This window comes from the organism of the source record quoted next, unplaced genomic scaffold (genome assembly GCF_019419815.1).
Source record: "Pyrus x bretschneideri cultivar Hongxiangsu unplaced genomic scaffold, Pyrus_bretschneideri_v1 Contig108, whole genome shotgun sequence".
In the NCBI taxonomy this organism is placed as follows: domain Eukaryota; kingdom Viridiplantae; phylum Streptophyta; class Magnoliopsida; order Rosales; family Rosaceae; genus Pyrus; species Pyrus x bretschneideri.
This window is the reverse complement of record NW_025999400.1, coordinates 604,830-749,008: the sequence shown is the minus strand read 5'-3', so window position 1 is coordinate 749,008 and position 144,179 is coordinate 604,830.

Below are 144,179 nucleotides of genomic sequence, written 5' to 3'. Positions count from 1 at the left end.
AACACAACCTACACCTTCCAACAATCGTCTCACGGATTTCCAATGCACAAGACAAGTTAAAAATCATTATTCCCATAGATTTTAGTCATCTTCACACTTGAATACATTCTTAATCATAGTCACCACATACTATTTCACAATTAAGCATTTAAAACCATGTTTTGAATGTAGTAACATGCCTTAGAGAATTTGCTCAAATCCTTACAAGATATGCTCTCGTTTTTCACACAGATTTTCTGACTACACACCTAAACTAGTTATATGTGAGAAGATTGATGTAATCATAAAAACAAACACTCACATATATGTATTTCAAAGGAAGCAATTTCTGGAGTTTATAAGCATGTTTAGATATGATCTCATGAATGGAATGCTACTATTTAGACGCGAGAACCAGTGATACCTGATAGGAGCATATTCATGCGACTTAAATAGCTTGTTCTCGTGCATTTACGTTATGTTTCTTTAGTTATTTTAGTACTTTAAGCTATTTTCGTGTGTTTGTAGGTCCAAAGGGCTAAAGGAGCAAAAAGATGCATTTTGGAGACTTTTGGAGCACTTTTGGCTAAGGACGGATAGCTTATGCTTTGAAGCCAAAGTGTTGGACGAAATTGAAGACCTAATTAAAGACCAAAGTGTTGGAACCTTGTTCCCTTTAGTTTTAGGACATTTAAACCTTTCCTTTATCCTTAGCCGTGCATAACATTCCAACATTCCACACTATCACATATCATACATCACATATCACTTATCACATATCATTCACCACTTATCATATCATACACTCAATCACTTATCACATATCACTTATCACACATCACATATCACTTATCACATATCACTTACCACTTATCATTCACCACATATCATTCACCACTTATCATATCATACATTCATTTATCACTTATCATAATCATTCACTTATCACTTAACATATCATAAACTTATCACTTATCACTCATAATCACCTACAACATCCACCTACTTCACCTACAACATCCACCTACTTCACCTACAACATCCACTACTTCACCTACAACATCCACCTACTTCACCTACAACATCCACCTACTTCACCTACAACCTCCACTTACTTCACCAACCTCACACACTTACTTCACCTACAAATGACATAGCCATATGTTCCCTCCACTACTCCTATAAATACCCTTGCATTCATTCATTCATGGACATCTCATTTCATACACAACACACCACAAACACTTCCATTCCTTCTCTTTGCCGTGAGTTCCCTTGTAATCCAAACACCATTTTTCCATTTCCCTATTAATCCAAACACCACTCCCCAAACCATTCACACCATCAAACTATCCTTAGACCTTGTGCTACAACAACGAGGAAGAGAAGAGTGCCTAAACGTTCATACAATTCAAGTTTGAGTTGTTGGAATGTTTAGGTGTTTCTTTGATTTCAATGTTTAAATTCAATTCTCTTTGTTTGTACGTATGAGGAATGGAAGAGAAGAGTGCCTAAACGTTCATACAATTCAAGTTTGAGTTGTTGGAATGTTTAGGTATTTCTTTGATTTCAAAGTTATAATAAACTAAACCCCCTTTAGCTAGGGGGTGATTCGAAATATATGTTTATGCTTGCATTTTGATTTGATTAATTCTAATTGCGTTTCATAAGTTGTGGTTCAATTTGTTTAAACCTTTTGATTGATAACTTATTTATGAATGTTTATTAAGAATGCGCGCTTAATTTTCATGCATCAATATGACGCTAGAATATAAGTGAGTTTCACCTAATAGTTACGAACTTATATTCACAAGTAGTGGAGGTTGCTTATAAACAATCGCGTTAAATAAATTCTTGGCATAAGTTTCATGCGTAGTCCATAGTAACGAATGCCTCGTCAACACTTAAAGTTTTCATGATGCTTAATGATCTTTGATTGTATCTTTATTGTGCTTTTCACGTAAAGGACTTTTGGAGAATGTTGTGAATTGCGTTGCGCTAACCCATCCAATTCATTAACTTAAGGAAAACTTGACGGTTAATTTAAGCGGACCTAATTGACCCGGGGCGTTGAGAATTAATGATTTGTTGAAATGCAATTGGAAATCGTTTTATTATGCAAGTGTAACATATGTGGAGATGAATCCCGTAGCTCCATCCATTTGTTCTTTCTTTTCTTGTTTCTGTTTTCATGTTTAATTTAACTTGTTATTCAATTATGTTAAACATGTGAAACTAATTTCTTTTTAGTTAAAGGCGAATTTGAAGCCATGGACATATGTTGGTTATGATTTGATTTACTCCAGTTATGAATTCATGAACTTTAGATGTGGGTTACTTTTCTGTTTTGATTAAGAACTTGTTTATGTATGTGGGTTGAGGGTCGACACTTAATTTGCATGCCTAAGACTTGATGCTAGGATATAAGGGAATTTCACCTAATCGTTATGAACTTATATTCATGAGTAGTAAAAATCGCTAGTCACGATTGTGTTTAGTAAACCCTAGGCTGGATTAACATGCGTATTCCATAGTTATGAATGCCTAGTCAATGTTTATGATTTCCGTTGAACTTAATGATCTTTGTTGAATGTCTCTATCATGCGTATTCCATGTGAGAGACTTTGATTAGGAATAATTTGGTTGTAATGCGTATCCCATTCAATCCAATGAATCTAGGGAAATCTGAAGGTTAATTTAAGCGGACCTAATTAACTTGGAGCATTGTCATTCATCGTTTGTTGAAGTCATAACTGGGAGTCAAATTATATGCTTATGTTCATGTGTGGATAAGGAACCCTCTAACTAGTTTTTCTTCATTCTATTCCATCAATTTCGTTTGTACAATCTGTTTTGTTTCCAAGTTTCTATTTTAGTTTAATTTCGTCCAAAACCAATCCCCCATTTATTTTAAAGTGTTAGATTAGTTAGAAATACATTTATTTTGTGTTTTTTTACGTTTTTTTGAGTCAAATCCAAGTGATTAACAATCCCTCCTAATCCCCGGTCCAGAACGATCCCTACTTATACATATACTACAATTTGACGAAAAGAGGGTTTAATTTGTGTGCGTATAAATACTTTCGTCAAATTGTAGTATATGTATAAGTAGGGATCGTTCTGGACCGGGGATTAGGAGGGATTGTTAATCACTTGGATTTGACTCAAAAAAACGTAAAAAACACAAAATAAATGTATTTCTAACTAATCTAACACTTTAAAATAAATGGGGGATTGGTTTTGGACGAAATTAAACTAAAATAGAAACTTGGAAACAAAACAGATTGTACAAACGAAATTGATGGAATAGAATGAAGAAAAACTAGTTAGAGGGTTCCTTATCCACACATGAACATAAGCATATAATTTGACTCCCAGTTATGACTTCAACAAACGATGAATGACAATGCTCCAAGTTAATTAGGTCCGCTTAAATTAACCTTCAGATTTCCCTAGATTCATTGGATTGAATGGGATACGCATTACAACCAAATTATTCCTAATCAAAGTCTCTCACATGGAATACGCATGATAGAGACATTCAACAAAGATCATTAAGTTCAACGGAAATCATAAACATTGACTAGGCATTCATAACTATGGAATACGCATGTTAATCCAGCCTAGGGTTTACTAAACACAATCGTGACTAGCGATTTTTACTACTCATGAATATAAGTTCATAACGATTAGGTGAAATTTCCTTATATCCTAGCATCAAGTCTTAGGCATGCAAATTAAGTGTCGACCCTCAACCCACATACATAAACAAGTTCTTAATCAAAACAGAAAAGTAACCCACATCTAAAGTTCATGAATTCATAACTGGAGTAAATCAAATCATAACCAACATATGTCCATGGCTTCAAATTCGCCTTTAACTAAAAAGAAATTAGTTTCACATGTTTAACATAATTGAATAACAAGTTAAATTAAACATGAAAACAGAAACAAGAAAAGAAAGAACAAATGGATGGAAAGTTAGCTACGGGATTCATCTCCACATATGTTACACTTGCATAATAAAACGATTTCCAATTGCATTTCAACAAATCATTAATTCTCAACGCCCCGGGTCAATTAGGTCCGCTTAAATTAACCGTCAAGTTTTCCTTAAGTTAATGAATTGGATGGGTTAGCGCAACGCAATTCACAACATTCTCCAAAAGTCCTTTACGTGAAAAGCACAATAAAGATACAATCAAAGATCATTAAGCATCATGAAAACTTTAAGTGTTGACGAGGCATTCGTTACTATGGACTACGCATGAAACTTATGCCAAGAATTTATTTAACGCGATTGTTTATAAGCAACCTCCACTACTTGTGAATATAAGTTCGTAACTATTAGGTGAAACTCACTTATATTCTAGCGTCATATTGATGCATGAAAATTAAGCGCGCATTCTTAATAAACATTCATAAATAAGTTATCAATCAAACGGTTAAACAATTTGAACCACAACTTATGAAACGCAATTAGAATTAATCAAATCAAAATGCAAGCATAAACATATATTTCGAATCACCCCCTAGCTAAAGGGGGTTTAGTTTATTATAACTTTGAAATCAAAGAAATACCTAAACATTCCAACAACTCAAACTTGAATTGTATGAACGTTTAGGCACTCTTCTCTTCCATTCCTCATACGTACAAACAAAGAGAATTGAATTTAAACATTGAAATCAAAGAAACACCTAAACATTCCAACAACTCAAACTTGAATTGTATGAACGTTTAGGCACTCTTCTCTTCCTCGTTGTTGTAGCACAAGGTCTAAGGATAGTTTGATGGTGTGAATGGTTTGGGGAGTGGTGTTTGGATTAATAGGGAAATGGAAAAATGGTGTTTGGATTACAAGGGAACTCACGGCAAAGAGAAGGAATGGAAGTGTTTGTGGTGTGTTGTGTATGAAATGAGATGTCCATGAATGAATGAATGCAAGGGTATTTATAGGAGTAGTGGAGGGAACATATGGCTATGTCATTTGTAGGTGAAGTAAGTGTGTGAGGTTGGTGAAGTAAGTGGAGGTTGTAGGTGAAGTAGGTGGATGTTGTAGGTGAAGTAGGTGGATGTTGTAGGTGAAGTAGTGGATGTTGTAGGTGAAGTAGGTGGATGTTGTAGGTGAAGTAGGTGGATGTTGTAGGTGATTATGAGTGATAAGTGATAAGTTTATGATATGTTAAGTGATAAGTGAATGATTATGATAAGTGATAAATGAATGTATGATATGATAAGTGGTGAATGATATGTGATAAGTGATATGTGATGTATGATATGTGATAGTGTGGAATGTTGGAATGTTATGCACGGCTAAGGATAAAGGAAAGGTTTAAATGTCCTAAAACTAAAGGGAACAAGGTTCCAACACTTTGGTCTTTAATTAGGTCTTCAATTTCGTCCAACACTTTGGCTTCAAGCATAAGCTATCCGTCCTTAGCCCAAAAGTGCTCCAAAAGTCTCCAAAATGCATCTTTTTGCTCCTTTAGCCCTTTGGACCTACAAACACACGAAAATAGCTTAAAGTACTAAAATAACTAAAGAAACATAACGTAAATGCACGAGAACAAGCTATTTAAGTCGCATGAATATGCTCCTATCAAATACCCCCACACTTATCTTTTGCTAGTCCTCGAGCAAAACAAAACAAAAGAACACGAAACTAGACAAAACGAACAAAACACAACCTACACCTTCCAACAATCGTCTCACGGATTTCCAATGCACAAGACAAGTTAAAAATCATTATTCCCATAGATTTTAGTCATCTTCACACTTGAATACATTCTTAATCATAGTCACCACATACTATTTCACAATTAAGCATTTAAAACCATGTTTTGAATGTAGTAACATGCCTTAGAGAATTTGCTCAAATCCTTACAAGATATGCTCTCGTTTTTCACACAGATTTTCTGACTACACACCCTAAACTAGTTATATGTGAGAAGATTGATGTAATCATAAAAACAAACACTCACATATATGTATTTCAAAGGAAGCAATTTCTGGAGTTAATAAGCATGTTTAGATATGATCTCATGAATGGAATGCTACTATTTAGACGCGAGAACCAGTGACACCATAAGCTCATACCAAGTTCAAACTCCACAATTGAAATACATAACACTCAATATAGAAGCCAAAGGGTAGTAACGGGGCTAGGGTATTGGCTAACAATGAAAGGTGAAGGATAAACAAACATTCTTAAAGCAATAGTGAGCAAAGTATTGAATTAGACACTTAGAATTCCCTTAAGAACGCAGAAGTCAACTTTGAACACCCAAGGGAAAATCACACAAAACTTAGGGCCATATTCAACTTTTTGGACCCTTTCTTCAACCATCAACGCTCGTGAGTTCATTCTTACTTATTTTCACTCCTTTTTTTTTTTTTTTTTTTTTTTTTTTCTTTTCTTCTTCTTTTTCTTTTGAATCTCAAAACATACATATAAACGTAAGAACAAACTTTTACTCCCCCACACTCATTTTCTTGCATAATGTAACTCAAAAGGAATTCATTTAAGTCATGCTCACTAAACTTTAAGAACAAGGGTATAGGAAAGTCCTACTCTAAGCTAGGTAAGGGGTGATGTGGGTAAACAAGGAATAAAGGCAAAACGAGGCTCAACGGGGTTAAAACTTACAACATATACGAAGTATGGGAAGTAAGGCTATTTGGCTATGGTGGTGGTCACTACACAACTTCTTCTTGAATATGTGTTATGCAAATCAATAACATGCTTTGAATGAAATGGGCATGAGTTCTAGCATTTGGAACTATATGATGAAACGCCTTCTACGTAGTAACCAAGCAAAGAATAATGAGATCATGCAACGACTTTAGAAAACAAGAAATCACAGATTATACTCTCCAAAGAACGTTATAGGCTCAAGTCTCTCAGGGTTGTAGCGTTTGTTTGAGTTCCTTCCTTCAAGCATGTTACAAAAACGAATTTTTTTCTTTTATGATTGCATGTGAAGTCATACATTATAACCATAACCAAGCATATACCAAGAGTAAATCAAACTTTTCTCTATGTTTATAACTCTTTCTAACCGTCATGCAATTATAAACCAAATCCTTATCATTGTGTTGGAAGGTACCCTAAGACACAAACACACAAAAACGACTCTTAAAACAACTCTTTTTGGGTTTTTCAAAACAATTTTTCAAATTTTTATGGGATTTTTGAATTATAAAACAAAACACACTAAAACACTCTAAAACAACTTAAAAACACCTTAAAACAGCAAGGAACAACATTTGAAGTTATGGTGGATAAAACCCTACGAATTTGCATCAAAACACTTTAGTTACCCCCCCACACTTAAATCAAACATTGTCCTCAATGTTTTAAGCATTGATTCGCACAAAACATAAGTAAACACACAAAAAGCGACTAAACATATTAAACATGGCAGAATGTAATTAACAAAGAGAAGAGTTTAGGGACGCAAATCTGGTTATGGAGTGTAAATTCCCTCTTCTCCTTGGTGATTGCATTGAGGCTTTGATCTTTGTGATTCCACAGGCTTACTCTTGAACTGGTTTCCGCCCATCGTTGATTTTCCTTTGTGCTACTCTTGAACTGGGCAGCAGGATTCCCTTTAGTGTTTCCCCCGAAGGTCTGAGCTTCCTCCTGTAATCTGTTTCTTTGTTCAATCTTTGCAGGAGTGGTCCCTTCTCTGGAAGTGTATCAACCGTTGAAGATGACTACTCGAGAGCAACGCCAGGTAAGCAATCAGGGATAGATTCCAGGCAGTTGGCTCCAGATCGGAAGACTGACTCCAAGTGCCGGCTGATTGCTTCTTTTACTTTGCCATGCAAGTAAGAACAAGGACAAAGAAAAAGACAGGGAAAAAGCATGATATGAGATACTTTTGCTTTTGACCTTGATGATATGAGATACCTTTGCTTTTGAATAAGCGGTGAATGAATCAGCACATGTATTTGTTGTGCCGTTTCCTCCTGGGTCATCTGTACTCCAGGCATCTGGTATCATCTTTGGGGAAGAAGAAAGAATTGAGTATTTCGAAAGGCTTTGCTGGGAGTGCGCCCTCAGAGGTGAGGGAGAGTTGGGCATTTTCTTCAGGTTTACCCTGCCATAAAAGACGAAGGTCGACATATATAGAGATAATATCAAGTGGTGGTACTGTTCTTTTACCCTTGTCGACAAATGTCTCTTCGATATCAGAACGACGCCTCTTCGATTTCTGAGCAGGCGCCCTTTCGATTTCTGAACAACGGCCCTTTTGCTTTCTGAACGACACGTAGTAGTGCGGATGCGGCTCCTTTTGACAAAGCTGCACGCGTTTTCTGAAAAGCAGAGAAAGCGTCGCCGAACTTTGCGCTTGTCGGCTAAAGATGTGTAGTTGCGATGATGGCCTCCACGTGTTGTCTGAAAAGAAGAAATCTTTTGACAAAGTTGAACGCGCCTTCAGAAAAGCCGAGAAAGCGTCGCCTAAATTACGCCGGAAATTCCGGCTTCTTGAATCGGTGGACGCGTCGCCTTGGCTTTTATAGAGCTATCGATCACCATAACAAACACACTCTGAAGAATTCCCATTCTTGAAAATCGACTCCGGCCCTTTGAGAATTAACTCCATCCGCCCCTCTCTTTGAACACTTTTGAAAAATGGCAAACCCATCGAACCTTAGCTTGGAATTGAGCCTTAGCAGTGATACGGGCGCGCCGCGTCAAGGTAACGTATGGCGCCCTTCTTTCTTATCTTCTAACGGTCCTCTCACAGGTGAAGACTCCGTGATGCAGGACGCCACAACAGCTACAATAGTAGCTAGGAACCTCCTCACTCCAAAAGATAGTAGGCTGCTGTCAGGACGGTCCGATGAGTTGGCCGTTCAAGAGTCCCTCGCACTTAGTGTTCAGTGTGCGAGTTCTGTGTCCAACATGGGCCAACGCCTGCTTGCCCGCTCCCGTCAGGTGGAATCATTGATGGCAGAGGTGGAAAGTCTTAAGCAGGAGATCAAACTGCTTAAGCATGAGAATAGAAGTTTGCACGTGCTTGCCAACAACTATTCGACGGGCATGAAGAGGAAGCTTGATGAACTGCAAGAGTCTGAAGGTCGGATTCAAAGTGACCGTCAAAGGTTTTCGTCTTTCCTCCAGAGGCACCTTTTTCCTGGATCATCCAGCGTTTGGCCAAGTATTGAGGCCTCGAATGCTCTATCTTCGATGCCTCCAGCTCCGATGCCTTCCGCTCCTATGTCTTTAGCCCCGATGCCTTCCGTCCCGATGTCTTCCGTCCCGATGCCTTCCGCTTCAAGAGTTTTGCCACGTAGTGGGTCTTTAAGTAAACAACCTTTGTGAAGCCTCCATCGTTCTGCCATGTTTTTTTTTTTTTTTTTTTTTTTTTTTTTTTTTCAAAATGCATTGGGTTGCCTCCCAAGTAGCGCTTTCTTTTACGTCTTGCAGCCGGACGAAGAACCCAATCACTCCAGGATACGTTCACGAATCGGATGAGAACTCCGAGTCATAAACTAGTACCTAGAACAAGAAACAAAATAACATAAGAATCTAGAATAAAATAAAAACAAACGAAAATAAAACAATCCAAGGGATTAGCAAATTTTCTAATCCCCGGCAACGGCGCCAAAATTTGATGCGTGTATTTATACGCACACAAATTAAACCCTCTTTTCGTCAAATTGTAGTATATGTATAAGTAGGGATCGTTCTGGACCGGGGATTAGGAGGGATTGTTAATCACTTGGATTTGACTCAAAAAAACGTAAAAAACACAAAATAAATGTATTTCTAACTAATCTAACACTTTAAAATAAATGGGGGATTGGTTTTGGACGAAATTAAACTAAAATAGAAACTTGGAAACAAAACAGATTGTACAAACGAAATTGATGGAATAGAATGAAGAAAAACTAGTTAGAGGGTTCCTTATCCACACATGAACATAAGCATATAATTTGACTCCCAGTTATGACTTCAACAAACGATGAATGACAATGCTCCAAGTTAATTAGGTCCGCTTAAATTAACCTTCAGATTTCCCTAGATTCATTGGATTGAATGGGATACGCATTACAACCAAATTATTCCTAATCAAAGTCTCTCACATGGAATACGCATGATAGAGACATTCAACAAAGATCATTAAGTTCAACGGAAATCATAAACATTGACTAGGCATTCATAACTATGGAATACGCATGTTAATCCAGCCTAGGGTTTACTAAACACAATCGTGACTAGCGATTTTTACTACTCATGAATATAAGTTCATAACGATTAGGTGAAATTCCCTTATATCCTAGCATCAAGTCTTAGGCATGCAAATTAAGTGTCGACCCTCAACCCACATACATAAACAAGTTCTTAATCAAAACAGAAAAGTAACCCACTTCTAAAGTTCATGAATTCATAACTGGAGTAAATCAAATCATAACCAACATATGTCCATGGCTTCAAATTCGCCTTTAACTAAAAAGAAATTAGTTTCACATGTTTAACATAATTGAATAACAAGTTAAATTAAACATGAAAACAGAAACAAGAAAAGAAAGAACAAATGGATGGAAAGTTAGCTACGGGATTCATCTCCACATATGTTACACTTGCATAATAAAACGATTTCCAATTGCATTTCAACAAATCATTAATTCTCAACGCCCCGGGTCAATTAGGTCCGCTTAAATTAACCGTCAAGTTTTCCTTAAGTTAATGAATTGGATGGGTTAGCGCAACGCAATTCACAACATTCTCCAAAAGTCCTTTACGTGAAAAGCACAATAAAGATACAATCAAAGATCATTAAGCATCATGAAAACTTTAAGTGTTGACGAGGCATTCGTTACTATGGACTACGCATGAAACTTATGCCAAGAATTTATTTAACGCGATTGTTTATAAGCAACCTCCACTACTTGTGAATATAAGTTCGTAACTATTAGGTGAAACTCACTTATATTCTAGCGTCATATTGATGCATGAAAATTAAGCGCGCATTCTTAATAAACATTCATAAATAAGTTATCAATCAAACGGTTAAACAATTTGAACCACAACTTATGAAACGCAATTAGAATTAATCAAATCAAAATGCAAGCATAAACATATATTTCGAATCACCCCCTAGCTAAAGGGGGTTTAGTTTATTATAACTTTGAAATCAAAGAAATACCTAAACATTCCAACAACTCAAACTTGAATTGTATGAACGTTTAGGCACTCTTCTCTTCCATTCCTCATACGTACAAACAAAGAGAATTGAATTTAAACATTGAAATCAAAGAAACACCTAAACATTCCAACAACTCAAACTTGAATTGTATGAACGTTTAGGCACTCTTCTCTTCCTCGTTGTTGTAGCACAAGGTCTAAGGATAGTTTGATGGTGTGAATGGTTTGGGGAGTGGTGTTTGGATTAATAGGGAAATGGAAAAATGGTGTTTGGATTACAAGGGAACTCACGGCAAAGAGAAGGAATGGAAGTGTTTGTGGTGTGTTGTGTATGAAATGAGATGTCCATGAATGAATGAATGCAAGGGTATTTATAGGAGTAGTGGAGGGAACATATGGCTATGTCATTTGTAGGTGAAGTAAGTGTGTGAGGTTGGTGAAGTAAGTGGAGGTTGTAGGTGAAGTAGGTGGATGTTGTAGGTGAAGTAGGTGGATGTTGTAGGTGAAGTAGTGGATGTTGTAGGTGAAGTAGGTGGATGTTGTAGGTGAAGTAGGTGGATGTTGTAGGTGATTATGAGTGATAAGTGATAAGTTTATGATATGTTAAGTGATAAGTGAATGATTATGATAAGTGATAAATGAGTGTATGATATGATAAGTGGTGAATGATATGTGATAAGTGATATGTGATGTATGATATGTGATAGTGTGGAATGTTGGAATGTTATGCACGGCTAAGGATAAAGGAAAGGTTTAAATGTCCTAAAACTAAAGGGAACAAGGTTCCAACACTTTGGTCTTTAATTAGGTCTTCAATTTCGTCCAACACTTTGGCTTCAAGCATAAGCTATCCGTCCTTAGCCCAAAAGTGCTCCAAAAGTCTCCAAAATGCATCTTTTTGCTCCTTTAGCCCTTTGGACCTACAAACACACGAAAATAGCTTAAAGTACTAAAATAACTAAAGAAACATAACGTAAATGCACGAGAACAAGCTATTTAAGTCGCATGAATATGCTCCTATCAATACCATAAGCTCATACCAAGTTCAAACTCCACAAATTGAAATACACAACACTCAAGATAGAAGTCAAGGGTTGTAACGGGGCTTGGGGTATGTGGATAACAAAGAAGGGATATGGAAAACAAAGGTTTTTAAAGAAATAGTGAGCAAAGCATTTGAATCAACTTAGAATTCACTTTTGAATGAAAACTCAACTTTTGAACAAAAAGGGAGAATTTAGACAATTTACACCCAGAATTGGTGTTTTGGAACCTTTCTTCAATCACTTATTCTTTCATTTTTTTTCTTTTCTCTTTTTTTTTTTTTTTTTTTTTTTTTTTTTTTTTTTCTTTTGAATCTCAAAACATCAACACTTAAACATTCTCTCCCCCACACTTATTTTCTTTCATAATGTAACTCAAAAGGAATTCAATTAAGTCATGCTCACTATCTTTTAAGAACAAGGGTGGGGATTGTCCTAAACTAGGTTAGGTGAGGAAAATGTGGGTAAACAAAGAATAAAGGCTAAACAAGGCTCAACGGGGTTAAAACTTACAACATATACGAAGTATGGGAAGTAAGGCTATTTGGCTATGGTGGTGGTCACTACACAACTTCTTCTTGAATATGTGTTATGCAAATCAATAACATGCTTTGAATGAAATGGGCATGAGTTCTAGCATTTGGAATTATATGATAAAACGCCTTCTAAGTGGTAACCAAGCAAAGAATAATGAGATCATGCAACGACTTTAGAAAACAAGAAATCACAGATTATACTCTCCAACGAAATTATAGGCTCAAGTCTCTCAGGGTTGTAGCGTTTGTTTGAGTTCCTTCCTTCAAGCATGTTACAAAAACGAATTTTTCTTTTATGATTGCATGTGAAGTCATACATTATAACCATAACCAAGCATATACCAAGAGTAAATCAAACTTTTCTCTATGTTTATAACTCTTTCTAACCGTCATGCAATTATAAACCAAATCCTTATCATTGTGTTGGAAGGTACCCTAAGACACAAACACACAAAAACGACTCAAAACACTCTTTTTAGGGTTTTTAAAACAAGTTTTTCAAATTTTTATGTGATTTTCGGAGTTATAAAAGAAAACACACTAAAACACTCTAAAACAACTTAAAAACACCTTAAAACAGCAAGGAACAACATTTGAAGTTATGGGTGATAAAATCCCACGAATTTGCATTAAATAAACTTAGTTACCCCCCCCCCCCCCCCACACTTAAATCAAACATTGTCCTCAATGTTTTAAGCATATGGTTCACACAATACATAAGTAAACACACAAAAAACATTTAAACATACTAAACATGGCAGAATGTAATTAACAAAGAGAAGAGTTTAGGGACGCAAATCTGGTTATGGAGTGTAAATTCCCTCTTCTCCTTGGTGATTGCATTGAGGCTTTGATCTTTGTGATTCCACAGGTTTACTCTTGAACTGGTTTCCGCCCATCGTTGATTTTCCTTTGTGCTACTCTTGAACTGGGCAGCAGGATTCCTTTTAGGGTCTCCCCCGAAGGTCTGAGCTTCCTCCTGTTATCTGTTTCTTTGTTCAATCTTTGCAGGAGTGGTCCCTTCTCTGGAAGTGTATCAACCGTTGAAGATGACTACTCGAGAGCAACGCTAGGTAAGCAATCAGGAATAGATTCCAGGCAGTTGGCTCCAGATCGGTAGACTAACTCCAAGTGCCGGCTGATTGCTTCTTTTACTTTGCCATGCAAGTAAGAACAAGGACAAAGAAAAAGACAGGGAAAAAGCATGATATGAGATATTTTTGCTTTTGACCTTGATGATATAAGATACCTTTGCTTTGAAGAAGCGGTGAATGAATCAGCACATGCTTCAATCCGCCGTTTCCTCCTGGGTCATATGTACTCCAGGCATCTGGTATCATCTTTGGGGAAGAAGAAAGAATTGAGTATTTCGAAAGGCTTTGCTGGGAGTGCGCCCTCAGAGGTGAGAGAGAGTTGGGCATTTTCTTCAGGTTTGCCCTGCCATAAAAGACGAAGGTCGACATATATAGAGATAATATCAAGTGGTGGTACCTTTTACCCTTGTCGACAAACGTTTTGATCCTGCAAATCCGGCTTTTTGAAATAGTGGCGCCTCTTCGATCTTTGAATACGCCTCTTCGATTTCTGAGCAGGCGCCCCTTCGATTTCTGAACGACGCCCCTTCGCTTTCTGAACGACACGTGGTAGTGCAGATGCGGCTCCTTTTGACAAAGCTGCACACGTCTTCTGAAAAGCAGAGAAAGCGTCGCCGAACTTTGCGCTTTGTCGGCTAAAGATGTGTAGTTGCGATGATGGCCTCCACGTGTTTTCAGCTTTGTCAGAAATCTTTTGACAAAGTTGAACGCGTCTTCTGAAAAGCAGAGAACGCGTCGCCTAAATTACGCCGGAAATTCCGGCTTCTTGAATCGGTGGACGCGTCGCCTTGGCTTTTATAGAGCTATCGATCACCACAACAAACACACTCTGAAGAATTCCCATTCTTGAAAATCAACTCCGGCCCTTTGAGAATTAACTCCATCCGCCCCTCTCTTTGAACACTTTTGAAAAATGGCAAACCCATCGAACCTTAGCTTGGAATTGAGCCTTAGCAGTGATACGGGCGCGCCGCGTCAAGGTAACGTATGGCGCCCTTCTTTCTTATCTTCTAACGGTCCTCTCACAGGTGAAGACTCCGTGATGCAGGACGCCACAACAGCTACAATAGTAGCTAGGAACCTCCTCACTCCAAAAGATAGTAGGCTGCTGTCAGGACGGTCCGATGAGTTGGCCGTTCAAGAGTCCCTCGCACTTAGTGTTCAGTGTGCGAGTTCTGTGTCCAACATGGGCCAACGCCTGCTTGCCCGCTCCCGTCAGGTGGAATCATTGATGGCAGAGGTGGAAAGTCTTAAGCAGGAGATCAAACTGCTTAAGCATGAGAATAGAAGTTTGCACGTGCTTGCCAACAACTATTCGACGGGCATGAAGAGGAAGCTTGATGAGCAAGAGTCTGAAGGTCGGATTCAAAGTGACCGTCAAAGGTTTTCGTCTTTCCTCCAGAGGCACCTTTTTCCTGGATCATCCAGCGTTTGGCCAAGTATTGAGGCCTCGAATGCTCTATCTTCGATGCCTCTAGCTCCGATGCCTTCCGCTCCTATGTCTTCTGCCCCGATGCCTTCCGTCTCGATGCCTTCCGCTTCAAGAGTTTTGCCACGTAGTGGGTCTTTAAGTAAACAACCTTTGTGAAGCCTCGCCACTTTTATTATTATTATTATTATTATTTTTTTATTTTTTTATTTTTTTTTTCAAAATGCATTGGGTTGCCTCCCAAGTAGCGCTTTCTTTTACGTCTTGCAGCCGGACGAAGAACCCAATCACTCCAGGATATGTTTACGAATCGGATGAGAACTCCGAGTCATAAACTAGTACCTAGAACAAGAAACAAAACAACATTAAGAATCTGGAATAAAAACAAACGAAAATAAAACAATCCAAGGGATTAGCAAATTTTCTAGTCCCCGGCAACGGCGCCAAAATTTGATGCGAGATTTATACGCACACAAATTAAACCCTCTTTTCGTCAAATTGTAGTATATGTATAAGTAGGGATCGTTCTGGACCGGGGATTAGGAGGGATTGTTAATCACTTGGATTTGACTCAAAAAAAACGTAAAAACACAAAATAAATGTATTTCTAACTAATCTAACACTTTAAAATAAATGGGGGATTGGTTTTGGACGAAATTAAACTAAAATAGAAACTTGGAAACAAAACAGATTGTACAAACGAAATTGATGGAATAGAATGAAGAAAAACTAGTTAGAGGGTTCCTTATCCACACATGAACATAAGCATATAATTTGACTCCCAGTTATGACTTCAACAAACGATGAATGACAATGCTCCAAGTTAATTAGGTCCGCTTAAATTAACCTTCAGATTTCCCTAGATTCATTGGATTGAATGGGATACGCATTACAACCAAATTATTCCTAATCAAAGTCTCTCACATGGAATACGCATGATAGAGACATTCAACAAAGATCATTAAGTTCAACGGAAATCATAAACATTGACTAGGCATTCATAACTATGGAATACGCATGTTAATCCAGCCTAGGGTTTACTAAACACAATCGTGACTAGCGATTTTTACTACTCATGAATATAAGTTCATAACGATTAGGTGAAATTCCCTTATATCCTAGCATCAAGTCTTAGGCATGCAAATTAAGTGTCGACCCTCAACCCACATACATAAACAAGTTCTTAATCAAAACAGAAAAGTAACCCACATCTAAAGTTCATGAATTCATAACTGGAGTAAATCAAATCATAACCAACATATGTCCATGGCTTCAAATTCGCCTCTAACTAAAAAGAAATTAGTTTCACATGTTTAACATAATTGAATAACAAGTTAAATTAAACATGAAAACAGAAACAAGAAAAGAAAGAACAAATGGATGGAAAGTTAGCTACGGGGTTCATCTCCACATATGTTATACTTGCATAATAAAACGATTTCCAATTGCATTTCAACAAATCATTAATTCTCAACGCCCCGGGTCAATTAGGTCCGCTTAAATTAACCGTCAAGTTTTCCTTAAGTTAATGAATTGGATGGGTTAGCGCAACGCAATTCACAACATTCTCCAAAAGTTCTTTACGTGAAAAGCACAATAAAGATACAATCAAAGATCATTAAGCATCATGAAAACTTTAAGTGTTGACGAGGCATTCGTTACTATGGACTACGCATGAAACTTATGCCAAGAATTTATTTAACGCGATTGTTTATAAGCAACCTCCACTACTTGTGAATATAAGTTCGTAACTATTAGGTGAAACTCACTTATATTCTAGCGTCATATTGATGCATGAAAATTAAGCGCGCATTCTTAATAAACATTCATAAATAAGTTATCAATCAAACGGTTAAACAAATTGAACCACAACTTATGAAACGCAATTAGAATTAATCAAATCAAAATGCAAGCATAAACATATATTTCGAATCACCCCCTAGCTAAAGGGGGTTTAGTTTATTATAACTTTGAAATCAAAGAAATACCTAAACATTCCAACAACTCAAACTTGAATTGTATGAACGTTTAGGCACTCTTCTCTTCCATTCCTCATACGTACAAACAAAGAGAATTGAATTTAAACATTGAAATCAAAGAAACACCTAAACATTCCAACAACTCAAACTTGAATTGTATGAACGTTTAGGCACTCTTCTCTTCCTCGTTGTTGTAGCACAAGGTCTAAGGATAGTTTGATGGTGTGAATAGTTTGGGGAGTGGTGTTTGGATTAATAGGGAAATGGAAAAATGGTGTTTGGATTACAAGGGAACTCACGGCAAAGAGAAGGAATGGAAGTGTTTGTGGTGTGTTGTGTATGAAAATGAGATGTCCATGAATGAATGAATGCAAGGGTATTTATAGGAGTAGTGGAGGGAACATATGGCTATGTCATTTGTAGGTGAAGTAAGTGTGTGAGGTTGGTGAAGTAAGTGGAGGTTGTAGGTGAAGTAGGTGGATGTTGTGGGTGAAGTAGGTGGATGTTGTAGGTGAAGTAGTGGATGTTGTAGGTGAAGTAGGTGGATGTTGTAGGTGAAGTAGGTGGATGTTGTAGGTGATTATGAGTGATAAGTGATAAGTTTATGATATGTTAAGTGATAAGTGAATGATTATGATAAGTGATAAATGAATGTATGATATGATAAGTGGTGAATGATATGTGATAAGTGATATGTGATGTATGATATGTGATAGTGTGGAATGTTGGAATGTTATGCACGGCTAAGGATAAAGGAAAGGTTTAAATGTCCTAAAACTAAAGGGAACAAGGTTCCAACACTTTGGTCTTTAATTAGGTCTTCAATTTCGTCCAACACTTTGGCTTCAAGCATAAGCTATCCGTCCTTAGCCCAAAAGTGCTCCAAAAGTCTCCAAAATGCATCTTTTTGCTCCTTTAGCCCTTTGGACCTACAAACACACGAAAATAGCTTAAAGTACTAAAATAACTAAAGAAACATAACGTAAATGCACGAGAACAAGCTATTTAAGTCGCATGAATAGGCTCCTATCAAATGTGCATGTGGCTGTAATGATGGTGTTTTGCACGGCAATGATGGAGAAAGAATGTGTGGATGTATGGTTGTGTTGGTGATGAATGTGAACTCTTTGTTCTTCATTTTCATTCCTTTGGTCTTCAATTTCGTCCATCTACTTGGCTTTAAGCATATGCAATCCATTCCAATCTCTAATTTGCTCCAAAAGGCTCTGAAAGGCATCCTTTTGCATCCTTAGCCATATGAACCTATAAACACACGAAAATGACTTTAAACACTAAATTAAGTAAGAAAACACAACATAAATGCATAAGAACTAGCTAACAAAGGCGCATAAATATGCTTCTATCAAATTCCCCCACACTTAGCTTTTGCTAGTCCTCGAGCAAAACAAAGAAACAAAACATAACCTAAACCTTCCAACATTCACCTCAGGGATTTCCAATGGTACATGACAAGTTAAAAATCATCATCCCCACAGATTTGAGTCATCTTTACAATTGAAAACATACTTAATCATAGTCACCACTTACTAGTTCACAATTAATCGATTAAAAGAATGTTTTGAATGTAGTAACATGCCTTAGATATGCACTCAATTTTCACTCAGATTTTCTAACTACACACCCTATACTAGTTATATGTGAGAAGATTGATGTAAATATGAAAACGAATGCTCACATATACGTATAACAAAGAACGCAATTTATGGAGTTAATAAGCATGTTTAGAAATGATCTCATGAATGGAATGCTACTACTTAGATGCGAGAACTAATGACCATATGCTCATACCAAATTCAAACTCCACAAATTGAAACACATAACACTCAAGAATGAAGTCAAGGGTTGTAACGGGGCTTGGGGTAGTGGTTAACAAAGAAAAGATAAGGAGAACAAGCGTTCTTCAAGTAATAGTAAGCAAAGTAGTGTACTTAAGACTTAGAATTCATTTAGATTGCAGAAATTAACTTTAAAACACAAGGGGAAGACTTAGACAACTCCTTAGGGCCGAATTCATTGTTTTGGACCCTTACTTCAACAAACAATACTTTGGAATTCTTTTTCACAACTTTTCAACTCTTTTTCATACTTTTCACGCCTTTTTTTTTTTTTTTTTTTTTTTTTCTTTCATGCCGTGCCTATGGCACACAAATTCTCACACAAGAACACTTCCCCCACACTTGTTTTCTGCCAACATAAATCGAAAGAAATTCAATTTGAATCATGCTTTACTAAGCTTTAAGAACAAGGGTGTGGATGGTCCTAATCTAGGCTAGGTGAGGATAATGTGGGTTAACTTAAACATAAAATGACATAGGATACACGGCAATATGGCTAAGGTGGTGGTCACTACACAACTTCATCTTGAATCTGTGTTATGCAAATCAATAACATGCTTTGAATGAAATGGGCATGAGTTCTAGCATTTGGAACTAAATGATGAAACGCCTCTAAGTAGTAACCAAGCAAAGAATAATGAGATCATGCAACGAGTTAGAAAACAAAAATGCACAGATTCTAACTCTCCAAATAAACGTTTAGGCTCAAGTCTCACAAGGTTGTAGCGTTAATTTGAATTCCTTCCTTCAAGCATGTTACAAAAACTGATTTTTTTTTTTTTTTTTTGATTGCATGTGAAGTCATAAGTTATAACCACAACCAAGCATACACAAAGAGTAAATCAAACTTTCATCCATGTTAATCACTCTCTTTAACAGCCATGTAATTACAAACCGAATCCTCATCATTGTGTTGGAAGGTACCCTAAAACAAAAACAAACACACAAAAACACTTTGAAAACAACTCTTTTTGGGTTTTTAAAACAAATTTTTCAAATTTTTATGTGATTTTCGGATTTTTACTTCAAAACACACCAAAACTGCTTAAAAACACTTAAAAACAGCAAGGAACAAGTCTATAAGTAAAGGGTGATAAAATCCCATGAATTTGCATCAAAAACACTTAGTTACCCCCACACACTTAAATCAAACATTGTCCTCAATGTTTCAAGCATAAAATCACACAAAACACAAAGAAACACACAAACAGCAAGTAAAGCAACTAAATAGGCAGATTCGAAATAAACAAGAAAGTGAAGGGTTTAGGAACGCAAATCTGGAATTGGAGTGATTCCTTGAGCTTCCTTTGTTGAATTGCATGGGTTGCCTCCCAAGTAGCGCTTTCTTTAACGTCTTGCAGCCGGACGAAGACACGTTCATGCTCCTTAAGAGCCCACGGCATGGAGTGGGATCTCCTCCACGACATGTTCCACAAAGTTCTCATAGTATGGCTTCAATCTATGTCCGTTCACCTTGAACTCGTGGCCACTTTTTAAGCTTTGGACTTGGACTGCACCATGAGGAAAAACATTAGTAACAACAAGAGGTCCAATCCATTTAGAACGTAACTTACCAGGGAATAACCGAAGTCTTGAATCAAAAAGCAACACTTTCTGCCCCTTGGAGAACGTTTTGGTACGAAGCATCTTATCATGATAAGCCTTCGTCTTGTCCTTGTAGATGCGAGCATTCTCGTAAGCCTCGTTCCTAATCTCCTCAAGTTCATCTAATTTGAGCTTCCTATGAACTCCAGCAGCGTCTATGTCCAAATTGAAGGTTTTCACAGCCCAATGTGCCTTGTGCTCTAACTCAACGGGCAAATGACATGGCTTACCATATATAAGCCGAAAAGGTGACATGCCAAGGGGAGTTTTGTTAGCCGTACGATAGGCCCACAATGCATCGTCCAAGCGCAAACTCCAATCTCTTCTTGAGGGTCCCACGGTTTTCTCTAGGACTTGTTTGATCTCCCTATTTGAAACCTCCGCTTGCCCATTGGTTTGAGGGTGATAAGGTGTGGAAACCTTATGAGTAACGTTGTACTTCTTGAGCAAAGCTTCAATGGTGCGGTTACGAAAGTGAGAACCCCCATCACTAATTAAAACTCGTGGCATCCCAAACCTAGCAAAAATATTAGATTTCACAAAATCTGCAACAACCTTAGAATCGTTAGTACGGGTGGCTTTGGCTTCCACCCATTTGGAAACATAATCGACAGCTAGCAAGATATAAGTGAAACCAAAAGATGGAGGGAAGGGGCCCATGAAATCAATACCCCAAACATCAAAAATTTCCACAAAGGAGAGAGATTGTTGCGGCATTTGGTCCTTAGGCCCTATGTTACCTGTTCTTTGACACTTATCGCATGTTACACAAAACATTTTAGCATCTTTAAAGAGATTAGGCCAATAAAATCCAGATTGTAACACCTTTAGGGCTGTCCTTTGGGTGCCAAAATGTCCCCCACATGCATAAGTATGGCAGAATGTAAGAATGGAATTAAATTCAGATTCGGGCACACATCTACGCACAATCTGATCTGGGCAGAATTTCCATAAATATGGATCATCCCAAACATAAAAACGTGCATCATGAACAAGTTTATCACGTTGGAACTTGTTTAGGGTACTAGGAACTTGCTTAGACACCAAGAAATTGACCAAATCGGCATACCAAGGGGTTCTTACCTCAATGGACAGAAGTTGCTCATCCGGAAACGTTTCTAAAATGGGGGTGGACTCTTCCTCACGCACCATTCTACTTAGGTGGTCAGCCACCACGTTTTCACACCCTTTCTTGTCTCGGATTTCAAGATCGAACTCTTGAAGTAGGAGCATCCAACGAATGAGTCTTGGCTTAGCCTCCTTTTTGGTGAGAAGATACTTCAAGGCTGCATGGTCAGTGAAAACAATTACTTTAGTACCAAGAAGATATGATCTAAACTTATCTAAAGCAAATACAACCGCCAAAAGTTCTTTTTCGGTTGTAGAATAATTCAATTGAGCATCATTTAAAGTGCGTGAAGCATAATAAATAACATGTGGCTGTTTATTTTTCCTTTGACCCAAAACAGCCCCAAGTGCATAATCCGATGCATCACACATCAATTCAAAGGGAATGGACCAATCCGGGGGAGTTATGATGGGTGCCGTGGTGAGTAAGTCTTTTAGATGCTTGAATGCCTTCTCACACGCCTCGTTGAACTCAAAAGACACATCCTTTTGGAGTAGGCGGCATAGGGGTTGTGCAATCTTGGAAAAGTCCTTGATAAATCGTCGATAGAATCCTGCATGGCCAAGAAAAGAACGGACCTCTCTAACCGACGTAGGAGAGGGTAAGTGACGTACAAGATCTATTTTAGACTTATCAACTTCAATTCCTTTTTCAGAGATGATATGACCCAAAACTATACCTTGTTTAACCATAAAATGACATTTTTCCCAATTCAAAACAAGGTTAGTTTCCATGCATCTTTTCAAGATTAAAGTGAGATTATGCAAACAAGCATCAAATGAGTCTCCAAACACACTAAAATCGTCCATAAATACTTCAATTATCTTTTCAACATAATCAGAGAAGATACTTACCATGCATCGTTGGAAAGTGGCCGGTGCATTGCATAAACCAAATGGCATACGACGATATGCAAAAGTACCAAATGGACAAGTAAAGGTGGTCTTTTCTTGATCATCCGGCGTTATGACAATTTGATTATAACCCGAATAACCATCAAGAAAGCAATAAAAAGAATGACCGGCTAACCTTTCAAGCATTTGATCAATGAATGGCAAAGGGAAGTGATCTTTCCTTGTTGCGGCATTTAGCTTTCTATAGTCAATGCACACCCTCCAACCGGTTTGAATGCGTGTAGGCACAAGTTCATCTTCTTCATTCTTCACCACAGTCACTCCGGATTTCTTTGGCACAACTTGAACCGGTGAAACCCAACGGCTATCCGAGATAGGATAGATCACCCCACAATCTAGAAGCTTGATAATCTCCTTTTTCACAACTTCCATCATTGGAGGGTTGAGCCGGCGTTGAGCCTCTCTGGTTGGTTTAGCCCCCTCCTCTAAAAGTATGCGATGCATGCAAGTTGTAGGACTAATACCCTTTATGTCGGCCAAGGTCCATCCTATGGCCGTCTTGTGCTCTTTCAACACCCGAATCAATTTCTCCTCCTCCATTGCTGTGAGGGATAAGGAAACTATGACAGGCAACGTCTCATTGTCTCCCAAATAGACATACTTCAAATGATCCGGCAATGGTTTAAGCTCAAGAATGGGTGCCTGAATCACTGAAGGTAACAACTTGTTAGTCGAAACAGGAATTGGACTCGGTTTTGGAGGCTTACCAAAGTGTTGTGGCAATGACTCAAGTGCAGCAACCATCTCGGCCTCATCTTCACTTCTAGGCACGGCAAAACCAGATTTTTGCCCAATTCCTTGTGCAATTGTTGTTTCAAGTGTATCCCTCTCCAAAGAATCGAGAAATTCCTGCGCCAAATCATCAATTATATCAATAGAAAAGCAAGAATGATCGTCCTTAGGAAATTTAATACTTTCAGAAAGATTGAAATCAATGACTTCCCCATCAAATTCCATCGTTAAAGTTCCTTTAAACACATCTATCTTGGTGCGGGCTGTTTTCATGAAGGGCCTCCCTAATAGAATCGGTAATGGGGTGGAATGGGGTGAATCCTCCATGTCAAGCACGTAGAAATCCGCTGGAAAAATCAAGTTATCAACCTGTACCAAAACATCTTCCAAAACACCCTTTGGATATGCATTAGAACGATCGGCTAATTGAATTATCACACCATCATTTTTAAGCTCACCTAAGTTCATAGATGCATAAATAGAGTATGGCATAACATTAATCGAAGCCCCTAAGTCTAACATGCATTGTTCAAACTTAGTATTACCAATAACGCACGGAATTGTAAAACTACCCGGATCTTTGCATTTAGGGGGTAATTTCCTTTGTAACACAGCAGAGACATTTTCACTTACCTGGACCACCTCCTTGTTTGAATTCCTCTTCCTCGTTGTGCAAAGCTCTTTTAAGAACTTGGCATACTTAGGGACTTGCTTGATTGCATCAAGGAGCGGAATGTTAACTTGAACTTTCCTAAAGGTTTCCAAAATGTCCTTTTCACTCTCCTCCTTCTTTGATTGCCTAAACCTGCTAGGAAAGGGCACGTTTAGTGGAATAGAACTTGACAAAGTCGAATTTGGACTTACCTTAGGCATATTGGACGGTTTTGGCACAATAGGGGGCTGCGGCAAAGATTCTTTCACCCTTTCCGTGGCCTTTATTCCTTGTTCCTCCTCTTCTTGCAGCAACACGTCCTCTTCTTGACTTGTTTTGGACGTGCTTGGGGTGGTTTCGACCTCCTTACCACTTCTCAACATGATTGCCTTGGCAGATTCGAATCCTCCCCTTGGATTGACAATGGTTGAGCTAGGGAGCTTGCCTTTGTCTCGGAATTGTCCTACAAATTCCGCAATCTGCCCAATTTGTTTCTCCAAGTGATCCACCCTTTTGTCTTGGTTTTGCATGGCTTTGGTTTGATCCTCTTGCCCTTGAGACAAATTGGTAAGTAATTTAAGAAGTGTTTCATTTCCCAACGACGTACCTTGATTGTTTTGGGCAGGTTGTGCTTGGTTTGGATTGGGGCCGAATGGCTTGGTGTAGAACCCCGGGGGTTGTTGTCTAAAGCCTCCTTGTTGTTGAGGTTCCCTCCACTTGAAGTTTGGATGGTCTCTCCAACCCGGATTGTATGTGTTGGAATATGGATCATTCCTTGGTTGATTGTGGCTCGGAAATCCAATGGCATTTGCACTCTCCCATCCCCCATTCTCAATCAATTGAGGGCATTTTTCCGAAGGGTGTCCTTGGATAGAACATACACCACATACAATCGGTCCTTGTATCTTCATTCCTTCGGCCATCTGAGACACAATAGAAGTAAGATTAGCTATCTGAGATTGAATATCGGATTGAGAACTTACCTCATTCAAGTGTTGCCGTGGGGGGTCCCTTTGCCCAAGTCCTTCATATTGTTGTGCATTTAGAGCACGGTTTGCAATTAGGGTCTTGGCCGACATAGGAGTTTTGTCCACCAATGCACCTCCCGCCGAAGCATCGAGCATTTGCCTTTCAATGGGAAGAAGGCCCTCATAGAAATATTGAAGGAGAAGCTCCTCCTTCATTTGATGTTGAGGACATGATGCAACAAGGGCTTTAAAACGCTCGTAGTATGCCGGAAAAGATTCTCCTTGACTTTGTTGGATTCCGCTAATTTTCTTCCTCAAGAGAATGACTCTTGAAGTAGGGAAGAACTTCTCCAAGAACGCTCTCTTCATGCTCTCCCAAGAAGTAACGGTCCCGGGTGCCAATTCATAAAGCCAATCGTTAGCTTTTTCCACAAGAGAGAATGGAAAAGCTTTCATCATTAGAATGTTCCCATCGACATTTATGGGTGTCATGCTCGAACAAACAACCTCGAACTCCTTGAGATGCTTGTTGGGATCTTCCATGGAAAGCCCATGGTATTTCGGAATGTGGTGCAACAAGCTTGACATCAACTCGAATTCATCGGTCTTGCCTTGGGCAGCCGCGGGGTATTGAATGCATAATGGTGCGGCATTGGCCAACCCCGAGGCCGAAAGCTCTTTAATGGTCCGATTGTCCGCTGCCATAACTTCTTCTTCCACACTTTCAAACTCAGATTCGGCCTCTGAACTTGAACTAGGTTCACTAGGTTCACTAGGTTCGGGATGCCTCCTCTTTCTTCTCAAATCACGTTCAAAATCGTCGTTAAAGTCCAAGATATGTGCATGCACAGTTTGAGAACTCCGCGTCATGCACTAGTACCTAAACCAAGAAAACAAAACAAAATAAGAAAACTAGGTAAATTACACTAAAAACATACGGCAAAAACACAAGGGATTAGCAATTTTGCTAATCCCCGGCAACGGCGCCAAAATTTGATGCGAAAATAGTTAAACACACAAATTAAACCCTATGGATGACAATTGTAGTAAATGAGCAAATAGGGATCGTTCTAGACCGGGGATTAACTAGGGATGCTAATCAATGTGAAATTGACTCAAAAACGTAAGAACACAATATAAAACACTTACTAGACTCAAAGAATGCAAAACTAAACTTTAAAACACTAAGACAAACCAAAAGACTCAAAACAACACAAACACACTCAAATCTGCCTAAAAACCACTTTCTGGGCAGATTTGAGCACAAACACAAATTTGGACGAAATTAAGTAATAACTTGACTCAAGAATGTAAAAACACTAAACTAAAACACTAAACTAACTCAAAGAATGTAAAACTAAACACTTAAAACATTAAACTAAATTGATTTCTAACTAAATTTGACATTAAAGTAAAGGGGGATTTAGATTTATACGAAAATTGAAATAACAAAACAAGTTAATAAACGAAACAGATTGTAAAACGAATTTGAGAAACAAGATGATGGATGGATTAGTTAGAGGTCCATTCTCCACACATGACACATTTATATATGAATCGATTCTCCAATTGTTTTTCATTAACTATGATGCTCAACACCCCAAGTTAACCGTGATGCACTAATTAACTCTCAAATTTTCCTTAAGTTATTGAATTGGATGATGCATGCGACAATTCAAATCATTCTCCAATGGTTCTCAACATGAATGCATAGAAGAGATACAATGAGAGATCGTTATGCTCTATGAAAATTATAAGTGTTGACGAGGCAATTGTAACTATGAATGCATGATACTTTTGCCAAGAATTCAATTAACGCGGTTGTGACTAGCAACCTTCACTACTCATGTTTATAAACTTGTGACGATTAGGTGAAACTCGTTTATAAACTAGCATCGAGTTTATGCATGAAGACTAAGTATGCATCCCTAATCAACATACAAAAACAAGTCTTTAATAAACATGATAATTGAATTGCAATCACAAATTAACAAATCACAATTGGAAGAAATCAATTCATATTTCAAACATATCCATGGCTTCAAACTTTCCCCTAACTAATTAGGGGTTTAGCCACTCATGATTACAACAAACTTAGAGAGTAATAACAAAGTAAACATTGAAAACAAGAATCGAAGTACACCTAAAAATTCCAACAACTCAATCTTGAATTGTATGAACGTTTAGGCCTCTTCTCCTCTAGTTGCTGCGGCACAAGGGGTTTTGGTGATTTTTGGGGGTTATGGATGATGTAGAAGGATGTGTTTAGGGTAGGGATGGATGTAGGGGAAGGTAAGGAGTGTTTTTGGGCAGAAAATATGAAGAATGGTGAAGTATGGTAGTGCTAGAGAGAGGGGAGGAATTTCTGGCGTGAATGAATGTGTATGAGAGATGGTTTTCTGAAATCGAAGAGTGTGTGTTTTGTGGCTGCAATGCATGCTTATTTATAGGTGAAATGGGGGGAACATGATGACTAGGAATTAGGTGGAAAGCTGAAATGGTGATGGGAGATGCATGTGGCAGAAATGCATGTGATTAAAGGGTGGGAATGCATGTGTTTTGACAGAAAATAAAAGGGAATGTTGGAAATCTGGAATGGGAACCCACGGCATGGTTGTTTTCTGGTGGTGAATGGGTTTATGTTTGAATGGTGCATGTGGGTTGATTATTTAAAGGGAGTGCATGTGGAATAAAGGTTGGAATGAACATGAAATGCACAGTTTTGAGAGATGATTAGGGATGCATGTGTTGAATGATTATGGGTGTATGTGTGAATGTGGTTGAATGATTAAAGTGTAAATGATTAATGAATGGTTCTTTGTTGATGGTGGAAATCTGAAATGATTAAGTGGAATGTGCATGTGGCTGTAATGATGGTGTTTTGCACGGCAATGATGGAGAAAGAATGTGTGGATGTATGGTTGTGTTGGTGATGAATGTGAACTCTTTGTTCTTCATTTTCATTCCTTTGGTCTTCAATTTCGTCCATCTACTTGGCTTTAAGCATATGCAATCCATTCCAATCTCTAATTTGCTCCAAAAGGCTCTGAAAGGCATCCTTTTGCATCCTTAGCCATATGAACCTATAAACACACGAAAATGACTTTAAACACTAAATTAAGTAAGAAAACACAACATAAATGCATAAGAACTAGCTAACAAAGGCGCATAAATATGCTTCTATCACACTCCCAGCAAAGCCTTTCGAAATACTCAATTCTTTCTTCTTCCCCAAAGATGATACCAGATGCCTGGAGTACATATGACCCAGGAGGAAACGGCGGATTGATGATAGGAGCATATTCATGCGACTTAAATGGCTTGTTCTCGTGCATTTACGTTATGTTTCTTTAGTTATTTTAGTACTTTAAGCTATTTTCGTGTGTTTGTAGGTTCAAAGGGCTAAAGGAGCAAAAAGATGCATTTTGGAGCACTTTTGGGCTAAGGATAGATAGCTTATGCTTGGAGCCAAAGTGTTGGACGAAATTGAAGACCTAATTGAAGACCAAAGTGTTGGAACCTTGTTCCCTTTAGTTTTAGGACATTTAAACCTTTCCTATATCCTTAGTCGTGCATAACATTCCAACATTCCACTCCTTCATTTCAGCCACACTCCCACATATCATAACTTATCATTCACCACTTATCACTCACCACTTATCATTCACCACTTATCATATCACCACTTATCATATCATCCACTTATCATATCATTCACTTATCTTATCATTCACTTATCATATCATTCACTTATCATAACCATACACTTATCACTTATCACAACAACAACCTTGCACATGCACATTCATCCACATGCATCTTCCATAAATCAAATCAGCCACATCCACATGCACTTATTCCACTTCATCATTACACCACATTCTCTATCTTTAATCCACATGCATTTCCAGCTTTGCACATGCATTCCCACATGCATTTCCACCCACATGCAACCATAATCATTCATACCTAACAGCCACATGCATTCACTCTTCATAAATCAGCCACATGCATTCAATCATTCACTCCACACTCATTGCACATGCATTCCCTTTCATTTCTGTCAAAGCACATGCATTCCCACCCTTTAATCACATGCATAAATCAGCCACATGCATCTCCCATCACCATTTCAGATTTCCACCAAGTTCCAAGCTGTCATGTTCCCTCTCTTTCTCCCTATAAATACCATACACACTTCACACAACATTCATTCATTCATTCTCATTCACTCTTCCATATTCCAGAAATTCGTCAAAACCTCTCCACACCCTTGCAGCAGCCACCAAAACACTTTTCTCCTCCATTGCAGCCACTCCAACCACTCCCCAAACCATTCACACCATCAAACTATCCTTAGACCTTGTGCTACAACGAAGAGGAAGATAAGAGGGCCTAAACGTTCATACAATTCAAGTTTGAGTTGTTGGAATGTTTAGGTGTTTCTTTGATTTCAATGTTTAATTTCAATACTCTTTGTTTTGTACGAATGAGGAATGGAAGAGAAGAGGGCCTAAACGTTCATACAATTCAAGTTTGAGTTGTTGGAATGTTTAGGTGTTTCTTTGATTCCAATGTTTAAATTCAACTAAACCCCCCTTGGCTAGGGGGGAATTCGAAATATATGTTTATGCTTGCATTTTCATTTGATTACTTCTAATTGCGTTTCATAAGTTGTGGATTCAATTCGTTTAACTGTTTGATTGATAACTTATTTATGTATGTTTATTGAGAGTGCACACTTAATTTTCATGCATAAATATGACGCTAGAATATAAGTGAGTTTTACCTAATAGTTACGAACTTATATTCACAAGTAGTGGAGGTTGCTTATAAACAATCGCGTTAAACGAATTCTTGGCATAAGTTTCATGCGTATTCCATAGTAACGAATGCCTCGTCAACACTTATAATTTTCATAGAGCGTAATGATTCTTGCTTGTATCTCTATTATGCAATCATGTAGGGGACTTGTGGGGAATGTTTTGGGTTGTCGTATGCAATCATCCAATTCAATAACGTTAGGAAGATTTGAAAGTTAATTTAAGCGGACCTAATTAACTTGGAGCATTGAGAATTCATGGTTTATTGAAATGCAATTGGAAATCATTTTATTATGCAAGTGTAACATGTGTGGAGATGAACCCCTTAGCTAGCATTCATCCATACTTTCATCATATTCATATTTACATTCTGCTTTAATTACAATTTGTTCATTTAGTTTAATTTCGTCAAAACTCAATCCCCCTTTACTTTATTGTCCAATTTAGTTAGAAAGTGTCTTAGTTTATGTTTCTAAGTGTTTTGATTCAATTTATTACATAATTTCGTCCAAATTCACCAAAGTGCTCAAAACTGCCCAGAAAGTGTTTTTAAGGCAGTTTTGAGTGTTTTGGGTGATGTTTGAGTCTTTTGGTTTGTTTTAGTGTTTTAAAGTTTAGTTTTGCATTCTTTGAGTCTAGTATAGAGTTTTATATTGTGTTTTTACGTTTTTAAGTCAAATCCAAGTGATTAACAATCCCTCCTAATCCCCGGTCCAGAACGATCCCTACTTATACTTATACTACAATTGTCAAAAAGAGGGTTTAATTTGTGTGCGTATAAATCTCGCATCAATTGAAGCATGTGCTGATTCATTCACCGCTTCTTCAAAGCAAAGGTATCTCATATCATCAAGGTCAAAAGCAAAAGTATCTCATATCATGCTCTTTCCCTGTCCTTTTCTTTGTCCTTGTTCTTACTCGCATGGCAAAGTGAAAGAAGCAATCAGCCGGCACTTGGAGTCAGTCTTCCGATCTGGTTCCGACTGCCTGGAATTTATTCCTGGTTGCTTACCTAGCGTTGCTCTCGAGTAGTCATCTTCAACGGTTGATACACTTCCAGAGAAGGGACCACTCCTGCAAAGATTGAACAAAGAAACAGATAACAGGAGGAAGCTCAGACCTTCGGGGGAGACCCTAAAGGGAATCCTGCTGCCCAATTCAAGAGTAAGCCTGTGGAATCATCAAGATCAACCCATGCAATCACCAAGGAGAAGAGGGAATTTACACTCCATAACCAGATTTGCGTCCCTAAACTCTTCTCTTTGTTAGTTACATTCTGCTATGTTTAGTATGTTTAAGTGCTTTTTGTGTGTTTACTTATGTTTTGTGTGAATCTATGCTTAAAACATTGAGGACAATGTTTGATTTAAGTGTGGGGGGGTAACTAAGTATATTTAATGCAAATTCGTGGGATTTTATCACCCATTACTTCAAATGTTGTTCCTTGCTGTTTTAAGGTGTTTTTAAGTTGTTTTAGAGTGTTTTTAGTATGTTTTGTTTTATAACTTCGAAAATCACATAAAAATTTGAAAAACATGTTTTGAAAAGCCTAAAAAGAGTGTTTTGAGTCGTTTTTGTGTGTTTGTGTCTTAGGGTACCTTCCAACACAATGATAAGGATTTGGTTTGTAATTACATGACGGTTAAAAAGAGTTATAAACATAGAGAAAAGTTTGATTTACTCTTGGTATATGCTTGGTTATGGTTATAATGTATGACTTCACATGCAATCATAAAAGAAAAATTCGTTTTTGTAACATGCTTGAAGGAAGGAACTCAAACAAACGCTACAACCCTGTGAGACTCGAGCCATTACCTTCTTTGGAGAGTTATTTTCTGTGATTCTTTGTTTTCTAAAGTTGTTGCATGATCTCATTATTCCTTGCTTGGTTGCTACTTAGAATGCAATTGTATCATGATAGAACTAAATGCTAGAACTTATATCCGTTTCATTCAAAGCATGACATTGAATTGCATAACATATATCAAGATGAAGTTGTGTAGTTGCCACCATAGCCAAATAGCCTTACTTCCCATATTTCGTATATATTAGTTTTAACCCTGTTGAGCCTCGTTTAGCCTATTTTCTTTGCTAACCACATCACCCCTTACCTAGCCTAGAGTAGGACAATCCGTACCCTTGTTCTTGAAGTATAGTGAGCATGACTTAATTGAATTCCTTTTGAGTTACATTTTGCAAGAAAATGAGTGTGGGGGAGGGAAAGTTTGTTCTTAAGTTTGTATGTTTTGAGAGTCAAAAGAAAAGAAAAAACTTGTGAAAAACATATGAGAACCAAAAAGAAGAAGAAAAGAAAGAAAAAGAATGAAAATAAGTGAGAATGGACTCACAAGTGTGATTGTTGAAGAAAGGGCCCAAAAAGTTTGAATATGGCCTTAAGTTTTGTGTGACTTCCCCTTGGGTGTTTGATAGAAGCATATTTATGCGCCTTTGTTAGCTAGTTCTTATGCATTTATGTTGTGTTTTCTTACTTAATTTAGTGTTTAAAGTCATTTTCGTGTGTTTATAGGTTCATATGGCTAAGGATGCAAAAGGATGCCTTTCGGAGCCTTTTGGAGCAAATTAGAGATTGGAATGGATTGCATATGCTTAAAGCCAAGTAGATGGACGAAATTGAAGACCAAAGGAATGAAAATGAAGAACAAAGAGTTCACATTCATCACCAACACAACCATACATCCACACATTCTTTCTCCATCATTGCCGTGCAAAACACCATCATTACAGCCACATGCACATTCCACTTAATCATTTCAGATTTCCACCATCAACAAAGAACCATTCATTAATCATTTACACTTTAATCATTCAACCACATTCACACATCACCCATTCACCTTTGTGCCATGCTTCTACCTTTGTTCAAGCCCTTCCACATAACCTGCCTTCATTCATTCAGAAAATGCATTCCTTGCCGTGGCTTACATGCACTTCCCACTACCTTTCATTTCAGCCAAATCACATGCATTCCCACATGCATTTCCACCCACATACACCCATAATCATTCAACACATGCATCCATAATCATCTCTCAAAACCGTGCATTTCATGTTCATTCCAACCTTTATTCCACATGCACTCCCTTTAAATATGATGCGAGATTTATACGCACACAAATTAAACCCTCTTTTCGTCAAATTGTAGTATATGTATAAGTAGGGATCGTTCTGGACCGGGGATTAGGAGGGATTGTTAATCACTTGGATTTGACTCAAAAACGTAAAATAACAATATGAATGTATTTCTAACTAATCTAACACTTTAAAATAAATGGGGGATTGGTTTTGGATGAATTTAAACTAAAACAGAAACTTGGAATTAAAACAGATTCTAAAAACGAAATTAATGAAATAGAATGATGAACAACTAGTTAGAGGGTTCCTTATCCACACATGAACATAAGCATATAAATTGACTCCCAGTTATGACTTCAACAAACGATGAATGACAATGCTCCAAGTTAATTAGGTTTGCTTAAACTAACTTTCAGATTTCCCTAGATTCATTGGATTGAATGGGATACGCATTACAACCAAATTATTCCTAATCAAAGTCCCTAACCATGGAATACGCATGATAGAGACATTCAACAAAGATCATTAAGTTCAACGGAAATCATAAACATCGACTAGGCATTCATAACTATGGAATACGCATGTTAATCCAGCCTAGGGTTTACTAAACACAATCGTGACTAGCGATCTTTACTACTCATGAATATAAGTTCATAACGATTAGGTGAAATTCCCTTATATCCTAGCATCAAGTTTAGACATGCAAATTAAGTGTCGACCCTCAACCCACATACATAAACAAGTTCTTAATCAAAATAGAAAAGTAACCCACATCTAAAGTTCATGAATTCATAACTGGAGTAAATCAAATCATAACCAACATATGTCCATGGCTTCAAATTCGCCTCTAAAAAAGAAATTAGTTTCACATGTTTAACATAATTGAATAACAAGTTAAATTAAACATGAAAACAGAAACAAGAAAAGAAAGAACAAATGGATGGAAAGTTAGCTACGGGGTTCATCTCCACATATGTTATACTTGCATAATAAAATGATTTCCAATTGCATTTCAATAAATCATTAATTCTCAACGCCCCGGGTCAATTAGGTCCGCTTAAATTAACCGTCAAGTTTTCCTTAAGTTAATGAATTGGATGGGTTAGCGCAACGCAATTCACAACATTCTCCAAAAGTCCTTTACGTAAAAAGCACAATAAAGATACAATCAAAGATCATTAAGCATCATGAAAACTATAAGTGTTGACGAGGCATTCGTTACTATGGAATACGCATGAAACTTATGCCAAGAATTCGTTTAACGCGATTGTTTATAAGCAACCTCCACTACTTGTGAATATAAGTTCGTAACTATTAGGTGAAACTCACTTATATTCTAGCGTCATATTCATTCAAACGGTTAAACAAATTGAATCCACAACTTATGAAACGCAATTAGAAGTAATCAAATCAAAATGCAAGCATAAACATATATTTCGAATCCCCCCTAGCTAAAGGGGGTTTAGTTTATTATAACTTTGAAATCAAAGAAATACCTAAACATTCCAACAACTCAAACTTGAATTGTATGAACGTTTAGGCACTCTTCTCTTCCATTCCTCATACGTACAAACAAAGAGAATTGAATTTAAACATTGAAATCAAAGAAACACCTAAACATTCCAACAACTCAAACTTGAATTGTATGAACGTTTAGGCACTCTTCTCTTCCTCGTTGTTGTAGCACAAGGTCTAAGGATAGTTTGATGGTGTGAATGGTTTGGGGAGTGGTGTTTGGATTAATAGGGAAATGGAAAAATGGTGTTTGGATTACAAGGGAACTCACGGCAAAGAGAAGGAATGGAAGTGTTTGTGGTGTGTTGTGTATGAAATGAGATGTTCATGAATGAATGAATGCAAGGGTATTTATAGGAGTAGTGGAGGGAACATATGGCTATGTCATTTGTAGGTGAAGTAGGTGGATGTTGTAGGTGAAGTAGGTGGATGTTGTAGGTGAAGTGGATGTTGTAGGTGAAGTGGGTGGATGTTGTAGGTGAAGTGGGTGGATGTTGTAGGTGAAGTGGGTGGATGTTGTAGGTGAAGTAGGTGGATGTTGTAGGTGAAGTGGATGTTGTAGGTGAAGTAGGTGGATGTTATGTTAAGTGATAAGTGATAAGTGATATGATATGTGGTTATGATATGATAAGTGGTTAAGTGGTGATGATAAATGATAAGTGATTAAGTGATATGATATGTGGTGATGATAAGTGATAAGTGCATGTGGGTTAACTAATGAAGGAAATGCATGTGCAATGACAATGTGTTAGAATGGATGTGTGTTATGCATGGCATGATTGGGATTAGGAAAGGTTTAAATGTCCTAAAACTAAAGAGAACAAGGTTCCAACACTTTGGCTCCAATTAGGTCTTCAATTTCGTCCAACACTTTGGCTTCAAGCATAAGCTATCCGTCCTTAGCCCAAAAGTGCTCCAAAAGTCTCCAAAATGCATCTTTTTGCTCATTTAGCCCTTTGGACCTACAAACACACGAAAATAGCTTAAAGTACTAAAATAACTAAAGAAACATAACGTAAATGTACGAGAACAAGCCATTTAAGTCGCATAAATATGCTCCTATCAAAATAATCAACCCACATGCACCATTCAAACATAAACCCATTCACCACCAGAAAACAACCATGCCGTGGGTTCCCATTCCAGATTTCCAACATTCCCTTTTATTTTCTGTCAAAACACATGCATTCCCACCCTTTAATCACATGCATTTCTGCCACATGCATCTCCCATCACCATTTCAGCTTTCCACCTAATTCCTAGTCATCATGTTCCCCCCATTTCACCTATAAATAAGCATGCATTGCAGCCACAAAACACACACTCTTCCATTTCAGAAAACCATCTCTCATACACATTCATTCACGCCAGAAATTCCTCCCCTCTCTCTAGCACTACCATACTTCACCATTCTTCATATTTTCTGCCCAAAAACACTCCTTACCTTCCCCTACATCCATCCCTACCCTAAACACATCCTTCTACATCATCCATAACCCCCAAAACTCACCAAAACCCCTTGTGCCGCAGCAACTAGAGGAGAAGAGGCCTAAACGTTCATACAATTCAAGATTGAGTTGTTGGAATTTTTAGGTGTACTTCGATTCTTGTTTTCAATGTTTACTTTGTTATTACTCTCTAAGTTTGTTGTAATCATGAGTGGCTAAACCCCTAATTAGTTAGGGGAAAGTTTGAAGCCATGGATATGTTTGAAATATGAATTGATTTCTTCCAATTGTGATTTGTTAATTTGTGATTGCAATTCAATTATCATGTTTATTAAAGACTTGTTTTTGTATGTTGATTAGGGATGCATACTTAGTCTTCATGCATAAACTCGATGCTAGTTTATAAACGAGTTTCACCTAATCGTCACAAGTTTATAAACATGAGTAGTGAAGGTTGCTAGTCACAACCGCGTTAATTGAATTCTTGGCAAAAGTATCATGCATTCATAGTTACAATTGCCTCGTCAACACTTATAATTTTCATAGAGCATAATGATCTCTCATTGTATCTCTTCTATGCATTCATGTTGAGAACCATTGGAGAATGATTTGAATTGTCGCATGCATCATCCAATTCAATAACTTAAGGAAAATTTGAGAGTTAATTAGTGCATCACGGTTAACTTGGGATGTTGAGCATCATAGTTAATGAAAAACAATTGGAGAATCGATTCATATATAAATGTGTCATGTGTGGAGAATGGACCTCTAACTAATCCATCCATCATCTTGTTTCTCAAATCCGTTTATACAATCTGCCTAGTTTATTAACTTGTTTTATTTAATTTAATTTCGTAAAAACCTTAATCCCCCTTTACTTTAGTGTCCAACTTAGTTAGAAAGTGTCTTAGTTTATGTTTCTAAGTGTTTTGATTCAATTTATTTCCCAATTTCGTCCAAATTCACCAAAGTGCTCAAAACTGCCCAGAAAGTGATTTTAAGGCAGTTTTGAGTGTTTTGGGTGATGTTTGAGTCTTTTGGTTTGTTTTAATGTTTTAAGTGTTTAGTTTTACATTCTTTGAGTTAGTTTAGTGTTTTATATTGTGTTTTTACGTTCTTGAGTCAAGTTATTACATAAATTCGTCCAAATTTGTGTTTGTGCTCAAATCTGCCCAGAAAGTGGTTTTTAGGCAGATTTGAGTCTTTTGGTTTGTCTTAGTGTTTTAAAGCTTAGTTTTGCATTCTTTGAGTCTAAGTTAGTATTTCATATTGTTATTTTACGTTTTTGAGTCAAATCCAAGTGGTTAACAATCCCTCCTAATCCCCGGTCTAGAACGATCCCTACTTATACATATACTACAATTTGACGAAAAGAGGGTTTAATTTATGCGCGTATAAATCTTGCATCAGTGTTCAAAGTTGACTTCTGCGTTCTAAAGGGAATTCTAAGTGCCTAATTCAATACTTTGCTCACTATTGCTTAAAGAACGTTTGTTTTCCCTATCCTTTCATTGTTAGCCAACTCCCCAAGCCCCGTTACAACCTTTGACTTCTATCTTGATCGTTATGTGTTCAATAATGTGGAGTTTGGAATTGATATGAGCTTATGGAATCACTGGTTCTCGTTCTAAGTAGTAGCATGATATGAGATACTTTTGCTTTTGACCTTGATGATATGAGATACCTTTGCTTTGAAGAAGCGGTGAATGAATCAGCACATGCTTCAATCCGCCGTTTCCTCCTGGGTCATATGTACTCCAGGCATCTGGTATCATCTTTGGGGAAGAAGAAAGAATTGAGTATTTTGAAAGGCTTTGCTGGGAGTGCGCCCTCAGAGGTGAGGGAGAGTTGGGCATTTTCTTCAGGTTTGCCCTGCCATAAAAGACGAAGGTCGACATATATAGAGATAATATCAAGTGGTGGTACTTTTTACCCTTGTCGACAAACGTTTTGATCCCGCAAATCCGGCTCTTTGAAATAGTGGCGCCTCTTCGATCTTTGAATACGCCTCTTCGATTTCTGAGCAGGCGCCCCTTCGATTTCTGAACGACGCCCCTTCGCTTTCTGAACGACACGTGGTAGTGCAGATGCGGCTCCTTTTGACAAAGCTGCACGCGTCTTCTGAAAAGCAGAGAAAGCGTCGCCGAACTTTGCCCTTGTCGGCTAAAGATGTGTAGATGCGATGATGACCTCCACGTGTTTTCAGCTTTGTCAGAAATCTTTTGACAAAGTTGAACGCGTTTTCTTGAAAAGCCGAGGGGGCGTCGCCTAAATTACGCCGGAAAATCCGGCTCTTTGAATCGGTGGATGCGTCGTCTTGGCTTTTTATAGAGCTATCAATCACCCCAACACACACACTCTGAAGATTTCCCATTCCTGAAACTCGACTCCGGCCCTTTGTGAAATTTTAACTCCATCCACCCCTTCTCTTTGAACATCGTTGAAAAAAAATGGCGAACTCATCGAACCTTAGCTTAGATTTGAGTCTCAGCAGCGATCCGGTTGCGCCCCGTCAAGGTAATGTATGGCGCCCTTCTTTTTTATCTTCTAACGGTCCTCTTTCAGGTGAAGACTCTGTGATGCAGGACGCCACAACAGCTACAATAGTAGCTAAAAACCTCCTCACTCCAAAAGATAGTAGGCTGCTGTCAGGACGGTCCGATGAGTTGGCCGTTCAAGAGTCCCTCGCACTTAGTGTTCAGTGTGCGAGTTCTGTGTCCAACATGGGCCAACGCCTGCTTGCTCGGTCCCGCCAAGTGGAATCGTTGATGGCAGAGGTGGAAAGACTTAAGCAAGAGATCCAGCAGATTAAGTACGAGAATAGAAGTTTGCATGTGCTTGCAAATAACTATTCGTCGGGGATGAAGAGGAAGCTTGATGAGCTGCAAGAATCTGAGGGTCGAATTCACAGTGACCGTCAAAGGCTTGCGTCTTATCTCCAGAGGCACCTTTTTCCTGGGTCATCCAGCGCTTGGCCAAGTATTGAGGCCTGGAATGCTCTAGCTCCGATGCCTCCCGCTCCGATGGCTTCCGCTCCGATGCCTCCCGCTTCTATGCCTCCCGCTTCTATGCCTTCCGCTTCTGCGCCTCGTAGTGGGGCTTCACGCAAACAACCTTTGTGAAGCTCCACCTTTCTCCATGTTTAGTATCTTTCTTTCTCTCTTTTTTTTTATTTTTTTATTTTATTTTTTTTTTTATTAACATAAATAAAATCAAACGGCATGGAATTGGTCCTTGAATGGAAGGTGATACTTGAAGTGAACCGGCAATGGTTTGAATTCTAGTGTAGGTGCCTGATTCATAAAAAACAGCAAGTTAGTATAAAATGTAAAGGAATTTGAAAAAAACTTACTTGTTTTGTCCGACAAGAACTCAATGACAAACACCACTCCTTTGAAAGTTTCAGGGATATTGGACTTGGCCAGATTGCAAGTGATGGTTATGACTTGTCCAATGTCATCAAATTTAACTTCTTTGGATTTTGTGGTTTCAAGAACGTCCTCTTTGATGAATTCATGACATTCCCTACTTGTCACCTTTGAAAGGGCTTCCAAGATGTCTTTTTCACCTTCTTCTTCCTTGGAAGTCATGAATCTGCAAGGAATAGGGATACTTGTTGGAACGGGGTTAAAAATAATAAAATTTGGAACAACCATACCTGTATTAGATGGCATAGGAGCAATAGGTGCCTCCGGTAAAGGTGTTTCCACCCTTTCCGTGGGTTGGGTGTATTCCTCTTCCTTGTGATTTGATTTTGATGGTTGAGGGTCCGTTCGAACCTCCTTGTCACTTCTCAACATGATAGCATTGGTGTTTTCAAATTCTCCCTTCTGATTTGCAATGGTTGAACTAGGGAGTTCGCCTTGGTCTCGAAACTGTCCTACGAACTCCGCGATCTGCCCAATTTGCTTATCCAAATGGTCCAACCTTTGTGGTGGCTGCATAGGCGTTGAATAGAACTCCTCATATGGCTGCCAATATCCTTCTTGTTGAGCCTCATTGTCTTGATTTTGTGAGCCCTGCACCAAACAAATTAATTCATTAAGCTTTTGATTATAATCTATTGACGAACTTGAGTTTGGTTGGGCATATTGAATATGAGGTTGTGGTGGCTGCCAATATCCTCCTTGTTGAGCATTTTGTGGTTCCCACCACATAGAGTTTGAATGATCACTCCAATCCGAATTGTAAGTATTGGAAAACACGTTATTCCTTGATTGAAGATTAAATATATCAACTCTTTGCATTTGGGACCTTTCCATGAGCTGTGACAAAAGAGAAGCGTTATCAAGTGCCATGTTGTTCTTAACAAACAAAACACAAATAAAAACTAAATCTAAAAGACAATACAGAAACAAACAATCCAAGGGATTAGCAAATTTTCTAATCCCCGGCAACGGCGCCAAAATTTGATGCGTGATTTATACGCACACAAATTAAACCCTCTTTTCGTCAAATTATAGTATATGTATAAGTAGGGATCGTTCTGGACCGGGGATTAGGAGGGATTGTTAATCACTTGGATTTGACTCAAAAACATAAAAACACAATATAAAACACTAAACTAGACTCAAAGAATTCAAAAATACTTTAAAACATAAACTAAACAGATTCTAAGCATTAAAGAACAAGAAAGTAAAGGGGGGTTTAGGTTTTACGAAAATTGAAATAACGAAACAAGTTAATAAACTAGACAGAATGTAAATATGAATGTGATGGAATTGAATGGATGAATGCTAGCTAAGGGGTTCATCTCCATACATGTTATACTTGCATAATAAAACGATTTCCAATTGCATTTCAATAAATCATTAATTCTCAACACTCCAAGTTAATTAGGTCCGCTTAAATTAACCGTCAAGTTTTCCTTAAGTTAATGAATTGGATGATTGCATACGACAACCCAAAGCATTCCTCACAAGTTCCCTACATGAATTGCATAATAGAGATACAAGCAAGAATCATTAAGTTCTTTGAAAACTATAAGTGTTGACGAGGCATTCGTTACTATGATTGCATGAAACTTATGCCAAGAATTCGTTTAACGCGATTGTTTATAAGCAACCTCCACTACTTGTGAATATAAGTTCATAACGATTAGGTGAAATTCACTTATATTCTAGCGTCAAATTCATGCATGAAAATTAAGTGTGCACTCTCAATAAACATACATAAATAGGTTATCAATAAAACAGTTAAACAAATTGAATTCACAACTTATGAAACGTAATTAGAAGTAATCAAATCAAAATGCAAGCATAAACATATATTTCGAATCACCCCCTAGCTAAAGGGGGGTTTAGTTCCTCATACAAAACAAAGAGAATTGAAATTAAACATTGAAATCAAAGAAACGCCTAAACATTCCAACAACTCAAACTTGAATTGTATGAACGTTTAGGCTCTCTTCTCTTCCTCTTTATTGTAGCATAAGGTCTAGGGATAATTGGTTTGGGGGATGGAAGTGTGGAATGGAAGAGGAGTGGTGGAGAAGTGGAAGGGGAATGGAAAAATGGTGTTTGGATTATAAGGGGAGAGATGGGAAGCTCACGGCTAGGGAAGGGAGAATGTGTTTGTAATGTGTTGTGTATGAAATGAGATGTCCAAGAATGAATGAATGCAAGGGTATTTATAGGAGTAGTGGAGGGAACATATGGCTATGTCATTTGTAGGTGAAGTAGGTGGATGTTGTAGGTGAAGTAGGTGGATGTTGTAGGTGAAGTGGGTGGATGTTGTAGGTGAAGTAGGTGGATGTTATGTTAAGTGATAAGTGATAAGTGATATGATATGTGGTTATGATATGATAAGTGGTTAAGTGGTGATGATAAGTGATAAGTGATTAAGTGATATGATATGTGGTGATGATAAGTGATAAGTGCATGTGGGTTAACTAATGAAGGAAATGCATGTGCAATGACAATGTGTTAGAATGGATGTGTGTTATGCATGGCATGATTGGGATTAGGAAAGGTTTAAATGTCCTAAAACTAAAGAGAACAAGGTTCCAACACTTTGGCTCCAATTAGGTCTTCAATTTCGTCCAACACTTTGGCTTCAAGCATAAGCTATCCGTCCTTAGCCCAAAAGTGCTCCAAAAGTCTCCAAAATGCATCTTTTTGCTCCTTTAGCCCTTTGGACCTACAAACACACGAAAATAGCTTAAAGTACTAAAATAACTAAAGAAACATAACGTAAATGTACGAGAACAAGCCATTTAAGTCGCATAAATATGCTCCTATCAAATACCCCCACACTTAGCTTTTGCTAGTCCTCGAGCAAAACAGAAAAACAAAACAAAAAGAACAAAACACAACCTACACCTTCCAACAATCGTATCAGGGACTTCCAATGCACATGACAAGTTAAAAATCATTATTCTCACAGATTTGAGCCATCTTTACACTTAAGTACATTCTTAATCATAGTCACCACATACTAGTTCACAATTAAGCAATTAAAACACATTTCAAATGTAGTAACATGCCTTTAGAGAATTCCCTCAATTTCTTACTAGATGTACTCTCGTTTTTCACACAGATTTTCTGACTACACACCCTATACTAGGTATATGTGAGAAGATTGATGTAAACATGTAGACGAACACTCACATATGTTATAATAAGGAAAGCATTTTCTGGAGTTAATAAGCATGTTTAGATATGATCTCATGAATGGAATGCTACTACTTAGACGCGAGAACCAGTGACACCATAAGCTCATACCAAGTTCAAACTCCACAATTGAAATACATAACACTCAATATAGAAGTCAAAGGGTAGTAACGGGGCTAGGGTATTGGCTAACAATGAAAGGTGAAGGATAAACAAACATTCTTAAAGCAATAGTGAGCAAAGTATTGAATTAGACACTTAGAATTCCCTTAAGAACGCAGAAGTCAACTTTGAACACCCAAGGGAAAATCACACAAAACTTAGGGCCATATTCAACTTTTTGGACCCTTTCTTCAACCATCAACGCTCGTGAGTTCATTCTTACTTATTTTCACTCCTTTTTTTTTTTTTTTTTTTTTTTTTCTTTTCTTCTTTTTCTTTTGAATCTCAAAACATACATATAAACGTAAGAACAAACTTTTACTCCCCCACACTCATTTTCTTGCATAATGTAACTCAAAAGGAATTCATTTAAGTCATGCTCACTAAACTTTAAGAACAAGGGTATAGGAAAGTCCTACTCTATGCTAGGTAAGGGGTGATGTGGGTAAACAAGGAATAAAGGCAAAACGAGGCTCAACGGGGTTAAAACTTACAACATATACGAAGTATGGGAAGTAAGGCTATTTGGCTATGGTGGTGGTCACTACACAACTTCTTCTTGAATATGTGTTATGCAAATCAATAACATGCTTTGAATGAAATGGGCATGAGTTCTAGCATTTGGAACTATATGATGAAACGCCTTCTAAGTAGTAACCAAGCAAAGAATAATGAGATCATGCAACGACTTTAGAAAACAAGAAATCACAGATTATACTCTCCAAAGAACGTTATAGGCTCAAGTCTCTCAGGGTTGTAGCGTTTGTTTGAGTTCCTTCCTTCAAGCATGTTACAAAAACGAATTTTTTTCTTTTATGATTGCATGTGAAGTCATACATTATAACCATAACCAAGCATATACCAAGAGTAAATCAAACTTTTCTCTATGTTTATAACTCTTCCTAACCGTCATGCAATTATAAACCAAATCCTTATCATTGTGTTGGAAGGTACCCTAAGACACAAACACACAAAAACGACTCTTAAAACAACTCTTTTTGGGTTTTTCAAAACAATTTTTCAAATTTTTATGGGATTTTCGGTTTAGTTTTGCATTCTTTGAGTCTAGTATAGTGTTTTATATTGTGTTTTTACGTTTTTGAGTCAGTTTCCAAGTGATTTGCAATCCCTCCTAATCCCCGGTTAAGAACGATCCCTACTTATACTTATACTACAATTGACAAAAAGAGGGTTTAATTTGTGTGCGTATAAATCTCGCATCAGATTTGAATGATGATATGCTTGAAAAAGTCATTACAAGTGGTGTAGAAGTCAAAACCAAGGGAGCAACATCCATGCAACCCCACGGCACAAATACACTATCCTATGCCATGCCTCCTAGTGAGGATTTTCTTGAAGTAGTTGCTGCCCTTGAGTCATCACCAATACATGATTGTAAGTTTCCTAACAAAGAGGCCATTCCCATTTCGACTAACAAGTTGCTTCCATCCATAATTCAGGCACCTATCCTTGAACTCAAACCTTTGCCAAGCCATTTGAAGTACATTTTCTTGGGAAAAAATGAGACACTGCCTGCCATCATATCATCATCCCTCACGGCACAAGAGGAGGAAAAACTCATGCATGTGTTGAAGGAGTACAAATCTGCCCTAGGATGGACATTGGCCGATATCAAAGGTATAAGCCCCACAACTTGTATGCATCACATATTTCTTGAGGAGGGGACCTGATAGGAGCATATTTATGCGACTTAAATGGCTTGTTCTCGTACATTTACGTTATGTTTCTTTAGTTATTTTAGTACTTTAAGCTATTTTCGTGTGTTTGTAGGTCCAAAGGGCTAAAGGAGCAAAAAGATGCATTTTGGAGACTTTTGGAGCACTTTTGGGCTAAGGACGGATAGCTTATGCTTGAAGCCAAAGTGTTGGACGAAATTGAAGACCTAATTGGAGCCAAAGTGTTGGAACCTTGTTCTCTTTAGTTTTAGGACATTTAAACCTTTCCTAATCCCAATCATGCCATGCATAACACACATCCATTCTAACACATTGTCATTGCACATGCATTTCCTTCATTAGTTAACCCACATGCACTTATCACTTATCATCACCACATATCATATCACTTAATCACTTATCACTTATCATCACCACTTAACCACTTATCATATCATAACCACATATCATATCACTTATCACTTATCACTTAACATATCATCCACCTACTTCACCTACAACATCCACTTCACCTACAACATCCACCTACTTCACCTACAACATCCACTTCACCTACAACATCCACCTACTTCACCTACAACATCCACCTACTTCACCTACAACATCCACTTCACCTACAACATCCACTTCACCTACAACATCCACCTACTTCACCTACAACATCCACCTACTTCACCTACAACATCCACCTACTTCACCTACAAATGACATAGCCATATGTTCCCTCCACTACTCCTATAAATACCCTTGCATTCATTCATTCATGGACATCTCATTTCATACACAACACATTACAAACACATTCTTCCTTCCCTAGCCGTGAGCTTCCCATCCATTCCCTTATAATCCAAACACCACTCCTCATCCATTTCCATAATTCCCCACTCCATTCCACATACACCTAAAGCCCTAAACATCTCCTTAGACCTTGTGCTACAACAACGAGGAAGAGAAGAGTGCCTAAACGTTCATACAATTCAAGTTTGAGTTGTTGGAATGTTTAGGTGTTTCTTTGATTTCAAAGTTTAAATTTAATTCTCTTTGTTTTGTATGTATGGGGAATGGAAGAGAAGAGTGCCTAAACGTTCATACAATTCAAGTTTGAGTTGTTGGAATGTTTAGGTGTTTCTTTGATTTCAAAGTTATGAGGAACTAAACCCCCTTTAGCTAGGGGTGATTCGAAACTATGTTTATATTTGCAATATGAATTGATTAACTTTCGTTGGAATTTCATAAGTTGTTGATTCAATTTGTTTAACCGTTTGATTGATAACTTATTTATGTATGTTTATTAAGAATGCGCGCTTAATTTTCATGCATGAATATGACGCTAGAATATAAGTGAATTTCACCTAATCGTTATGAACTTATATTCACAAGTAGTGGAGGTTGCTTATAAACAATCGCGTTAAACGAATTCTTGGCATAAGTTTCATGCGTATTCCATAGTAACGAATGCCTCATCAACACTTATAGTTTTCATGTTGCTTAATGATCTTTGATTGTATCTTTATTGTGCTGTTCACGTAAAGGACTTTTGGAGAATGTTGTGAATTGCGTTGCGCTAACCCATCCAATTCATTAACTTAAGGAAAACTTGACGGTTAATTTAAGCGGACCTAATTAACCCGGAGTGTTGAGTTTCATAATTTATCGAAAGACCAACTGAGAATCAATATTGTATGCAAGTGTAACATATGTGGAGATGACCCCCTTAGCCATTCTATCATCCATTCATTCCATTCCATCAAATTTGTTTTACAATCTGTTTAGTTTATTACTTGTTTTGTTATTTCAATTTTCGTATAAATCTAAATCCCCCTTTACTTTATTGTCCAATTTAGTTAGAAAGTATCTTAGTTTGTGTTTTTAAGAGTTTTGATTCAATTTATTTCCCAATTTCGTCCAAATTCACCAAAGTGCTCAAAACTGCCCAGAAAGTGTTTTTAAGGCAGTTTTGAGTGTTTTGGGTGATGTTTGAGTCTTTTGGTTTGTTTTAGTGTTTTAAAGTTTGGTTTTACATTCTTTGAGTCTAGTTTAGTGTTTTATATTGTGTTTTTATGTTTTTGAGTCAAATCCAAGTGATTAACAATCCCTCCTAATCCCCGGTCTAGAACGATCCCTACTTATACATATACTACAATTTGACAAAAAGAGGGTTTAATTTGTGCGCGTATAATTCTCGCATCAAATTTTGGCGCCGTTGCCGGGGATTAGAAAATTTGCTAATCCCTTGGATTGTTTGTTTCTGTATTGTCTTTTAGATTTAGTTTTTTTTTTTTTTTATTTGTGTTTTGTTTGTTAAGAACAACATGGCACTTGATAACGCTTCTCTTTTGTCACAGCTCATGGAAAGGTCCCAAATGCAAAGAGTTGATATATTTAATCTTCAATCAAGGAATAACGTGTTTTCCAATACTTACAATTCGGATTGGAGTGATCATTCAAACTCTATGTGGTGGGAACCTCAAAATGCTCAACAAGGAGGATATTGGCAGCCACCACAACCTCATATTCAATATGCCCAACCAAATTTAAGTTCGTCAATAGATTATAATCAAAAGCTTAACGAATTAATTTGTTTGGTGCAGGGCTCACAAAATCAAGACAATGAGGCTCGACAAGAAGACAAAAGGTTGGATCACTTGGAAAAGCAAATTGGGCAGATAGCGGAGTTCGTAGGACAATTTTGCGACCAAGGCAAACTCCCTAATTCAACCATTGTAAATCCGAAGGGAGGATTTGAAGCACCTTTGCCGGAAGCACTTATTGCTCCTACGCCATCTAATTCAAGTAAGGTTGTTCCAATTAGTTCTAACCCCATTCCACCTAATATCCCTATTCCTTGCAGGTTCATGAATTCCAAGGAAGAAGAAAGTGAAAAAGACATCTTGGAAGACCTTCCAAAGGTGCAAAGTAGGGAATTTCATGAATTCATCAAAGGGGATATACTTGAGACAACAATGCCCAAAGAAGTTGAATTTGATGACATTGGACAAGTCATAACCATCACATGCAATCTGGCCAAGTCCAATATCCCTGAAACTTTCAAAGGAGTGGTGTTTGTCATTGAGTTCTTGTCGGACAAAACAAGTACGTTTTTTTCAAATTCCTTTACATTTTATACTAACTTGCTGTTTTTTATGAATCAGGCACCTACACTAGAATTCAAACCATTGCCGGTTCACTTCAAGTATCACCTTCCATTCAAGGACCAATTCCATGCCGTTTGATTTTATTTATGTTAATAAAAAAAAAAAAAAATAAATAAATAAAAAAAAAAGAGAAAGAAAGATACTAAACATGGAGAAAGGTGGAGCTTCACAAAGGTTGTTTGCGTGAAGCCCCACTACGAGGCGCAGAAGCGGAAGGCATAGAAGCGGGAGGCATCGGAGCGGAAGCCATCGGAGCGGGAGGCATCGGAGCTAGAGCATTCCAGGCCTCAATACTTGGCCAAGCGCTGGATGACCCAGGAAAAAGGTGCCTCTGGAGATAAGACGCAAGCCTTTGACGGTCACTGTGAATTCGACCCTCAGATTCTTGCAGCTCATCAAGCTTCCTCTTCATCCCCGACGAATAGTTATTTGCAAGCACATGCAAACTTCTATTCTCGTACTTAAGCTGCTGGATCTCTTGCTTAAGTCTTTCCACCTCTGCCATCAACGATTCCACTTGGCGGGACCGAGCAAGCAGGCGTTGGCCCATGTTGGACACAGAACTCGCACATTGAACACTAAGTGCGAGGGACTCTTGAACGGCCAACTCATCGGACCGTCCTGACAGCAGCCTACTATCTTTTGGAGTGAGGAGGTTTTTAGCTACTATTGTAGCTGTTGTGGCGTCCTGCATCACAGAGTCTTCACCTGAAAGAGGACCGTTAGAAGATAAAAAAGAAGGGCGCCATACATTACCTTGACGGGGCGCAACCGGATCGCTGCTGAGACTCAAATCTAAGCTAAGGTTCGATGAGTTTGCCATTTTTTTCAAAAGTGTTCAAAGAGAAGGGGTGGATGGAGTTAAAATTTCACAAAGGGCCGGAGTCGAGTTTCAGGAATGGGAAATCTTCAGAGTGTGTGTGTTGGGGTGATTGATAGCTCTATAAAAAGCCAAGACGACGAGTCCACCGATTCAAAGAGCCGGATTTTCCGGCGTAATTTAAGCGACGCTCTCTCGGCTTTTCAGAAAACGCGTTCAACTTTGTCAAAAGATTTCTGACAAAGCTGAAACCACGTGGAGGCCATCATCGCATCTACACATCTTTAGCCGACAAGCGCAAAGTTCGGCGACGCTTTCTCTGCTTTTCAGAAGACGCGTGCAGCTTTGTCAAAAGGAGCCGCATCTGCACTACCATGTGTCGTTCAGAAAGCGAAGGGGTGTTGTTCAGAAATCGAAGGGGCGCCTGCTCAGAAATCGAAGAGGCGTATTCAAAGATCGAAGAGGCGCCACTATTTCAAAGAGCCGGATTTGCGGGATCAAAACGTTTGTCGACAAGGGTAAAAAGTACCACCACTTGATATTATCTCTATATATGTCGACCTTCGTCTTTTATGGCAGGGCAAACCTGAAGAAAATGCCCAACTCTCCCTCACCTCTGAGGGCGCACTCCCAGCAAAGCCTTTCAAAATACTCAATTCTTTCTTCTTCCCCAAAGATGATACCAGATGCCTGGAGTACATATGACCCAGGAGGAAACGGCGGATTGAAGCATGTGCTGATTCATTCACCGCTTCTTCAAAGCAAAGGTATCTCATATCATCAAGGTCAAAAGCAAAAGTATCTCATATCATGCTCTTTCCCTGTCTTTTTCTTTGTCCTTGTTCTTACTTGCATGGCAAAGTAAAAGAAGCAATCAGCCGGCACTTGGAGTCAGTCTTCCGATCTGGAGCCAACTGCCTGGAATCTATTCCTGATTGCTTACCTAGCGTTGCTCTCGAGTAGTCATCTTCAACGGTTGTTACACTTCCAGAGAAGGGACCACTCCTGCAAAGATTGAACAAAGAAACAGATAACAGGAGGAAGCTCAGACCTTCGGGGGAAACCAAAAGAACCATCCTGCTGCCCAGATCAAGAGTAGCACAAAGGAAAATCAATGATGGGCGGAAACCAGTTCAAGAGTAAGCCTGTGGAGTCACTATGATCAAAGCCTCAATGCAATTACCAAGGAGAAGATGGAATTTACACTCCATAACCAGATTTGCGTCCCTAAACTCTTCTCTTTGTTAATTACATTCTGCCATGTTTAGTATGTTTAAATTGCTTTTTGTGTGTTTACTTATGTTTTGTGTGAATCTATGCTTAAAACATTGAGGACAATGTTTGATTTAAGTGTGGGGGGGGGGGGGGGTAACTAATGTTGTTAATTTAAATTCGTGGGATTTTATCACCCATAACTTCAAATGTTGTTCCTTGCTGTTTTAAGGTGTTTTGAAGTTGTTTTAGAGTGTTTTAGTGTGTTTTGTTTTATAATTCGAAAATCCCATAAAAATTTGAAAAATTGTTTTGAAAAACCCAAAAAGAGTTGTTTTAAGAGTCGTTTTTGTGTGTTTGTGTCTTAGGGTACCTTCCAACACAATGATAAGGATTTGGTTTATAATTGCATGACGGTTAGAAAGAGTTATAAACATAGAGAAAAGTTTGATTTACTCTTGGTATATGCTTGGTTATGGTTATAATGTATGACTTCACATGCAATCATAAAAGAAAAAAATTCGTTTTTGTAACATGCTTGAAGGAAGGAATTCAAACAAACGCTACAACCCTGAGAGACTTGAGCCTATAACGTTCTTTGGAGAGTATAATCTGTGATTTCTTGTTTTCTAAAGTCGTTGCATGATCTCATTATTCCTTGCTTGGTTGCTACTTAGAATGCAATTGTATCATGATAGAACTAAATGCTAGAACTCATGCCCATTTCATTCAAAGCATGTTATTGATTTGCATAACACATATTCAAGAAGAAGTTGTGTAGTGACCACCACCATAGCCAAATAGCCTTACTTCCCATACTTCGTATATGTTGTAAGTTTTAACCCCGTTGAGCCTCGTTTTTCCTTTATTCCTTGTTTACCCACATCACCCCTTACCTAGCTTAGAGTAGGACTTTCCTATACCCTTGTTCTTAAAGTTTAGTGAGCATGACTTAAATGAATTCCTTTTGAGTTACATTATGCAAGAAAATGAGTGTGGGGGAGTAAAAGTTTGTTCTTACGTTTATATGTATGTTTTGAGATTCAAAAGAAAAAGAAGAAAAGAAAAAAAAAAAAAAAAAAAAAAAAGGAGTGAAAATAAGTAAGAATGAACTCACGAGCGTTGATGGTTGAAGAAAGGGTCCAAAAAGTTGAATATGGCCCTAAGTTTTGTGTGATTTTCCCTTGGGTGTTCAAAGTTGACTTCTGCGTTCTTAAGGGAATTCTAAGTGCCTAATTCAATACTTTGCTCACTATTGCTTTAAGAATGTTTGTTTATCCTTCACCTTTCATTGTTAGCCAAAACCCTAGCCCCGTTACTACCCTTTGACTTCTATATTGAGTGTTATGTATTTCAATTGTGGAGTTTGAACTTGGTATGAGCTTATGGTGTCACTGGTTCTCGCGTCTAAGTAGTAGCATTCCATTCATGAGATCATATCTAAACATGCTTATTAACTCCAGAAAATGCTTTCCTTATTATAACATATGTGAGTGTTCGTCTACATGTTTACATCAATCTTCTCACATATACCTAGTGTAGGGTGTGTAGTCAGAAAATCTGTGTGAAAAACGAGAGTACATCTAGTAAGAAATTGAGGGAATTCTCTAAAGGCATGTTACTACATTTGAAATGTGTTTTAATTGCTTAATTGTGAACTAGTATGTGGTGACTATGATTAAGAATGTACTTAAGTGTAAAGATGGCTCAAATCTGTGAGAATAATGATTTTTAACTTGTCATGTGCATTGGAAGTCCCTGATACGATTGTTGGAAGGTGTAGGTTGTGTTTTGTTCTTTTTGTTTTGTTTTTCTGTTTTGCTCGAGGACTAGCAAAAGCTAAGTGTGGGGTTATTTGATAGGAGCATATTTATGCGACTTAAATGGCTTGTTCTCGTACATTTACGTTATGTTTCTTTAGTTATTTTAGTACTTTAAGCTATTTTCGTGTGTTTGTAGGTCCAAAGGGCTAAAGGAGCAAAAAGATGCATTTTGGAGACTTTTGGAGCACTTTTGGGCTAAGGACGGATAGCTTATGCTTGAAGCCAAAGTGTTGGACGAAATTGAAGACCTAATTGGAGCCAAAGTGTTGGAACCTTGTTCTCTTTAGTTTTAGGACATTTAAACCTTTCCTAATCCCAATCATGCCATGCATAACACACATCCATTCTAACACATTGTCATTGCACATGCATTTCCTTCATTAGTTAACCCACATGCACTTATCACTTATCATCACCACATATCATATCACTTAATCACTTATCACTTATCATCACCACTTAACCACTTATCATATCATAACCACATATCATATCACTTATCACTTATCACTTAACATATCATCCACCTACTTCACCTACAACATCCACTTCACCTACAACATCCACCTACTTCACCTACAACATCCACTTCACCTACAACATCCACCTACTTCACCTACACATCACCTACTTCACCTACAACATCCACCTACTTCACCTACAACATCCACTTCACCTACAACATCCACTTCACCTACAACATCCACCTACTTCACCTACAACATCCACCTACTTCACCTACAACATCCACCTACTTCACCTACAAATGACATAGCCATATGTTCCCTCCACTACTCCTATAAATACCCTTGCATTCATTCATTCATGGACATCTCATTTCATACACAACACATTACAAACACATTCTTCCTTCCCTAGCCGTGAGCTTCCCATCTCTCCCTTATAATCCAAACACCACTCCTCATCCATTTCCATAATTCCCCACTCCATTCCACATACACCTAAAGCCCTAAACATCTCCTTAGACCTTGTGCTACAACAACGAGGAAGAGAAGAGTGCCTAAACGTTCATACAATTCAAGTTTGAGTTGTTGGAATGTTTAGGTGTTTCTTTGATTTCAAAGTTTAAATTTAATTCTCTTTGTTTTGTATGTATGAGGAATGGAAGAGAAGAGTGCCTAAACGTTCATACAATTCAAGTTTGAGTTGTTGGAATGTTTAGGTGTTTCTTTGATTTCAAACTTATGAGGAACTAAACCCCCTTTAGCTAGGGGGTGATTCGAAACTATGTTTATATTTGCAATATGAATTGATTAACTTTCGTTGGAATTTCATAAGTTGTTGATTCAATTTGTTTAACCGTTTGATTGATAACTTATTTATGTATGTTTATTAAGAATGCGCGCTTAATTTTCATGCATGAATATGACGCTAGAATATAAGTGAATTTCACCTAATCGTTATGAACTTATATTCACAAGTAGTGGAGGTTGCTTATAAACAATCGCGTTAAACGAATTCTTGGCATAAGTTTCATGCGTATTCCATAGTAACGAATGCCTCATCAACACTTATAGTTTTCATGTTGCTTAATGATCTTTGATTGTATCTTTATTGTGCTGTTCACGTAAAGGACTTTTGGAGAATGTTGTGAATTGCGTTGCGCTAACCCATCCAATTCATTAACTTAAGGAAAACTTGACGGTTAATTTAAGCGGACCTAATTAACCCGGAGTGTTGAGTTTCATAATTTATCGAAAGACCAACTGAGAATCAATATTGTATGCAAGTGTAACATATGTGGAGATGACCCCCTTAGCCATTCTATCATCCATTCATTCCATTCCATCAAATTTGTTTTACAATCTGTTTAGTTTATTACTTGTTTTGTTATTTCAATTTTCGTATAAATCTAAATCCCCCTTTACTTTATTGTCCAATTTAGTTAGAAAGTATCTTAGTTTGTGTTTTTAAGAGTTTTGATTCAATTTATTTCCCAATTTCGTCCAAATTCACCAAAGTGCTCAAAACTGCCCAGAAAGTGTTTTTAAGGCAGTTTTGAGTGTTTTGGGTGATGTTTGAGTCTTTTGGTTTGTTTTAGTGTTTTAAAGTTTGGTTTTACATTCTTTGAGTCTAGTTTAGTGTTTTATATTGTGTTTTTATGTTTTTGAGTCAAATCCAAGTGATTAACAATCCCTCCTAATCCCCGGTCTAGAACGATCCCTACTTATACATATACTACAATTTGACAAAAAGAGGGTTTAATTTGTGCGCGTATAATTCTCGCATCAGGACCAAACCAACTAGAGAGGCTCAACGCCGTCTTAACCCTCCAATGATGGAAGTTGTGAAAAAGGAGATAATCAAACTTCTTGATTGTGGAGTCATTTATCCTATCTCTGATAGTCGTTGGGTTTCACCTATCCAATGTGTGCCTAAGAAATCCGGAGTGACGGTTGTGGAGAATGCCGAGAATGAGCTTGTACCCATGAGAATCCAAACCGGTTGGCGTGTATGCATCGATTATAGGAAGATAAATGCCACCACAAGGAAGGACCACTTCCCATTGCCGTTCCTAGATCAAATGTTGGAAAGGTTAGCGGGTCATTCTTTTTATTGCTTTCTTGATGGATATTCAGGTTATAATCAAATTGTCATTGCCCCGGATGATCAAGAAAAGACCACTTTTACTTGTCCCTTTGGAACATTTGCATATCGACGCATGCCATTTGGTTTGTGCAATGCCCCTGTGATAGGAGCATATTCATGCGACTTAAATGGCTTGTTCTCGTGCATTTACGTTATGTTTCTTTAGTTATTTTAGTCCTTTATGCTTCTTTTGTGTGTTTTCAGGTTCTAAGGGCAAAGTATGCAAAAGGATGCCTTTTGGAGCAAATTAGAGATTGGAATGGATATCATATGCTTGGAGCCAAGAGGATGGACGAAATTGAAGGATTCCTCCTCCATTGCAGCCACATGCACATTCAATCATTCACACCAAAACCTTGCACATGCTTTCCCATTTCATTATTCATTCACCTTGCAGCCACTCCACATGCATTTCTAGCTTTTCCTTTGCATTCCCCCTTTAATCAACACATGCATCCACTCACCAAGAAATCATTCATTCCACATGCACCCAAAACACCACCAGAAATCATCATTGCCGTGGGTACCTATCCCATTTCAGATTGTCATTCCACTTCATTGCACATGCATCTTCATAATTCAACACATGCATTCATTATTTATTTACTTTGCATCCTTTAATTTAATCACATGCACATTCAAACAAACACAATCATTCCAGCCATACCTTGCATTTTCAGATTGTTCCTCCATCATTGCACCACAATGCAGCCACATGCACTTGTTCCTCTAACATTTCAGCCACTTGCACTCCCATTCTCTCCCAAAACCGTGCACATGCCTTCTCCTTGCATTTCCAGCCATTCCACATGCTATTTCAGCCACATGCACTCATAATCATTCAACCAACATGTGCACATGTGATAGGAGCATATTTATGCGACTTAAATGGCTTGTTCTCGTACATTTACGTTATGTTTCTTTAGTTATTTTAGTACTTTAAGCTATTTTCGTGTGTTTGTAGGTCCAAAGGGCTAAAGGAGCAAAAAGATGCATTTTGGAGACTTTTGGAGCACTTTTGGGCTAAGGACGGATAGCTTATGCTTGAAGCCAAAGTGTTGGACGAAATTGAAGACCTAATTGGAGCCAAAGTGTTGGAACCTTGTTCTCTTTAGTTTTAGGACATTTAAACCTTTCCTAATCTCAATCATGCCATGCATAACACACATCCATTCTAACACATTGTCATTGCACATGCATTTCCTTCATTAGTTAACCCACATGCACTTATCACTTATCATCACCACATATCATATCACTTAATCACTTATCACTTATCATCACCACTTAACCACTTATCATATCATAACCACATATCATATCACTTATCACTTATCACTTAACATAACATCCACCTACTTCACCTACAACATCCACTTCACCTACAACATCCACCTACTTCACCTACAACATCCACCCACTTCACCTACAACATCCACCCACTTCACCTACAACATCCACCCACTTCACCTACAACATCCACTTCACCTACAACATCCACTTCACCTACAACATCCACCTACTTCACCTACAAATGACATAGCCATATGTTCCCTCCACTACTCCTATAAATACCCTTGCATTCATTCATTCATGGACATCTCATTTCATACACAACACACCACAAACTCTCCATTTTCAGAATGTAGACCATCAAACTCCCTTGTGCCGTGCCCTCCCTTACAATCCAAACACCATCCTTCCATTTCCACCACTCCTCTTCCATTCCTCCACCACTCCCCAAACCATTCACACCATCAAACTATCCTTAGACCTTGTGCTACAACAAAGAGGAAGAGAAGAGTGCCTAAACGTTCATACAATTCAAGTTTGAGTTGTTGGAATGTTTAGGTGTTTCTTTGATTTCAATGTTTAATTTCAATACTCTTTGTTTTGTACGAATGAGGAATGGAAGAGAAGAGGGCCTAAACGTTCATACAATTCAAGTTTGAGTTGTTGGAATGTTTAGGTGTTTCTTTGATTCTCTTTGTTTTGTACCATAAGGAACTAAACCCCCCTTGGCTAGGGGGGGATTCGAAATAAATGTTTATACTTGCATTTTGATTTGATTACTTCTAATTGCATTTCATAAGTTGTTGATTCAATTTGTTTAACCGTTTGATTGATAACTTATTTATGTATGTTTATTAAGAATGCGCGCTTAATTTTCATGCATGAATATGACGCTAGAATATAAGTGATTTTCACCTAATCATTATGAACTTATATTCACAAGTAGTGGAGGTTGCTTATAAACAATCGCGTTAAATGAATTCTTGGCACGAGTTTCATGCTCATCATAGTAACGAATGCCTCGTCAACACTTATAGTTTTCATAATGCTTAATGATCTTTGATTGTATCTTTATTGTGCTGTTCACGTAAAGGACTTTTGGAGAATGTTGTGAATTGCGTTGCGCTAACCCATCCAATTCATTAACTTAAGGAAAACTTGACGGTTAATTTAAGCGGACCTAATTAACCCGGGGTGATGAGAATTCATAATTTATTGAAATGTAATTGGAAATCTTTTTATTATGCAAGTGTAACATATGTGGAGATGACCCCCTTAGCTAGCATTCATCCATTCTATTTCATCAATTTCATATTTACATTCTGTTTTAATTTGTTCATTTAATTTAATTTCGTATAAACTTAAATCCCCCTTTACTTTAATGTCAATTTAGTTAGAAATCATTTTAGTTTGTGTTTTTAAAAGCATTTTGAGTCTTTGGTTTGTCTTAGTGTTTTAAAGTTTAGTTTTACATTCTTTGAGTCTAGTTTAGTGTTTATTATTACGTTTTTACGTTTTTGAGTCAAATCCAAGTGATTAACAATCCCTCCTAATCCCCGGTCCAGAACGATCCCTACTTATATACTTACTACAATTTGACGAAAAGAGGGTTTAATTTGTGTGCGTATAAATCACGCATCAAATTTTGGCGCCGTTGCCGGGGATTAGAAAATTTGCTAATCCCTTGGATTGTTTTATTTTCGTTTGTTTTTATTCCAGATTCTTAATGTTGTTTTGTTTCTTGTTCTAGGTACTAGTTTATGACTCGGAGTTCTCATCCGATTCGTAAACATATCCTGGAGTGATTGGGTTCTTTGTCCGGCTGCAAGACGTAAAAGAAAGCGCTACTTGGGAGGCAACCCAATGCATTTTGAAAAAATAAAAAAAAAATAAAAAAAAAAAAAATAATAATAATAATAATAAAAGTGGCGAGGCTTCACAAAGGTTGTTTACTTAAAGACCCACTACGTGGCAAAACTCTTGAAGCGGAAGGCATCGAGACGGAAGGCATCGGGGCAGAAGACATAGGAGCGGAAGGCATCGGAGCTAGAGGCATCGAAGATAGAGCATTCGAGGCCTCAATACTTGGCCAAACGCTGGATGATCCAGGAAAAAGGTGCCTCTGGAGATAAGACGCAAGCCTTTGACGGTCACTGTGAATTCGACCCTCAGATTCTTGCAGCTCATCAAGCTTCCTCTTCATCCCCGACGAATAGTTATTTGCAAGCACATGCAAACTTCTATTCTCGTACTTAAGCTGCTGGATCTCTTGCTTAAGTCTTTCCACCTCTGCCATCAACGATTCCACTTGGCGGGACCGAGCAAGCAGGCGTTGGCCCATGTTGGACACAGAACTCGCACACTGAACACTAAGTGCGAGGGACTCTTGAACGGCCAACTCATCGGACCGTCCTGACAGCAGCCTACTATCTTTTGGAGTGAGGATGTTTTTAGCTACTATTGTAGCTGTTGTGGCGTCCTGCATCACAGAGTCTTCACCTGAAAGAGGACCGTTAGAAGATAAAAAAGAAGGGCGCCATACATTACCTTGACGGGGCGCAACCGGATCGCTGCTGAGACTCAAATCTAAGCTAAGGTTCGATGAGTTTGCCATTTTTTTTCAACGATGTTCAAAGAGATGGGGTGGATGAAGTTAATTCTCAAAGGGCCGGAGTCGATTTTCAAGAATGGGAATTCTTCAGAGTGTGTTTGTTGTGGTGATCGATAGCTCTATAAGAAGCCAAGGCGACGCGTTCACCAATTCGAAAAGCCGGAATTTCCGGCGTAATTTAGGCGACGCGGTCTCTGCTTTTCAGAAGACGCGTTCAACTTTGTCAAAAGATTTCTGACAAAGCTGAAAACACGTGGAGGCCATCATCGCAACTACACATCTTTAGCCGACAAGCGCAAAGTTCGGCGACGCTTTCTCTGCTTTTCAGAAGACGTGTGCAGCTTTGTCAAAAGGAGCCGCATCTGCACTACCACGTGTCGTTCAGAAAGCGAAGGGGCGTCGTTCAGAAATCGAAGGGGCGCTTGCTCAGAAATCGAAGAGGCGTATTCAAAGATCGAAGAGGCGCCACTATTTCAAAAAGCCGGATTTGCGGGATCAAAACGTTTGTCGACAAGGGTAAAAAGTACCACCACTTGATATTATCTCTATATATGTCGACCTTCGTCTTTTATGGCAGGGCAAACCTGAAGAAAATGCCCAACTCTCCCTCACCTCTGAGGGCGCACTCCCAGCAAAGCCTTTCGAAATACTCAATTCTTTCTTCTTCCCCAGAGATGATACCAGATGCCTGGAGTACATATGACCCAGGAGAAAACGGCGGATTGAAGCATGTGCTGATTCATTCACCGCTTCTTCAAAGCAAAGGTATCTCATATCATCAAGGTCAAAAGCAAAAATATCTCATATCATGCTCTTTCCCTGTCTTTTTCTTTGTTCTTGTTCTTACTTGCATGACAAAGTAAAAGAAGCAATCAGCCGGCACTTGGAGTCAGTCTACCGATCTGGAGCCAACTGCCTGGAATCTATTCCTGATTGTTTACCTAGCGTTGCTCTCGAGTAGTCATCTTCAACGGTTGATACACTTCCAGAGAAGGGACCACTCCTGCAAAGATTGAACAAAGAAACAGATAGCAGGAGGAAGCTCAGACCTTCGGGGGAGACACTAAAGGGAATCCTGCTGCCCAGTTCAAGAGTAGCACAAAGGAAAATCAACGATGGGCGGAAACCAGTTCAAGAGTAAGCCTGTGGAGTCACTATGATCAAAGCCTCAATGCGATTACCAAGGAGAAGATGGAATTTACACTCCTTAACCAGATTTGCGTCCCTAAACTCTTCTCTTTGTTAATTACATTCTGCCATGTTTAGTATGTTTAAATTGCTTTTTGTGTGTTTACTTATGTTTTGTGTGAATCTATGCTTAAAACATTGAGGACAATGTTTGATTTAAGTGTGGGGGGGTAACTAAGTTTATTTAATGCAAATTCGTGGGATTTTATCACCCATTACTTCACATGTTGTTTCTTGCTGTTTTTAAGTGTTTTTAAGCGTGTTTAGTGTGTTTTAACTTAAAAATTCGAAAATCACATAAAAATTTGAAAAAACATGTTTTGAAAAGCCTAAAAAGAGTGTTTTGAGTCGTTTTTGTGTCGTAGGTCACCTTCCAACACAATGATAAGGATTTGGTTTCTAATTGCATGACTGTTAAAAAGAGTTATAAACATAGAGAAAAGTTTGATTTACTCTTGGTATATGCTTGGTTATGGTTATAATGTATGACTTCACATACAATCATAAAAGAAAAAAATTCGTTTTTGTAACATGCTTGAAGGAAGGAACTCAAACAAACGCTACAACCCTGAGAGACTTGAGCCTATAACGTTCTTTGGAGAGTATAATCTGTGATTTCTTGTTTTCTAAAGTCGTTGCATGATCTCATTATTCTTTGCTTGGTTACTACTTAGAAGGCGTTTTATCATATAGTTCCAAATGCTAGAACTCATGCCCATTTCATTCAAAGCATGTTATTGATTTGCATAACACATATTCAAGAAGAAGTTGTGTAGTGACCACCACCATAGCCAAATAGCCTTACTTCCCATACTTCGTATATGTTGTAAGTTTTAACCCCGTTGAGCCTTGTTTAGCCTTTATTCTTTGTTTACCCACATTTTCCTCACCTAGCCTAGTTTAGGACAATCCCCACCCTTGTTCTTAAAAGATAGTGAGCATGACTTAATTGAATTCCTTTTGAGTTACATTATGAAAGAAAATAAGTGTGGGGGAGAGAATGTTTAAGTGTTTATGTTTTGAGATTCAAAAGAAAAGAAAAAGAAAAGAAAAAAAAAAAAAAAAAAGAGAAAAGAAAGAAAGAAAGAAAAAAGAGCTTAAAAAAAAAAAATGAAAATAAGTGAAAATGAACTCACGAGCGTTGATGGTTGAAGAAAGGGTCCAAAAAAGATGAATATGGCCCTAAGTTTTGTGTGATTTTCCCTTGGGTGTTCAAAGTTGACTTCTGCGTTCTTAAGGGAATTCTAAGTGTCTAATTCAATACTTTGCTCACTATTGCTTTAAGAATGTTTGTTTATCCTTCACCTTTCATTGTTAGCCAATACCCTAGCCCCGTTACTACCCTTTGACTTCTATATTGAGTGTTATGTATTTCAATTGTGGAGTTTGAACTTGGTATGAGCTTATGGTGTCACTGGTTCTGATAGAAGCATATTTATGCGCCTTAGTTAGCTAGTTCTTATGCATTTATGTTGTGTTTTCTTACTTAATTTAGTGTTTAAAGTCATTTTCGTGTGTTTATAGGTTCATATGGCTAAGGATGCAAAAGGATGCCTTTCGGAGCCTTTTGGAGCAAATTAGAGATTGGAATGGATTGCATATGCTTAAAGCCAAGTAGATGGACGAAATTGAAGACCAAAGGAATGAAAATGAAGAACAAAGAGTTCACATTCATCACCAACACAACCATGCATCCACACATTCTTTCACCATCATTGCAGCCACATGCACTTGTTCCCCTTTCATCATTCCCTTTATTCTTTCATCATTCCATCCACTCATTCATCAAACCACTCCCATCCATTTCATCATTGCAAACATTCAAACAAACACCACACAATGCCGTGGCTCCTATCCCATTTCCAGATTTCCCCTTTGCATTTCCCCTTCATAAATCAGCCACTTGCACTTTAATCATTCAATCACACCAACACACATTCAATCTCCAACCTTTCACATGCATTCCATCTTTTAATTTAATCACATGCACATTCACCTTGCCTTTGCAGAAAATCCACTTCATAACACATGCATCTTGGCAGATTTCACATGCACTCATGCACATTCACCTTAATCATTCACATAGCTTTAATCCACATGCATTTCCACCTAGATTTCCACCTCACAACCACCAGAAATCAACCAAAACCGTGCATTCCCTTTCATTTCTGTCAAAGCACATGCATTTCCACCCTTTAATCACATGCACAAACAGCCACATGCATCTCCCATCACCATTTCAGCTTTCCACCTAATTCCTAGTCATCATGTTCCCCCCATTTCACCTATAAATAAGCATGCATTGCAGCCACAAACAACACACTCTTCCATTTCAGAAAACCATCTCTCATACACATTCATTCACGCCAGAAATTCCTCCCCTCTCTCTAGCACTACCATACTTCACCATTCTTCATATTTTCTGCACAAAAACACTCCTTACCTTCCCCTACATCCATCCCTACCCTAAACACATCCTTCTACATCATCCATAACCCCCAAAACTCACCAAAACCCCTTGTGCCGCAGCAACTAGAGGAGAAGAGGCCTAAACGTTCATACAATTCAAGATTGAGTTGTTGGAATTTTTAGGTGTACTTCGATTCTTGTTTTCAATGTTTACTTTGTTATTACTCTCTAAGTTTGTTGTAATCATGAGTGGCTAAACCCCTAATTAGTTAGGGGAAAGTTTGAAGCCATGAACATGTTTGAAATATGAATTGATTTCTTCCAATTGTGATTTGTTAATTTGTGATTGCAATTCAATTATCATGTTTATTAAAGACTTGTTTTTGTATGTTGATTAGGGATGCATACTTAGTCTTCATGCATAAACTCGATGCTAGTTTATAAACGAGTTTCACCTAATCGTCACAAGTTTATAAACATGAGTAGTGAAGGTTGCTAGTCACAACCGCGTTAATTGAATTCTTGGCAAAAGTATCATGCATTCATAGTTACAATTGCCTTGTCAACACTTATAATTTTCATAGAGCATAATGATCTCTCATTGTATCTCTTCTATGCATTCATGTTGAGAACCATTGGAGAATGATTTGAATTGTCGCATGCATCATCCAATTCAATAACTTAAGGAAAATTTGAGAGTTAATTAGTGCATCACGGTTAACTTGGGGTGTTGAGCATCATAGTTAATGAAAAACAATTGGAGAATCGATTCATATATAAATGTGTCATGTGTGGAGAATGGACCTCTAACTAATCCATCCATCATCTTGTTTCTCAAATCCGTTTATACAATCTGCCTAGTTTATTAATCTGTGCATTTAATTTAATTTCGTCAAAACCTTAATCCCCCTTTACTTTAGTGTCCAACTTAGTTAGAAAGTGTCTTAGTTTGTGTTTTTAAGTGTTTTGATTCAATTTGTTACACAAATTCGTCCAAATTCACCAAAGTGCTCAAAACTGCCCAGAAAGTGTTTTTAAGGCAGTTTTGAGTGTTTTGGGTGATGTTTGAGTCTTTTGGTTTGTTTTAGTGTTTTAAAGTTTAGTTTTGCATTCTTTGAGTCTAGTAAGTGTTTTATATTGTGTTCTTACGTTTTTGAGTCAATTTCACATTGATTAGCATCCCTAGTTAATCCCCGGTCTAGAACGATCCCTATTTGCTCATTTACTACAATTGTCATCCATAGGGTTTAATTTGTGTGTTTAACTATTTTCGCATCAAATTTTGGCGCCGTTGCCGGGGATTAGCAAAATTGCTAATCCCTTGTGTTTTTGCCGTATGTTTTTAGTGTAATTTACCTAGTTTTCTCATTTTGTTTTGTTTTCTTGGTTTAGGTACTAGTGCATGACGCGGAGTTCTCAAACTGTGCATGCACATATCTTAGACTTTAACGACGATTTTGAACGTGATTTGAGAAGAAAGAGGAGGCATCCCGAACCTAGTGAACCTAGTTCAAGTTCAGAGGCCGAATCTGAGTTTGAAAGTGTGGAAGAAGAAGTTATGGCAGCAGACAATCGGACCATTAAAGAGCTTTCGGCCTCGGGGTTGGCCAATGCCGCACCATTATGCATTCAATACCCCGCGGCTGCCCAAGGCAAGACCGATGAATTCGAGTTGAAGTCAAGCTTGTTGCACCACATTCCGAAATACCATGGGCTTTCCATGGAAGATCCCAACAAGCATCTCAAGGAGTTCGAGGTTGTTTGTTCGAGCATGACACCCATAAATGTCGATGGGAACATTCTAATGATGAAAGCTTTTCCATTCTCTCTTGTGGAAAAGGCTAAGGATTGGCTTTATGAATTGGCACCCGGGACCGTTACTTCTTGGGAGAGCATGAAGAGAGCGTTCTTGGAGAAGTTCTTCCCTACTTCAAGAGTCATTCTCTTGAGGAAGAAAATTAGCGGAATCCAACAAAGTCAAGGAGAAACTTTTCCGGCATACTACGAGCGTTTTAAAGCCCTTGTTGCATCATGTCCTCAACATCAAATGAAGGAGGAGCTTCTCCTTCAATATTTCTATGAGGGCCTTCTTCCCATTGAAAGGCAAATGCTCGATGCTTCGGCGGGAGGTGCATTGGTGGACAAAACTCCTATGGCAGCCAAGACCCTAATTGCAAACCGTGCTCTAAATGCACAACAATATGAAGGACTTGGGCAAAGGGACCCCCCACGGCAACAAGTGAATGAGGTAAGTTCTCAATCCGACCTTCAAACTCAATTAGCTAATCTTACTTCTATTGTGTCTCAAATGGCCGAAGGAATGAAGATACAAGGACCGATTGTATGTGGTGTATGTTCTATCCAAGGACACCCTTCGGAAAAATGCCCACAATTGATTGAGAATGGGGGATGGGAGAGTGCAAATGCTATTGGATTTCCGAGCCACAATCAACCAAGGAATGATCCATATTCCAACACATACAATCCGGGTTGGAGAGACCATCCAAACTTCAAGTGGAGGGAACCTCAACAACCTCAACAACAAGGAGGCTTTAGACAACAACCCCCGGGGTTCTACACCAAGCCATTCGGCCCCAATCCAAACCAAGCACAACCTGCCCAAAACAATCAAGGTACGTCGTTGGGAAATGAAACACTTCTTAAATTACTTACCAATTTGTCTCAGGGGCAAGAGGATCAAACCAAAGCCATGCAAAACCAAGACAAAAGGGTGGATCACTTGGAGAAACAAATTGGGCAGATTGCGGAATTTGTAGGACAATTCCGAGACAAAGGCAAGCTCCCTAGCCCCGTTACTACCCTTTGACTTCTATATTGAGTGTTATGTATTTCAATTGTGGAGTTTGAACTTGGTATGAGCTTATGGTGTCACTGGTTCTCGCGTCTAAGTAGTAGCATTCCATTCATGAGATCATATCTAAACATGCTTATTAACTCCAGAAAATGCTTTCCTTATTATAACATATGTGAGTGTTCGTCTACATGTTTACATCAATCTTCTCACATATACCTAGTGTAGGGTGTGTAGTCAGAAAATCTGTGTGAAAAACGAGAGTACATCTAGTAAGAAATTGAGGGAATTCTCTAAGGCATGTTACTACATTCAAAACATGGTTTTAAATGCTTAATTGTGAACTAGTATGTGGTGACTATGATTAAGAATGTACTTAAGTGTAAAGATGGCTCAAATCTGTGAGAATAATGATTTTTAACTTGTCATGTGCATTGGAAGTCCCTGATACGATTGTTGGAAGGTGTAGGTTGTGTTTTGTTTTTCTGTTTTGCTCGAGGACTAGCAAAAGCTAAGTGTGGGGGTATTTGATAGGAGCATATTTATGCGACTTAAATGGCTTGTTCTCGTACATTTACGTTATGTTTCTTTAGTTATTTTAGTACTTTAAGCTATTTTCGTGTGTTTGTAGGTCCAAAGGGCTAAAGGAGCAAAAAGATGCATTTTGGAGACTTTTGGAGCACTTTTGGGCTAAGGACGGATAGCTTATGCTTGAAGCCAAAGTGTTGGACGAAATTGAAGACCTAATTGGAGCCAAAGTGTTGGAACCTTGTTCTCTTTAGTTTTAGGACATTTAAACCTTTCCTAATCTCAATCATGCCATGCATAACACACATCCATTCTAACACATTGTCATTGCACATGCATTTCCTTCATTAGTTAACCCACATGCACTTATCACTTATCATCACCACATATCATATCACTTAATCACTTATCACTTATCATCACCACTTAACCACTTATCATATCATAACCACATATCATATCACTTATCACTTATCACTTAACATAACATCCACCTACTTCACCTACAACATCCACTTCACCTACAACATCCACCTACTTCACCTACAACATCCACCCACTTCACCTACAACATCCACCCACTTCACCTACAACATCCACTTCACCTACAACATCCACTTCACCTACAACATCCACCTACTTCACCTACAACATCCACTTCACCTACAACATCCACCTACTTCACCTACAAATGACATAGCCATATGTTCCCTCCACTACTCCTATAAATACCCTTGCATTCATTCATTCATGGACATCTCATTTCATACACAACACATTACAAACACATTCTCCCTTCCCTAGCCGTGAGCTTCCCATCTCTCCCCTTATAATCCAAACACCATTTTTCCATTCCCCAAACCAATTATCCCTAGACCTTATGCTACAATAAAGAGGAAGAGAAGAGAGCCTAAACGTTCATACAATTCAAGTTTGAGTTGTTGGAATGTTTAGGCGTTTCTTTGATTTCAATGTTTAATTTCAATTCTCTTTGTTTTGTATGAGGAACTAAACCCCCCTTTAGCTAGGGGGTGATTCGAAATATATGTTTATGCTTGCATTTTGATTTGATTACTTCTAATTACGTTTCATAAGTTGTGAATTCAATTTGTTTAACTGTTTTATTGATAACCTATTTATGTATGTTTATTGAGAGTGCACACTTAATTTTCATGCATGAATTTGACGCTAGAATATAAGTGAATTTCACCTAATCGTTATGAACTTATATTCACAAGTAGTGGAGGTTGCTTATAAACAATCGCGTTAAACGAATTCTTGGCATAAGTTTCATGCAATCATAGTAACGAATGCCTCGTCAACACTTATAGTTTTCAAAGAACTTAATGATTCTTGCTTGTATCTCTATTATGCAATTCATGTAGGGAACTTGTGAGGAATGCTTTGGGTTGTCGTATGCAATCATCCAATTCATTAACTTAAGGAAAACTTGACGGTTAATTTAAGCGGACCTAATTAACTTGGAGTGTTGAGAATTAATGATTTATTGAAATGCAATTGGAAATCGTTTTATTATGCAAGTATAACATGTATGGAGATGAACCCCTTAGCTAGCATTCATCCATTCAATTCCATCACATTCATATTTACATTCTGCCTAGTTTATTAACTTGTTTCGTTATTTCAATTTTCGTAAAACCTAAACCCCCCTTTACTTTCTTGTTCTTTAATGCTTAGAATCTGTTTAGTTTATGTTTTAAAGTATTTTTGAATTCTTTGAGTCTAGTTTAGTGTTTTATATTGTGTTTTTATGTTTTTGAGTCAAATCCAAGTGATTAACAATCCCTCCTAATCCCCGGTCCAGAACGATCCCTACTTGCACATATACTACAATTTGACGAAAAGAGGGTTTAATTTGTGTGCGTATAAATCTCGCATCAACATGCAACCTAGCTGTCATGTTCCCCCCATTTCACCTATAAATACTCATTCATTCACACTCATTCATACACAATTCATTTCACAACAGAAATTGGTCCCTTGGGGCCGTGCCCTTCACAAGTCCATCCATTCCATTCATAAACACTCATCCATTGCAGAAATGTAGACCATCAAACTCCCTTGTGCCGTGCTCTCCCTTAGAATCCAAACACCATCCTTCCATATTCCACCACTCCCCAAACCATTCACACCATCAAACTATCCCTAGACCTTGTGCTACAACGAAGAGGAAGAGAAGAGTGCCTAAACGTTCATACAATTCAAGTTTGAGTTGTTGGAATGTTTAGGTGTTTCTTTGATTTCAATGTTTAATTTCAATGCTCTTTGTTTTGTACGAATGAGGAATGGAAGATAAGAGGGCCTAAACGTTCATACAATTCAAGTTTGAGTTGTTGGAATGTTTAGGTGTTTCTTTGATTCTCTTTGTTTTGTACCATGAGGAACTAAACCCCCCTTGGTTAGGGGGTGATTCGAATATATGTTTATGCTTGCATTTTGATTTGAATACTTCTAATTGCGTTTCATAAGTTGTGGATTCAATTTGTTTAACCGTTTGATTGATAACTTATTTATGTATGTTTATTGAGAATGCGCGCTTAATTTTCATGCATGAATATGACGCTAGAATATAAGTAAGTTTCACCTAATCGTTATGAACTTATATTCACAAGTAGTGGAGGTTGCTTATAAACAATCGCGTTAAACAAATTCTTGGCATAAGTTTCATGCAATCCATAGTAACGAATGCCTCGTCAACACTTATAATTTTCATAGAGCGTAATGATTCTTGCTTGTATCTCTTCTATGCATTCATGTTGAGGACTTGTGGGGAATGTTTTGAATTGTTGTATGCGCTAACCCATCCAATTCAATAACGTTAGGAAGATTTGAAGGTTAATTAGTGCATCACGGTTAACCCGGGGTGTTGAGTTTCATGGTTTATTGAAATGCAATTGGAAATCATTTTATTATGCAAGTATAACATGTATGGAGATGAACCCCTTAACCATTATATCATCCATTCATTCCATTCCATCAAATTCGTTTTACAATCTGTTTAGTTTATTAACTTGTTTTGTTATTTCAATTCTCGTCAATTTAAAACCCCCCTTTACTTTCTTGTTCTTTAGTGTTTAGAATTTGTTTAGTTTATGTTTTAAAGTGTTTTGATTCATTTTATTTCCCAATTTCGTCCAAATTCACCAAAGTGCTCAAAACTGCCCAGAAAGTGATTTTAAGGCAGTTTTGAGTGTTTTGGGTGATGTTTGAGTCTTTTGGTTTGTTTTAATGTTTTAAGTGTTTAGTTTTACATTCTTTGAGTTAGTTTAGTGTTTTATATTGTGTTTTTACGTTCTTGAGTCAAGTTATTACTTAATTTCGTCCAAATTTGTGTTTGTGCTCAAATCTGCCCAGAAAGTGGTTTTTAGGCAGATTTGAGTGTGTTTGTGTTGTTTTGAGTCTTTTGGTTTGTCTTAGTGTTTTAAAGTTTAGTTTTGCATTCTTTGAGTCTAGTATAGTGTTTCATATTGTTGTTTTACGTTTTTGAGTCAAATCCAAGTGGTTAACAATCCCTCCTAATCCCCGGTCTAGAACGATCCCTACTTATACATATACTACAATTTGACGAAAAGAGGGTTTAATTTGTGTGCGTATAAATCACGCATCACCCTGCCACGTTTCAAAGGTGTATGGTAAGCATATTTTCTGATTATGTTGAAAGGATTATTGAGATATTCATGGATGACTTTAGTGTTTTTGGTGATTCTTTTGATAAATGCTTGGATAATCTCACTTTAATCTTGAAACGTTGTGTTGAAACAAACCTTGTTTTAAATTGGGAAAAATGTCATTTTATGGTTAAACAAGGTATTGTTTTGGGTCATATAATCTCTGAAAAAGGAATTGAAGTTGATAAGTCTAAAGTAGATCTTGTACGCTACTTACCCTCTCCTACTTCGGTTAGAGAGGTTCGTTCTTTTCTTGGTCATGCAGGATTCTATAGACGATTTATCAAGGACTCCTCCAAGATTGCACAACCCCTATGCCGCCTCCTCCAAAAAGATGTGTCTTTTGAGTTCAACGAGGCATGCGAGAAGTCATTCAAGCATCTCAAAGAGCTCCTAACCACGGCACCCATCATAACTCCCCCGGATTGGTCCATTCCATTTGAATTGATGTGTGATGCCTCGGATTATGCACTTGGGGCTGTTTTGGGTCAAAGGAAAAATAAACAGTCACATGTTATTTATTATGCTTCCCGCACTTTAAATGATGCTCAATTGAATTATTCTACAACCGAAAAAGAACTCTTGGCGGTTGTATTTGCTTTAGATAAGTTTAGATCATATCTTATTGGCACTAAAGTAATTGTTTTCACTGACCATGCAGCCTTGAAGTATCTTTTCACCAAAAAGGAGGCCAAACCAAGGCTCATTCGTTAGATGCTCCTACTTCAAGAGTTCGATATTGAAATTAGGGACAAGAAAGGTTGTGAAAACGTGGTGGCTGACCACTTGAGTAGATTGGTGCGTGAAGAAGAATCCCTCCCCATTTCTGAGACGTTTCCAGATGAACAACTTCTGTCCATTGAGGTAAGTACCCCTTGGTATGCCGATTTGGTCAATTTCTTGGTGACTAAGCAAGTTCCTAACACCCTAAGCAAGGTCCAACGTGATAAATTGATACATGATGCAAGATTTTATGTGTGGGATGATCCATATCTATGGAAATATTGCCCAGATCAGATTATTAGAAGATGTGTGCCAACTTCTGATTTTAACTCAATTCTAGCATTTTGTCATTCTTATGCATGTGGAGGCCATTTTGGTACCCAAAGGACAGCTCATAAAGTGTTAGAATCTGGTTTTTATTGGCCTACATTGTTCAAAGATGCTAGAATGTTTTGCTTAACATGTGATAGATGTCAAAGAACAGGTTCTATTGGTGCAAAAGACCAAATGCCGCAAACACCCATCTTCAATGTTGAAATCTTTGATGTTTGGGGTATTGATTTCATGGGTCCTTTTTCTTCTTCATTTGGTTTCACTTATATTTTGCTTGCGGTTGATTATGTTTCTAAATGGGTAGAAGCAAAAGCTACCCGTACTAACGATTCTAGAGTGGTTTCAGATTTCATCAAGACTAACATTTTCTCTAGATTTGGGATGCCGCGGGTATTTATAAGTGATGGAGGTTCACATTTCTGCAATAGGACCATTGAGGCACTCTTCAAGAAGTACAATGTCAAGCATAAGGTTTCAACACCTTATCACCCACAAACAAGTGGCCAAGCTGAAGTATCAAATAGAGAGGTCAAGCAAATCTTGGAGAAGACCGTGGGGCCTAATCGGAAGGATTGGAGCATGCGTTTAGACGATGCACTATGGGCATATCGCACTGCCTACAAAACACCCCTAGGGATGTCTCCATTTCGGCTAGTTTATGGAAAACCTTGTCACTTACCCGTGGAGCTAGAGCATAAGGCACATTGGGCCATCAAAACGTTCAATTTGGACTTAGATGCTGCTGGAATACATCGGAAGCTCCAATTGAATGAGCTTGAGGAACTAAGGAATGAAGCCTATGAAAATGCCTGCATTTACAAGAAAAAGACGAAGGCGTTTCATGACAAGATGATTAGGGGCAAAACCTTCACAATTGGGCAGAAAGTTTTACTTTTTAATTCTCGTCTACGTTTATTTCCCGGAAAGTTACGTTCTAAATGGATTGGACCTTTTGTTGTTACTAATGTTTTTCCACATGGTGCAGTTCAAGTCCAAAGCTTAAGGAATAGGGTGGAATTCAAGGTCAACGGACATAGATTGAAGCCATATTATGAGAATGCCGTGGGGCAGGTTGTGGAGGAGATCTCACTCCATGCCGTGGGCACCAATGGTGCCTGAACGTGTTCTTCGTCCGGCTGCAAGACGTTAAAGAAAGCGCTACTTGGGAGGCAACCCATGCCATTCAACAAAGGAAGACCTAGAAAGCACTCCAATTCCAGATTTGCGTTCCTAAACCCTTCTCTTTGTTGATTCTTTCTAATCTGCCTATTTAGTTGTTTTACTTGCTGTTTGGGAGATTTGAAAGCCACCACCATTTCATTACAACTTGCAGACAGATCAGTTAAATATCCAAGAGGTATAGTAGAAGATATCCTAGTTCAAGTTGATAAACTAATATTGCTTGCAGATTTTGTAGTGTTGGACATGGAAGAAGCTCCTATACATGATCGTGAGTTGCCTATATTGCTTAGGAGACCCTTCATGGCCACGGCCAAGACCATCATTGATGTGCAAAATGGACTCCTCACTATGACAGTGTTAGGAGAGACAGTTCAATTCAAAGTGTTTGAATCTCTTGCTCATCCTTCTTCATCTCTTGATTGTTATGCCATTGATGTGCTTGATTCACTTGTATTCTCTAAGTTCTTGCAGGCACAATCGAATGAACCCTTACAAACTGTTTTGAGTCAATCTCAAGATGAGTTTGATGAAGAAGATGCACTAATGGAAGAAGTAGCTGCTTTGGAAGCATTGGCATTGTATCCTTTGAATGTTTCACCTATTGTAGAGCCTTTAGAATCATCAGTGTCACATTTAACTCCTTCCACGGTGATGCGAGATTTTATACGCACACAAATTAAACCCTCTTTTTGTCAATTGTAGTATAAGTATAAGTAGGGATCGTTCTGGACCGGGGATTAGGAGGGATTGTTAATCACTTGGATTTGACTCAAAAACATAAAAACAAAGTTAAAATACTAACTTAGACTCAAAGAATGCAAAACTAAGCTTTAAAACACTAAGACAAACCAAAAGACTCAAAACAACACAAACACACTCAAATCTGCCTAAAAACCACTTTCTGGGCAGATTTGAGCACAAACACAAATTTGGACGAAATTAAGTAATAACTTGACTCAAGAACGTAAAAACACAATATAAAACACTAAACTAACTCAAAGAATGTAAAACTAATCACTTAAAACATTAAAACAAACCAAAAGACTCAAACATCACCCAAAACACTCAAAACTGCCTTAAAATCACTTTCTGGGCAGTTTTGAGCACTTTGGTGAATTTGGACGAAATTGGGAAATAAAATGAATCAAAACACTCATAAACACAAACTAAATGTATTTCTAACTAAATTGGACATTAAAGTAAAGGGGGATTGGTTTTGGATGAAATTAAACTAAAATGTACAGATTCGAATTAAAACAGATAGTATATATGAATGTGATGAAATGAATGGATGAATACTAGCTAGAAGGTTCTTCTCCACACATGTTACACTTGCATAATAAAATGATTTCCAATTGCATTTCAATAAACCATGAATCTCAACACCCCGGGTTAACCGTGATGCACTAATTAACCTTCAAATCTTCCTAACGTTATTGAATTGGATGGGTTAGCGCATACAACAATTCAAAACATTCCCCACAAGTCCTCAACATGAATGCATAGAAGAGATACAAGCAAGAATCATTATGCTCTATGAAAATTATAAGTGTTGACGAGGCATTCGTTACTATGGATTGCATGAAACTTATGCCAAGAATTTGTTTAACGCGATTGTTTATAAGCAACCTCCACTACTTGTGAATATAAGTTCATAACGATTAGGTGAAACTTACTTATATTCTAGCGTCATATTCATGCATGAAAATTAAGCGCGCATTCTCAATAAACATACATAAATAAGTTATCAATCAAACGGTTAAACAAATTGAATCCACAACTTATGAAACGCAATTAGAAGTATTCAAATCAAAATTCAAGCATAAACATATATTCGAATCACCCCCTAACCAAGGGGGGTTTAGTTCCTCATGGTACAAAACAAAGAGAATCAAAGAAACACCTAAACATTCCAACAACTCAAACTTGAATTGTATGAACGTTTAGGCACTCTTCTCTTCCTCTTCGTTGTAGCACAAGGTCTAAGGATAGTTTGATGGTGTGAATGGTTTGGGTAGTGGTGGAGGAATGGAAGGATGGTGTTTGGATTTGTAGGGAAGACTCATGGCACAAAGGGGGTGGTTTGATGGTCTACATTTCTGCAATGGATGAGTTTATGGAAGAGTGTTTGGAATGGGTGAATTTCTGGCACAAAGGCCTTATTTCTGTGGTGAATGGATTGTGTATGAATGAGAATGAATGAATGAGTATTTATAGGTGAAATGGGGGGAACATGACAGCTAGGTTGCATGTGCTAATGCTTGTGTGTGCATGTGAAATCTGCCAAGATGCATGTGAAAGTGTATGAAATGCAATCTGAAATGGGATAGCATGTGGGTGAATGTGTGGCTGCAATGATGAAGTGAATGCATGTGTTGAATGATTAAAGTGCATGTGCAATGTTTTAAAGGATGAAATGATGGGGGAACAAGTGCATGTGAATGCATGGTGATAGCATGTGCACAGTTTTGGTTGGAATGATGGCAGATTGTGAAATCATGTGAATGCATGTGTTTGATGAATGATAAGTGGTGAATGATATGATAAGTGATAAGTGGTGAATGATAAGTGATGAATGATAAGTGGTGAATGATATGATAAGTGGTGAATGATAGGTGATATGATATGTGATTATGATAAGTAATGGGAGCATGTGTATGGTTTTGGGAGAAAGGTGGAGATGCACGGCATAAGGGAATTGGAAAGGTTTAAATGTCCTAAAACTAAAGGAAACAAAGTTCCAACACTTTGGTCTTCAATTTCGTCCAACATTTTGGCGCCAAGCATAAGCTATCCATCCTTAGCCCAAAAGTGCTCCAAAAGTCTCCAAAATGCATCTTTTTGCTCCTTTAGCCCTTTGGACCTACAAACACACGAAAATAGCTTAAAGTACTAAAATAACTAAAGAAACATAACGTAAATGCACGAGAACAAGCCATTTAAGTCGCATGAATATGCTCCTATCAAATACCCCCACACTTATCTTTTGCTAGTCCTCGAGCAAAACAAAACAACAAAAGAACACGAAACTAGACAAAACGAACAAAACACAACCTACACCTTCCAACAATCGTCTCACGGATTTCCAATGCTCATGACAAGTTAAAAATCATTATTCCCACAGATTTTAGCCATCTTTACACTTAAGTACATTCTTAATCATAGTCACCACATACTAGTTCACATTTAAGCATTTAAAACCATTTCGAATGTAGTAACATGCCTTAGAGAATTTCCTCAATTCCTTAAAAATGCACTCTATTTTCACATAGATTTTCTGACTACACACCCTACACTAGTTATATGTGAGAGATTGATGTAAACATGAAAGACTAGTATCTCACATATGTTATAACAAAGAAAGCATTTTCTGGATTTACGATAATGACATGAATATGATCTCATGAATGGAATGCTACTACTTAGAATGAGAACCAGTGATTCCATAAGCTCATATCAATTCCAAACTCCACATATTGAACACATAACGATCAAGATAGAAGCATAAGGGTTGAAACGGGGCTAAAGGTGTTTGGCTAACAAAGAAAGGATAGGGAAAACAAACGTTCTTTAAGCAATAGTGAGCAAAGTATTGAATTAGGTACTTAGAATTCCCTTTAGAACGCAGAAGTCAACTTTGAACACCCAAGGGGAAGTCACACAAAACTTAGGGCCATATTCAAACTTTTTGGGCCCTTTCTTCAACAATCACACTTGTGAGTCCATTCTCACTTATTTTCACTCTTTTTCTTTCTTTTCTTCTTCTTTTTCTCACATTTTTTTTTCCCGTGCCTCCTTTAAGACTTAGGCACATACATACACACAAAAATCCCTTCCCCCACACTTATTTTCTGCAACATATTAATCAAAAGGAATTCATTTAAGTCATGCTCACTATACTTCAAGAACAAGGGTATAGAAAAGTCCTACTCTAGGCTAGGTAAGGGGTGATGTGGTTAGCAAAGAAAATAGGCTAAACGAGGCTCAACGAGGTTAAAACTAATATATACGAAATATGGGAAGTAAGGCTATTTGGCTATGGTGGCAACAACACAACTTCATCTTGATATATATTATGCAATTCAATGTCATGCTTTGAATGAAACGGATATAAGTTCTAGCATTTAGTTCTATCATGATACAATTGCATTCTAAGTAGCAACCAAGCAAGGAATAATGAGATCATGCAACAACTTTAGAAAACAAAGAATCACAGAAAATAACTCTCCAAAGAAAGTAATGGCTCGAGTCTCACAGGGATGTAGCGTTTGTTTGAGTTCCTTCCTTCAAGCATGTTACAAAAACGAATTTTTCTTTTATGATTGCATGTGAAGTCATACATTATAACCATATCCAAGCATATACCAAGAGTAAATCAAACTTTTCTCTATGTTTATAACTCTTTTTAACCGTCATGCAATTACAAACCAAATCCTTATCATTGTGTTGGAAGGTACCCTAAGACACAAACACACAAAAACGACTCAAAAAACTCTTTTTAGGCTTTTTAAAACATGTTTTTCAAATTTTTATGTGATTTTCGGAGTTATAAAAACAAAACATACTAAAACACTCTAAAACAACTTAAAAACACCTTAAAACAGCAAGGAACAACATTTGAAGTTATGGGTGATAAAATCCCACGAATTTGCATTAAATATACTTAGTTATCCCCCCACACTTAAATCGAACATTGTCCTCAATGTTTTAAGCATAAGTAAGCACACAAAAAGCAATTTAAACATACTAAACATGGCAGAATGTAATTAACAAAGAGAAGAGTTTAGGGACGCAAATCTGGTTATGGAGTGTAAATTCCCTCTTCTCTTTGGTAATTGCATTGAGGCTTTGATCATAGTGACTCCACAGGCTTACTCTTGAACTGGTTTCCGCCCATCATTGATTTTCCTTTGTGCTACTGTTGAACTGGGCAGCATGATTCTTTTGGTCTTCCCCGAAGGTCTGAGCTTACCCCTTTGGTCTGTTTCTTTGTTCAATCTTTCCAATTCGTATTGAAAAGGGTTGGAGGATAACTCAGCCTATGTTTGTCTCCACATGCTTCAATGTATCATTTTCACTTGCCTTACTCGCTCCCTTTTGCAGAAGTGGTCCCTTCTCCGGAAGTGTATCAACCGTTGAAGATGACTACTCGAGAGCAACGCTAGGTAAGCAATCAGGAATAGATTCCAGGCAGTTGGCTCCAGATCGGAAGATTGACTCCAAGTGCCGGCTGATTGCTTCTTTTACTTTGCCATGCGAGTAAGAACAAGGACAAAGAAAAAGACAGGGAAAGAGCATGATATGAGATACTTTTGCTTTTGACCTTTATGATATGAGATACCTTTGCTTTTGAAGAAGCGGTGAATGAATCAGCACATGTATTTGTTGTGCTGTTTCCTCCTGGGTCATATGTACTCCAGGCATCTGGTATCATCTTTGGGGAAGAAGAAAGAATTGAGTCTTTCGAAAGGCTTTGCTCGGAGTGCGCCCTCAGAGGTGAGGGAGAGTTGGGCATTTTTCTTCAGGTTTGCCTTGCCATAAAAGACGAAGGTCGACATATATAGAGATAATATCAAGTGGTGGTATTGTTCTTTTACCCTTGTCGACAAACGTTTTGATCCCGCAAATCCGGCTTTTTGAAATAGTGGCGCCTCTTCGATTTCTGAATGACGCCTCTTCGATTTCTGAGCAGGCGCCCCTTTGCTTTCTGAACGACACGTAGTAGTGCGGATGCGGCTCCTTTTGACAAAGCTGCACGCGTTTTCTGAAAAGCAGCGAAACGGTCGCCGAACTTTGCGCTTGTCGGCTAAAGATGTGTAGTTGCGGTGATGGCCTCCACGTGTTGTCTGAAAAGAAGAAATCTTTTGACAAAGTTGAATGCGTCTTCTGAAAAGCCGGGAAAGCGTTGCCTAAATTACGCCGGAAATTCCGGCTTTTTGAATCGGTGGACGCGTCGCTTTGGCTTTTTTATTGAGCTATCGATCACCACAAGAAACACACTCTGAAGATTTCCTATTCTTGAAAATCGACTCCGGCCCTTTGAAATTTAACTCCATCCCTTCTCTTTGAACACTTTTGAAAAATGGCAAACTCATCGAACCTTAGCTTGGAATTGAGCCTTAGCAGTGATACGGGCGCGCCGCGTCAAGGTAACGTATGGCGCCCTTCTTTTTTATCTTCTAACGGTCTTCTTACAGGTGAAGACTCCGTGATGCAGGACGCCACAACAGCTACAATAGTAGCTAAGAACCTCCTCACTCCAAAAGATAGTAGGCTGCTGTCAGGACGGTCCGATGAGTTGGCCGTTCAAGAGTCCCTCGCACTTAGTGTTCAGTGTGCGAGTTCTGTGTCCAACATGGGCCAACGCCTGCTTGCCCGCTCCCGTCAGGTGGAATCATTGATGGCAGAGGTGGAAAGTCTCAAGCAGGAGATCCAGCAGCTTAAGTACGAGAATAGAAGTTTGCACGTGCTTGCAAACAACTATTCGACGGGCATGAAGAGGAAGCTTGATGAGCTGCAAGAGTCTGAAGGTCGGATTCACAGTGACCGTCAACGGTTTTCGTCTTTCCTCCAGAGGCACCTTTTTCCTGGCTCATCCAGTGCTTGGCCAAGTATTGAGGCCTGGAATGCTCTAGCTCCGATGCCTCCCGCTCCGATGCCTTCCGTTCCGATGCCTCCCGCTCCGATGTCTTCCACTCCGATGTCTTCCACTCCGATGCCTTCCGCTTCAAAGCCTTCCGCTTCGACGCCTCGTAGTGGGGCTTCACGTAAACAACCTTTGTGAAGCACCACCTTTCTCCATGTTTAGTATTTTATTTAATATATGAATTTTTTTTTTTTTTTTTTTTTTTTTTTTGCATTGGGTTGCCTCCCAAGTAGCGCTTTCTTTTACATCTTGCAGCCGGACGAAGAACCCAATCACTCCAGGATATGTTCACGAATCGGATGAGAACTCCGAGTCATGAACTAGTACCTAAAACAAGAAACAAAACAAAATTAAGAATCTGGAAAAATAAAAACAAATGAAAATAAAACAATCCAAGGGATTAGCAAATTTTCTAATCCCCGGCAACGGCGCCAAAATTTGGTGCGAGATTTTATACGCACACAAATTAAACCCTCTTTTTGTCAATTGTAGTATAAGTATAAGTAGGGATCGTTCTGGACCGGGGATTAGGAGGGATTGTTAATCACTTGGATTTGACTCAAAAACATAAAAACAAAGTTAAAATACTAACTTAGACTCAAAGAATGCAAAACTAAGCTTTAAAACACTAAGACAAACCAAAAGACTCAAAACAACACAAACACACTCAAATCTGCCTAAAAACCACTTTCTGGGCAGATTTGAGCACAAACACAAATTTGGACGAAATTAAGTAATAACTTGACTCAAGAACGTAAAAACACAATATAAAACACTAAACTAACTCAAAGAATGTAAAACTAATCACTTAAAACATTAAAACAAACCAAAAGACTCAAACATCACCCAAAACACTCAAAACTGCCTTAAAATCACTTTCTGGGCAGTTTTGAGCACTTTGGTGAATTTGGACGAAATTGGGAAATAAAATGAATCAAAACACTCATAAACACAAACTAAATGTATTTCTAACTAAATTGGACATTAAAGTAAAGGGGGATTGGTTTTGGATGAAATTAAACTAAAATGTACAGATTCGAATTAAAACAGATAGTATATATGAATGTGATGAAATGAATGGATGAATACTAGCTAGAAGGTTCTTCTCCACACATGTTACACTTGCATAATAAAATGATTTCCAATTGCATTTCAATAAACCATGAATCTCAACACCCCGGGTTAACCGTGATGCACTAATTAACCTTCAAATCTTCCTAACGTTATTGAATTGGATGGGTTAGCGCATACAACAATTCAAAACATTCCCCACAAGTCCTCAACATGAATGCATAGAAGAGATACAAGCAAGAATCATTATGCTCTATGAAAATTATAAGTGTTGACGAGGCATTCGTTACTATGGATTGCATGAAACTTATGCCAAGAATTTGTTTAACGCGATTGTTTATAAGCAACCTCCACTACTTGTGAATATAAGTTCATAACGATTAGGTGAAACTTACTTATATTCTAGCGTCATATTCATGCATGAAAATTAAGCGCGCATTCTCAATAAACATACATAAATAAGTTATCAATCAAACGGTTAAACAAATTGAATCCACAACTTATGAAACGCAATTAGAAGTATTCAAATCAAAATTCAAGCATAAACATATATTCGAATCACCCCCTAACCAAGGGGGGTTTAGTTCCTCATGGTACAAAACAAAGAGAATCAAAGAAACACCTAAACATTCCAACAACTCAAACTTGAATTGTATGAACGTTTAGGCCCTCTTATCTTCCATTCCTCATTCGTACAAAACAAAGAGTATTGAATTTAAACATTGAAATCAAAGAAACACCTAAACATTCCAACAACTCAAACTTGAATTGTATGAACGTTTAGGCACTCTTCTCTTCCTCTTCGTTGTAGCACAAGGTCTAAGGATAGTTTGATGGTGTGAATGGTTTGGGTAGTGGTGAAAATGGAAGGATGGTGTTTGGATTGTAAGGGAGACTCATGGCACAAAGGGGGTGGTTTGATGGTCTACATTTCTGCAATGGATGAGTTTATGGAAGAGTGTTTGGAATGGGTGAATTTCTGGCACAAAGGCCTTATTTCTGTGGTGAATGGATTGTGTATGAATGAGAATGAATGAATGAGTATTTATAGGTGAAATGGGGGGAACATGACAGCTAGGTTGCATGTGCTAATGCTTGTGTGTGCATGTGAAATCTGCCAAGATGCATGTGAAAGTGTATGAAATGCAATCTGAAATGGGATAGCATGTGGGTGAATGTGTGGCTGCAATGATGAAGTGAATGCATGTGTTGAATGATTAAAGTGCATGTGCAATGTTTTAAAGGATGAAATGATGGAGGAACAAGTGCATGTGAATGCATGGTGATAGCATGTGCACAGTTTTGGTTGGAATGATGGCAGATTGTGAAATCATGTGAATGCATGTGTTTGATGAATGATAAGTGGTGAATGATATGATAAGTGATAAGTGGTGAATGATAAGTGGTGAATGATAGGTGATATGATATGTGATTATGATAAGTAATGGGAGCATGTGTATGGTTTTGGGAGAAAGGTGGAGATGCACGGCATAAGGGAATTGGAAAGGTTTAAATGTCCTAAAACTAAAGGAAACAAAGTTCCAACACTTTGGTCTTCAATTTCGTCCAACATTTTGGCGCCAAGCATAAGCTATCCATCCTTAGCCCAAAAGTGCTCCAAAAGTCTCCAAAATGCATCTTTTTGCTCCTTTAGCCCTTTGGACCTACAAACACACGAAAATAGCTTAAAGTACTAAAATAACTAAAGAAACATAACGTAAATGCACGAGAACAAGCCATTTAAGTCGCATGAATATGCTCCTATCACACGGTTAAGGCACCAAAACTTGAACTTAAACCACTTCCACCACATCTAAAATATGCATATCTAGCTGAATTTGAAACTCTTCCAATTATCATAGCTTCTGATCTCACCCCAAATGAAGAAGATAAACTAATTAGGGTGTTAAAAGAGTTCAAATCTGTTTTTGGTTGGTCTATTGCAGATATCAAGGGAATAAGCCCTACCATGTGCATGCATAGGATTCTCTTGGAGGAAGGAGCAAAATCAACCCGTGAGCCACAAAGAAGACTCAATCCACACATGAAGGAAGTTGTTAGGAATGAGGTGTTGAAATTGTTAGATGTGGGGATCATATATCCCATTTCTGATAGCAAATGGGTGAGTGCTATTCAGGTGGTGCCTAAGAAGGTGGGAATCACTGTGATGAGGAATGAAAACAATGAGCTTGTGACCACCAAGCCCACGGCCAGTTGGCGTGTTTGCACCGATTACAGGAAGTTGAATTCTAGCACTAGAAAAGATTACTTTCCTATGCCTTTCATAGATCAAATGCTTGAGAGATTGGCAGGTTACTCACATTATTGTTTTCTGGATGGATACTCAGGTTACAATCAAATTGCAATCGCTCCGGAGGATCAAGAGAAAACAACCTTTACTTGCCCCTTTGGCACATTTGCATACAGGAGGATGCCTTTTGGACTTTGCAATGCTCCAGCAACTTTCCAAAGATGCATGTTGGCCATCTTCTCTGACATGGTAGAAAGGTTCATTGAGGTATTTATTTATGACTTCTCAGTGTTTGGTTCCTCTTTTGATGAATGTCTTAACCATCTCTCCTTAGTACTCCAAAGATGTCAGGAAACAAATTTGGTTCTCAATTGGGAAAAGTGCCAATTTATGGTGAAACAAGGAATTGTGTTGGGGCATGTAATCTCTAGCAAAGGAATGGAGGTAGACAAAGCCAAAATTGACGTCATCACCAATATGGTAGCCCCCACCACCGTGAAGGGAGTAAGAAGTTTTTTGGGCCATGCGGGTTTTTATCGTCGTTTCATTAAGAACTTTTCAATGATCACTCGTCCATTATGCAATCTGTTAGCTAAAGATGTTGTATTTCATTTTGATAAGGCTTGTATGGATGCATTCAATACTTTGAAAAATGAACTAACCTCGGCCCCTATTATTATGGCACCAGATTGGTCGTTACCTTTTGAATTAATGTGTGATGCCTCCGACTATGCTGTTGGTGCAGTTTTAGGGCAAAGGGTGAACAAGCTTCCACATGTGATCTACTATGCAAGCCGGACTCTGCATGATGCTCAACTTAACTATTCCACAACTGAAAAGGAGTTACTTGCTGTTGTTTTTGCCTTGGAAAAGTTTAGGTCATATCTTGTGGGATCTAAAGTTATTGTGTTTTCTGATCATGCAGCCATTAGGTATTTGATGACAAAGAAGGATGCTAAACCACGCTTGATAAGATGGATACTCTTACTACAAGAGTTTGACTTGGAAATTCGAGATAAGAAGGGCAGTAATAATGTTGTGGCTGACCATTTGTCCAGGCTTAATGAAAACCATGGAGTTGGACAACCTTTGCCCCTAAATGAATCATTTCCAGATGAACAACTCCTTGTTGTTCAAGAAAAAGAACCATGGTATGCAGATTTTGTTAATTATCTTGCTTGTGGTATAATGAGAAATGACCTTTCTTTTCAGGAAAGAAAGAAGTTCCTTGCCATGGTAAAGCACTATGTTTGGGACGAACCATATTTGTGTAAATATTGCCCTGATCAAATCATTAGGAGATGTGTCCCAGAGAGTGAGCAACAAAGCATCCTAACATTTAGCCACACATTGGCATGTGGAGGCCATTTTGGTGCCAAAAAGACATCGCTAAAGGTTTTACAATCTGGTTTCTTTTGGCCTACTTTATTCAAAGATGCTTTTGATTTTTGTTCTAAGTGTGATAGGTGCCAGAAAATGGGGAACATTAGCCGAAGAAATGAGATGCCATTGAACAACATTTTGGTGGTGGAACTCTTTGATGTTTGGGGAATCGATTTCATGGGACCATTTCCATCCTCTTTTGGCTACGTATACATATTAGTGGCAGTGGATTACGTATCCAAATGGGTTGAAGCCATTGCTACAAGAACTAATGATCATAAGGTTGTGTTGAATTTTCTTAAAGATGTGATTTTTTGTAGGTTTGGAACCCCAAGAGCTATTATTAGTGATGGTGGCAGCCATTTCTGCAACAAACCTTTTGAATCCTTGATGAAGAATGATGCGAAAATTAACTTAACACACAAATTAACCCTCTTTTGACAATTGTAGCATATAAATAAGTAGGGATCGTTCTTACACCGGGGATTAGGAGGGCTTGCTAAACACTCTAAACTGACTCAAATAAATGAAACTAACCTTTAAAACACTTAAACTCACTTAGAAAGACTCACACACGTTCAAAAGACTCAAAATAGGCTAAAAACACTCAAAACTGCCTTAAAAACACAATCTGGGCAGTTTTGAGCCTAAACACAATTTTGGACGAAAATTGGTTCTAACTTGACTCAAAACTCTTAAAAACACAATCTAAAACATATTTGGACCAATTAGACACTCTAGAATAAACGGGGATTTGGTTTTGGACGAAAATAAACAAAACAAATATGTTAACTAGGCAGATTTTGACGAAATTGGTGGAATTAAATGGATGGTGAGATGGCTAGGAGGTTTTTCTCCACACATGGCATACTTGCATACAAAATAATCTCCAGTTGCTTATTCGATGAATTTATGAACCTCAACACCCCAAGTTAATTAGGTACGCTTAAATTAACTCTCAGATTTCCCTTAGGTCATTGAATTGAATGGAATTAGCGCATTGCAATCAAATTATTCCTTAAAAGTTTTCTATATGAAAGCGCATAATAGAAAGACAATCAAAGATCATTAGGTTCTATGGAAATCATAGGTGTTGACGAGGCATTCGTAACTATGAAAGCGCATGATACTTATGCCAAGAATTTACTTAACATAATTGCTACCAACAATCTTAACTACTCATGGATATGAGTTCCCAACGATTAGGTGAAGTTCCCTCATATCCTAGCATCATGTTTATGCATGCAAATCAAGCGTGCACTCTCAATTCATATACATAAACTAGTTTTAATTAAAATAGATAAGTAAATTGAATTCATCATTCATGAAATCACAACTGAAAGTAATCAAATCATCATGCAAATATAACCATGGTTTCGAATTTCCCCCCTAGCCAAAGGGGGGATTAGTTCCTCATGCTTGCACAACAAAAAGTATTGAATTTAAACATTGAAATCATAAGAAAGAATACACCTATACGTTCAGCAATTCCAAGATGGATTTGATGCACAGATTGGCTCCTCTTCCTCCTCCTTGTTGCGGCACAAAGTGTGGGTGATGGAATTGGTGGTTTTGGATGGTGTTTCCTTGTTTAGAGGGATGGAGGATGGTTGATTATGGCGGGGAAGGTGCGGCAGAGGTGTATGGATGTGTAGGGAGGTCTATGGAGGCTTAGAATGGAGAATGGAGGTGCGGCACAAGGGTTTCTGAATAGCATAAGGGGGTGGTACGAATTTGTGGCTGAAAATATGTTTATATAGTCCTAGGGTTTATTAGATTAGGGTTTACTTAATAGATTTGGTGGATTAGGGCCCTAGAATTCGGCCATGGGTTGTCAAATCCACCTAGGAAGAGGTTTTTGGCCCACATAGTTTTATAAAACGAATTGTATACCCAAATCCACAAGGATTAGGCCTTGGAAATCAGAATCCCAAAGGGATTGGGCCTAGGAAGGTGCGGCTGATTTAGGGGAGAGGGTAGCTTGGCTTGCAAGGCAAGGTAAAGCCTTCTAGAAAGGTTTGGGGCGCCACTTTTCTAGGGTTTCTAGAAAGAGTAGGTTTTGTGGCAGATTTGGGCCTTCTAGAATAGAATGCTTCTAGAAATAGGTTCTAGAATGATCCATTTAAGTCCCCATGCAATTAGGAGTAAGACATGATAAGGTTTGGATAAGATAAGATGAGATAAGGTTTGGATAATGTTTTGGATAATTGGATAATGTTGGATAAGGTTGGATAATGTTTAGATAATGTTTTGGATAAGGTTTCCTCTTTTGAGCTCCTTCCTTATCCACTTTGTCCTTAGCTTAGTTCCTTCCTCTTCTTATCACATATCTAGCCTCTTGAAGTTCAAATTCGTCCATCCATGTTAGCCCATATGCAAGCTATCCCCATAGTGTCCAAAATAGCTCCAAAATGCACCAAAATGCACTTTCTTGATACTTTGACCCATAGGACCTACAAACACACGAAATTGAGTTGTAATACGACATTAACTAAGAAATAATAGCACAAATGCACAAGAATGAGGTAGTTAAGTCGCCTAAATATGCTCCTATCAAAGAAGTACAACATCAACCACAAAGTGGCAACCCCGTACCATCCTCAAACCTCAGGACAAGTGGAGATTAGCAATAGGGAGATCAAGAACATTTTGATGAAGACTGTGAGCCCTACAAGGAAGGATTGGTCGTTGAGGTTAAATGATGCACTATGGGCATATAGAACAGCGTACAAGACCCCCATTGGCATGAGTCCTTATCGCCTTGTGTTTGGGAAAGCTTGTCATTTGCCAATGGAGCTTGAACACCGTGCATATTGGGCCATCAAGAAGTTCAACTTTGATTACAAGGATGCTGGAGTAGCAAGGAAGCTCCAACTTAATGAGTTGGAAGAGCTTAGAAATGAGGCATATGAGAATGCCAAAATCTACAAGGAACGGACTAAGCTCTATCATGACAAGGCCATCCTAAGGAAGGAGTTTCACCAAGGTATGAAAGTACTTTTGTTTGACTCACGTTTGAGACTTTTTCCAGGAAAATTGAAGTCTAGGTGGGTGGGACCATTCAAAGTGCTGCAAACATTTCCCCATGGAGCTGTGGAGATAGAGAACATGAAGAATGGCACTTCTTTTAAAGTCAACGGGCAGCGATTGAAACCATACTTGGATAAAGTGGAGGAAGAGCAAGTGTATCAAGTTGTGGAGGTTCTTGAATTTACAACACCATGAACAAGCTACCATGTCTTGCCTAGACATTAAATAAAGCGCTTACTAGGAGGCAACCTAGTGTGGTTTGTGTTCTTTCTTTATGTTGTGTTTATTTTGTTACCATTCCATATTCTTTGCCTACTCTCATTGCATACAAGTTTAAACATCGAGGACAATGTTTAGGTTAGGTTTGGGGGTGTGGGATGGAAAGTTGTTTTTGTGTTTGTTTTAAGTGTTAGTTTTGGTTAGGAGTGTTTTTTGCATGCTAATACGAATGTATATGAGGACTATGTTTGAAAACAAACGATTGGGTTGCTATGAAAAAGGGTTGCATCTTGTTGTCATGTATAAAGCTATAACTCTTGAAATTATGATGATAGAGGTACCATACTCAAATTCTGGAAGAAGAATTGTGGAGACTACCCTAGTGAGTTATTTTGAGCCTAATTGCGTCTTTGAGAGGGTTTAAATTGTTTCCACTTTTATCTTTTTCTTTCAATTTCACTTTAAATGATCTCATTACTTCTATTTTGATTGGATGCTAAGAATCATTCTCCTTTGCAGATACCATGTATTTAGCTGATCATTCATGAATGAACTCAATGAGACGATGTTAGGCTATGCATGTGTTAACTACTAAAAGGCTTAAATCCTACCCATTTGTGTGCTCCATTCACCCTTGTTGCAGCCAAACACTTTAGCCTAATTCTTTCATCACCCACACCATACTCTACCCATTCTAGCCCATTACAAGCCATACCTTATAGTTTGGGGAATACCAAGGTGATGAAGACTAAAGGTAAATTGAGCTTAGAACAAGATTGTGGCATGTACCGAGGGCACCTATGTTGAAGATTCTTCTAAAAAAAAAAAGTTATAAAAAAAAAAAAAAAAAGAAGAGAATCAAAGTGGATACAAGTTCCAAATCTCCTCACGATAAGACATAGGGCCTGGATGCCAAAAACAAAGAAGAAAGAAAACAAATGCAAGTGAAGAGCATGATCCTCAAGAACACTTTGGTATACCCCAAGCTCTAGTATTTCATATCACTTCTCTCGTAACCTATAACCTAAGCCTTACATTACAATCTTGAAAAAGACCTAGCTGATCATTGAGGATGTATTCATGGGTGATAGTAAGTGTGTGTGTTATCAATATTCTTAGCATTTGATTCATTTCATGAGATCTACTCAGAAATTGTGCTTTCATTTCAGATTTCATATGTGAGAATTTTGATTCCCTTTGCATATTTTCACTCATATATGATTGTGGAGAGATTAAACCTTAAGATCTGAGTGAAAATTTGAGTGAAATCTGTGAGGTGTAGAGTTGAGGCGAATTCTACCTTAAGCATTTGGGTATGGTGACCTTGAAGTTGTAAGACATGGAGAAATATCTTTATAGGTTACAATTGATACGATTCTTTGAAGTGGAAAACTTTTGAGTTTGAATATATGACAAAATCTTCATTGGTTCTTATTAGTTTGTTTAAAGCATGTTTTAACCAAGTTGTTTGCAGTTTTTGTAGATGTTTGTGGGTTCATCGCTGTAAACCCTCAGGAGACACAACTTCTCCAACTAGGGACACCTAGGGGTTCAAAGGCTTGTTGCACATGCTCAGTGCAATCGTTTGGCCAGCGAAAGTGGTTTAGTTAGATGTTTGTATTTTGTGTGTTTTAGTTTTAAGTTTGCTCGAGGACTAGCAAAAACCAGGTTTGGGGGTATTTGATAAGTCACATTTTGCATGCATTTATATCTTCCTTATTTGGTGTCTTTGTGATTGTTTTGGATTAAACTAGTCGCGTTTTACATTGTTTTGTGTTAGTGTGCAGCCAAGGTGTAATAAGATCAATTGGAAGGCAAATGAAGGAATGTGGTGCAATTCGACCACATTGGGTGGTTCTAAACAAGGCAAAAAACATGCAGATTTCTTATTATTCCACATGGCTTGTGCCGTGTATCTCCTTGCCTAAAACATTCAGCCATATTTCCACCAACAAACACAATCATGTCATGCAAATCCCATGTGGTTCCAAGTCAGATTATGCACTTCTAAAACATCAAAACATGCATTCACATGCATGTCCACAACCTGACCCGTGCATTCCATTTCCCTTCTTCACTTCTCTTTGCAGAAATCCACATGCACCTCAATTAAACATTCCATGCCATTTCAGCTCCACTTATGCCCATGCCGTGAGCTTTCTGCCATTCCCAGAGTATTATAACCAATTTCAGGTTATCCACTTCATGCTTGCAGACATTCCACATGTGTTTTGGATTAAATAAACCACACACTTGCAGATCATGTCCATGCTTTGCAGGTATCATGCCAGAAATCCACTCATCCAACCATTTCATGCGATTCCATCTCCTTAATGCCCATACCGTGCACATTCATTCTCTTTTCAGAATTCCTTTCACATGGACCATGTCAGTTTTCCACATGCATTTCTGATTGTTCTCCATCATTAGCACATTAAGAAATTCACCAAGGCAGACTCACTCATTCCCTCTCTCGGATCCATTCGATTAGACACACCATTCTTGCTCTAATTTCTGTCCACCATTCACTCTCATTCTCCCTCTCCATTCCATTGCATTCCACATTCTCTTCCTTTCACAGAAAATATCCTCACTCATCCTCCCCCTCCATTCTATTCAGTTCGACATTCTCTCCCCCATTCACAAAAACTATCCAGATTCTATTCCATTGCACATTCTCTCCCATCCGCATGTTTCTTCTTCTTCCATTTCATGAGTCACACGCCAAAACACTCCATATCACTCCATCTCTGACCATTTCATTCTCCCAAGTGCAGAAACCATCCAACCATCACCAATCTACCTTCATCCGCACCACATTTGGAGAAGCAACACCAAGGAACTCTTCAAGGAATTCAACATCAGTTTTACTTCAAGGGTTTCTTCTTATTAATTCTATGTTCATTCATGTTTCATATGTTTATGTTAAATCTTTTGTAAACATGAATTGTAACTAATCCTCCTCTAGGGATTCGATGTAACCTTGCAAAGTTTGCCATGTAACTAAGTTAGAATGCTCAAGTTGTCTATCTATTTCTTGTTTCATTCTCTGATTTAATGGTGATTTAGTGTGTTGATTTTAATGTTTGATCATCATTTGAATTAATCACTAAGTTGTGTAGCCAAGATTAAAACACACATCATGCTTAATCTTGGTAGATATGTGAATGAATGAAGGGAATGTTTTGCAAACATCCTGCCGAGTTATTCCCTTTGGTTTTATGAAAGTTTCTTGTGCATTACATAATCTTGATTATGAACCAAAGTTGCACATCACAATTAGGTTCATGATTAGAGACATTTGATCAAATCCACACATCATATGGTTGATCATATCCAAGTGAAACAAACTCAAGAAATAGGTAGATGAATGAGTATAAACTAACTTGATGATAGGAGCATATTTACGCACCTTAGTTTAGCTTGTTTTTGTGCATTTATAGTGTTTTTCCTTAGTAAAGTAGTCTTTTAAGCTAGTTCTATGTATTTTCAGGTTTTAAGGGCAAAGTATGCAAAAGGATGCATTTTGGAGCCTTTTGGAGCAAATTAGAGCTTGGAATGGACATCATATGCTTGGAGCCAAGAGGATGGACGAAATTGAAGACTTGAAGATGATGATTCCTACTTGAGCAAGGGTTCCTAGTTGAAGTAGGAAAGTCCCTAGTGGAAGATGGTTTCCTAGTTGAATTAGGATTCCTAGAAGAACAAAGTTTCCTACTCAAATAAGGTTTCCTACTTGATGAAGGAAAGTCAAAATCCATATGGTCTCAAGTGAAGCAACAAAGAAGTTTTCCAAGTCCAATAAGGAAAAGGAGTCCAAGATGAAGAAGGAATGATGAAGACAAGGTTTCCTAATCCTAATAGGCAAAGTTTCCAAGTGCAATGAGGAGTCCTTATCCATTTAGGGCACCTTATCCATTTAGGACACCTTATCCTAATCCTATAGGGATGCCATGCACTTTACCTTATCTTGGAGGGTTTCTAGAAGCCTTAGATGCCCTATCCTATCTTTGCCGTGGGTTTTATCCAAATCCCCTTAGTTTTTAGGCTTTCTAGAAGCCCTAACATTATCCCTACAAAGGTGCTGCACCCTTATCTCTTTTTCCCTACAAATTTGGACTTTAAAACATGATTCTAGGAACCTTATCTTATCTCCTACAAAAGTGGCGCCCCAAATCCTTCTAGAAAGCTGATTTCCCTTGCCTTGCAAGGCATTCTAGAAGCCTTATCACCTTATCTCCTTACCTGCCGCACCTAGGAAGCATTATCCCTTTCTATTTCTGATTTCTAAGCCTATTTCCTTGTGGATTTGGGTTATTCAAGTCCATATCTGATTACCCTAGGGTTTTAAGTGCCTATATATACTCATATTAACCCCTAGATCAGATAACCACCTCTCATACACATTCATTAATTCCAGAAATTCGTCCAACCCTCTCCACACCCTTGCCGCAGCCACCAAACACCTTTCTCCTTAGTTTTAAGCTTTGCCGCACCATCCCCTTCCCCTAAACACTACTACATCCCTCCATAACCATGCATCCATACACCTAAGGCCCTAAACCTGTCCCTAGACCTTTGCCGCACCAAGGAGGAGGAGAAGGAAGCTCGAAAGTTCATGCAATTCGAGTTCGCGTCGCTGGAATTTCTAGGTGTTTCTTTTCCTTTGAATTCAATGTTTAATTTCAATTCTCTTTGTTTTGTGCGTATGAGGAACTAAACCCCCCCTTGGCTAGGGGGGGATTCGAAACCATGAACATACTTGCTATATGATTTGATTACTTCTAATTGCGTTTCATAAGTTGTGAATTCAATTTACTTATCTATGTGAATTACATTGATTTGTGTGTGTTGGTTGAGAGTGCACGCTTAATTATCATGCATAAATTGGATGCTAGGATATAAGGAAATTTCACCTAATCGTTATGGAATTATATTCACAAGTAGTAAAGGTTGATGATCTCAATCGCGTTAAGTAAATTCTTGGCATAAGTTTCATGCAATCATAGTAACAAGTGCTTCGTCAATGCTTATGGTTTTCATAGAACTTAATGATTCTTGCTTGTATCTCTATTATGCAATCATGTAGGGGACTTGTGGGGAATGTTTTGGGTTGTCGTATGCAATCATCCAATTCAATAACGTTAGGAAAATCTGAAGGTTAATTTAAGCGAACCTAATTAACTTGGGGCGTTGAGAATTCATGGGTTATTGAAAAGCAATTGGAAATCGTTTTATATGCAAGTATAACATGTGTGGAGATGAACCCCTTAGCTAGCTTCCCATCCAGTCAATTCCATCAAATTCGTTTTACAATCTGTTCTAATTTAAAAAGTTTGTTTTGTTTTTAAATTCGTCCAAAACCAATCCCCCTTTACTTTGTTGAGTCATAGTAGTTAGAAATCACTTTAGTTTGTGTTTTTAAGTGTCTTAGGACAAGTTAAAACCAATTTTCGTCCAAAGTTGTGTCTAGTGTTCAAAACTGCCCAGATTGTGTTTTTAAGGCAGTTTTGAGTGTTTTGGTGCTGTTTTGAGTCTTTTGGTTTGTTTTGGTGATTTAAAGTTTAGTTTTGCATTCCTTGAGTCTAGTATAGTGTTTTATATTGTGTTTTTACGTTTTTGAGTCAAATCCAAGTGATTAATAATCCCTCCTAATCCCCGGTCCAGAACGATCCCTACTTACATTCTTCACTACAATTGATAAAAAGAGGGTTTAATTTGTGTGCGTATAATTCTCGCATCAAATTTTGGCGCCGTTGCCGGGGATTAGCAACTTTGCTAATCCCTTGGATTGTTATTTTCGTTTTTCTTATTAGATCAGATTCTTATGTTATTTTGTTTCTTGTTTTAGGTACTTGTTTATGACTCGGGGTTCTAATCCGGTTCACGAACATATTTTAGACTTTGACGACGATTTTGAGCGTGAGTTGAGACGTAAGAGGAAGAACCCGGAACCTAGTGAATCAAGTGCAAGTTCCGAGTCCGTTTCTGAATTTGAAGAAGAAGTGGAAGACATGGCAGCGGACAACCGAACAATCAAGGAGCTTTCCGCTTCGGGATTGGCCAATGCCGCACCCTTGTGCATCCAATACCCAAGGGCGGCTCAAGACAAGACTGCCGAGTTCGAATTGAAGTCAAGCCTGTTACATCACATTCCAAAGTACCATGGGCTATCCATGGAAGATCCGAACAAGCATTTGAAGGAGTTTGAAGTCGTTTGCTCAAGCATGACTCCGGTGAACGTAGATGAGAGCATCTTGAAGATGAAGGCCTTTCCCTTTTCTCTCCAAGAGAAAGCGAAAGATTGGTTGTACGAATTGGCTCCCGGAACGGTCACATCATGGGAGAGCATGAAACGAGCTTACTTGGAGAAGTTTTTCCCAACTTCTCGAGTCATCCTCCTACGAAAAAGGATAAGTGGAATTCAACAAGATGAAGGTGAATCCTTTCCTACTTATTATGAACGTTTTAAATCTCTTGTTGCTTCATGTCCACAGCATCAAATGAAGGAGGAACTACTTCTACAATACTTTTACGAAGGACTTCTACCTATTGAACGTCAAATGCTAGATGCCTCAGCGGGAGGAGCCTTGGTGGACAAGACCCCCACGGCTGCAAAGACCTTGATTGCTAATCGAGCATTGAATGCTCAACAATACGAAGGCGTTGGACAAAGGAGTACCCCACGGCAACACCAAGTCAATGAGGTAAGTACCATAACCGAACTTCAAAATCAAATGGCTAACCTTACTACGTTGCTTTCTCAGGTGGTGGAAGGTCCAAAAGTCAAAACCATAGCTTCTTGTGGCGTATGCTCCATGCAAGGACACCCTACGGACAAGTGCCCACAATTGATCGAGAATGGAGGGTGGGAGACACTCAATGCCGTGGGATATGGCAACCAATACCAATCACGTGGGGATCCGTTTTCTAATACTTACAATCCCGGTTGGCGTGATCATCCGAATTTCAAATGGCGAGACCCCCAACAAGGTCAACAACAAAGCGGATTTAGGCAACAACCCCCGGGTTTCTATCAAAAGCCGTTGGCACCACCACAAGCCCAAGCACAACCTGCCCAAAGCAATGTAGGTAATTCAAGTGATAATGATAAGATTTTTCAATTACTTACTACTTTGACGCAGGAAGTCCAAACTCAAAACAAAGAGAGGCAAATCCAAGACAAGAGGGTGGACAACTTGGAGAAGCAAGTGGGACAGATTGCCGAGTTCATGGGGCAATTTCGTGAGCAAGGAAGGTTGCCTAGCTCAACGGTGGTCAATCCGAAAGGTGGATTCGAATCTGCAAAAGCTATGCATTTGCGAAGTGGAAAGCAAGTCGGATCTGACCTCAAACCATCCAAATCACGTTCCAACGAGGAGGACGAGTTGAGAATTGAAGAGGAGGAGTGATGCGTGATTTATACGCACACAAATTAAACCCTCTTTTTGTCAATTGTAGTATAAGTATAAGTAGGGATCGTTCTGGACCGGGGATTAGGAGGGATTGTTAATCACTTGGATTTGACTCAAAAACATAAAAACAAAGTTAAAAACGTTCACAAAGACTCAAAGGACTCAAAACAAGTTCAAAAGACTCAAAACTGCCTAAAAACACTAACTAGGCAGTTTCTGACCTTAACCCCAATGTTGGACGAATTTAGGATTATGGCTTGATTCAAACGTAAAATAACAATATAAAACACTATACTAGACTCAAAGAATGCAAAACTAAACTTTAAAACACTAAAACAAACCAAAAGACTCAAACATCACCCAAAACACTCAAAACAGCCTTAAAATCACTTTCTGGGCAGTTTTGAGCACTTTGGTGAATTTGGACGAATTTTGGGAAATAAATTGAATCAAAACACTTTAAAACATAAACTAAACAAAGTCTAAACACTAAAGAACAAGAAAGTAAAGGGGGGGTTAGGTTTTGACGAATTTAAACTAAAAGAACAGATTGTAAGTAAAAGCAAAATGTAAATGTGAATGTGTGATAGAATTGAATGGAATGAAGGCTAGCTAAGGGGTTCATCTCCATACATGTTATACTTGCATAATAAAATGATTTCCAATTGCATTTCAATAAACTATGATACTCAACACCCCAAGTTAACCGTGATGCACTAATTAACCTTCAAATCTTCCTAACGTTATTGAATTGGATGATGCATGCGACAATTCAAAACATTCCCCACAAGTCCTCAACATGAATGCATAGAAGAGGTACAAGCAAGAATCATTACGCTCTATGAAAATTATAAGTGTTGACGAGGCATTCGTTACTATGATTGCATGAAACTTATGCCAAGAATTTGTTTAACGCGATTGTTTATAAGCAACCTCCACTACTTGTGAATATAAGTTCGTAACTATTAGGTGAAACTCACTTATATTCTAGCGTCATATTCATGCATGAAAATTAAGCGCGCATTCTCAATAAACAGACATAAATAAGTTATCAATCAAACGGTTAAACAAATTGAATCCACAACTTATGAAACACAATTAGAAGTAATCAAATCAAAATGCAAGCATAAACATATATTTCGAATTCCCCCCTAGCCAAGGGGGGTTTAGTTGAATTTAAACATTGGAATCAAAGAAACACCTAAACATTCCAACAACTCAAACTTGAATTGTATGAACGTTTAGGCACTCTTCTCTTCCATTCCTCATACGTACAAAACAAAGAGTATTGAAATTAAACATTGAAATCAAAGAAACACCTAAACATTCCAACAACTCAAACTTGAATTGTATGAACGTTTAGGCACTCTTCTCTTCCTCTTCGTTGTAGCACAAGGTCTAAGGATAGTTTGATGGTGTGAATGGTTTGGGGAGTGGTTGGAGTGGCTGCAATGGAGGAGAAAAGTGTTTTGGTGGCTGCAATGAGGGTGTGGAGAGGTTTTGACGAATTTCTGGAATATGGAAGAGTGTATGAATGAAATGTGTATGCAATGGATGCTTATTTATAGGTGAAATGGGGGGAACATGACAGCTAGGAGGGAATGTGGCTGCATGTTTGAATGATTAAAGGATGCATGTGGGTTGGAATTGCATGTGCAATGAATATGTGGCTGCATGTGCAAGGGGACAATCTGAAAATGCATGTGAAAGCATGTGTTGGCTGCAATGATGAAATGGATGGGAGTGCATGTGGCTTAATTAATTAAAGGGAGTCCATGTGCAATGTTTTAAAGGATGGAATGCATGTGAATATGATGGAAATCTGATGGGAGATGGAATGGGATGTTTTGCATGTGAATTAAAGAGTAAATGCATGTGAATTAAAGAGTGAATGCATGTGCAATGACAGCTAGGTTGAATATGCATGTGGAATGGCTGATTTATTTGAAGATGCATGTGCAATGAAGTGGAATGACAGCTAGGTTATGATGATGAATGCATGTGGCTGATTTAATTGAATAGGAAAGCATGTGGATTTAATGGTTTAAAGGGTGAATGCATGTGGATGCATGTGTTGATGAATGGGATTAGGAAAGGTTTAAATGTCCTAAAACTAAAGGGAACAAGGTTCCAACACTTTGGTCTTCAATTATGTCTTCAATTTCGTCCAACACTTTGGCTCCAAGCATAAGCTATCCATCCTTAGTCCAAAAGTGCTCCAAAAGTCTCCAAAATGCATCTTTTTGCTCCTTTAGCCCTTTGGACCTACAAACACACGAAAATAGCTTAAAGTAGTAAAATAACTAAAGAAACATAACGTAAATGCACGAGAACAAGCCATTTAAGTCGCATGAATATGCTCCTATCAAATACCCCCACACTTATCTTTTGCTAGTCCTCGAGCAAAACAAAACAAAAGAAACCAAAAACAAAACAAAACGAACAAAACACAACCTATACCTTCCAACAATCGTCTCAGGGATTTCCAATGCACATGACAAGTTAAAAATCATTATTCCCACAGATTTTAGCCATCTTTACACTTAAGTACATTTTTAATCATAGTCACCACATACTAGTTCACAATTAAGCATTTAAAACCATGTTTTGAATGTAGTAACATGCCTTAGAGAATTCCCTCAATTCCTTACTAGATGTACTCTCGTTTTTCACACAGATTTTCTAACTTCACACCCTACACTAGTTATATGTGAGAAGATTGATGTAAACATGAAAACGAACACTCACATATATGTATCATAAAGAGAGCAATTTCTGGAGTTAATAAGCATGTTTAGGTATGATCTCATGAATGGAATGCTACTACTTAGAAGCGAGAACCAGTGACACCATAAGCTTATACCAAGTTCAAACTCCACAAATTGAAACACATAACAATCAAGATAGAAGTCAAAGGGTTGTAACGAGGCTAGGCTATTGGCTAACAATGAACGGTGAAGGATAAGCAAACATTCTTAAAGCAATAGTGAGCAAAGTATTGAATTAGGTACTTAGAATTCCCTTTAGAACGCAGAAGTCAACTTTGAACACCCAAGGGGAAGTCACAAAACTTAGGGCCATATTCAACTTTTTGGGCCCTTTCTTCAACAATCACACTTGTGAGTCCATTCTCACTTATTTTCACTCTTTTTCTTTCTTTTCTTCTTCTTTTTCTCACATTTTTTTTTTCTTTTTCCCGTGCCTCCTTTAAGACTTAGGCACATACATACACACAAAAATCCCTTCCCCCACACTTATTTTCTGCAACATATTAATCAAAAGGAATTCATTATCCGTCATGCTTACTATGCTTCAAGAACAAGGGTACGGATGGTCCTAATCTAGGCTAGGTGAGGATGATATGGGTTAACAAAGAACATGGGCTAAACAAGGCTCAACGGGGTTAAAACTTACAACATATACGAAATATGGGAAGTAAGGCTATTTGGCTATGGTGGCAACTACACAACTTCATCTTGATATATGTTATGCAATTCAATGTCATGCTTTGAATGAAACGGATATAAGTTCTAGCATTTAGTTCTATCATGATACAATTGCATTCTAAGTAGCAACCAAGCAAGGATAATGAGATCATGCAACAACTTTAGAAAACAAAGAATCACAGAAAATAACTCTCCAAAGAAAGTAATGGCTCGAGTCTCACAGGGATGTAGCGTTATTATGAGTTTCTTCCTTCAAGCATGTTACAAAAACGAATTTTTCTTTTATGATTGCATGTGAAGTCATACATTATAACCATAACCAAGCATATACCAAGAGTAAATCAAACTTTCATCCATGTTTATAACTCTCTTTAACAGTCATGCAATTACAAACCAAATCCTTATCATTGTGTTGGAAGGTACCCTAAGACACAAACACACAAAAACGACTCAAAACACTCTTTTTAGGCTTTTTAAAACATGTTTTTCAACTTTTTATGTGATTTTCGAAGTTATAAAAGAAAACATACTAAAAACACTCTAAGACAACTTAAAAACACCTTAAAACAGCAAGGAACAACATTTGAAGTAATGGGTGATAAAATCCCACGAATTTGCATTAAATATACTTAGTTACCCCCCCACACTTAAATCAAACATTGTCCTCAATGTTTTAAGCATAGATTCACACAAAACATAAGTAAACTCACAAAAAGCACTTAAACATACTAAACATGGCAAAATGTAATTAACTAAGAGAAGAGTTTAGAGACGCAAATCTGGTTATAGAGTGTAAATTCCATCTTCTCCTTGGTAATTGCATTGAGGCTTTTGATCTTTGTGATTCCACAGGCTTACTCTTGAACTGGTTTCTGCCCATCGTTGATTTTCCTTTGTGCTACTTCTTGAACTGATCAGCATGATGGTTCTTTTGGTCTCCCCCGAAGGTCTGAGCTTACCCCTTTGGTCTGTTTCTTTGTTCAATCTTTCCAATTCGTATTGAAAAGGGTTGGAGGATAACTCAGCCTATGTTTGTCTCCACATGCTTCAATGTATCATTTTCACTTGCCTTACTCGCTCCCCTTTGCAGAAGTGGTCCCTTCTCTGGAAGTGTATCAACCGTTGAAGATGACTACTCGAGAGCAACGCTAGGTAAGCAATCAGGAATAGATTCCAGGCAGTTGGCTCCAGATCGGAAGACTGACTCCAAGTGCCGGCTGATTGCTTCTTTTACTTTGCCATGCGAGTAAGAACAAGGACAAAGAAACAGACAGGGAAAGAGCATGATATGAGATACTTTTGCTTTTGACCTTGATGATATGAGATACCTTTGCTTTTGAAGAAGCGGTGAATGAATCAGCACACTTCAATCCGCCATTTCCTCCTGGGTCATGTTAAGTCACATTTTGCATGCATTTATATCTTCATTATTTGGCATCTTTGTGATTGTTTTGGAGTAAACTAGTTGCGTTTTACATTGTTTTGTGTTAGTGTGCAGCCAAGTGTGTAATAAGATCAATTGGATGGCAAATGAAGGAATGTGGTGCAATTCGACCACATTGGATGGTTCTAAACAAGGCAAAAACATGCATTCACATGCATGTCACAACCTTGGCCGTGTGTTCCCATATCATCCCATCAGATTATACACTTCTAAACACCAAACATGCAATCACATGCATGATAACATCCATTCCGTGCAGATTCCATCTTTTAACACCCAAAACATCCCTCACATGCATGTCCACAACCTGACCCGTGCATTCCATTTCCCTTCTTCACTTCATCTTTGCAGAAATCCACATGCATTTGGATTAAACAAACCACATATCTGCAGATTATGTCCACTCCTTGCAGCCTTCATTTCAGAAATCCATTTCATCCCATCATTCCATGTCATTTCCATTTCCTTCATGTCCAAACCGTGCACTCCCATACCAAATTCCAGATTATTCTAACCAATTTGCAGGTTCCACTCCCTTGCTTGCAGACATTCCACATGTGTTTGGATTAAATAAACCACACACTTGCAGAGCATGTCCATGCTTTGCAGGTAGCATGCCAGAAATCCACTAAAACAACCATTTCATGCGATCCCAACTCTAATGCCCATACCGTGCACATTAATACTCTCTGCAGCACCCCTTTCACATGGACCATGTCAGATTTTCATATGCATTCCAATTGTCTTCCCATCATCAATCATATTCAGAAATTAATTAAGGGGAATCACTCATCTCTCTCTCGGATCCAATTTCCATTACACACTCAATTGGCTCCATTTTTCTGTCTCCCATCTCAGAAACACAATCATTTCCATCACTTAAGCTCTGCCATCTGAGTTAAACAAAGCCAAGATCCAATCTGATTGTCTCCCCATCATTAGACTCATTCAGAAATGCACCAAGACTTAGGGATTTTCTCTCTCGGTTTCATTGGATCACACACACTCTATTTGCTCCAATTTCTGATTACCATACACACTAATTCGCCCTCTCCATTCCATTGCATTCCACTTTCTTTTCCTTGCACAGAAACTGTCCATATTCTCTCCCTTTCCCATCCGCAAGTCTTATTCTTCATTTCAGTCCATTTACACACCCATAACCTCTCCCATTTTCACTCCATTCTCTGTCCATTTCTGTCCTAAGGGCAGAAACCATTCAAACCAAACCAATCTACTTCATCCGCACCACATTTGGAGCTCCAACACCGAAGGCACTCTTCAAGGAATTCAACATCAGTTTTGCTTCAAGGGTTCCTTCTACTTCATTCTATGTTCATTCATGTTGTGTATGTTTATGTTAAATCTTTTGTAAACATGAATTGTAACTAATCCTCCTCTAGGGATTCGATGTAACCTTGCAAAGTTTGCCATCTAATTAAGTTAGAATGCTCATTTTGTCCATCTATTTCTTGTTTCATTTTCTGTTTTAATGGTGACTTAGTATGTTGATTTTAATGTTTGATCATCATTTGAATTAATCACTAAGTTGTGTAGCCAAGATTAAAGCACACATCATGCATAATCTTGGTAGATATGTGAATGAATGAAGGGAGTGTTTAGCACACATCCTGCCGAATTACTCCCTTTGGTTTTATGAAAGTTTCTTGTACATTACATAATCTTGATTATGAACCAAAGTTGCACATCACAATTAGGTTCATGATTAGAGACATTTGATCAAATCCACACATCATATGGTTGATCATATCCAAGTGAAACAAACTCAAGAAATAGGTAGATGAATGAGTATAAACTAACTTGACAAACATGGATTTAATTGAGCAATGGTGAAATCGAATCCCTAGTTTCATTTCCATTGATACTATCTCGTTATATTGGTTGTTGATTCATTTAGTTGTGTTTACTTCTTTTATTTATGCTTTTAAGTAACAACAACAAATCTGCTCAATTTGATTAGTTTGATTCATTTCTTAGATTTCTTGCAAACAAGTAGTTACATAGGTCCAATTAGTCCCTGTGGATTCGACACCCTTACTTATGCCATTATACTAAACATATTCTAGCATTAGGAAGGAATATTACATCAACAGGTCATCTGTACTCCAGGCATCTGGTATCATCTTTGGGGAAGAAGAAAGAATTGAGTATTTCGAAAGGCTTTGCTGGGAGTGCGCCCTCAGAGGTGAGGGAGAGTTGGGCATTTTCTTCAGGTTTGCCTTGCCATAAAAGACGAAGGTCGACATATATAGAAATAATATCAAGTGGTGGTACTGTTTTTTTACCCTTGTCGACAAACGTCTTGATCCCGCAAATCCGGCTTTTTGAAATAGTGGCGCCCCTTCGATTTCTGAACGACGCCTCTTCGATTTCTGAGCGGGCGCCCCTTCTCTTTCTGAACGACACGTGGTAGTGCAGATGCGGCTTCTTTTGACAAAGCTGCACGCGTTTTCTGAAAAGCAGAGAAAGCGTCGCCGAACTTTGCGCTTGTCAGCTAAAGACGTGTAGTTGCGATGATGGCCTCCACGTGTTTTCAGCTTTGTCAGAAATCTTTTGACAAAGTTGAACGCGTCTTCTGAAAAGCCGAGAAAGCGTCGCCAAAATTACGCCGGAAATTCCGGCTTTTTGAATCGGTGGACGCGTCGCCTTGGCTTTTTTATTGAGGTATTGATCACCACAACAAACACACTCTGAAGATTTCCCATTCTTGAAAATCGACTCTGGCCCTTTGAAATTTAACTTCATCCCTTCTCTTTGAACACTTTTGAAAAAAATGGCAAACTCATCGAACCTTAGCTTGGAATTGAGCCTTAGCAGTGATACGGGCGCGCCGCGTCAAGGTAACGTATGGCGCCCTTCTTTCTTATCTTCTAACGGTCTTCTTACAGGTGAAGACTCCGTGATGCAGGACGCCACAACAGCTACAATAGTAGCTAGGAACCTCCTCACTCCAAAAGATAGTAGGCTGCTGTCAGGACGGTCTGATGAGTTGGCCGTTCAAGAGTCCCTCGCACTTAGTGTTCAGTGTGCGAGCTCTGTGTCCAACATGGGCCTACGCCTGCTTGCCCGCTCTCGTCAGGTGGAATCGTTGATGGCAGAGGTGGAAAGACTTAAGCAAGAGATCCAGCAGCTTAAGTACGAGAATAGAAGTTTGCATGTGCTTGCAAATAACTATTCGTCGGGGATGAAGAGGAAGCTTGATGAGCTGCAAGAATCTGAGGGTCGAATTCACAGTGACCGTCAAAGGTTTGCGTCTTATCTCCAGAGGCACCTTTTTCCTGGGTCATCCAGCGCTTGGCCAAGTATTGAGGCCTGGAATGCTCTAGCTCCGATGGCTTCCGCTCCGATGCCTCCCGCTTCTATGCCTCCCGCTTCTATGCCTCCCGCTTCTGCGCCTTCCGCTTCTGCGCCTCGTAGTGGGGCTTCACGTAAACAACCTTTGTGAAGCTCCATCTTTAGTATTTTATTTAATAAATAATTTTTTTTTTTTTTTTTTTTTTTAACATAAATAAAATCAAACGGCATGGAATTGGTCCTTGAATGGAAGGTGATACTTGAAGTGAACCGGCATTGGTTTGAATTCTAGTGTAGGTGCCTGATTCATAAAAAACAGCAAGTTAGTATAAAATGTAATGGAATTTGGAAAAAAAAAACTTACTTGTTTTGTCCGATAAGAACTCAATGACAAACACCACTCCTTTGAAAGTTTCAAGGATATTGGACTTGGCCAGATTGCATGTGATGGTTATGACTTGTCCAATGTCATCAAATTCAACTTCTTTGGGCATTGTTGTCTCAAGTATATCCTCTTTGACGAATTCATGAAATTCCCTACTTTGCACCTTTGGAAGGTCTTCCAAGATGTCTTTTTCACTTTCTTCTTCCTTGGAATTCATGAACCTGCAAGGAATAGGGATATTAGGTGGAATGGGGTTAGAACTAATTGGAACAACCTTACTTGAATTAGATGGCGTAGGAGCAATAAGTGCTTCCGGCAAAGGTGCTTCAAATTCTCCCTTCGGTTTTACAATGGTTCAAATTCTTAATCAAAACAAGTTCTTAATCAAAACAGAAAAGTAACCCACATACATAAACAAGTTCTTAATCAAAACAGAAAAGTAACCACATCTAAAGTTCATGAATTCATAACTGGAGTAAATCAAATCATAACCAACATATGTCCATGGCTTCAAATTCGCCTCTAACTAAAAAGAAATTAGTTTCACATGTTTAACATAATTGAATAACAAGTTAAATTAAACATGAAAACAGAAACACAAAAAAAGAGAAAAAACAAATGGATGGAAAGTTAGCTACGGGGTTCATCTCCACATATGTTATACTTGCATAATAAAACGATTTCCAATTGCATTTCAACAAATCATTAATTCTCAACGCCCCGGGTCAATTAGATCCGCTTAAATTAACCGTCAAGTTTTCCTTAAGTTAATGAATTGGATGGGTTAGCGCAACGCAATTCACAACATTCTCCAAAAGTCCTTTACGTGAAAAGCACAATAAAGATACAATCAAAGATCATTAAGCATCATGAAAACTTTAAGTGTTGACGAGGCATTCGTTACTATGGACTACGCATGAAACTTATGCCAAGAATTTATTTAACGCGATTGTTTATAAGCAACCTCCACTACTTGTGAATATAAGTTCGTAACTATTAGGTGAAACTCACTTATATTCTAGCGTCATATTGATGCATGAAAATTAAGCGCGCATTCTTAATAAACATTCATAAATAAGTTATCAATCAAACGGTTAAACAAATTGAACCACAACTTATGAAACGCAATTAGAATTAATCAAATCAAAATGCAAGCATAAACATATATTTCGAATCACCCCTAGCTAAAGGGGGTTTAGTTTATTATAACTTTGAAATCAAAGAAATACCTAAACATTCCAACAACTCAAACTTGAATTGTATGAACGTTTAGGCACTCTTCTCTTCCATTCCTCATACGTACAAACAAAGAGAATTGAATTTAAACATTGAAATCAAAGAAACACCTAAACATTCCAACAACTCAAACTTGAATTGTATGAACGTTTAGGCACTCTTCTCTTCCTCGTTGTTGTAGCACAAGGTCTAAGGATAGTTTGATGGTGTGAATAGTTTGGGGAGTGGTGTTTGGATTAATAGGGAAATGGAAAAATGGTGTTTGGATTACAAGGGAACTCACGGCAAAGAGAAGGAATGGAAGTGTTTGTGGTGTGTTGTGTATGAAATGAGATGTCCATGAATGAATGAATGCAAGGGTATTTATAGGAGTAGTGGAGGGAACATATGGCTATGTCATTTGTAGGTGAAGTAAGTGTGTGAGGTTGGTGAAGTAAGTGGAGGTTGTAGGTGAAGTAGGTGGATGTTGTAGGTGAAGTAGGTGGATGTTGTAGGTGAAGTATGTAGATGATTATGAGTGATAAGTGATAAGTGTATGATATGTTAAGTGATAAGTGAATGATTATGATAAGTGATAAATGAATGTATGATATGATAAGTGGTGAATGATATGTGGTGAATGATAAGTGGTAAGTGATATGTGATAAGTGATATGTGGTGTGTGATAAGTGATATGTGATAAGTGATTGAGTGTATGATATGATAAGTGGTGAATGATATGTGATAAGTGACATGTGGTGTATGATATGTGATAGTGTGGAATGTTGGAATGTTATGCACGGCTAAGGATAAAGGAAAGGTTTAAATGTCCTAAAACTAAAGGGAACAAGGTTCCAACACTTTGGTCTTTAATTAGGTCTTCAATTTCGTCCAACACTTTGGCTTCAAGCATAAGCTATCCGTCCTTAGCCCAAAAGTGCTCCAAAAGTCTCCAAAATGCATCTTTTTGCTCCTTTAGCCCTTTGGACCTACAAACACACGAAAATAGCTTAAAGTACTAAAATAACTAAAGAAACATAATGTAAATGCACGAGAACAAGCTATTTAAGTCGCATGAATATGCTCCTATCAAGGTGCAAGTAGGGATCGTTCTGGACCGGGGATTAGGAGGGATTGTTAATCACTTGGATTTGACTCAAAAACATAAAAACAAAGTTAAAAACGTTCACAAAGACTCAAAGGACTCAAAACAAGTTCAAAAGACTCAAAACTGCCTAAAAACACTAACTAGGCAGTTTCTGACCTTAAACCCAATGTTGGACGAATTTAAGTAATAACTTGACTCAAGAACGTAAAAACACAATATAAAACACTAAACTAACTCAAAGAATGTAAAACTAAATGCTTGAAACACTAAAACAAACCAAAAGACTCAAACATCACCCAAAACACTCAAAACTGCCTTAAAATCACTTTCTGGGCAGTTTTGAGCACTTTGGTGAATTTGGACGAAATTGGGAAATAAAATGAATCAAAACACTCATAAACACAAACTAAATTGATTTCTAACAAATTTGAACATTAAAGTAAAGGGGGAATTAGATTTGACGAAAATTTAAATAATGAAACAAATTAATAAACTAGACAGAATGTAAATATGAAATTGAAATAGAATGAATGGAATTGAAATGAATGAATGCTAGTTAAGGGGTTCATCTTCACATATGTTACACTTGCATAATAAAATGATTTCCAATTGCATTTCAATAAACCATGAAACTCAACACCCCAAGTTAACCGTGATGCACTAATTAACCTTCAAATCTTCCTAACGTTATTGAATTGGATGGGTTAGCGCATACAACAATTCAAAACATTCCCCACAAGTCCCCTACATGATTGCATAATAGAGATACAAGCAAGAATCATTACGCTCTATGAAAATTATAAGTGTTGACGAGGCATTCGTTACTATGGAATACGCATGAAACTTATGCCAAGAATTCGTTTAACGCGATTGTTTATAAGCAACCTCCACTACTTGTGAATATAAGTTCGTAACTATTAGGTGAAACTCACTTATATTCTAGCGTCATATTCATGCATGAAAATTGATGCGAAATATATTAAGCACACAAATTAAACCCTCTTCTGACAATTGTAGCAAAGTATGTAAGTAGGGATCGTTCAAAACCGGGGATTAGGAGGGATTGCTAAACTCTTGAAAACTGACCTAAGGACTCCAAAACAAAATTAAAAACACTAATTTGGACTCAAAGAATGAAAAACCAAAGTTAAAACACTAAAACAAAACAAAAACTCAAAACAGCAACTAGAAGACTCAAAACTGCCTAAAAACCACTTTCTGGGCAGTTTTGAGCACCTACACTAATTTGGACGAAATTGGTTGAAAACTTGACTCAAAACACTTAAAAACATGAACCAAAACAATTTCTAACTAAATTGAGACTTCAAAGTAAAGGGGGATTTGATTTGGACGAAATTAAAGTTGAGAAAACAGATTGCAAAGTAAAACTGATTTTGAAACATTTTTGGGGTTTTTAATGGATGATGGACTAGTTAGGGGTTCTTTCTCCACACATGACAAGTATGCAAATGACTCGATTTCCAGTTATTCCTTCATAGAATTATGAATGACAATGCCCCAAATTAACCGTGACATCACTAGTTAATTCTCAAGTTTTCCTTGTGTTATTGAATTGGATGACATCATACGACAACCCAAAGCATTCTTCAAAAGTTCCTTACATGACATCATAATAAAGATGCAATCAAAGATCATTACGTTCAATGAAAACTATAAGCATTGACAAAGCACTTGTGACTATGACATCATGACACTTATGCTAGGAATTGAACTTAACGCGATTGTGACTAGCAACCTTCACTACTTGTGAATATAAGTGTGTGACAATTATGTGAAACAAACTTATATTCTAGCATCATATTCATGCAAGCCAATTAAGTGTCGACCCCTAATTAACAAACACAAATACGTTATTACTCGCACAGTTAAGCCAATTGCATTCACGATTCAAGAACTCATAACTGGAATTTATCAAATCAACTTGCACACATAGTTATGGCTTCGAAATCACCCCTAACCAATAGGGGTTTAGCCACTCATGTTCATAGCAAAATGAAAGGAAAATAAATTAAACATTGAAATCATAAAACAAATTACACCTAGAATGCACCAACGACGAAGCTTGAGCATCCAAGAGTCTTTCCTTCTTTCTCCTTACTACGGCACAAAGGTGGATGGGATGGTTGGGATGTGTTTTAGGATCAGGGATTATGGAATTGGATGGAGGATAGGCACGGCAAGGTGTAGTGTTTGGCTGGAATTGTGTTTCTAGGATTTTAGGATGTGTAGAGTGGTGTGGCTAGATGAATGGACGAAAATTGGGTGAATGAGTGATCCCCTTAGTGCCTTGCTGCAAAGCCTTATTTATAGGGCTAGGAAAGGTTTTGAACTTAGTTGAAACCAAAAGGTTTTTTGTACCAGAAATTCTATACATGAAACACTTAAAGGATATATGTGTGTAGCTTGGACAAGGTAGGACGGCTAGTGACAAGCTAGGACGGCTAGGAGACAAGCTAGGACGGCTAGGAGACAAGCTAGGACGGCTAGTGACAAGCTAGGACGGCTAGGAGACAAGGTAGGACGGCTAGGAGACAAGGTAGGACGGCTAGTGACAAGCTAGGACGGCTAGGAGACAAGGTAGGACAGCTAGGAGACAAGGTAGGACGGCTAGTGACAAGGTAGGACGGCTAGTGACAAGCTAGGACGGCTAGGAGACAAGGTAGGACGGCTAGTGACAAGGTAGGACGGCTAGTGACAAGCTAGGACGGCTAGGAGACAAGCTAGGACGGCTAGGAGACAAGGTAGGACGGCTAGTGACAAGCTAGGACGGCTAGGAGACAAGCTAGGATGGCTAGGAGACAAGCTAGGACGGCTAGTGACAAGCTAGGACGGCTAGGAGACAAGGTAGGACGGCTAAGAGACAAGGTAGGACGGCTAGGACAAGGTAGGAATTAGGCACCATGTGTGAATAGATAAAGCCTTCTAGAAATAAGGTTTTTAGGCCCCCTTGCAGCTCCCTAACTGAATTCAAGCCTTCAAATTCGTCCATCCTCATGCCTCCATGCTTGCACTATCCAATCTTGGCCCAAAAATGCTCTAGAATGCTCCAAATTGCTTCTTTTTGCTTCCTTAGCCATATGAACCTAGAAACACACGAAAATGGCATAAAGGACTAAAATAACTAAAGAAACACAACGTAAATGCATGAGAACAAGCCAATTAAGTCGCATAAATATGCTCCTATCAAAAATTAAGCGTGCACTCTCAATAAACATACATAAATAAGTTATCAATCAAACGGTTAAACAAATTGAATCCACAACTTATGAAACGCAATTAGATGTAATCAAATCAAAATGCAAGCATAAACATATATTTCAAATTACCCCCTAGCCAAGGGGGTTTTAGTTCCTCATGGTACAAAACAACGAGAATCAAAGAAACACCTAAACATTCCAACAACTCAAACTTGAATTGTATGAACGTTTAGGCACTCTTCTCTTCCATTCCTCATACGTACAAAACAAAGAGTATTGAAATTAAACATTGAAATCAAAGAAACACCTAAACATTCCAACAACTCAAACTTGAATTGTATGAACGTTTAGGCACTCTTCTCTTCCTCTTCGTTGTAACACAAGGTCTAAGGATAGTTTGATGGTGTGAATGGTTTGGGTAGTGGTGAAAATGGAAGGATGGTGTTTGGATTAATAGGGAAACTCACGGCACAAAGGGGGAAGTGGTGGTGGTATGTACAATGGAATGGAAGTGTTTATGGAATGGGTGAATTTCTGGCACAAAGGCCTTATTTCTGTGGTGAATGGATCCCCCACGTTGTGGCTGCAATGAAGGGTTATTTATAGGTGAAATGGGGGGAACATGACAGCTAGGAGGGTGGTGGAAATCTGGAATGGTGATGGGAGATGCATGTGGCTGATTTATGCATGTGATTAAAGGGTGGAAATGCATGTGCGTTGACAGAAATGAAAGGGAATGCATGTGCAATGAGTGTGTGGCTGCATGTGCAAGGGGACAATCTGAAAATGCATGTGAAAGCATGTGTTGGCTGCAATGATGAAATGGATGGGAGTGCATGTGCAATGTTGTTGTTGTGATAAGTGATAAGTGTATGGTTATGATAAGTGTATGATATGATAAGTGAATGATATGATAAGTGAATGATATGATAAGTGAATGATAAGATAAGTGAATGATATGATAAGTGGTGAATGATATGTGGTGAATGATATGTAATTGATAAGATAAGTGAATGATATGATAAGTGTATGATATGATAAGTGAATGATATGTGGTGAATATGGCTGAAATGAAGGAGTGGAATGTTGGAATGTTATGCACGGCTAAGGAAATTGGAAAGGTTTAAATGTCCTAAAACTAAAGGGAACAAGGTTCCAACACTTTGGTCTTCAATTAGGTCTTCAATTTCGTCCAACACTTTGGCGCCAAGCATAAGCTATCCATCCTTAGCCCAAAAGTGCTCCAAAAGTCTCCAAAATGCATCTTTTTGCTCCTTTAGCCCTTTGGACCTACAAACACACGAAAATAGCTTAAAGGACTAAAATAACTAAAGAAACATAACGTAAATGCACGAGAACAAGCCATTTAAGTCGCATGAATATGCTCTTATCAGGAACCAAGAGCACGCCAAAGCAATCACTACACTTAGAAGTGGTAAGATTATTGATAATAGAGTTGGCAATGAAGTTACTAATGAATATGATCATGTGAATGCAGGTGTCACTCAAGGAGACAATGAGAAATCAATTGAGGAACCAAGCCATGCCACTTCCTCACTAGAAGCACCAAATCTTCACAAAGCCGAGAAACCATACACTCCACCAATACCATTCCCTGGAAGACTTGCCAAGAGCAAGCAGGATAAGTCATTCAAAGAAATTTTTGATATACTAAGCAAAGTGAATGTTAACTTACCTTTGCTTGATGTCATTAGGAACATGCTGGCATATGGGAAGTTCTTCAAGGAGTTAAACAGCTACAAAAGGAAGTATGGACCACATGAGAAGGTAGTGGTGTCTGAGAATGTGAGTGCAGTTTTGCAAAGAAAACTTCCACCAAAGCTCAAGGATCCAGGCAGTTTCTCTATCAACATCACCATAGGGGACAAGAAAGTAGAGAAGGCAATGCTTGATTTGGGTGCTAGCATCAACTTAATGCCTTATTCAGTGTACCTTCAACTAGGTTTGGGAGATTTGAAAGCCACCACCATTTCATTACAACTTGCAGACAGATCAGTTAAATATCCAAGAGGTATAGTTGAAGATATCCTAGTTCAAGTTGATAAACTAATATTGCCTGCAGATTTTGTAGTGTTGGACATGGAAGAAGCTCCTATACATGATCGTGAGTTGCCAATATTGCTTGGGAGACCTTTCATGGCCACGGCCAAGACCATCATTGATGTGCAAAATGGACTCCTCACTATGACAGTGTTAGGAGAGACAGTTCAATTCAAAGTGTTTGAATCTCTTGCTCATCCTTCTTCATCTCTTGATTGTTATGCCATTGATGTGCTTGATTCACTTGTATTCTCTAAGTTCTTGCAGGCACAATCGAATGAACCCTTACAAACTGTTTTGAGTCAATCTCAAGATGAGTTTGATGAAGAAGATGCACTCATGGAAGAAGTAGCTGCCTTGGAAGCATTGGCATTGTATCCTTTGAATGTTTCACCTATTGTAGAGCCTTTAGAACCATCAATGTCACATCTAACTCCTTCCACTGTTAAGGCACCAAAACTTGAACTTAAACCACTTCCACCACATCTAAAATATGCATATCTAGCTGAATTTGAAACTCTTCCAATTATCATAGCTTCTGATCTCATCCCAAATGAAGAAGATAAACTAATTAGGGTGTTAAAAGAGTTCAAATCAGTTTTTGGTTGGTCTATTGCAGATATCAAGGGAATAAGCCCTACCATGTGCATACATAGGATTCTTTTGGAGGAAGGGGCAAAGTCAACTCGTGAGCCACAAAGAAGACTCAATCCACACATGAAGGAGGTCGTGAGGAATGAGGTGTTGAAATTGTTAGATGTGGGGATCATATATCCCATTTCTGATAGCAAATGGGTGAGCGCTATTCAAGTGGTACCTAAGAAGGTGGGAATCACTGTGATGAGAAATGAAAACAATGAGCTTGTGCCCACAAAGCCCACGGCCAGTTGGCGTGTTTGTACCGATTACAGGAAGTTGAATTCTAGCATTAGAAAAGATTACTTTCCTATGCCTTTCATAGATCAAATGCTTGAGAGATTGGCAGGTTACTCACATTATTGTTTTCTGGATGGATACTCAGGTTACAATCAAATTGCAATCGCTCCGGAGGATCAAGAGAAAACAACCTTTACTTGCCCCTTTGGCACATTTGCATACAGGAGGATGCCTTTTGGACTTTGCAATGCTCCAGCAACATTCCAAAGATGCATGTTGGCCATCTTTTCTGACATGGTAGAAAGATTCATTGAGGTATTTATGGATGACTTCTCAGTGTTTGGTTCCTCTTTTGATGAATGTCTTAACCATCTATCGTTAGTACTTCAAAGATGTCAGGAAACAAATTTGGTTCTCAATTGGGAAAAGTGCCAATTTATGGTGAAACAAGGAATTGTATTGGGACATGTAATCTCTAGCAAAGGAATGGAGGTAGACAAAGCCAAAATTGACGTCATCACCAATATGGTAGCCCCCACCACTGTGAAGGGAGTAAGAAGTTTTTTGGGCCATGCGGGTTTTTATCGTCGTTTCATTAAGAACTTTTCAATGATCACCCGTCCATTATGCAATCTGTTAGCTAAAGATGTTGTATTTCATTTTGATAAGGCTTGTATGGATGCATTCAATACTTTGAAAAATGAACTAACCTCGGCCCCTATTATTATGGCACCAGATTGGTCGTTACCTTTTGAATTAATGTGTGATGCCTCTGACTATGTTGTTGGTGCAGTTTTAGGGCAAAGGGTGAACAAGCTTCCACATGTGATCTACTATGCAAGCCGGACTCTGAATGATGCTCAACTTAACTATTCCACAACTGAAAAGGAGTTGCTTGCTGTTGTTTTTGCCTTAGAAAAGTTTAGGTCATATCTTGTGGGATCTAAAGTTATTGTGTTTTCTGATCATGCAGCCATTAGGTATTTGATGACAAAGAAGGATGCTAAACCACGCTTGATTAGATGGATACTCTTACTACAAGAGTTTGACTTGGAAATTCGAGATAAGAAGGGCAGTGATAATGTTGTGGCTGACCATTTGTCCAGGCTTAATGAAAACCATGGAGTGGGACAACCTTTGCCCCTAAATGAATCATTTCCAGATGAACAACTCTTTGTTGTCCAAGAAAAAGAACCATGGTATGCGGACTTTGTGAATTATCTTGCCTGTGGTATAATGAGAAATGACCTTTCTTTTCAGGAAAGAAAGAAGTTCCTGAAAATGGTGAAGCACTACGTTTGGGACGAACCATATTTGTTTAAATACTGCCCTGATCAAATCATTAGGAGATGTGTCCTAGAGAGTGAGCAACAAAGCATTCTAACATTTAGCCATACACTCGCGTGTGGAGGACATTTTGGTGCCAAAAAGACATCTCTAAAGGTTTTACAATCTGGTTTCTTTTGGCCTACTTTATTCAAAGATGCGTTTGATTTTTGCTCTAAGTGTGATAGGTGCCAGAAGATGGGGAACATTAGTCGAAGAAATGAAATGCCATTGAACAACATTTTGGTAGTGGAGCTCTTTGATGTTTGGGGAATTGACTTCATGGGACCATTTCCATCCTCCTTTGGCTGTTTATACATATTAGTGGCAATGGATTACGTATCCAAATGGGTTGAAGCCATTGCTACAAGAACTAATGATCATAAGGTTGTGTTGAATTTTCTTAAAGATGTGATTTTTTGTAGGTTTGGAACCCCAAGAGCTATTATTAGTGATGGTGGCAGCCATTTCTGCAACAAACCCTTTGAATCCTTGATGAAGAAGTACAATATCAACCACAAAGTGGCAACCCCGTACCATCCTCAAACCTCAGGACAAGTGGAGATTAGCAATAGGGAGATCAAGAACATCTTGATGAAGACCGTGAGCCCTACAAGGAAGGATTGGTCATTGAGGTTGAATGATGCACTATGGGCATATAGAACAGCATACAAGACCCTCATTGGCATGAGTCCTTATCGCCTTGTGTTTGGGAAAGCTTGTCATTTGCCAATGGAGCTTGAACACCGTGCATATTGGGCCATCAAGAAGTTCAACTTTGATTACAAGGATGCTGGAATAGCAAGGAAGCTCCAACTTAATGAGTTGGAAGAGCTTAGAAATGAAGCATATGAGAATGCCAAAATCTACAAGGAACGGACTAAGCTCTATCATGATAAGGCCATCCTAAGGAAGGAGTTTCACCAAGGTATGAAAGTACTTTTGTTTGACTCACGTTTGAGACTTTTTCCAGGAAAATTGAAGTCTAGGTGGGTGGGACCATTCAAAGTATTACAAACATTTCCCCACGGAGCTGTGGAGATAGAGAACATTAAGAATGGCACCTCTTTTAAAGTCAATGGGCAGCGTTTGAAACCATACTTGGATAAAGGGGAGGAAGAGCAAGTGTATCAAGTCGTGGATGTTCTTGAATTTACAACACCATGAGCAAGCTACCATGTCTTGCCTAGACATTAAATAAAGCGCTTACTAGGAGGCAACCTAGTGTGGTTTGTGTTCTTTCTTTATGTTGTGTTTTTGTTGTTACCATTCCATATTCTTTGCCTACTTACATTGCATACAATTTTAAACATCGAGGACAATGTTTAGGATAGGTTTGGGGGTGTGGGATGGAAGGTTTGTTTTTTTTTGTGTTTGTTTTAAGTGTTAGTTTTGGTTAAGGGTGTTTTTGCATGCTAATACGAATGTATATGAGGACTATGTTTGAAAGCAAACGATTGGGTTGCTATGAAAAAGGGTTGCATCTTGTTGTCATGTATAAAGCTATAACTCTTGAAATTATGATGATAGAGTTACCATACTCAAATTCTGGAAGAAGAATTGTGGAGACTACCCTAGTGAGTTATTTTGAGCTTAATTGCGTCTTTGAGAGGGTTTAAATTGTTTCTACTTCTATCTTTTTCTTTCAATTTCACTTTAAATGATCTCATTACTTCTATCTTGATTGGATACTAAGAATTACTCTCTTTGCAGATACCATGTGTTTAGTATCATTCATGAATGAACTCAATGAGATGATGTTAGGCTATGCATGTTTTAACTACTAAAAGGCTTAAATCCTACCCATTTGTGTGCTCCATTCACCCTTGTTGCAGCCAAACACTTTGGCCTAATTCTTTCATCACCCACACTATACTCTACCCATTCTAGCCCATTACAAGCCATACCTTATAGTTTGGGGAATACCAAGGTGATGAAGACTAAAGGTAAATTGAGCTTAGAACAAGATTGTGGCATGTACCGAGGGCACCTATGTTGAAGATGTTTCTAAAAAAAAAAAGAAAGTTATAAAAAAAAAAAATAAAAAAAAAAAAAGAAGAGAATTAAAGTGGATACAAGTTCCAAATCCCCTCATTATAAGACTTAGGGCCTGGATGCCAAAAACAAAGAAGAAAGAAAACAAATGCAAGTGAAGAGCATGATCCTCAAGAACACTTTGGTATGCCCCAAGCTCTAGTATTTCATATCACTTCTTTCGTAACCTATAACCTAAGCCTTACATTACAATCTTGAGAAAAGACCTAGCTGATCATTGAGGATGTATTCATGAGGTGATGGTAAGTGTGTGTGTTATCTAAATTCTTAGCATTTGATTCATTTCATGAGATCTACTCAGAAATTGTGCTTCCATTCCAGATTTCATATGTGAGAATTTTGATTCCCTTTACATAATTTCGCTCATATATGGTTGTGGAGGGATTAAACCTTAGGATCTGAGTGAAAATTTTGAGTGAAATCTGTAAGGAGTAGAGTTGAGGCGAATTCTATCTGAAGCATTTGGGTATGGTGACCTTAAAGTTGTAAGACATGGAGAAATATCTTTATACGTTACAATTGATACGATTCTTTGAAGTAGAAATCTTCATTGGTTCTTATTAGTTTGTTTAAAGCATGTTTTAACCAAGTTGTTTGCAGATTTTGTAAATGTTTGTGGGTGTCATCACTGTAAGCCCTCAGGAGACACAACTCCTCCAACTAGGGACACCTAGAGGTTCAAAGGCTTGTTGCACATGCTCAGTGCAATCGTTTGGCCAGCGAAACTGGTTTAGTTAGATGTTTGTGTTTTGTGTGTTTTAGTTTTAAGTTTGCTCGAGGACTAGCAAAAACCAGGTTTGGGGGTATTTGATAAGTCACATTTTGCATGCATTTATATCTTCCTTATTTGGTGTCTTTGTGATTGTTTTGGATTAAAATAGTTGCATTTTACACTATTTGGTGTTAGTGTGCAGCCAAGGGTGAACTTGGATCAATGGGAAGGCAAATGAAGTAAAAACATTCCAGAAAAGATGTGAAGTGTTAAGAGATGCAATTCGGCCATATTGGGTGATTCTAAACAAAGCAAAAGCATGGAAGTCACCTATGTGGTTCCAACATCAAAACATGCATTCACATGCATGTCACAACCTTGGCCGTGTGTTCCCATATCATCCCATCATTTGATGCAATTCTAGCACCAAATCAGATTCCTCACAATCCCATTTCCATCACTTAATTCATTTCAGCCATTTTGACACCAACAAACACAAACATCCATTCCGTGCACTCCATTACATTTCTACACTTCATCTTTACAGAAATTCACATGCATTTGGATTAAACAAACCACATATCTGCAGATCATGTCCACTCCTTGCAGCCATCATTTCAGAAATCGATTTCATCCCATCATTCCATGTGATTCCAACCCCCTTTGTCCATGCCGTGAGCTTTCTGCCCATTCCCAGAATATTATAACCAATTTCAGGTTATCCACTTCATGCTTGCAGACATCCCACATGTGTTTTGGATTAAATAAACCACATACTTGCAGATCATGTCCATGCTTTGCAGGTATCATGCCAGAAATCCACTAAAACAACCATTTCATGCGATTCCAACTCCCTACTGCCCATACCGTGCACATTAATCCCCTTTGCAGCATCCCTTTCACATGGACCATGTCAGTTTTTCACATGGATTCTGATTGTTTTTATCCATCATTAGCTACATTGAGAAACTGACCAAGTAACACTCACTCTCCCTCTCTCTCGGATTTTCATTCCATTACACACATACATTCTCTCCATTTTCACAAAAACGGTCCTTGGCATTCATTCCATTATTATTCACCCATAGCCGCTCCATTTCACCCTATTCTCTGTCCATTCTCTGCCCATTTGCTCTCCCCTTTGCAGAAAACATACCAAGTGGATCTAATTCAGTTGCACCATACTTGGAGAACCAACCCCGAAGGCCACTCCTCAAGGACTTCAAAATCAGTTTTGCTTCAAGGGTTTATTCTTATTAATTCTATGTTCATTCATGATTTATATTTTTATGATAAATCTTTTGTAAACTGATGCGAGATTTATACGCACACAAATTAAACCCTCTTTTCGTCAAATTATAGTATATGTATAAGTAGGGATCGTTCTGGACCGGGGATTAGGAGGGATTGTTAATCACTTGGATTTGACTCAAAAACGTAAAAACACAATATAAAACACTAAACTAGACTCAAAGAATGTAAAACTAAACTTTAAAACACTAAGACAAACCAAAGACTCAAAATGCTTTTAAAAACACAAACTAAAATGATTTCTAACTAAATTGACATTAAAGTAAAGGGGGATTTAAGTTTATATGAAAATTGAAATAACGAAACAAGTTAAATAAACTAGACAGAATGTAAATATGAAATTGATGAAATGGAATGAATGGATGATAGAATAGCTAAGGGGGTCATCTCCACATATGTTACACTTGCATAATAAAAAGATTTCCAATTGCATTTCAATAAATTATGAATTCTCATCACCCCAAGTTAATTAGGTCCGCTTAAATTAACCGTCAAGTTTTCCTTAAGTTAATGAATTGGATGGGTTAGCGCAACGCAATTCACAACATTCTCCAAAAGTCCTTTACGTGAACAGCACAATAAAGATACAATCAAAGATCATTAAGCATTATGAAAACTATAAGTGTTGACGAGGCATTCGTTACTATGATGAGCATGAAACTCGTGCCAAGAATTCATTTAACGCGATTGTTTATAAGCAACCTCCACTACTTGTGAATATAAGTTCATAACGATTAGGTGAAAATCACTTATATTCTAGCGTCATATTCATGCATGAAAATTAAGCGCGCATTCTTAATAAACATACATAAATAAGTTATCAATCAAACGGTTAAACAAATTGAATCAACAACTTATGAAATGCAATTAGAAGTAATCAAATCAAAATGCAAGCATAAACATATATTTCGAATCACCCCCTAGCTAAAGGGGGTTTAGTTTATTATAACTTTGAAATCAAAGAAATACCTAAACATTCCAACAACTCAAACTTGAATTGTATGAACGTTTAGGCACTCTTCTCTTCCATTCCTCATACGTACAAACAAAGAGAATTGAATTTAAACATTGAAATCAAAGAAACACCTAAACATTCCAACAACTCAAACTTGAATTGTATGAACGTTTAGGCACTCTTCTCTTCCTCGTTGTTGTAGCACAAGGTCTAAGGATAGTTTGATGGTGTGAATGGTTTGGGGAGTGGTGGAAATGGAAAGATGGTTTTTGGATTACAAGGGAAATGGAAAAATGGTGTGTTGTGTATGAAATGAGATGTCCATGAATGAATGAATGCAAGGGTATTTATAGGAGTAGTGGAGGGAACATATGGCTATGTCATTTGTAGGTGAAGTAGGTGGATGTTGTAGGTGAAGTAGGTGGATGTTGTAGGTGAAGTGGATGTTGTAGGTGAAGTAGGTGGATGTTATGTTAAGTGATAAGTGATAAGTGATATGATATGTGGTTATGATATGATAAGTGGTTAAGTGGTGATGATAAGTGATAAGTGATTAAGTGATATGATATGTGGTGATGATAAGTGATAAGTGCATGTGGGTTAACTAATGAAGGAAATGCATGTGCAATGACAATGTGTTAGAATGGATGTGTGTTATGCATGGCATGATTGGGATTAGGAAAGGTTTAAATGTCCTAAAACTAAAGAGAACAAGGTTCCAACACTTTGGCTCCAATTAGGTCTTCAATTTCGTCCAACACTTTGGCTTCAAGCATAAGCTATCCGTCCTTAGCCCAAAAGTGCTCCAAAAGTCTCCAAAATGCATCTTTTTGCTCCTTTAGCCCTTTGGACCTACAAACACACGAAAATAGCTTAAAGTACTAAAATAACTAAAGAAACATAACGTAAATGTACGAGAACAAGCCATTTAAGTCGCATAAATATGCTCCTATCATAAACATGAATTGTAACTAATCCTCCTCTAGGGATTCGATGTAACCTTGCAAAGTTTGCCATGTAATTAAGTTAGAATGCTCAATTTGTCCATCTATTTCTTGTTTCATTCTCTGATTTAATGGTGATTTAGTGTGTTGATTTTAATGTTTGATCATCATTTGAATTAATCACTAAGTTGTGTAGCCAAGATTAGAACACACATCATGCATAATCTTGATAGATATGTGAATGAATGAAGGGAGTGTTTAGCACACATCCTGCCGAGTTATTCCCTTTGGTTTTATGAAAGTTTCTTGTACATTACATAATCTTGATTATGAACCAAAGTTGCACATCACAATTAGGTTCATGATTAGAGACATTTGATCAAATCCACACATCATATGGTTGATCATATCCAAGTGAAACAAACTCAAGAAATAGGTAGATGAATGAGTACAAACTAACTTGACAAACATGGACTTAGTTGAGTAATGGTGAAACCGAATCCCTAGCTTCATTTCCATTGATACTATCCTATTACATTAGTTGTTGATTCATTTATTTGTGTTTACTTCATTTTCTCATGCTTTCAAGTTACAACAACAAATCTGTCTATTTAGACTAGTTTGATTCATTTCCAAATCTGCCTAGTTTGTTTAGTTTGATTCATTTCTTAGAGTTCTTGCAAAACAAGTAATTACATAGGTCCAATTAGTCCCTGTGGATTCGACACCCTTACTTGTGCCATTATATTAAACATATTCTAGCATTAGGAAGGAATATTACATCAACAAAAATGGCGCCGTTGCCGGGGACTGATTTCAGTCCCTTGTAATTGCTTGTTTGCTTGTTTGCTATTTTGATTAGTGTCAAGGTTCATAACTTGTCAAATTGGTAACTGGAAGTTGATTTAAGTTGCATACATTTCATGTGTGGAAAAGAATCCCTTAGCCATTCCATTATCCATTGGTTTACATCAATTTGCTTTACAATCTGCTTTCGTTATAATCTGTCCATTTAATTGCATTTTGTCCAAATACAAATTCTCCCTATATTTTGTTAAGTTTTAGGCTTAGAATCTGTATTATCTTGTGTTTTGAAGCATTTTGAGTCAAGCTCAAATCTAATTTTCGTCCAAAATTAGGTTTAGTGTCAAAACTGCCCAGTTTGTGTTTTTAGGCAGTTTTGAGAGTTTTTAGCTTGTTTTGAGTCTTGTGAATCTGTTTTGAGTCCTTTGAGTCCTTTCAAACGTTTTTAAGTTTATTTTTGTTCATTTCATTGTTGTTGCTAGTAGATTTTCATTCACACTTGTGTTATTTTATTTCAGGTAGTATATGTCAAATAAACTTGTTGAGTTAGGCCAAAGAATTGAACGGTTGAAGGGCCACACTTTGGACAATTTTGTGCCATCAAGTTCATCCTTTAGCCGTGAGGAAGAGGAAGGGAATTCACCTAGTTCAACAAGTAAAGAATCTGAGCAATTTAATTGGGAAAGAGAAGAAGAGATGGCGGGCAACGAAGATGAGCTTCGAGCTTTGGAGGACTTTGCTCAACCAATCATACCAAATTCACCTTCATGCATCTTGCTGCCCACAGAAGCTAGAAACTATGATCTCAAATCTTCACATTTCCATATGTTTCCTTCATTTTATGGCTTACCTAATGAAGACCCTTTAGCTCATATTAAAGAGTTTTACAATGTTGTGAGTGGTTTACCTTTGCAGGGCGTAAGTGAAGCAAATTTGAGGATGAGAGTGTTTCCTTACACCTTGAAAGATAGGGCCAAGAGTTGGTTGATGACTCTAACACCAGGTTCCCTCACTACATGGGATGCCGTGGCTAAGAAGTTCTTGGAGAAGTTCTTTTCCACTCAAAAGACAGCCACATTAAGGGGACAAATATTCAACTTCAAACAAGATGATGGAGAACCTTTCAATGAGTGTTGGGAGCGTTTTAAAGGCCTCTTGATCCAATGTGAAATAGTATGTGGTGACTATGATTAAGAATGTATTCAAGTGTGAAGATGACTAAAATCTATGGGACTAATGATTTTTAACTTGTCATGTGCATTGGAAATCTGTGAGACGATTGTTGGAAGGTGTAGGTGGTGTTTTGTTCGTTTTGTCTAGTTTCGTGTTCTTTTGTTGTTTTGTTTTGCTCGAGGACTAGCAAAAGATAAGTGTGGGGGTATTTGATAGGAGCATATTCATGCAACTTAAATGGCTTGTTCTCGTGCATTTACGTTATGTTTCTTTAGTTATTTTAGTACTTTAAGCTATTTTCGTGTGTTTGTAGGTCCAAAGGGCTAAAGGAGCAAAAAGATGCATTTTGAGACTTTTGGAGCACTTTTGGGCTAAGGATGGATAGCTTATGCTTGGAGCCAAAGTGTTGGACGAAATTGAAGACCTAATTGAAGACCAAAGTGTTGGAACCTTGTTCCCTTTAGTTTTAGGACATTTAAACCTTTCCTATATCCTTAGTCGTGCATAACATTCCAATATTCCACTCCTTCATTTCAGCCACACTCCCACATATCATTACATATCATTCACCACTTATCATTCACCACTTATCATATCATTCACTTATCATATCATTTACTTATCATATCATACACTTATCATAACCATACACTTATCACTTATCACAACAACCTTGCACATGCACATTCATCCACATGCACCCATAATCATTCACTCATCTTTAATCCACATGCATCTTCCATAAATCAAATCAGCCACATTCCACATGCCATTGTCATTCCACTTTACCTTTAATCCACATGCATCTTCCATAAATCAAATCAGATTTCCATCATATTCACATGCATTCCATCCTTTAAAACATTGCACATGCACTCCCTTTAATTAATTAAGCCACATGCACTCCCATCCATTTCATCATTGCAGCCAACACATGCTTTCACATGCATTTTCAGATTGTCCCCTTGCACATGCAGCCACATATTCATTGCACATGCAATTCCAACCCACATGCATCCTTTAATCATTCAAACATGCAGCCACATTCCCTCCTAGCTGTCATGTTCCCCCCATTTCACCTATACAATTCAAGTTTGAGTTGTTGGAATGTTTAGGTGTTTCTTTGATTCCAATGTTTAAATTCAACTAAACCCCCCTTGGCTAGGGGGGGATTCGAAATATATGTTTATGCTTGCATTTTGATTTGATTACTTCTAATTGCGTTTCATAAGTTGTGGATTCAATTTGTTTAACCGTTTGATTGATAACTTATTTATGTATGTTTATTGAGAATGCGCGCTTAATTTTCATGCATGAATATGACGCTAGAATATAAGTGAGTTTCACCTAATAGTTACGAACTTATATTCGCAAGTAGTGGAGGTTGCTTATAAACAATCGCGTTAAACAAATTCTTGGCATAAGTTTCATGCAATCATAGTAACGAATGCCTCGTCAACACTTATAATTTTCATAGAGCGTAATGATTCTTGCTTGTACCTCTTCTATGCATTCATGTTGAGGACTTGTGGGGAATGTTTTGAATTGTCGCATGTGATAGAAGCATATTTAGGCGACTTACTTAGCTTGTTTTCGTGCATTTATATTGTTAATTCATAGTTGTTTTTGGCGTTTAAGCCATTTTCGTGTGTTTTTAGGTTCATGTGGCTAAGGAAGCAAAAAGATGCATTTTGGAGCATTTTGGAGCAAAATTGGACTTGGAAGGGATAACTTATACTTGGAGCAAAAGGAATGGACGAAATTGAAGAGTTGATGTCACAAGGATTCCTACTTGAAGTAGCCACACACCTTCCACATTTCAGCCACATGCACTTGTTCCTCCATCATTGCACCAACAACAACATTGCACATGCACTCCCTTTAATTAATTAACCCACATGCACCCTTTATTCTTTCATCATTCCAGCCACTCCACAATCCCATTCATCAACACATGCATCCACATGCATTCACCCTTTAAACCATTAAATCCACATGCCTTCCTATTCAATTAAATCAGCCACATGCATTCATCATCATAACCTAGCTGTCATTCCACTTCATTGCACATGCATCTTCAAATAAATCAGATTTCCATCATATTCACATGCATTCCATCCTTTAAAACATTGCACATGCACTCCCTTTAATTAATTAAGCCACATGCACTCCCATCCATTTCATCATTGCAGCCAACACATGCTTTCACATGCATTTTCAGATTGTCCCCTTGCACATGCAGCCACATTCCCTCCTAGCTGTCATGTTCCCCCCCATTTCACCTATAAATAAGCATCCATTGCATTCATACTCATTCATTCATTCTTCCACATTTCAGAAAATCATCCATTCACACCAAGAAACATCCCCTTTGCCGTGCAAATCCACCAATTCCCTACAAATCCAAACACCACTCCTCTTCCATTTCCATCACTCCCCAAACCATTCACACCATCAAACTATCCTTAGACCTTGTGCTACAACGAAGAGGAAGAGAAGAGTGCCTAAACGTTCATACAATTCAAGTTTGAGTTGTTGGAATGTTTAGGTGTTTCTTTGATTTCAATGTTTAATTTCAATACTCTTTGTTTTGTACGTATGAGGAATGGAAGAGAAGAGTGCCTAAACGTTCATACAATTCAAGTTTGAGTTGTTGGAATGTTTAGGTGTTTCTTTGATTTCAATATTATGAAGAACTAAACCCCCCTTGGCTAGGGGGGGATTCGAAATATATGTTTATGCTTGCATTTTGATTTGATTACTTCTAATTGCGTTTCATAAGTTGTGGATTCAATTTGTTTAACCGTTTGATTGATAACTTATTTATGTATGTTTATTGAGAATGCGCGCTTAATTTTCATGCATGAATATGACGCTAGAATATAAGTGAGTTTCACCTAATAGTTACGAACTTATATTCACAAGTAGTGGAGGTTGCTCATAAACAATCGCGTTAAATAAATTCTTGGCATAAGTTTCATGCAATCATAGTAACGAATGCCTCGTCAACACTTATAATTTTCATAGAGCGTAATGATTCTTGCTTGTATCTCTATTATGCAATCATGTAGGGGACTTGTGGGGAATGTTTTGAATTGTTGTATGCGCTAACCCATCCAATTCAATAACGTTAGGAAGATTTGAAGGTTAATTAGTGCATCACGGTTAACTTGGTGTGTTGAGTATCATGATTTATTGAAACGCAATTGGAAATCATTTTATTATGCAAGTATAACATGTATGGAGATGAACCCCTTAGCTAGGTTCCCATCCATTCATTTTCATCAAATTCATCTTTACTATCTGTTTTAACTTAGAATCTGTACATTTTATTTAATTTCATCAAAAACCAAATCCCCCTTTACTTTATTGTCCATTTTAGTTAGAAAGTATCTTATTTTGTGTTTCTAAGTATTTTGAATCAATTTATTACCCAATTTCGTCCAAATTCACCAAAGTGCTCAAAACTGCCCAGAAAGTGATTTTAAGGCAGTTTTGAGTGTTTTGGGTGATGTTTGAGTCTTTTGGTTTGTTTTAGTGTTTCAAGCATTTAGTTTTACATTCTTTGAGTTAGTTTAGTGTTTTATATTGTGTTTTTACTTTCTTGAGTCAAGTTATTACTTAAATTCGTCCAACATTGGGTTTAAGGTCAGAAACTGCCTAGTTAGTGTTTTTAGGCAGTTTTGAGTCTTTTGAACTTGTTTTGAGTCCTTTGAGTCTTTGTGAATGTTTTTAACTTTGTTTTTATGTTTTTGAGTCAAATCCAAGTGATTAACAATCCCTCCTAATCCCCGGTCCAGAACGATCCCTACTTGCACCTATACTACAAATGATAAAAAGAGGGTTAATTTGTGTGCGTATAAATCTCGCATCAGCATGCATCATCCAATTCAATAACGTTAGGAAGATTTGAAGGTTAATTAGTGCATCACGGTTAACTTGGGGTGTTGAGTATCATAGTTTATTGAAATGCAATTGGAAATCATTTTATCATGCAAGTATAACATGTATGGAGATGAACCCCTTAGCTAGGTTCCCATCCATTCAATTCCATCAAATTCATCTTTACATTCTGTCTAGTTTATTAACTTGTTTCGTTATTTCAATTCTCGTCAATTTAAAACCCCCCTTTACTTTCTTGTTCTTTAGTGTTTAGACTTTGTTTAGTTTATGTTTTAAAGTGTTTTGATTCAATTTATTTCCCAAAATTCGTCCAAATTCACCAAAGTGCTCAAAACTGCCCAGAAAGTGATTTTAAGGCTGTTTTGAGTGTTTTGGGTGATGTTTGAGTCTTTTGGTTTGTTTTAGTGTTTTAAAGTTTAGTTTTGCATTCTTTGAGTCTAGTATAGTGTTTTATATTGTGTTTTTACGTTTGAATCAAACCATAATCTTAAATTCGTCCAACATTGGGTTTAAGGTCAAAAACTGCCTAGTTAGTGTTTTTAGGCAGTTTTGAGTCTTTTGAACTTGTTTTGAGTCCTTTGAGTCTTTGTGAACGTTTTAAACTTTATTTTACGTTTTTGAGTCAGTTTCCAAGTGATTTGCAATCCCTCCTAATCCCCGGTCCAGAACGATCCCTACTTATTCTTATACTACAATTGTCAAAAAGAGAGTTTAATTTGTGTGCGTATAATTCTCGCATCACAAGGTTATACACGGCAATGGATTTGTGTTAGGTGATGGGTGCATGTGTTGGATTTATTTGTTGTGCAATGATGAAAGGCAAAGTGCATGTGCAATGTTGGAGGATGAATGTGTGATGGTGTGATTGAATGATTTAAAGGGGCATGTGGGTGAATTAAAGGATGGAATGCATGTGAATTAGGTTGCAAAGAGAAGGAGAAAAGCTGGAAAATGGAATGGGATACATGGCAAGGTGTGTTTGGTGTTGGAAATGCATGTGTTTTAGGTTGTGAAAGCATGTGGATTAGGTGGAAAGAGGTGGGTGTGCATGTGAGTTGAAATGCATGTGTTTAAATGGTTGAAATGTGTAGATGATTATGAGTATGATAAGTGATAAGTGTATGGTTATGATAAGTGATAAATGAATGATATGTTAAGTGATAAATGAATGATATGTGGTGATGATAAGTTGGTCTTCAATTTCGTCCATTCCTTTTGCTCCAAACATAAGCTATCCATTCCAAGTCCGATTTTGCTCCAAAATGCTCCAAAATGCATCTTTTTGCTTCCTTAGATGGTAAACCTAAAAACACACGAAAGAAGCATAAAGGACTAAAATAACTAAAGAAACATAACGTAAATGTACGAGAACAAGCCATTTAAGTCGCATGAATATGCTCCTATCAATTGGCTTGAAATCCTTGCCTATATGAAGCACCAAATGTAGGGACACTCTGCATTGTGGTCCTTTCGGCATACGACGACAATTGAGAAGTAAGATTTGCCAATTGAGCTTGAATGCTAGCAAAATCCATATCTTACTTCTCTAGTACCTAAAATCAAAGAAAGAGAACTAAATCAAATATCAAAAGTAACAACAAACAAAGAAAACAACACTAAGTTAGAAACTAAAACGAAAACAACTAAACCAAAAAGAAAAGAACCAAGGGATTAGCAAAGTTGCTAATCCCCGGCAACGGCGCCAAAAATTTGATGCGAAATATATTAAGCACACAAATTAAACCCTCTTCTGACAATTGTAGCAAAGTATGTGATAGGAGCATATTTAGGCGACTTACTTAGCTTGTTTTCGTGCATTTATATTGTTAATTCATAGTTGTTTTAGTAGTTTAAGCCATTTTCGTGTGTTTTTAGGTTCATATGGCTAAGGAAGCAAAAAGATGCATTTTGGAGCATTTTGGAGCAAAATTGGACTTGGAATGGATAGCTTATGTTTGGAGCAAAAGGAATGGACGAAATTGAAGGATTCCTAATCCATTGCAGTCACATGCACATTCAATCATTCACACCAAAACCTTGCACATGCTTTCCCATTTCATTATTCATTCACTTTGCAGCCACCATTCACTCTTTAATCCACATGCATTCATCATCATTCACCACACCTTGCAGCCACATGCATTCCCCTTTTATATTTCCAACCCACATGCACTTCGCCCTTTATCATTTCAGCACATGCACTTCCCACTTCATCATTTCAGCCACCAAACATCCACATGCATTCATCCTAGCTGTTTTGCACATGCATTCACTTAACCTAGCTGTCATGTTCCCTCTCCCATCCAAACCTAGCTGTCATGTTCCCTCTCCCATCCATTCATCTCCCTATAAAAACCATACACACCTCAATTCATTCTCATTCACTCTTCCATATTCCAGAAATTCGTCAAAACCTCTCCACACCCTTGCAGCAGCCACCAAAACACTTTTCTCCTCCATTGCAGCCACTCCAACCACTCCCCGAACCATTCACACCATCAAACTATCCTTAGACCTTGTGCTACAACGAAGAGGAAGATAAGAGGGCCTAAACGTTCATACAATTCAAGTTTGAGTTGTTGGAATGTTTAGGTGTTTCTTTGATTTCAATACTCTTTGTTTTGTACGAATGAGGAATGGAAGAGAAGAGGGCCTAAACGTTCATACAATTCAAGTTTGAGTTGTTGGAATGTTTAGGTGTTTCTTTGATTCCAATGTTTAAATTCAACTAAACCCCCCTTGGCTAGGGGGCAATTCGAAATATATGTTTATGCTTGCATTTTGATTTGATTACTTCTAATTGCGTTTCATAAGTTGTGGATTCAATTCGTTTAATTGTTTGATTGATAACTTATTATGTATGTTTATTGAGAGTGCACACTTAATTTTCATGCATGAATATGAAGCTAGAATATAAGTGAGTTTCACCTAATAGTTACGAACTTATATTCACAAGTAGTGGAGGTTGCTTATAAACAATCGCGTTAAACGAATTCTTGGCATAAGTTTCATGCGTATTCCATAGTAACTGATAGGAGCATATTCATGCGACTTAAATGGCTTGTTCTCGTGCATTTACGTTATGTTTCTTTAGTTATTTTAGTACTTTAAGCTATTTTCGTGTGTTTGTAGGTCCAAAGGGCTAAAGGAGCAAAAAGATGCATTTTGGAGACTTTTGGAGCACTTTTGGGCTAAGGATGGATAGCTTATGCTTGGAGCCAAAGTGTTGGACGAAATTGAAGACCTAATTGAAGACCAAAGTGTTGGAACCTTGTTCCCTTTAGTTTTAGGACATTTAAACCTTTCCTATATCCTAAGCCGTGCATAAAATTCCAACATTCCACTCCTACATATCATTCATCACTTATCATATCATTCACTTATCTTATCACCACTTATCATATCATTCACTTATCATATCATACACTTATCATATCATTCACTTATCATATCATACACTTATCATCACCACTTATCACTTATCATACCCATAATCATTCACACCTTGCAGCCACATTCATCACCAAAGAAACCATCATTTCAGCACATTCCCTTGCATTCCAACCAAAACCGTGCACATGCTATCACCATGCATTCACATGCACTTGTTCCTCCATCATTCCATCCTTTAAAACATTGCACATGCACTTTAATCATTCAACACATGCACTCCCATTCTTTAATCCATGCAGCCACACATTCACCCACATGCATTTCCACCCACATGATCTCCCATTTCAGATTGCATTCCATAATCATTCACTCACCTTTAATCCACATGCATCTTCCATAAATCAAATCAGATTTCCATCATATTCACATGCATTCCATCCTTTAAAACATTGCACATGCACTCCCTTTAATTAATTAAGCCACATGCACTCCCATCCATTTCATCATTGCAGCCAACACATGCTTTCACATGCATTTTCAGATTGTCCCCTTGCACATGCAGCCACACACTCATTGCACATGCATTCCCTTTCATTTCTGTCAAAGCACATGCATTTCCACCCTTTAATCACATCCATAAATCAGCCACATGCATCTCCCATCACCATTCCAGATTTCCACCACCCTCCTAGCTGTCATGTTCCCCCCATTTCACCTATAAATAACCCTTCATTGCAGCCACAAGGAGGGGGGATCCATTCACCACAGAAATAAGGCCTTTGTGCCAGAAATTCACCCATTCCATATTCACTCTTCCATATTCCAAAAATTCGTCAAAACCTCTCCACACCCTTGCAGCAGCCACCAAAACACTTTTCTCCTCCATTGCAGCCACTCCAACCACTCCCCAAACCATTCACACCATCAAACTATCCTTAGACCTTGTGCTACAACGAAGAGGAAGATAAGAGGGCCTAAACGTTCATACAATTCAAGTTTGAGTTGTTGGAATGTTTAGGTGTTTCTTTGATTTCAATGTTTAATTTCAATACTCTTTGTTTTGTACGAATGAGGAATGGAAGAGAAGAGGGCCTAAACGTTCATACAATTCAAGTTTGAGTTGTTGGAATGTTTAGGTGTTTCTTTGATTCCAATGTTTAAATTCAACTAAACCCCCCTTGGCTAGGGGGGGGGGATTCGAAATATATGTTTATGCTTGCATTTTGATTTGATTACTTCTAATTGCGTTTCATAAGTTGTGGATTCAATTTGTTTAACCGTTTGATTGATAACTTATTTATGTATGTTTATTGAGAATGCGCGCTTAATTTTCATGCATGAATATGACGCTAGAATATAAGTGAGTTTCACCTAATAGTTACGAACTTATATTCGCAAGTAGTGGAGGTTGCTTATAAACAATCGCGTTAAACAAATTCTTGGCATAAGTTTCATGCAATCATAGTAACGAATGCCTCGTCAACACTTATAATTTTCATAGAGCGTAATGATTCTTGCTTGTACCTCTTCTATGCATTCATGTTGAGGACTTGTGGGGAATGTTTTGAATTGTCGCATGCATCATCCAATTCAATAACGTTAGGAAGATTTGAAGGTTAATTAGTGCATCACGGTTAACTTGGGGTGTTGAGTATCATAGTTTATTGAAATGCAATTGGAAATCGTTTTATTATGCAAGTATAACATGTATGGAGATGAACCCCTTAGCTAGGTTCCCATCCATTCAATTCCATCAAATTCATCTTTACATTCTGTCTAGTTTATTAAATTCTTTCGTTATTTCAATTCTCGTCAATTTAAAACCCCCCCTTTACTTTCTTGTTCTTTAGTGTTTAGACTTTGTTTAGTTTATGTTTTAAAGTGTTTTGATTCAATTTATTTCCCAAAATTCGTCCAAATTCACCAAAGTGCTCAAAACTGCCCAGAAAGTGATTTTAAGGCTGTTTTGAGTGTTTTGGGTGATGTTTGAGTCTTTTGGTTTGTTTTAGTGTTTCAAGCATTTAGTTTTACATTCTTTGAGTTAGTTTAGTGTTTTATATTGTGTTTTTACGTTCTTGAGTCAAGTTATTACTTAATTTCGTCCAAATTTGTGTTTGTGCTCAAATCTGCCCAGAAAGTGGTTTTTAGGCAGATTTGAGTGTGTTTGTGTTGTTTTGAGTCTTTTGGTTTGTCTTAGTGTTTTAAAGTTTAGTTTTCAATTCTTTGAGTCTAGTATAGTGTTTCATATTGTTATTTTATGTTTTTGAGTCAAATCCAAGTGGTTAACAATCCCTCCTAATCCCCGGTCCAGAACGATCCCTACTTACTGATGCGAAATATATTAAGCACACAAATTAAACCCTCTTCTGACAATTGTAGCAAAGTATGTAAGTAGGGATCGTTCAAAACCGGGGATTAGGAGGGATTGCTAAACTCTTGAAAACTGACCTAAGGACTCCAAAACAAAATTAAAAACACTAATTTGGACTCAAAGAATGAAAAACCAAAGTTAAAACACTAAAACAAAACAAAAACTCAAAACAGCAACTAGAAGACTCAAAACTGCCTAAAAACCACTTTCTGGGCAGTTTTGAGCACCTACACTAATTTGGACGAAATTGGTTGAAAACTTGACTCAAAACACTTAAAAACATGAACCAAAACAATTTCTAACTAAATTGAGACTTCAAAGTAAAGGGGGATTTGATTTGGACGAAATTAAAGTTGAGAAAACAGATTGCAAAGTAAAACTGATTTTGAAACATTTTTGGGGTTTTTAATGGATGATGGACTAGTTAGGGGTTCTTTCTCCACACATGACAAGTATGCAAATGACTCGATTTCCAGTTATTCATTCATAGAATTATGAATGACAATGCCCCAAATTAACCGTGACATCACTAGTTAATTCTCAAGTTTTCCTTGTGTTATTGAATTGGATGACATCATACGACAACCCAAAGCATTCTTCAAAAGTTCCTTACATGACATCATAATAAAGATACAATCAAAGATCATTACGTTCAATGAAAACTATAAGCATTGACAAAGCACTTGTGACTATGACATCATGACACTTATGCTAGGAATTGAACTTAACGCGATTGTGACTAGCAACCTTCACTACTTGTGAATATAAGTGTGTGACAATTATGTGAAACAAACTTATATTCTAGCATCATATTCATGCAAGCCAATTAAGTGTCGACCCCTAATTAACAAACACAAATACGTTATTACTCGCACAGTTAAGCCAATTGCATTCACGATTCAAGAACTCATAACTGGAATTTATCAAATCAACTTGCACACATAGTTATGGCTTCGAAATCACCCCTAACCAATAGGGGTTTAGCCACTCATGTTCATAGCAAAATGAAAGGAAAATAAATTAAACATTGAAATCATAAAACAAATTACACCTAGAATGCACCAACGACGAAGCTTGAGCATCCAAGAGTCTTTCCTTCTTTCTCCTTACTACGGCACAAAGGTGGATGGGATGGTTGGGATGTGTTTTAGGATCAGGGATTATGGAATTGGATGGAGGATAGGCACGGCAAGGTGTAGTGTTTGGCTGGAATTGTGTTTCTAGGATTTTAGGATGTGTAGAGTGGTGTGGCTAGATGAATGGACGAAAATTGGGTGAATGAGTGATCCCCTTAGTGCCTTGCTGCAAAGCCTTATTTATAGGGCTAGGAAAGGTTTTGAACTTAGTTGAAACCAAAAGGTTTTTTGTACCAGAAATTCTATACATGAAACAATTAAAGGATATATGTGTGTAGCTTGGACAAGGTAGGACGGCTAGTGACAAGTTAGGACGGCTAGGAGACAAGCTAGGACGGCTAGGAGACAAGCTAGGACGGCTAGTGACAAGCTAGGACGGCTAGGAGACAAGGTAGGACGGCTAGGAGACAAGGTAGGACGGCTAGTGACAAGCTAGGACGGCTAGGAGACAAGGTAGGACAGCTAGGAGACAAGGTAGGACGGCTAGTGACAAGGTAGGACGGCTAGTGACAAGCTAGGACGGCTAGTGACAAGCTAGGTGATGCGTGAATTAAACGCGCATAAATTAAACCCTCTTTTCGTCAAATTGTAGTATATGTATAATTAGGGATCGTTCTAGACCGGGGATTAGGAGGGATTGTTAACCACTTGGATTTGACTCAAAAACGTAAAATAACAATATGAAACACTATACTAGACTCAAAGAATGCAAAGCTAAACTTTAAAACACTAAGACAAACCAAAAGACTCAAAACAACACAAACACACTCAAATCTGCCTAAAAACCACTTTCTGGGCAGATTTGAGCACAAACACAAATTTGGACGAAATTAAGTAATAACTTGACTCAAGAACGTAAAAACACAATATAAAACACTAAACTAACTCAAAGAATGTAAAACTAAACACTTAAAACATTAAAACAAACCAAAAGACTCAAACATCACCCAAAACACTCAAAACTGCCTTAAAATCACTTTCTGGGCAGTTTTGAGCACTTTGGTGAATCTGGACGAAATTGGGAAATAAAATGAATCAAAACACTTAAAAGCACAAACTAAATTGATTTCTAACTAAATTGGACATTAAAGTAAAGGGGGATTTAGATTTATACGAAAATTGAAATAACAAAACAAGTTAATAAACTAAACAGATTGTAAAACGAATTTGATGGAATGGAATGAATGGATGATAGAATGGCTAAGGGGTTCATCTCCATACATGTTATACTTGCATAATAAAATGATTTCCAATTGCATTTCAATAAACTATGATACTCAACACCCCAAGTTAACCGTGATGCACTAATTAACCTTCAAATCTTCCTAACGTTATTGAATTGGATGATGCATGCGACAATTCAAAACATTCCCCACAAGTCCTCAACATGAATGCATAGAAGAGGTACAAGCAAGAATCATTACGCTCTATGAAAATTATAAGTGTTGACGAGGCATTCGTTACTATGGATTGCATGAAACTTATGCCAAGAATTCATTTAACGCGATTGTTTATAAGCAACCTCCACTACTTGTGAATATAAGTTCATAACGATTAGGTGAAACTCACTTATATTCTAGCGTCATATTCATGCATGAAAATTAAGTGTGCACTCTCAATGAACATACATAAATAAGTTATCAATCAAACAGTTAAACGAATTGAATCCACAACTTATGAAACGCAATTAGAAGTATTCAAATCAAAATGCGAGCATAAACATATATTCGAATCACCCCCTAACCAAGGGGGGGTTTAGTTCCTCATGGTACAAAACAAAGAGAATCAAAGAAACACCTAAACATTCCAACAACTCAAACTTGAATTGTATGAACGTTTAAGCCCTCTTATCATCCATTCCTCATTCGTACAAAACAAAGAGCATTGAAATTAAACATTGAAATCAAAGAAACACCTAAACATTCCAACAACTCAAACTTGAATTGTATGAACGTTTAGGCACTCTTCTCTTCCTCTTCGTTGTGGCACAAGGTCTAAGGTGAGTTTGATGGTGTGAATGGTTTGGGGAGTGGTGGAGATATGGAAGAGGAGTGGTGGAAATGGAAGGATGGTGTTTGGATTGTAAGGGAGAGCACGGCACAAGGGAGTTTGATGGTCTACATTTCTGCAATGGATGAGTTTATGGAAGAGTGTTTGGAATGGGTGAATTTCTGGCACAAAGGCCTTATTTCTGTGGTGAATGGATGTGTATGAATGAGAATGAATGAATGAGTATTTATAGGTGAAATGGGGGGAACATGACAGCTAGGAACTTGGTGGAAATCTGAAATGGTGATGGGAGATGCATGTGGCTGTTTGTGCATGTGATTAAAGGGTGGAAATGCATGTGTTTTGACATAAATGAAAGGGAATGCACGTTTTTGGTTGATTTCTGGTGGTTGTGAGGTGGAAATCTAGGTGGAAATGCATGTGGATTAAAGCTATGTGAATGATTAAGGTGAATGTGCATGAGTGCATGTGAAATCTGCCAAGATGCATGTGTTATGAAGTGGATTTTCTGCAAAGCAAGGTGAATGTGCATGTGATTAAATTAAAAGATGGAATGCATGTGAATATGATGGAAATCTGATTTCTTTGAAGATGCATGTGCAATGAAGTGGAATGACAGCTAGGTTATGATGATGAATGCATGTGAATATGATGGAAATCTGATTTCTTTGAAGATGCATGTGCAATGAAGTGGAATGACAGCTAGGTTATGATGATGAATGCATGTGGCTGATTTAAATGTCCTAAAACTAAAGAGAACAAGGTTCCAACACTTTGGCTCCAATTAGGTCTTCAATTTCGTCCAACACTTTGGCTCCAAGCATAAGCTATCCATCCTTAGCCCAAAAGTGCTCCAAAAATCTCCAAAATGCATCTTTTTGCTCCTTTAGCCCTTTGGACCTACAAACACACGAAAATAGCTTAAAGTACTAAAATAACTAAAGAAACATAACGTAAATGCACGAGAACAAGCCATTTAAGTCGCATGAATATGCTCCTATCAAATACCCCCACACTTATCTTTTGCTAGTCCTCGAGCAAAACAAAACAAAAGAAATAAAAAACAAAACGACACTGAACAAGAAAAACACAACCTAAACCTTCCAACAATCGTCTCAAGGATTTCCAATGCACATGACAAGTTAAAAATCATTAGTCCCATAGATTTTAGTCATCTTCACACTTAAGTACATTCTTAATCATAGTCACCACATATTATTTCACAATTAAGCATTTAAAACCATGTTTTGAATGTAGTGACATGCCTTAGAGAATTTGCTCAAATCCTTACAAGATATGCACTCGTTTTTCACACAGATTTTCTGACTACACTCCCTACACTAAGTTATATGTGAGAAGATTGATGTAAATATGAATTCTAACACTCACATATGTTATATCAAAGAAAGCATTTTCTGGATTTACGACAATGACATGAATATGATCTCATGAATTGAATGCTACTACTTAGAACGAGAACCAGTGATTCCATAAGCTCATATCAATTCCAAACTCCACATTATTGAACACATAACGATCAAGATAGAAGTCAAAGGTTGTAACGGGGCTTGGGGAGTTGGCTAACAATGAAAGGATAGGGAAAACAAACGTTCTTTAAGCAATAGTGAGCAAAGTATTGAATTAGGCACTTAGAATTCCCTTTAGAACGCAGAAGTCAACTTTGAACACCCAAGGGAAAGTCACACAAAACTTAGGGCCATATTCAAACTTTTTGGGCCCTTTCTTCAACAATCACACTTGTGAGTCCATTCTCACTTATTTTCACTCTTTTTCTTTCTTTTCTTCTTCTTTTTTTTTCACATTTTTTTTTTCTTTTTCCCGTGCCTCCTTTAAGACTTAGGCACATACATACACACAAAAATCCCTTCCCCCACACTTATTTTCTGCAACATATTAATCAAAAGGAATTCATTATCCGTCATGCTTACTATGCTTCAAGAACAAGGGTACGAATGGTCCTAATCTAGGCTAGGTAAGGGGTGATGTGGTTAGCAAAGAAAATAGGCTAAACGGGGTTCAACGGGGTTAAAACTAATAACAAATACGAAATATGGGAAGTAAGGCTATTTGGTTAGGGTGGCAACTACACAACTTCATCTTGATATATGTTATGCAATTCAATGTCATGCTTTGAATGAAACGGATATAAGTTCTAGCATTTAGTTCTATCATGATACGATTGCATTCTAAGTAGCAACCAAGTAAGGAATAATGAGATCATGCAACAACTTTAGAAAACAAAGAATCACAGAAAATAACTCTCCAACGAAGGTAATGGCTCGAGTCTCACAGGGTTGTAGCGTTTGTTTGAGTTCCTTCCTTCAAGCATGTTACTAAAACGAATTTTTCTTTTATGATTGCATGTGAAGTCATACATTATAACCATAACCAAGCAAAAAAAAATACCAAGAGTAAATCAAACTTTTCTCTATGTTAATAACTCTTTTTAACCGTCATGCAATTACAAACCAAATCCTTATCATTGTGTTGGAAGGTATACTAAGACACAAACACACAAAAACGACTCAAAACACTCTTTTTAGGCTTTTTAAAACACGTTTTTCAAATTTTTATGTGATTTTCGGAGTTATAAAAACAAAACAAACTAAAACACTCTAAAACAACTTAAAAACATCTTAAAACAGCAAGGAACAACATTTGAAGTTATGGGTGATAAAATCCCATGAATTTGCATCAAATATACTTAGTTACCCCCCCCCCCCCCCCCCCACACTTAAATCAAACATTGTCCTCAATGTTTTAAGCATAGATTCACACAAAACATAAGTAAACACACAAAAAGCAACTAAACATACTAAACATGGCAGAATGTAATTAACAAAGAGAAGAGTTTTAGGGACGCAAATCTGGTTATGGAGTGTAAATTCCCTCTTCTCCTTGGTAATTGCATTGAGGCTTTGATCATAGTGACTCCACAGGCTTACTCTTGAACTGGTTTCCGCCCATCATTGATTTTCCTTTGTGCTACTCTTGACCTGGGCAGCAGGATTCTTTTGGTCTCCCCCGAAGGTCTGAGCTTACTCCTTTGGTCTGTTTCTTTGTTCAATCTTTCCAATTCGTATTGAAAAGGGTTGGAGGATAACTCAGCCTAAGTTTGTCTCCACATGCTTCAATGTATCATTTTCACTTGCCTTACTCGCTCCCCTTTGCAGAAGTGGTCCCTTCTCTGGAAGTGTATCAACCGTTGAAGATGACTACTCGAGAGCAACGCTAGGTAAGCAATCAGGAATAGATTCCAGGCAGTTGGCTCTAACTCGGAAGACTGACTCCAAGTGCCGGCTGATTGCTTCTTTCACTTTGCCATGCGAGTATGAACAAGGACAAAGAAAAAGACAGGGAAAGAGCATGATATGAGATACTTTTGCTTTAGACCTTGATGATATGAGATACCTTTGCTTTTGAAGAAACGGTGAATGAAGCAGCACATGTATTTGTTGTGGTTGTCTCCACATGCTTCGATCGACCGTTTCCTTCTGCCTCATTTGTACTCCAGTTTTCTGGTATCTTCTTTGGGGGAGAAAAAATTGAGTATTTCAAGAGGCTTTGCTGGGAGTGCGCCCTCAGAGGTGAGGGAGAGTTGGGCATTTTTCTTCAGGTTTGCCTTGCCATAAAAGACGAAGGTCGACATATATAGAGATAATATCAAGTGATGGTATTGTTCTTTTACCCTTGTCGACAAATGTCTCTTCGATATCAGAACGACGCCTCTTCGATTTCTGAGCAGGCGCCCCTTCGATTTCTGAACGACGCCCCTTTGCTTTCTGAACGACACGTAGTAGTGCGGATGCGGCTCCTTTTGACAAAGCTGCACGCGTTTTCTGAAAAGCAGAGAAAGCGTCGCCGAACTTTGCGCTTGTCGGCTAAAGATGTGTAGTTGTGATGATGGCCTCCACGTGTTGTCTGAAAAGAAGAAATCTTTTGACAAAGTTGAACGCGCCTTCTGAAAAGCCGAGAAAGCGTCGCCTAAATTACGCCGGAAATTCCGGCTTTTTGAATTGGTGGACGCGTCGCCTTGGCTTTTTTATTGAGCTATCGATCACCACAACAAACACACTCTGAAGATTTCCCATTCTTGAAAATCGACTCCGGCCCTTTGAAATTTAACTCCATCCCTTCTCTTTGAACACTTTTGAAAAATGGCAAACTCATCGAACCTTAGCTTGGAATTGAGCCTTAGCAGTGATACGGGCGCGCCGCGTCAAGGTAACGTATGGCGCCCTTCTTTCTTATCTTCTAACGGTCCTCTCACAGGTGAAGACTCCGTGATGCAGGACGCCACAACAGCTACAATAGTAGCTAGGAACCTCCTCACTCCAAAAGATAGTAGGCTGCTGTCAGGACGGTCCGATGAGTTGGCCGTTGAAGAGTCCCTCGCACTTAGTGTTCAGTGTGCGAGTTCTGTGTCCAACATGGGCCAACGCCTGCTTGCCCGCTCCCGTCAGGTGGAATCATTGATGGCAGAGGTGGAAAGTCTCAAGCAGGAGATCCAGCAGCTTAAGTACGAGAATAGAAGTTTGCACGTGCTTGCAAACAACTATTCGACGGGCATGAAGAGGAAGCTTGATGAGCTGCAAGAGTCTGAAGGTCGGATTCAAAGTGACCGTCAAAGGTTTTCGTCTTTCCTCCAGAGGCACCTTTTTCCTGGCTCAACCAGCGCTTGGCCAAGTATTGAGGCCTGGAATGCTCCCGCTCCGATGCCTCCCGCTCCGATGCCTCCCGCTCCAATGCCTTCCGCTCCGATGCCTTCCGCTTCGATGCCTTCCGCTTCGACGCCTCGTAGTGGGGCTTCACGTAAACAACCTTCGTGAAGCTCCACCTTTCTCCATGTTTAGTATCTCTTTTTTTTTATTTTTTTTTTATTTTTTATGAACATGCTTTGTTTTATTCAGCGCATTGGGTTGCCTCCCAAGTAGCGCTTTCTTTTACGTCTTGCAGCCGGACGAAGAACCCAATCACTCCAGGATATGTTCACAAATCGGATGAGAACTCCGAGTCATGAACTAGTACCTAAAACAAGAAACAAAACAAAATTAAGAATCTGGAAAAATAAAAACAAACAAAAATAAAACAATCCAAGGGATTAGCAAATTTTCTAATCCCCGGCAACGGCGCCAAAATTTGATGCGTGAATTAAACGCGCATAAATTAAACCCTCTTTTCGTCAAATTGTAGTATATGTATAATTAGGGATCGTTCTAGACCGGGGATTAGGAGGGATTGTTAACCACTTGGATTTGACTCAAAAACGTAAAATAACAATATGAAACACTATACTAGACTCAAAGAATGCAAAGCTAAACTTTAAAACACTAAGACAAACCAAAAGACTCAAAACAACACAAACACACTCAAATCTGCCTAAAAACCACTTTCTGGGCAGATTTGAGCACAAACACAAATTTGGACGAAATTAAGTAATAACTTGACTCAAGAACGTAAAAACACAATATAAAACACTAAACTAACTCAAAGAATGTAAAACTAAACACTTAAAACATTAAAACAAACCAAAAGACTCAAACATCACCCAAAACACTCAAAACTGCCTTAAAATCACTTTCTGGGCAGTTTTGAGCACTTTGGTGAATCTGGACGAAATTGGGAAATAAAATGAATCAAAACACTTAAAAGCACAAACTAAATTGATTTCTAACTAAATTGGACATTAAAGTAAAGGGGGATTTAGATTTATACGAAAATTGAAATAACAAAACAAGTTAATAAACTAAACAGATTGTAAAACGAATTTGATGGAATGGAATGAATGGATGATAGAATGGCTAAGGGGTTCATCTCCATACATGTTATACTTGCATAATAAAATGATTTCCAATTGCATTTCAATAAACTATGATACTCAACACCCCAAGTTAACCGTGATGTACTAATTAACCTTCAAATCTTCCTAACGTTATTGAATTGGATGATGCATGCGACAATTCAAAACATTCCCCACAAGTCCTCAACATGAATGCATAGAAGAGGTACAAGCAAGAATCATTACGCTCTATGAAAATTATAAGTGTTGACGAGGCATTCGTTACTATGGATTGCATGAAACTTATGCCAAGAATTCATTTAACGCGATTGTTTATAAGCAACCTCCACTACTTGTGAATATAAGTTCATAACGATTAGGTGAAACTCACTTATATTCTAGCGTCATATTCATGCATGAAAATTAAGTGTGCACTCTCAATGAACATACATAAATAAGTTATCAATCAAACAGTTAAACGAATTGAATCCACAACTTATGAAACGCAATTAGAAGTATTCAAATCAAAATGCGAGCATAAACATATATTCGAATCACCCCCTAACCAAGGGGGGGTTTAGTTCCTCATGGTACAAAACAAAGAGAATCAAAGAAACACCTAAACATTCCAACAACTCAAACTTGAATTGTATGAACGTTTAAGCCCTCTTATCATCCATTCCTCATTCGTACAAAACAAAGAGCATTGAAATTAAACATTGAAATCAAAGAAACACCTAAACATTCCAACAACTCAAACTTGAATTGTATGAACGTTTAGGCACTCTTCTCTTCCTCTTCGTTGTGGCACAAGGTCTAAGGTGAGTTTGATGGTGTGAATGGTTTGGGGAGTGGTGGAGATATGGAAGAGGAGTGGTGGAAATGGAAGGATGGTGTTTGGATTGTAAGGGAGAGCACGGCACAAGGGAGTTTGATGGTCTACATTTCTGCAATGGATGAGTTTATGGAAGAGTGTTTGGAATGGGTGAATTTCTGGCACAAAGGCCTTATTTCTGTGGTGAATGGATGTGTATGAATGAGAATGAATGAATGAGTATTTATAGGTGAAATGGGGGGAACATGACAGCTAGGAACTTGGTGGAAATCTGAAATGGTGATGGGAGATGCATGTGGCTGTTTGTGCATGTGATTAAAGGGTGGAAATGCATGTGTTTTGACATAAATGAAAGGGAATGCACGTTTTTGGTTGATTTCTGGTGGTTGTGAGGTGGAAATCTAGGTGGAAATGCATGTGGATTAAAGCTATGTGAATGATTAAGGTGAATGTGCATGAGTGCATGTGAAATCTGCCAAGATGCATGTGCTATGAAGTGGATTTTCTGCAAAGCAAGGTGAATGTGCATGTGATTAAATTAAAAGATGGAATGCATGTGAATATGATGGAAATCTGATTTCTTTGAAGATGCATGTGCAATGAAGTGGAATGACAGCTAGGTTATGATGATGAATGCATGTGAATATGATGGAAATCTGATTTCTTTGAAGATGCATGTGCAATGAAGTGGAATGACAGCTAGGTTATGATGATGAATGCATGTGGCTGATTTAAATGTCCTAAAACTAAAGAGAACAAGGTTCCAACACTTTGGCTCCAATTAGGTCTTCAATTTCGTCCAACACTTTGGCTCCAAGCATAAGCTATCCATCCTTAGCCCAAAAGTGCTCCAAAAATCTCCAAAATGCATCTTTTTGCTCCTTTAGCCCTTTGGACCTACAAACACACGAAAATAGCTTAAAGTACTAAAATAACTAAAGAAACATAACGTAAATGCACGAGAACAAGCCATTTAAGTCGCATGAATATGCTCCTATCACTAGGACGGCTAGGAGACAAGGTAGGATGGCTAGTGACAAGGTAGGACGCCTAGTGACAAGCTAGGACGGCTAGGAGACAAGCTAGGACGGCTAGGAGACAAGGTAGGACGGCTAGTGACAAGCTAGGACGGCTAGGAGACAAGCTAGGATGGCTAGGAGACAAGCTAGGACGGCTAGTGACAAGCTAGGACGGCTAGGAGACAAGGTAGGACGGCTAAGAGACAAGGTAGGACGGCTAGGACAAGGTAGGAATTAGGCACCATGTGTGAATAGATAAAGCCTTCTAGAAATAAGGTTTTTAGGCCCCCTTGCAGCTCCCTAACTGAATTCAAGCCTTCAAATTCGTCCATCCTCATGCCTCCATGCTTGCACTATCCAATCTTGGCCCAAAAATGCTCTAGAATGCTCCAAATTGCTTCTTTTTGCTTCCTTAGCCATATGAACCTAGAAACACACGAAAATGGCATAAAGGACTAAAATAACTAAAGAAACACAACGTAAATGCATGAGAACAAGCCAATTAAGTCGCATAAATATGCTCCTATCAAATTCCCCCACACTTAGCTTTTGCTAGTCCTCGAGCAAAACAAAACGAAAGAAACTAAAAACAAACCAAAACACATTTTAAACCTTCCAACATGTATCTCAGGGATTTCAAACGAACATGACACAATATAGAACATCATTCCCACGACATTTAGCTTACTTTACACTTCAACAAACACTTAATCAAAGTTACCACTTATTATTTCACATTTAATCAATTAAAACAACATTTTGAATGTAGTAACATGCCTTAGAGAATTCCCTCAATTCCTTACTAGAATGCACTCAATTTTCACACAGATTTTCTAACTCCACACCCTACACTAGGTATATGTGAGGAGATTGATGAAAATATGAATTCTAACACTCACATATGTTATATCAAAGAAAGCATTTTCTGGATTTATGACAATGACATGAATATGATCTCATGAATGGAATACTACTACTTAGAATGAAGACCAGTGATTCCATATGCTCATACCAAATTCAAACTCCACAAATTGAACACATAACATCAAGATAGAAGTTGAGGGTTGTAACGGGGCTAAGGGTAATGGTTTAACAAAGAAAGGTAAAGTAAAACAAAGGTTCTTAAAGTAATAGGAAGCAAAGTAATGAAATTGACACTTAAACTCACTTTTAATGGCAGAAATCAACTTTTAAACACAAGGGAAGATTCATGCAACAACTAGGGTCAAATTCACTCTTTTGGACCCTTCCTTCAATAACCAATACTTGTGAGATCATTCTCACTTATTTTTCAACTCTTTTTCTTTCTTTTCAACACTTTTCTATTTTCTATTTTTATTTTTCCACGAATTTTTTTCTTTTTTCTTTATTTCATTCTTTGGCCGTGCCCTATTATCTTCCCCCACACTTATTTTCTGCAATATATTGATCAAAAGGAGTTCATTCTAAGTCATGCTTCACTATCCTTTAAGAACAAGGGTATGGAAAGTCCTAATCTAGGCTAGGTGAGGATAATGTGGTTAACAAAGAAAATAAGCTTGAAAAGGCTCAAAAGGTGTAATCCTACAATACATGTGAAAAGGGATAGGCTTTTTGGCTTTGGCTTGACTAACAACTTCATCTTATTGTATGTTATGCAATCAATATCATGCTTTGAATGAATTGGGCATGAGTTCTAGTATTTGGAACTACAATGAAATGCATTCCAAGTAGCAACCAAGCAAAGAATGATGAGATCATGCAACGACTTTAGAAAACAAGAAATCACAGATTTATACTCTCCAAAGAACGTTATAGGCTCAAGTCTCACAAGGATGTAGCTTTAGTTTAAGTTCCTTCGTTCAAGCATGTTACAAAAACAGATTTTCTCTTTGTAATATGTGAATTCATAAGCTATAACCATAACCAAGCATAAACCAAAGCATAAATCAACTTCCAGCCATGTTTACAACATTCTTTAATAGTCATGTAATTTAAAACCAAATCCTCATCATTGTGTTGGAAGGTGACCTAAGACCCAAACAAACACACAAAAACAACTTTAAAACAACTCTTTTTGGGGTTTTTCAAAACTCTTTTGCAATTTTTTTTTTGTAAATTTTCGGATTTTCTGATCCAAACACATAAAAACACTTCAAAACACACTAAAAACACTTAAAAACAGTGAGAAACAACATTATAAGTGATAGGTGATAAAATCCCACGAAAATCATGTAAAATCATACAAAAACACTTGTTTACCCCCCCACACTTAAATCAAACATTGTCCTCAATGTTTCAAGTATAGACTCACACAATTAACAAACAAACAAACAAAACAACAAATAAACAACCTAACATGGCAGAAACGAAATAGCAACAAAGAGAAGAGTTTAGGAACGCAAATCTGGAATTGGAGTGCTTTCTAGGTCTTCCTTTGTTGAATGCATGGGTTGCCTCCCAAGTAGCGCTTGCTTTAACGTCGTACAGCCGGACGAAGAACCCAATCACTCCAGGATATGTTCACGAATTGGATGAGAACTCCGAGTCATAAACTAGTACCTAAAACAAGAAACAAAACAAGATTAAGAATCTGGAATAAAATAAAAACAAACGAAAATAAAACAATCCAAGGGATTAGCAAAGTTGCTAATCCCCGGCAACGGCGCCAAAAATTTGATGCGAAATATATTAAGCACACAAATTAAACCCTCTTCTGACAATTGTAGCAAAGTATGTAAGTAGGGATCGTTCAAAACCGGGGATTAGGAGGGATTGCTAAACTCTTGAAAACTGACCTAAGGACTCCAAAACAAAATTAAAAACACTAATTTGGACTCAAAGAATGAAAAACCAAAGTTAAAACACTAAAACAAAACAAAAACTCAAAACAGCAACTAGAAGACTCAAAACTGCCTAAAAACCACTTTCTGGGCAGTTTTGAGCACCTACACTAATTTGGACGAAATTGGTTGAAAACTTGACTCAAAACACTTAAAAACATGAACCAAAACAATTTCTAACTAAATTGAGACTTCAAAGTAAAGGGGGATTTGATTTGGACGAAATTAAAGTTGAGAAAACAGATTGCAAAGTAAAACTGATTTTGAAACATTTTTGGGGTTTTTAATGGATGATGGACTAGTTAGGGGTTCTTTCTCCACACATGACAAGTATGCAAATGACTCGATTTCCAGTTATTCATTCATAGAATTATGAATGACAATGCCCCAAATTAACCGTGACATCACTAGTTAATTCTCAAGTTTTCCTTGTGTTATTGAATTGGATGACATCATACGACAACCCAAAGCATTCTTCAAAAGTTCCTTACATGACATCATAATAAAGATACAATCAAAGATCATTACGTTCAATGAAAACTATAAGCATTGACAAAGCACTTGTGACTATGACATCATGACACTTATGCTAGGAATTGAACTTAACGCGATTGTGACTAGCAACCTTCACTACTTGTGAATATAAGTGTGTGACAATTATGTGAAACAAACTTATATTCTAGCATCATATTCATGCAAGCCAATTAAGTGTCGACCCCTAATTAACAAACACAAATACGTTATTACTCGCACAGTTAAGCCAATTGCATTCACGATTCAAGAACTCATAACTGGAATTTATCAAATCAACTTGCACACATAGTTATGGCTTCGAAATCACCCCTAACCAATAGGGGTTTAGCCACTCATGTTCATAGCAAAATGAAAGGAAAATAAATTAAACATTGAAATCATAAAACAAATTACACCTAGAATGCACCAACGACGAAGCTTGAGCATCCAAGAGTCTTTCCTTCTTTCTCCTTACTACGGCACAAAGGTGGATGGGATGGTTGGGATGTGTTTTAGGATCAGGGATTATGGAATTGGATGGAGGATAGGCACGGCAAGGTGTAGTGTTTGGCTGGAATTGTGTTTCTAGGATTTTAGGATGTGTAGAGTGGTGTGGCTAGATGAATGGACGAAAATTGGGTGAATGAGTGATCCCCTTAGTGCCTTGCTGCAAAGCCTTATTTATAGGGCTAGGAAAGGTTTTGAACTTAGTTGAAACCAAAAGGTTTTTTGTACCAGAAATTCTATACATGAAACAATTAAAGGATATATGTGTGTAGCTTGGACAAGGTAGGACGGCTAGTGACAAGTTAGGACGGCTAGGAGACAAGCTAGGACGGCTAGGAGACAAGCTAGGACGGCTAGTGACAAGCTAGGACGGCTAGGAGACAAGGTAGGACGGCTAGGAGACAAGGTAGGACGGCTAGTGACAAGCTAGGACGGCTAGGAGACAAGGTAGGACAGCTAGGAGACAAGGTAGGACGGCTAGTGACAAGGTAGGACGGCTAGTGACAAGCTAGGACGGCTAGTGACAAGCTAGGACGGCTAGGAGACAAGGTAGGATGGCTAGTGACAAGGTAGGACGCCTAGTGACAAGCTAGGACGGCTAGGAGACAAGCTAGGACGGCTAGGAGACAAGGTAGGACGGCTAGTGACAAGCTAGGACGGCTAGGAGACAAGCTAGGATGGCTAGGAGACAAGCT